The 144,179-nt window shown below is 37.5% G+C and overlaps 1 protein-coding gene and 1 pseudogene across 1 annotated transcript; both read left to right on the top strand.

Annotated features, from left to right (window-relative positions):
* Positions 1–43,964: 43,964 nt before the first annotated feature.
* On the top strand, positions 43,965–142,749 carry GPR149 (G protein-coupled receptor 149). Its single transcript, XM_004037875.5, has 4 exons — positions 43,965–45,518; positions 46,443–46,635; positions 52,636–53,084; positions 139,309–142,749. Exons 1-4 carry the CDS (start codon positions 44,538–44,540, stop codon positions 139,879–139,881), a joined length of 2,196 nt encoding a protein of 731 aa, XP_004037923.3. The 5' UTR covers positions 43,965–44,537; the 3' UTR covers positions 139,882–142,749.
* On the top strand, positions 122,558–125,223 carry LOC101128792 (ATP-dependent RNA helicase DDX50-like; annotated as a pseudogene).
* Positions 142,750–144,179: the final 1,430 nt, after the last annotated feature.

Below are 144,179 nucleotides of genomic sequence, written 5' to 3'. Positions count from 1 at the left end.
CACTGACATTTTAGGTTATATTTCAGACACTTGAAATAAGAATAAATGCAAGTTTAGGGAAGCAATGTGCAAGGACAGAATTATACACAGCTGTGTGGTTTACAAAATCTCACATATAAAAATATTGCACTGAGAAGCATTTTGTAAAGGTGGGGTTTACTTAGCTATAATACAGATACAATACAATTTATTATTCTTTTGTATATGAGTTTTACAAACATATTCAATCACGTAGCCATCACCACAAGATACAGCATCTTGCTATCACTTGTAAAAGCTTCACTATGCTCATTTGTAGAAAATTCTCCCACTCCCCACAAACTCCTAGCCTTTGGCAAAGATTGATATGTTTTGTGTTCTCATAGTTTAATCTTTCACAAAATGTCATGTGCCTCTTTGCTTCCAGAAATATATTTTAAAAGAATGTAGGTATTTCTAAAATACTTCAAAGAGGGTTCATTACGGCATCATTTTAATGAAAGAATTTCTGATGGCTTCATATTGTAAGCACAATTCTAAGTAAAATTCCCATGCATATTATAGTCATGTTTATTGAATTAGACAAAACTTAGCCCTGATGAAAATGTGTTAAAATAATTTAAGACACTTATATAGTCTTTCCTATGTGACAGATAGCCTTATAAACACTTTAGAATTTCATTTCTGTTATAGTTTCACATGTAATAACTCATTCAATCCAACAAAACTATAAGAAAATTACTATAATCCTCATTTTATGGATGAGAAAATTGACACTCAGACAAAATAATTTGCCCAAGGTCATATGGCTAGTAAGTGGCAAAACCAGAATTCAAACCCAGGCAAGTTGGTTTTATATCCATGCACTTAAAGAAAACAGAATATAATGTTCAACTGTAAAAAATTATATCATAGCAACCTGGAAATAGAGGCTGACTTAGTCATGTACCTGTGTATGTACGCTAATGAATTAGATTCATCAAGTCATGGCACACTGTATATGGAAGGAACTTAAAGCTCATCATGCCAAATTCTCTCACATTGTCACTGAGGAAATGCAGGCCCAGAGAAAAACAAAAATTTGTCCCGTATCACTAGTCTAATTTATTGTGAATTTGGCAGTAAAATACAGGCATTCTTTTCTACGTCATTTCAAAATATCCTTAATCACCTTGAAGCAGATACTCCATGCCAGTTGTATGTCATATACAGTGGTCCTTTCTGATCACCCACAAGTGCCTTCATTCTCACAGACCCCATCTGAATAAAGATACATGAGGTGCCTTACACATAGGTAATTATGTTTTATTCCATGTGACCTTGCTAGTGCAGCATCTTTACATGACCAAGAGGACCTATGTGAGATATCTGTTATGAGAGCTGTACCTTACAGAGATACTCTCTACTGAAGAGTGATTAGAATATCTAATCCAATCCTTAAACTCCCCAGGGGAATGCAAATAAGAGACACAGACATAGTCAGCAGGCACAAAGTGGCACAAAGGCAGGAGTCACAGAGAGCAAAAGTAAAAAGCAGAAGTCACAAGGCACTAAATTTCATAAGGAGCCAAAGACTTGAAATTAAAAATGAGAACTGGTGTCAGAGGATCCAACAGGAATATGGAGGCACAGCTGAAAAAACTAAGTCAATAAGTCTAGAGTGGCCCAAGGTCAACGAAGTGGCTTTTATACTATGAGGCCAGGGTGCTCAAAGTGTGGACCCCGGTTGATCTAGCAACATGAGAATCACCTAGGAACCGATTAGAAATGCAATTTTCAGAGCCCATTGAGACTTACTGACTTTAAGACAGGAGGAGGCTAGGCAAACTGTGTTTTTAATAAGCACCTGGGTGATTCTGATACATCATTACAGTTTGAGAATTACTGTACTGGGTCAGTGACAGCATCCTACTGACCTACTGTACTAGGTCAGTAACAGTGGTCTCTATGACATCCCCTTCCCATGAGCAACTCCTGGATGCCCACACAGATTGCTTTTCTTCTTCCTTACTTCCCCCTCAGTCCGTTAAAATAATTCCTGGAGTAACCCAACAGTTTTTGTTCCTTGCAGTAATCTAATTAACAATCAGCTTCAAGCTCTGGAGAACTATAAATAATCAATTTTAATGAATTGTTTGAAGTTCAATTATTCAAATTATGCTACTCTTTTGCACATTAATTTCTTCTTTCATTCATTAATTTAATAAATATTTATTATGTACTTACCTACCATGTGCCAACAGTACCTAGCAGTGAACATACAAAAATCCTTGTCCAAAATGAAGAAATTAATAAGTAAATTATGAAGTATGTCAGATGGTCATAAATGCTATGGAAAAAACAATAAAGAAACAAGGAAAGAGGTAGAGAGTGCAGAGCAAGGTTTGTGATTTTAAACAGGGTGGTCAGGAGGATGTCTCTGCTAAGGTGACATTTGAGCTAAAACCTGAAGATAAATGGGAGCAAGCCTTGTGTTTTCCTGGGGTTAGGGACTCTTGGAGGATTATAGGAACAGCAAGGAGGCCAATGTGGCTGGGAGGAAGGAATGATGGGAAGAGCACTAGCCGTAAAACCAGAGAGGCCAGTGGGAGGCTAGATGTGTGAGACTTCACAAGTGGCTATAACCACGGGTTTTGATTCATTCCTTTTATAAGGCATGGATATTTTAGCTCTCTAATCACATAAATGGGATTCTTCACTTAATAGGAATAAACTACCCAGTCTTTTAACCTACGAAGTACAGTCATGCCATTTGGGAGTGCCAGACTGACCTTCTAGCTTTACGATCATAACTCCAGGCTGACTCTGGAGAGAGAAATGCCAAAACAGCAGTCTAAATTATCTTAACCACTTTAACAGGGAGAATCAAAAAATAAATCTGTCTTCTGGTTCTCTGGAGATAGATGAATTCTGTGCAGCATTTTGAGTAAAGAGACTTTATCTGACACGAAAATGACTCCACAGAGAGAACCATTCTCTTTTGGATAAGATTTGCCATCAGGAATGAGTTGCTTTCTGAAGACCTTTTGTTACTGAACACATAGAAAGTTATATGAAAATGTTCAGCTTGACATAGCTGCAAGACCTAAATTCATATGAATAGACACGCGTGAAAACAAGAGTGATTGTGGAGAGCACATGTCTTCATTGCAATGTCCCAGAGAATGGGAGTCAGCAATGAATACAATAAACAACAGTCCCTGCCACGTGGAGCTCACATTACAGTATTGGGGACTGGGAAAAAAAAAACACACACATAAATGAAAAGTAGGTTAATTTTATATTGTTATGAGTGGTATAAAAAAGGTAGCAGGCAGGGAGTAACTGGCAGAGGCTCTGATTTCTACTTTCGATTAATTCTTCAGGGAAGCCCTCTCTGAGGAGACGACATTTAAGTTAAAACCTAAATGATGAGAAGCAGCCAGGCTTGCAAAAATTTGGGATCAAAAACAATTCAGATGGTTTATGATCCACAACAGTCCTTAAGATTTATGTTGTGTTCCAAGGTTTTCATTTCTGTTTCACATACATTAAGTTTTTAATCCTCATCATAATATTGTGGAAAACATACGGTTGATATCAGAGAAACTAGGCTTCAGAGAGGTCAAAGGGTTTGCCAAAGACAGGATTTACAGATGGCTCCTTGGCAGCCATTCCTTCTTGACCCAGTTTGTTGTTACTGCGATTCCAAAGAAAATGAGTATCCTCAAGTCTGGAAACATCAATATCATACACAGGATAGAAAACAAGAAAAAAATTATATTTAGGTTTCAGTTATTTATAAAAGATGTAAATAATTCATTTGTAATTATTTAACTATAGATTTTAACTGCTCTCTATTTTTCATTTAAGAGTTGTAGTTTTGGTCATCTAGATTTGAGGGTTTATAGTACTCTCTTATGCTAATTATTGACTTGCATTTCTCTCTAAATTTGAACAACGATAGATAAATATCATTTTGAGAAAGCCAAAAGAGTAGAACTTACTTTAAAAATTTTTTGAGCATATATATTCCCCATATCTAGGAATTTTCAGAATAAATCTATGTACAATTTTCAAAATCTAGGATTACCTAGGACAGAGATATAGTTGATGATCCAATGAGATTAGTACAAGAGTTTTGAAAGATATAATACAAACTATTATGCTCTATTATTGATATTGGTATTAAGAACTACATAAATATAAGTTTTTCTTCAATTCCCAGAGGCCTATACCACAGGAAAGACTATCTGTATTTTTCCTAGGATTTCTTTACTCCCTAGCATTCTGACAATATCAACTATATAAATAACAAGAAGTTTTTTCTAGCTTTTCTGGAAATGTGTGGTTCTCTGTGTCATTTTACAATGATAAATTTCAGGGAACAGATTAAGAAATATCCTTGTCATCTTTTCATGAAATGAGAAATCCTTTTTTGCCTCATGGATCTAAGAAGACTACAATCATATGCTTAGCTACTATACACCACAATTATGTGAAAAATATTGCTAAAATGTACTGAAACATAGTATTTTGAAAGTATAGGATAAAATGTTTCCAGTTTAACATTAAAGCTGATTTTATCATACCAATCTATATCAGTATATAATAAGCCAGTATGTAATTTCTAGGCTTTTTGAGAGTAAATCCTAGGCAATGACTTTGGGTCACAGCTCAAGGCAGGAAAGCAGAAGGGTAATGGCAAACATTGGTGGTGATAAAATTGAACAGTAGATGCAAATTGTGCTAGTAATTGTAGTATAATAAAAGACAATATTTACTACTGGTTATAATGTGCTAGGTGCCAGGCTAAGCATCTTACTCACACTATCTTATTTAAGTCTAACAACTTTTAATATAGTGACTACCAGAATTATTGTATCTATTTTATATATGAAATACTGATTTGCAAGAGATTAAGTTTACCCAAGATCACATATTTATTGAGCAGTAGAGCCAGGCTACCATTCAGAGAACTGTGAATATAAAGCTATCTTCTATAGTAATCTTATAGTAATTCTGTGATATATATATATATATACGGCACATTTATATACTAGTAAAACATTGTTCAGTTGGTATCCCATAAAATACTACTGTAGGATAAATAATATCCCACATCAAAAAGATTTCATAACTGAATAATCTTAAGAAGGCCTGCATATTAAATCCCTTTCTTACAGATTCATAATGCATATTATTGTATAAAGGCTCAGAGAATATCTACAGTAAAGAAATATGTTTAACCAGCATTTTCCAAGGGGGGTGTGTGTGTATGTGTGCTATGTAATACTTCATGAAATCCTGTGGGAAACGTAATTGGAGAAAATACAGCACTAAGTATTTTTTTAATAATATTCAGATACATTCATTCAGGATAAGAATTCAAATCTATGTGAGTGTAATTTAAAGCTTGCCATTAAAAAAAAAGCTTCAGAAAATTTTTGACTGTCTTTTACCCACAGCTATTGTTCCTATGTCACCCACTTCTCACTCATCAGCATGTGTGTAAATGTATAATATTCTACAGGGTGTCTGCAAAATTGGGAAAAATGGGGCAAGCTTATTGTTAAGTAATTTTAATTTAATTGTCAAATCATGTGCTCAACATATTTTCAGGTGATATACTCTTGCAAAGAAATGAGAAAGACCCGTAGGATTTGCATAACAGCAAGCTGATTATATGGCACTCAAGTATCTAAGGAGGCAGAGCAGAGAGATTGGGCAGATAGGCTGAAAACAAATTTTGCTGGTCCTTATATACAATCCTAAAGTATTTGGATTTTATCCTATAGTATATATCAGAGGTAGGCAAATCTTTTTTGTAAAGAATAAGATAGTAAATATGTTAGACTTTGTGGGCCATAAGGTGTCTGTGACAATACGTAATGCTGCCATCATAGTGCAGAAGTAGTTATAGACAATAGGTAAACAAAGAGATGTGTCCGTGTTCCAGTAAAATTTCAAAACATTTGGCAGGCTAGATTTGGCTCATAGGCTATAGTTTGCTCCACTCCTCAGCCCTAGTACAGATCTTTGTCTTTCAAAGTTTCATCTGAGGTCCAGCAGCAGCAAACTTAGAAATTTGGAATATCAGACTCCACTGCAGACCCACTGAATCTGAATCTGCAGTTAACAAGGTCATCAGTTTAATTGTATGCATGCATTCAAGTTTGAGAAGCACAACTAAAAAACATGAAAGGGTTTTAAGCATGGGAATAACATAGACAGCTTTGTTCCATATGCAGTGTGAATTTTTCTGAATATTCCCCATCCAATGTTTTCCATATCTGCAAACTGTCTAAAGTATTCAAGCCTCAGCTTGAATCTAATTCACCCATGAAACCATTTGCCACCAACCTGAAATAATTACGTCCTTATCTGACTTCTTGGAACACAAATACATGTTTTATCATGTAATTGTTTCATTGTTTCTCTGACTTCTCATAGGTAGTAATCTGTTCAAGCATAAGAATTATCCATACCTTTTCCTGTATTTCCCTCAAAACCTACCAATGCAATATTTGGAGTAAATAGTGTATTCCAAAAGGATCTGCCAGTTAAGTAATTGACCATTGTAATTTAGACTGGGGCTACAGAGTTGTTCACTGTTGCATTGGTATTGCTTTAGGAGAGCATAGCTTCATATCCCACATAAGCCAATTACAAGATGGATGTGGTGAAAAGTGCCTGTAGGCCCAGCTACTCAGGAGGCTGAGGCAGGACAATTGCTTAAGCCTAAGAGTTCAGAGCAGCAACATAATGAGATCCCTGCACTTTTTTTTTAAAGCCAGCTACAGTTGGGCTGGGTAATTCTCTAAAAAGTATACTTCTAAGCCATGAGGTTTTTTTGGCTGCAAGAGGACTAGGTCAGAAAAATTGAATGGCTCAGGACAAATTGGTCTAAAGTTTGGAGGAAAAAACAAACATTCAGCAAGAGCATCATCTTTAAATATTTCCTCAACTCTTGCAAGTTTGATCTTCAGAAATATCCATCAAAACTTTGTTTCACCATATGAAGAGGCTTGTACAGTTCCAAACCAAGGCTCAAAAGAGTAGACTCAGGCTGGGTCAACCTGCAACATCTGTGGTATTTGTAACACTCTTGTAACCTCAACCAGGAAAGGTATCCAGCCTCCCAGGGTCAGCTCTACTTTACTCCTGGTTCAGAGCCTAAATGATCTCTGGACGCCTTATTTACATAACCTTGGGTCACTCTGCAGAAAAATGAACTTGAGCTTTTAGTTCTCCAGGACAATCTCTAGTCTGGGAATACCCAAGATTCAGGGTACTTACTGACTCCCCATCTCCAGACAGGGACCTTAGGATGGGGTAGAACATCCCAAGGTCCCTGTGTGAAGGAACATAAAGCCAAAAAGGGAAAAACTGAAAGACAGATTGTCTAAGGGTGAAACCAGAATTAAGCTGAAAGACTGTCTGTTACAAATGATCTGAATAGTTACAGAAGAGAGAAACCAGAACCATCAAAGAAGAGCAAGCATTTATGATGGGAAGGTGGAAGGCACACCCAGGAGTGATTCACAGAGATGTGGGAATGTGACGGCAGCTCTTCATGCTGTGCCAGAGACCTTGTTCTTACAAATACCCCAAAAATTAAAAAGCAGAATAGAAGTCTGTTCTAAGTTTCATATATTTTTCAACTTAGGACAGAGCCAAGTGTGGTGACATATTCCTGTAATTCCAGCTACTCAAGAGGCTGAGGTAGGAGGATCACTTGAGCCCAGGAGTTTGAAACCTACCTGGGCAATATAGTGAGACCCCATCTTTAAACAAAACAAAACAAAATTTTAAAAAACACACATACACAAAAGGAAGTTTTACAATACAGAAAATTGAAAGAATGACAGTCTATTTACTAGATAGCTTCTTTCACACAATGGACATCACAATATTGTTTTAAAATGTCTGTGTGAATTGTTTTGGGAAGGTTTAGATTTATTATCTTTGAAAAGGAAACAGCTTGAATATTCCCTTCCTTGGCCATCTAAGCCCTTCCCCAACCTCATCTAGAATGAGGATTGGCACTAAAACATAGTGAAATCCCATTATAATTGAGGCCTGGCAGCCATAGTTCAATTTAATGCCTAAATATTATCAGGTTTTCTTGAAAGAAATGCCATTAAGGAGGCATTAAAAAAGCAATGGGTTAGCATTCCAGAAATCTCCTATGAAAATGATACCATGAATTATAATAATGGAATAAAAGTTAACTTTGAGCGCTTATAACAGGGCTTGGGGACTCCATACAGATGATTTCATTGTTTCCTTACAAAACCCTTTTAAGATAAGTGTCAATGCATTCCCCATTTTATAGATGAGAAAACTGAGTTGCCAATCTGACCCTCTGTTTTTAACCACCACACAAGATGGCACCGCACCATGCTGTGTGCTCAGCAGGCTATAGACTCCTATCTTCGGAAGTGATCACTTGCCTAACATAAAAGACCATCGTTATCAGTACAAAAATGTTTGAGACACTCTCATTTTATGTATAATTTTACTAAGATAAAATACTTTAAATGTACAAACTTTTCAAATATCAATGACAGCATTTTTCTTACAAATTCAGCCTTAGGACTCCCAAGTTTTTCTATTTTTATAGTGTACATAGCCCTAAGTGTGTCCCCAAATGTAACTTGTCCATCAATTATCTTTAGATAGCTTCCTGTTAAAAAGGAAACTAAAAGATTCCAATAATACTGAATTTAATTAGCATACAATGATTTACACACATTTCAGAATTTTAGCCCATGCAGTTTCTATGTGACTGTTTCAGACTGGAGTATGACAAAACCTCCATGAAAAATAAAGATGAATGTTCTGAAATACAGCAATTAATTGACTTAAACATGGTAAATAATAACTAAAGAACCTCTTCAGAATGAAAACTTTTATGCCTGCTTTAAGAAATCTACAGAAAAAACAGTTCACTAAAATATATGAGTCATGACCATTTTTAAGAGCATATGTGTCTTTAATATTTATTTAATTTATCCTCCAGAAATGTGGGAGCTACAAAATTCTCTATTTTTATTTATACTTATTTATTTATATCTGTTTTTATTTACACATCTAGTTGCCAGAATTTTTAAAAAAATACTTTAAAATGGCTCATGGTCTAATTCCTTTAAAATCAAACTCCCTTTAATTTTATAATCCATCTTTTACAGCCTGTTTTGCTGTTTCCATAAACTCTAAATGCAAGAGAAACAGACAACTTCAGAATTTTGATGATAAGTATGTTATCAATAAATGTTAACCATTATTACTATCATTAAATGCCTTTAAGAATAAGCTAACCACAAATAATAATAGCAAGATGTCCTTTTAGTGGGCGTAAGAAACCATTTTAATAAACGTCTATTGAGGGCAATGTGTCAGATGCTATTCTGAAAAGGAAGGTTACAAAGATAAATGGAGGATGGTTACCTACCTTTCTTGGAACTCATAGTTGAACGGGGAAGAAAAGCCCTCGAAAATGCCTTTTGGTGTAGTGGAAACAGGTATGAGATTCAGTAGGGATATAAAGCAAAGAGCAGATGGTCATCTTAAGGATAAAGTGGGCCAGGCACGGTGGCTCATGCCTGTAATCCCAGCACTTTGGGAGGCCGAGGCGGGCGGATCACCTGAGGTCTGGAGTTCGAGACCAACCTGACCAACATGGAGAAACCCCATCTCTACTACAAATATACAGAATTAGCCAGGCATGGTGGCGCCTGCCTGTAATCCCAGCTACTCTGGAAGCTGAGTCAGGAGAATGGCTTGAACCAGGGAGGCGGAGGTTGCTGTGAGCCGAGATCGCGCCATTGCACTCCAGCCTGGGCAACCAGAGCGAAACTCTGTCTCAGAAAAAAAAAAAAGGATGAAGTGATGTTTGAGCTAAGTCTTAAAAAATAAACAGGTGTTCATAAGATGAGAAGGAGAAAATCAAACTGAAAGAAAAGTGTGGATAAGGATAAAGAAGGGGCAAAACAACATGACATATTTAGGGAACAACTGGTCAGTCAGGATGGCTAGAGAATAACAGTAGTCTGCAAAGAAGGTATAGATTTCTAGATGTAAAAAAAAAGTTATGGTTTAGCTTTGAATTTGAATATGAAGACTTAGAAGTGGGACATCTAAGTATGAACGCCTAGGAGGCAGTTGCATACAGGTGTCTAGCTGAAGGGAAATATTTGATTAGGAGATATAGATTTCTCAATCATCAGCAATCAGTTGTCAATTGATGTTCTGAAAATAGGTTAAGTCATCTGGAGAAAGTACATAGGATTATTGAAAAAGAGAGCTATGTTAGAAACCTTGGAAACTAATATTTAAGGGGCAGGAAAAGAGCACAAGAAGGGAAAAGAACAGTCAAAGTAGCAGTAAAATAATCAGGAAAGTGCACTATTTTAGAAGCTAAGACAGTTAAAAACAGGTACACTAGCACATGCCAATAGTCCCACCTGCTCAGAAGGCTGAAAGAGGATCACTTGAGCCCAGGAGTTTGAGGCCAGGCTGGGCAACATAGCAAGACCCCATCTCTAAAATAAAAATAATAACAACAATAATCACTAAATTTTTTAAGAAAGAAGCTAAAGCAATAAAGATGCTCAAGAAGAGAGTGGTCATTAGTACCAAATTACACAGAGATATCAACTCAGTGACCATGCAGAATATAGATAGTCAAAAGAAACTCATTTTAGTAGGCAAGAGGGTCAATTATCAATTAATACCAAAATTCCTACGTCCATCAACTCATGGTCAGTATAGTTTCCAAATATATACAATATACGTGCCAAATATTACACAGCTAAAGGTTGGTTGAGCAAGCATTTTATTCTGCAGCTTTCAGACCCCAAAGCCCGTTCTTGAACATTTAGTTTGTATAGTGGATTGAAGACATTTCTATTTTCTAACTCTTAGAACCTGTGGATATAACCTTATTTAAAGAAAAGGTCTTTGCAGATGTGATTAAGAAACTCAAGATGAGATTGTGCTGGATTATTTAGGTGAGCCTTAAATCCAATGGCCACTGTCCTTATAGGCAACACACGGGTGACAGACACAGGGAGAAAGGGAGAAGGTCGTATGAAGGGAGAGATAGAGACTGGAGTGATACAGCCACAAGCCATTCTTTGGAACCATCAGAAGTTATAAGAGGCGAGGAAGAATTCTCCCCTGGAGACTTCGGAGAGAATACAGCCAGTCCTACACCTTCTTTCATACTTCAAGCATCCACAACTGTGAGAATACATTTCTGTTATTTTAAACCATCAAGTTTGTGGTAATTTGTTATGGTAGTCCTAGGAAATGAATTCAGAGGATAAAGCTCCCCCTAGTCAACAACTGGCACTCGTATTTTAGATAAAGAAACAATTCTAAGAAAAAGGAATTAGATTGATCAGATAAAAAACTGTTAAATAAAAACTTCTTGATTATCGCTAAAGGACTATTACTATGCATATATTTTAGAGAATCAAAGGCACTTGTTTCATTTGAACTTAATGTCTATCACTGATGCAGCAAAATCTCATAATAAACCATCAAAATATGGCTTTCAATTAAAACTTTTGATTACAACTTATAACAAATGCTTTTGAAAAAGCAGAATGTTTTCTTCTAATATTTCAGTACCTTACAAAAGTAATCAACTGCGTCTTTTTCAAGCAGATCTAGTCAAGATTTTTCCAGAAAAAAAAAATCATTGTATTCAACAACATTGAGATATTCTAGCATCAGATAAAACTAACTTTAGTTTGACTACTGGAAAATATGTTGATGATCCAAATTAAGAAGTATTATGTGGTAATCCTCAACTAGTATTTTCCCAGTGAGCCAAATTCAAGATTTTTAGCCTATAAAGGAAAGAAATTTCATTTTTAATTTTTAAACATCAATATTTACAATTTTATCAATAAGTCACCAAAGATAATGCAAATTTTTCTCCAAAGGTATGTTATGGACTTCACAGTACTCGTTTCTCAGATTAATAAAGGATAAATGATTTTTGCCTTGTATATGTGGCTTCATTTCTTTTTCTTATTTGACACTTTGACAGATCCTGCTTTTAGATACTATAACTCATTCAATATAATTGTGCTCTATTTTATAGCTTGCTACATTGTGTTTGAAAAGTACATTAAGTATTGTGACCTGAAAACATTATGGAATAAATGTGAATGTATTAATTTAGTTAACAATGGTTCATGCAAAGTGCAGATAGTATTAAAATTGATGTTTTCTTTGACTGCTAGCGACACATACATTATGGCAAATATAAAAGTAATTACTTACTTTGAAGTTTAGTCATGTTACACTAGTATAAAACAACTAAGATAAATATCAGAAATGAGATTTTATTTTAATTAAAGTGCAGAAAATAAGAATAGGAAATGAGGTTAAGGCATAAGAAATAAGTACATTTTTAGGCTCTTAAGGCAATTTTGAGGTAATATTGTGTTATGGAAATATTATGAACTTTGTACTCAAGCAAACATGATTTTCAGTTTCTGTTCCGCCACTAACAGACTGAGTGATACAGCATGTAGTAATTAACCTCTCTGAGATGTTACTCTGATCTGCATAACATAAGAATATCTACTACTTCTGGACCATTGTGAAGATTAAATCCAGTAAGTGAGAAAGACATCTAATAGCAAGTGACAGATAGTAAATGATCTTTCCACGATTGACATTCTAGGATGTGAAGTTTTAAAAGGACATTTGTATGATTTGAGGGTCTTCTTAGACATGAAATCACTTCTTTTCTCAGCCACGCTTCTCAGACTCTGCTACCATTTCTTGAGAAATTTGCCTTGTTAAAGATTCTTTTACGGGAAATAAATCATGATTTTTAAACCTGTCTTACTTGACTCATTATTATGTGACTTCATAATATTTTTCTAGGCAACTAAGCTTAAGCTCACTTCAGAGATACCCTGTCCATGATGAATGAAGAGATGTATACTTAGGAAAATATTTGACCCATGTTTTACTTTTACCTGATATAAGACAATGATAAAATTTTCTGTCCCTCTTTGGATATAGACAGGAACATAACAAAACACTGGAGTACGATAAAAGCCACAGTAGAATTAGACAGATTGAGCACCTCTCCTTTAAAACTGGTAACTAAGTTGAAAGATTTTAATTTAAAAGATTTCCTTTTTATGTGTTAAGAGTTATTCTTCAGAAATATCTGGGGCCAGGCACAGTGGCTCACACCCGTATTCCCAACAGTCTGGGAGGCTGAGGCAGGAGGCTCACTTGAGCCCAGGAGTTCAAGACCAGCCTAGGCAACATAGTCAGACCTTGTCTCTACAAAACTTCAAAAAAGTAACCAAGTATGGTGGCATACACCTGTAGTCCCAACTAACTTGGGAGGCTGAGGTGGAAGGATCACCTGAGCCCAGGAGATGGAGGCTGCAATGAGCTGTGATCATGCCACTACACTCTAGCCTGGGTGACACAGTGTCACTCTGTCTCAAAAAAAAAAAAATCCAATTATATGTTATTAGTCCAAAGGTGATATCTTTCTCCTCTCACAAAAACCTGGAGAAAATCATTGTGATATCATCTTTTCAGACGTATTACCGATTGTGAATTACACTATTGAGAAAATTCCAAGCTCCTCTTTAAGAATAAGAAAGGGCAAAGTACTGCCTTGGCTGAGGTCCTGGGAGACTCTTCTGGGTGAGGAGTGAGGTGGGGTCAGCCCACCCTGTGCAGCAAGAAGCCTAGGCAGAGGGGAAGGATAATATTTATGGAGGAGGGCAGCTCAATGCCAAATAAACTACTCACAGACAGAATCAAGCTCAAAGGGGTCAGGAAGAAAGATGAGAAGTTGTTCCAAGGCACTATGTCTACACATAGAACTAAACATGTTAGGAGGACAGATGAGTCTGAAAAGCCTCCAGTAAGCAGAGCCAGGGACCACCTGTGACATTATCTATGGAGATGAATGGAGCCACTCAACGTAATTCAGTCCAAAGACTACAATCAGTAGAGGTCATCAACACTCAATAGCTCACTTCCCAAATGCTGGTTTAAAATAGAGTCACCAGTAATATATTTCTACCCCAAATATTCTTTGGCCATTTGTGTTGCAGGATTATCTATTATGTGACTTTATCAGTCACATTAAGCTGACCCTGAAACTTGCCTTGACTAAAAAATAATTCACTGCCAGTTTGGGTGCAGCAAACATGTAAAATGGGCCTGGAATATTACTTCTTATCACACCAAAGAGAAAGGAGGCAATTAAAGAAATACAAATCCAGTCTAGATAATTGTTTTTATAAGAACTTGTTAGTATTTTTATGTGTCATGGTATGATTTTAAAAAGCAATGTTTATCTTTGAAAAATACAGTACATTCTAAAATATTTCCAGATGAAAAGCCATGGTATCTGGAATTTGCTTTAAAATAATCTAGAAAGAAGTGGTGGAGCACAGACGAAACAAGTCTGACCATGAGTTAAGAACTGTTGAAGTTGGGTAATGGGGGTTCGTTATCCTCTTCTTTCTGTTTTTAAATGTATGTAATTTTTCATAATAAAAACTGTTTTATTAAAAATCCTTGACCTTGACCTTGTTGCCATTTATTTCGATTGATTTTTTATGGTTAGAATCACAATTCAAAACATGTTAGAAGTTATTACAAGGAAAGAATATTTCTATGATCATTGCCTCACAGAATAGACATGAGGTTATAAACAATAAACACAAAAAATTCCTAGCCAGTTCCTTACACATCAAAGATGTCCAATAAATAGTGGTTATTATTATCATCTGTTTGACTAATGTAGTCCAAAATAAGTATATCTGAAAATACAAATTGGAATCTTCCTAGAAATGTGGTAAATTGAAGTTATGCCAGAAGCTTCTCTCTCCACCCCTTGCCTCTACCTTAGCTAATAAAATTTGTTGACATGTATTGAGAGCTTACTACATACCAGGTACTGTTCTAAAACTTTGCACACATTAACTCACTTAGTCCCCACAATAGCCCTATGGAGTTACTACAGAGTTAGAAAAACTGAGGTACTGCTAACAAATACAGAGCAGAAATATGAAGAAAGAGCTTGTGTTCCTAACCTTGGGTTAGATTGTCTCTCCTATATGAATATAACTGAAGAAACTAGAATATAGCTAAATGAAAGTAAGAAATTATTTCACATTATGCTGAATTCGGATATTTTCCCAACAACAACAAAAAGTATTGAGGCTACATTAGACTCATGTGACGTCAGACAGAGTCAATCATAGTAATCCCACTTGCCTTGTCATGATTGGTTTAAGAATGGACTTACAAGGCAATTTTGGCCAATAATACATGACAGAAAACCTAGTGGTAAGATTTTGTAAATAGTGTTCTTTGATATTACAAAGGAAAATTAACTTTTCTACATTTAGACATTGTCTTGTGATATCTGGATGCACAGCAGCCATCTTGAGACCATGAGGTAAACCTGGCTCTCAGAGAAGTCTACACACTGAAGAAACCAGACGTCCAATAAAACAAGGTAAACCCTAGTTCTTTGAAGGCATGTTGCACTGCTGATTAACCAACCCTTGGCACTGCCATTTAGATCAGTTGGCTTCAACCATTTTCTTCCTCATTTCCTCAGGTTTCAAAATTACAGGAGGAAGCAGCCAATGGGCTTAGCAGGAGGAAGAAGCCAATGGGCTTAGCTTGGGCCACATGCCCACCCCTTAGGTCATGGAGAATGGAACACCTTGAATGATATTATCATCACAATGCTGGTGTGCTTTACCACAGGTAGGAGAGTTGATTTTATCCTATAGAGAAAATAGGAAGCTTCTGCTTTTAGCCCAGTATGTGATTTTTATACAAAGATTCAGTATTTATACAGTAACATTGGCCTTTAATAAATTTCAGTTCATCCTAAATCCAAACTAAATTTATATGCAAATATTTAGATAATACATAATGGTGATTAACATTACAGTCAGACCTTAAAATATATTTAGGGTTTCAAATTGAGTTCTTTTAAAAATACATTATTATCTTCTTTTCAATTTCAATTTGAGAATATGTCTACTCCCCACGATTTATGTAAATGGAGTAAAATGTCACCATCAAAGTTACAGAATAATGTTTTGAATGATATGCCTATTACTGTCATAAATACATCTCATAAATGTAGGATCACAATGTACTCTGCTATACAATTACAAGTACCCGACTATGATGAAAATCAAACCCTAAACATTTTAAATTATGTTTGTATAATAGCTTACAATATTTTGTCTGGAAGAAATATTGACATTTTTAGATAGTTAAGATTTCAAAGCTCTTAATTTCTTTCAAAAAGCAGTCTGGGACCCGGCGCAGTGGCTCACACCTGTAATCCCAGCACTTTGAGAGGCTGAGGTGGGTGGATCACCTGAGGTCAGGAGTTCAAGACCAGCCAGGCCAACATCGTGAAAACCCATCTCTACTAAAATACAAAAATTAGCAGGGCATGACGGCGGGTACCTGTAATCCCAGCTACTCAAGAGGCTGAGACGGAAGAATCGCTTGAACCCAGGAGACGGTGGTTGTAGGGAGTCGACATCACGCCACTGCACACCAGCCTGGGTGGCTGAGCAAGACTCTGTCTCAAAAAAAAAAAAAATGCAGTCTGAGTGAAAAAATATCACTACAGTGCCATTGTACTTTAGCCTGGGTGACAGAAGCAAGAAAGACCCTGTCTGAAAAAAAGAAAAAAAAAATGTTGGAGGAACTTGGAGTAAATGACTTTAAAAATGCAACCCACTCATTCGGCAGATGTTTATTGGACTCTTCCTTGTTCCAAGTACCACAATAAATCCGTGGTATATAATGATAAGCAAGATACATTACCATGCCTCCTTCTACAGTGCAGAAAGTAGGACTCCTGTCTAAATAACCACTGTAACAAATGCTATGTCAGAAGTCTACACTCAATTCTGTGCAAGATGGAGGAGTGCTAAGATTCTCCTGGGGACCAAGAAAGAATGAACTGGAGTTGGGGACAATATGGAATAAGTAGTAGAAATGCAGTTTGACTATAAAATTCATGGAATTTCACACTTCAAATTAATAATTCAAACCTGTAGAGTCACGGTTATATAATATACATATTTTTAGAAAGATCACTCTGGCAGCAATGTAGAAATGGATTAGTGTGGGGGTAAGACTGGAAACAAGAACACAGGGAGGAAGAAATTTCAAGAGGGGAGAATTAGGACAGACGCAAGTAACTGAAGAGGAGACTTGTATATGAGGATATTTAGAAGGTAGGATTCAGGACATTTTGTGAGTGATTAAAAAGCAGAGGAATGGAGTAAGAAAGATTAGACCAGTGGTTCTTAAATGGTACCTGGGACAGCAGCATCAGTATCACCTGGGAACATGTTTGAAATATAAACTTCCCAGGCCCCACCCTAGACTGTCTGAATCACAAACTACTGGTTTTCAAATATATATGCACCTTGGAATAACCTGGGAAGCTTAGAAAAAGAGTATACTCATCCTAGAGATTCTGATTTAATTGGGCAGACTCTCTAATTGGGCAGAAAGGGGCTGGGGTGTGGGAGACTTAAAACATCAGAAAATCATTACTGAAACAGTTTGATTGCCCAGCAGAAGAGTAAGGAAACTTCATCATCTCAAAAATGCTGCCAGAAAACTAAAGCATTATCTGAGGCTTGGTAGACTTGGAATCAAGGCCAGCTCTGCCATTAGCTAGCTCCTGAGATTGTGTGAGTCACTTAGCCTCTCTGAGCCTCAGTTTCCTCCTCTCCAAAATAAAGCACTGACTAATCATCTGAAATGTTCTTTACAGTTCTTTGATTCTAACAGCAGATTGAAATTTTAAGCTCTTTCAAGGACAAATCAAATACTTTCTTTTTAATTCATTGAGCTATTGCAGGGACTCTATATCTCATTTGTGTGTAATAATACGTCTACTCTTAAAATTCACTATGTGTTTTATACTTTTATTTATAATAATAGAGACTGATACCAAGTTTAAGATAATTACCAACAAATACAGCTAATGCACTAGATCAATTTATTTTTAACCTTGAGCCACCCAACTCAATTTTATAATAGCAAAATACTATGAAAATCCTAACGGTCTTTAAAGGGTCATTGTAAAAACTAGCCTGAAAATATTATAATGCCTATTTAGTTCTTGAACAATTTATTAGTAAAATTTTAAAGGTTGCACCCACTATCTGAGTTATGATTATTCTCTAAGCCTACAAAAAACTCAACTACTAACTCTGAGGTGGGTAGATAAGAATAATGAGTCACAAGTCTATGATTTTTGTGTTTAGATGCAATTGCACATATCACATTTAGGGATTTGTGTCAAACTTGGGTTTAAATGGTGACACCTTATTTCTCTATTTTGAATTGATTCACAAAATGTCAGAGCCCCTCAAAAATCAATCTCTTTGCAAAAAAGACATCAAGTTATTTGAGATTTTTACTACAAAATCTACTATGCTTCAGATATGCTATCTTCTTAAATGAAATCTTAGTTGGCGTAAAAGTTCATCATAGTAGGACTCTTGATGGCTTCAGAGAAACACTTTATTAGATTCTAAAGCACTCAAGTCATACCTCCAAAGAACAGGCTAACCTACAGAGTCTCCATAAATTACTGATAGCCCAGCTACTACTGGGGCCATAAAAGACAACCTCAGGCCGGGCGCATTGGCTCACGCCTGTAATCCCAGCACTTTGGGAGGCCGAGGCGGGCGGATCAGGAGGTCAGGAGATCGACACCACAGTGAAACCACGTCTCCTCTAAAAATACAAAAAAATAGTCGGGCGCGGTGGCGGGCCCCTAAAGTCCCAGCTACTCGGGAAGCTGAGGCAGGAGAATTGCATGAACCCAGGAGGCGGAGCTTGCAGTGAGCCGAGATCACGCCACTGCACTCCAGCCTGGGAGACAGAGCGAGACTCCATCTCAAAAAAAAAAAAAAAAAAAAAAAAAAAAAGACATAGCCTCAGAACCACATAATTAAGACAGAAATTAGTTATTTATTCTGCTGCCTTCAAAAGGAATATTTTTCATGTTATTAAGATCTCTAAAGCACTGTAAAATATCATGTTCCTGTCAATATTGACTTTAGATAAACATTCTCAACGTGAAATTAGTTCCCAGCAACTTAAAGTCAGTTCTTTATTTGACATATAGGTAGGGCTTACCATTCCCAATGAAACATTCTTCACATTGAATATTTCTAACCAATGTAGAAGGTTCATGCTATCCATTAATTTGTCAATATTTTTGCCTAATTTGTACATAAGTCTTTTGCACAGAAATTAGAAATTTAATTATTAAGTGAATCTAGCTGAACACACATCGTCTTTTTTTTTTTGCCTTCCTAATCTCAGTCTTCTTTTATTAACTTTTTTTAGTTCTATTGAGGTATAACTAACAAATAAAATTTTTATAGATTAATAGTATACAATGCGATGTTTTGATATACTACATAGACATTGTGAAAAAAATTGCCACAGTCAAGCTAATAACATATTCATTAATGTACATGGTTTCCATTTGTTTATGTCATTAGAACATTTAAGATCTACTTTCTTAGCAAACTTCAAGCACATAATACTGTTTTTTTTAATTTTTAATTTTCTAATTTCAATAGATTTTTGGGGAAGAGGTGGTGTTTAGTTACATAAATAATTTCTTTAGTGGTGGTTTGTGAGATTTTGGCACACCAATCACCCGAGCAGTGTACCCTGTACCCAATGTGCAGTCTTTTACCCTTCGCCAGCCCCCACCCTTTCCCCCGAGTCTCCAAAGTTCAATATATCATTCTTATGCCTTTGTGTCTCATAGCTTAGCTCCACATATAAGTGAGAACATACAATGTTTGGTCTTCCATTCCTGAGTTACTTCACTTAGAATAAGTGAAGTCTCCAATTCCAGACAGGTTGCTGCAAATGCCATTATTTTGTTCCTTTTTATTGCTGATTAGTATTCCTTCGTATATATATATACCACAATTTCTTTATCTACTCATTTGGACTCGTTCCATATTTTTGCAATTGCAAATTGTGCTGCTATAAACATGCGTGTGAACATGCAGCATCTTTAAAAATGTTTTTTTAATCTACTTGCAATTCTCATGAAACCCTAAGAAAATTTTTTTTTATAAAAATGGCCTCTGAAAGAGAGTCAAATGCTCACGATGGTGATTAAAATGCAGAAGAGTCATAAGCTGCCCCAAAACAGATAGTTCTTGACTGGAAAAAATTCTATGGGGGAAATTATATACCATAGGAAGTTTATTGCATTGTACGTTCCAAAAATTTTGGAATATAGCTATTGCAAATGTTAAAGGTCTGTTGTCATATAAAAAAGACAAATAATAAAGAATCCTAAGTATTTGTTAAATCAACTACACTGTAGTAAGAATAAACAAGATCACAAGGTGAAATTACATAGTAAACTGTATCACATTACAGATCTTAAAAAATGGTAGGAGCTATATAGATAAAAACAGTAAGATGTATCATGATTTTAAAATGCTAGAATATAACAAAAGACAGAGACCATTTCTGTAGTCCTGAGAAAACAAAAAGTTCTAGGTACATTTTACCTCCAGGCATTTATATTTCCACAGATTTCTTAAAGAGAATTCTGTTTGGAAGAACTAAATGAGAAACAAAATTAGAAGCTTTGGGGGAGATGGAGAGAGAGAGAGAGAGCAAAATCAATCTAAACTAGAGAACTAGAAGATTTGTGTATTGCATGTGTTTAATTGTGGATAAGTGGAACTACAAAAAGAATATTTTGTAGTCTTGTGTCATTCTCGTCTTTTAAATAAACTGGTGGGAGTTGTGCATTGGGTATTGGCTATGTCAACAGTAGAGTAAAACTTCTGGGGATATGTTTAAGAGACAAGTGTCTTTTGTTGGTTTTATTAATCAAATATTAACTAGCCTACAATTTTATTACTTTAATATGTGTCTCAAAGTCTTGTAGAATAATTTAAATCTAGTAATAACTGCAATATCTCATTATTAAAAGCCTATATTTTTATTCCTAAAGATGCATTACCTTCTTTAATGAGATCCAAGAAATGGATTCTAGAATCACAGAGTTTCAGACCTTCAACTGAAATCATGAATCGTTTCTAAAACTTCCCAAGCCAGTAAGAATCCAGGTGCTCTTTGGACACTTCCAATAATAGGAAATCTCACTACTTCAGGATATCTTCATTTGAATTTCAGTGAGTTCTGGTCTTTTTTTTCATTCATATATTCACTTTAAATCTATCCCTTTCTAATTTCCCTTAGTTCTAATTTTCCCATTTGGAGAATCAAAGAATAAATCTAAGTTCTCTATTCTGTTCCATAAGCCATTATCCTCAGCAAACTAATGCAAGAACAGAAAACCAAACACTGCATGTTCTCACTTATAAGTGGGAGCTGAACAATGAGAACACATGGACATAGGGAGGGGAACGACACTCACTGGTGCCTGTAGGGGGAGGGCAGTGGGGCAGAACATTTGGGAAAAGAACTAATGCATGCTGGGCTCAATACCTAGGTGATGGCTTGTTAGGTGCAGCAAACCACCGTGGCACACATTTACCTCTGTAACAAACATGCACATCCTGCCTGAAACTTTAAAAAAAATAAAATTAATTAATTAAATAAATAAAAAAGAAATAAATCTAATAACATTTCTCTAATAAAAACTCATAAATGTTCAGAGATAACTATCACAAGTAGAACCCTTGGAAGAGGCTCTAGTATGAAGTAACCACTCAATAAATGCAAGCTATTATTATTTTTATCATGAAAACACCGATTTTTTTATTTCTCTGACCTCTATAACGACTTTATTCAAAATCCCCTTATTTAGAATGTCTTAAAGACCTCTCTCTCTCTCTACCTCAACCTAACACCATGTTCAGGACACTCAAATTATTCGCAGAGAGTTTGAGAACCTGACCTGAACTGACAAGATGCTATGTTTTCATCTTTATTTTTTTTGCCTTTTTTTTTTACAAAGGCAGCTTAACTCAAAAAACAAATATTTACTGAAATATTTACTGAAAAACTTACAATCTCACATACTTCTTGGCTTTCAGTATATCTTCTTTCATAAATTGCCTGTTCATACTCTTTTCTTATTTTTCCATCAGGACAGTTGTCCTCCTACTATTGATTTGGAGCTATTCCTTTCAATAGATGCTAATCATTTGTTTTTCTTCAGTTCTAGCAACTGCAAAAATATTCTTTCCATTTGTCATCTCTCCATAAACCTTTGGCATGGCATTTGCTTTTTAGCAAAAATTCTAAATTTTGATGAAAAAAGCTTCATCAATATTATTGCTTTGTAGTTTATGTTTGAAGTTTTAATCAATAAGATCTTCACTGTACCAAATTACAAAGAACTTTTTTTAGTTTTGCTTTTTATATTTAGGTCTTTAATCCATCTAAAATTACACTTACTTGTGTTACAACATCAGGAGCCATTTTTATTTTTCTCCATAAAGTAAGTCAGTTTTCCCATTATCATCTACCCTACAGCCTGTACTTCATGGGACCATGTTTGAAATACAGTAAGTTAAGTTGTCATATACATTCAGTCCTGTCTCTGAACTGTCTTCTGTTGTATTGGTAGTTCATATGTTCTTGTACTAACACCATACTACCTTTACAACAGTAGCTTTATTGCATGTATTGTTGCTTTTTTAAAATACTGACTTAGCTTTTCATGGACCTCTATTTTTTCCAAGTAATTTAAGTTCATTGAACTTCTCAAGAAATTCAACTCGAATTTTTATGTGGATTATATTTAGTATATAGATATTTTTAGAAATAATTTCTATCATTTTAATACTAAGACACTTTATCCAGAATCATAGAATCTCTCTATCTATTTAGATCATCTTCTATACCTTTTTTATTAAAGCTTTCAAGTTTTCTCTAAGTAGAGCTTGAGTGTTACTGGTTAAATTAGTTCCTCAAATACTTCATAACTTTCAGTGCTTCAAGGAATTAAATTATGAAGATAAGTATTTTATTAGATTTTTAAAGTTGTCTGTTCCTGCTACTGATTTTTTAAAATTGATCTTATACCCAACAATTGAATTCTCTTTGTAGCTGTTATAATTTATCTATAAATTCTTTGGGTACTTTTATGTTTATGATAATTTCATCTGCACATTATGATAACTTTTTTATTCACATCTATCCTTTTCAAACTGTATTTTTCTTCATAGCACTGGGTAATATTATTAATGATATATTAAACAGTAATGCCAATAGTGGACAACCTGTCCTATTCCTGTGGGGAGACAATTCTCCATGGGTCTCTCATGTTTCTGCATGTTTTGCAAGAAAAGACACGGAATGCCTTTTTTCTGGATTCTCTTTTCAGTGTGGTTTGTATACCAAACAGCCTGGGAAGAAAAAGAAACTCTCTCCTTCCAAAGTAAAGGGCAAATTTGCTTACAGCCTTGGAAGACAGGGATAGTGTCTCCAGAGTAAGGGGCAGGTATTCTCATTATAAACTGCCATCACTTAACAATAGGGATATGTTCTAAGAAATGAGTCCTCAGGTAATTTTGTCACTAGATTATGCTAATATCATAGAGTGTGTTTACACAAACCTAGATAGTATAGCCTACTGCATACCTAGGCTAGATGGTCCAGACTATTGCTCCTAGGCTGCCAACCTGTACAGCATGTGACTTGTACATGTTACTGTACTGAATACTGTAGGCAATTGTTGACACAATATTTGCCTAAATATTTGTGTATCTAAACATATCTAAACATTAAAAACATACAGTAAAAAGGTGGTATAAAAGATAAAATGGTATACTTCTACAGGGCATTTACCATGAATGAAGCTTGCAGGACTAAAAGTTGCTCTGGATGATTTAGTGAATGAATAATGAGTGAATGTGAAGGCCTAGAACTTTACAGTACACCATTGTAGACTTTATATACACTGTACACTTAGTCTGTCCTAGATTTATTTTTAAAAATTATTTATTCAATAATAAACTAATCTTAGCTTACTGTAAGTTTATAAACTTAAAATTTTTCACTTTTTGACTTTTTGTAATAACACTTAGCTTAAAATGTGAACACATTGTGCAGTTAAACAAAAATATTTTCTCTCTTTATATAGTTATACTATAAACTTTTTATATTTTTAATTTTTAATTTTTTTACTTCTTAAATTTTTTTTTAAACTAAGACCCTACACATTAGCCTAGGCCTATGCAGGATCAGGATCATCAACATCACAGCCTTCCATGTCCACATCTTGACCCACTGGAAGCTCTTCAGGGGCAATAACATGCATGGAATTGTGATCTCTTATGATGACAATGCCATCTTCTGGATTACCTCCTGAAGGACCTGCCTGAGGCTATTTTACAGTTAACTTCATTTTGTAAGTACAAGACACAAAATCTAAAATAACAATTAAAAGCATAGTACAGTATATATGTAAACTAGTAACATAGTCATTTATCATTATTATCAAGTATTATGTCCTGCACCTAATTGTATGCACTAGACTTGCATTGGACTGGAAGCACAACAGGTTTGTTTACACTAGCTATTTATTAAAGGGACTTCCAGTCAAAGATAGTGAAAACATAATTTTACCCAACTCTTCTCTAATAATTATATTAATTATTATACTGTTCTCTACAAAATCAGCCATCCTTCCTTCAAAAAAATAGAATTAAAAATAGAGACAAGAACTCTAGCATCACCACAAACATGTAAGTAATGCATCGTGCTACCATGTTATAACAGCTACAATGTCACTAGGCAACAGGAATTGTTCGGCTCATATGGGGTCACCTTTCTATATACAGTCTGTCGTCGACTGAAACTTCATTATGACCAAAATGTCATTATGTGGCGCATGACTGTATTTGCATTCTCTAAACTCAGGGTTCCTCTTCTCTAACATAACCCTTACTGTATGTATGGATGTTACCTGACCCTCTCCACCTATTCCTTTAGGAATTTGGGGTTGGGAAACTGGCAAAAGAAAATGATAATATTTTGACTACTGCTGTTGCAGTCTTTTATTTCTGAACCAGGAATTCTATGTCTTTTGCCAAGAAACTGTAGCAAGCTCATTTATTAGCTTTGCAAGTTAGCTTGCAAAGGTAAAATGTACCAGCATTTCTTTGCAATATCCTCCAACTGGCAACAACATAGATGTTCATCTGTGATGAATTAATAAATAAACTGTGGAAGGTTCATAAACTTAAATATTATACCTCACAGAGAAAGAACAAACCACTGTATTCCAAAACATGAATAAATTTTACAAACATTATGTTGAACAAATGAAGCCAGACATACAAAAGTACGTTATCATTCCAAGGAAACCTAATCAATAATTACAGATTAAAAATCAGCGTAGTGGTTGCGGGAGGAAAGGTAGTAACTAGAAGGAGAACAACGCGGCTTCTTACACTCTGCTAATGTGTTTTTCTTCAAGGTTAGTTCACTCTGTGAAAACTTATTGAACTGCACACTTATCATTTGCACACTTTTCTGTATTCATGCTATACTTCAATTGAATTCATTGAAAAATATTATTTCTTTGGATGAATCAACAGAAAAGAATAGGTAGAACAGAAAAGAAAGTCTCAAATAGACCTAATTCATATGGGAAATTATTATACCTGTATATTAAAGGCGTCATATCAAATCAATTGGGAAAAGATAGAATACGTAAAATTATGTTGGTGCAACTGAATAGCTTCTTGGGAAATAAAAATAAAATAATGTTATTTTCTAAGCTCTTATGCCAAAATAAATTCAGCAGGTAAAAACTTAAATGAAAAAGTGATAGCAAAGACTACTATCAAAAAAAGACAATAACAAGTGTTGGCAAGGACGCAGAAAAATTTAAACCCTTATGTATTGTTAGTAGGACTATAAAATGGTGCAAACACTATGAACAATAATATGATGATTCCTTTAAAAATTAAAAATAGAACTACTACATGTCCCAACAATTTCACTTCTGGGTATATATCCAAAGAATTTAAAGCAGAATCTCAAAGAGATATTGCACATGAATTTTTATAACATCACTATTTACAATGACCAAGAGGTGGAAGCAACCCAAATGTCCATCAACAGATAAACTGATAAACAAAATGTGATGCACACATATGATAGAACATTATTCAGCCTTGTATTTTTTCTTTTTTTTATTTTGGTGAGGCTGAGTCTCACTCTGTCGCCAGGCTGGAGTGCAGTGGCGTGATCTCAGCTCACTGCAACCTCAGCCTCTCAGGTTCAAGCAATTCTCCTGCTTCAGCCTCCTAAGTAGCTGGGATTACAGTCACGCACCATCACGCCTGGATACTTTTTGTATTTTCAGTAGAGATGGGGTTTCGCCATGTTGCCCAGGCTGGTCCTGAACTCCTGACTTCAGGTGATCCACCCGCCTCAGCCTCCCAAAGTGCTGGGGTTACAGGCGTGAGCCACCGTGCCCGGCCCAGTTTTGTATATTTTGATGGTCTGATATTAGATGCATAAATGTTTTTTATTGTTATGTATTCTTATTGTATTGACACTTTTATTAACATACAATGTCCTTTTTTGTCTCTTGTAAGCATTTTTTTTGTTTAGTCTCTATTGTCTGGTATTACAATAATCTGCTCTCTTTTTTCCTGCTATTTGCATGAAATATCTTTTTCTATCCTTTCACTTTTACCTACTATGTCTTTGGTTCTAAAGTGAGTCTCTTGTAGACAGCATTTGGGATTGTTTTGTAAAGCAAAATAATAGGAAAAAAACTAATACGTACTTCAGTTAGAAAATAATTAAATAAATTATAGTATATCCATAAATAAAATACAAAATAGTAATATAAAAATAATTAAGTGATGATATGATGCGATCTCCAATGAAATTTGATTCATGAAAGAACAAGATATTGAAACATATGTAAGTGTAGATTTCATTTCTATGTACATGTGAAACTGCCGATAGTCATCATTTCTGCAAAAGGAGAAGATAGTTTTCTTTTGTACTTTTGTGACTGTTGTTGTTTGCCATACCTTTAGTTATATTTAGCCCATTTTCAAATCTGACTTAATGGCATTCATCTCAAATCCTTTTTGAAACAAATAAACTTTAAAATATGTAATCTTTGTCTATTAACTTGTCTATATCCCTAACCTTTCTGGGCTGACCATATTTCTTTAAATTCCAACGCCTTGACACAAGCACCAGAATACATCTGCTTGGACACCTCAAATCCAAGTCCACTATGTATTCTCTTTCTTCCTTCCCTTTTCTCTCTTCTCCCCTCTCCCTCTCTCTCTCTCTCTCTATCACTTCCTCTTCCCTTTCTCTCCTCTCTTTTCATTGTAAAGCATATTAATGAGCATCAGATGGAGAATTTAATTGTGTATACAGTGACCTTTGTTATTCTGATCTGCTTTTCGTCTGAGCTTTAAAAGGTCTTCAAGATAGATATTATTATGTTTATGAAGATAGTGGAATTCAGCCATAGATTAAGTGACTTGATGAAGGATTCAAAGAAATCCACAATGAGACATTTAGGTTATCAGATTCCAACTTCTCCACCATAGTAACTAGAGAATTGATACCACTTTTCACCTTTGCAGGACTCTTATTTTTAAGCTCTCACTATGTTTTTCTTTCATTCAAAATTTTAAAAAATCCTTCATAAATGCTTCACTTCAAATGCACCTAAAGTTTGGGCATGGTGGCTCATGCGTGTAATCTCAGAACTTTGGAGGCCAAGGCAGACAGATCACTTGAGCCCAGGAGTTCAAAACCAGCCTGGGCAACAGAGTGAGACCTCGTCTCTACACAAAAATCAAAAAACGAGGTGGGAGGATGGTTTGAGTTTGGGAGGTCGACGCTACAATAAGCCACGACCACTGCACTCCTGAATACACCCAAACTAGGGGTATTTCTCACTACATATCTTAAAGAACTTCCACCTTTGTGAGTAGACAAAGCATGAGGAAAATGAGGGAGATCAATTTAATTTCTAATTGTCACTGAACTGGGCTGAACAAATGATTTTGTTTGCGTGCTTTAATATCTCAAGTGTAGAGTTTGGACAAAACCTAACTTTTTCTTAGGAAACTAAAAGCTACTGAGGTAATTTTTGTAAGAACTTGGAGCTCAATGATACTAAATGAAAAGAAAGAACAGGAGGCCATCTGCTGATTTAGGAACTGTAAAATGTGTATTGCCTCAAGAAGTTCTGTTCCCTAGCAATCACTCTGATTTACTGAGGCTCACAGTATGTTTGGAAATGCAAGAAATCTAGAGAATAGGGCAGAAAAATAAAGCACCTACCATCCTGTCCCTATAAGCCAGGGTTCTGTCTCTGAATAATCAAGTTCAATCCTAACCCCTTCGATTACCAGCAGTGTGGCTATAGGTTGGTTATTTAACCTCTGCTTCAGTTCCTCTGTCTGGAAAATGGGGCTAAACCTAATACCCATACCATAAGACTGTGAAATTAAATTAGTTAATACATGTAAATAACTTAGAAGAATGCCTAGCACATTATAAGAATTAAAATATTAGCCATTGATATTGTTGCCATAAATATTATTAATAATTATACATAATTTATGTATAAATATATTTATTACATAATATAGCATATTATTATGTATTTTAGAATAGACAGGGTGTATGGATATGTTTAAATCTCACAAATGACCCAAACATTCTACCAATCAGAGATAATTTTACATTGAAATATTCCTCCATATAAACCAAGAATCAACAAAATGTTTTTTGAAAAGGGCCAGATAGTAAATATTTTTGTCTTTCTTGTTCACATAGCTCCTTTCAGAGCTACTCAGAGTTCAACTCTGTTGTTGTAGCTTGAATGTAGCCATTTATGAAAAAGTAAATGAATGGGTGTGACTGTGTTCTGATAAAACTTTATGTACAAAAACAGGTCATAGTTTGCCAACCCCTAAAATAAACCAAGAAATGTTTCAAAGTCCTTGTTTTAACCTAGTGAGGAAAGCTTAGACCTCAATAACACAGTTACTTTTCTGATGAAAGACATAAGATAAAACATATTTCCCATTATGTTCTCCAGATATCACCTCAAGACAAGATAATGATGCTTAAAGAGTACACAGAGTGTTCAGGTTAAAAAGCAAAGCTGTAGCACTTAGCAAAGAGAGAAATTACTTCCAGGGCAATGTATGTCATTCATTTTGCAAAAGATTGGAAAGAGCAACCATCTTTGAGAACATGGTTGATTAACTTTTGGTACTTAAACTTTGAGCAATTGTAGATGTAGAAAGTGAGATATTTCTGAAAATGCTAAGAAAGGCATTATTTTAAAAGGAGCAATATCCCAATACATCCTGGTATGGGACAGAAATAATGAGGGTGCAGGGGGTGGTACATAATCATCAAGGATTAGCATATCATAAACCATACAACATGAAGAGAAAGGGACTCTATCAGAACCAAAAACCATTGTCATAACTGCATAACAGTTTTCACCAGCTCTCTGATAAAAAAGAAACTAAAAATTAATAGCAGAACTCCCTTGCATATCATTTATAGTGATAGTAATTAGCTCAAGGTAATAATCTATTCTTGAAATACTGAGATGTTTGAAAGAATTTCTTTGAAATCTTGTAACTCAAGTGGACCTCATAATAAGGAACAAGGGTTCCCCCTGCATTACCTCATTACTAACTTAAGGCTTAGTCAACTTTATTTTTTTGCATCAGAACATTCTCATCCCAAGCATTAACTATTTATTATATTGAGTCCCTTGGGATGAGAGGTTATTTTCAAAAAGAAGAATTTAAGGAAGGTGATAATATGAAAAATGATTAGACTGTAAGATTCACAAGAACAGTAACTACAGTATTCTGTTTACCACTAATGTACATGGTCTGATTGCTAGACACTCAAATAGTTGTTGAATAAATGAATGAATGAATGTTTATAGTATATTATTATGTTTAGGAGGGCAGTATATTATTTATATTTTTATTCTATGGGATAGGTTGAGTCATTCGCAATCCATTTAACAGCTTCACACAGCTCTATATGAAAGCTCTCTCCCAGATATATTTATTATATGGCTAAATAGATGTTACATAACTACTATGGTTAAGATCCATGTCCAGAATAGGTATTATTAAAACTGAATAAACAACACCAACTAATGAGAAAGCTTTTTCTCTCTAGCTGTTCTACTTTTACATGTAAACACACATATCTTTAACATTTTTGTGTCTTAACCATGGAATTGGTTAAAAATAAAAGTAATTTCCCATTTGAGAGACCTTTAAAACAATCCCCACAAATGTCAAGTACTGTCTTTGAACTGACAGCTTATTAATCAGGTTTCTAAAGATTATATTCACAAAAAAAGTCTCTCTGACTTTGAGCCATGTGAAATTGTGTCCTAAACTCATAGTTATTAGATAGTACTAAGATGTTGTAGGTTTTTAATGATACATTGAAAAAGAAGAAAATAAATCACAGCATTTGGGTTCTCCTGTGATGCCAAATTGCTAGTCACTTTCTTGGAAAACTATCAGCTGAAGCAGAGTATGCATGTATTTTATATAATGTAGATATATATACAATTATATAAGTTATAAATTTATATACTCAAATCTATTTGTATTTATAAAACATGAATTTTATTTATATGTTTTATGCATGAAATTGAATAATTTATGGATCTTTCACTTGAGATTTGTTGATAAGTTTGTAAGCATCTTATGCTAAGCCAGTACTCTAAAATGTTTTGGGTGCATAGCACTCTATTTCTAAAAACAGAAAAAAAAAAATACCTTCATGATTAACTTTATCTATGATGCTTTATTTATTTTTATAAAACAAAACTTACTTATTTCATTTGGTCCTGTGGTAACTTTTTTATTGTCAAAGCCCCACATTGCTAAGAATGTTATTTTATAATATTCAACTATAACTTTTTACACTATTTCCTAGTCTTTGAGGATTTTCAGATATCATGCTCTGAGAATTTTTAGATATAGTGTGGACTTTTAGGGAAATAAATTGCCTGTAGTGCTTTGCAAAGATATAATTACATCAGGGCTTCATAAACTACAAGCCTAATGGAATTATTGCCATGCAATTTTCTGTAGGTTGTTTAAATTGTCTGCAATTTATTCCTGTAAAATTTCTGTAATTTAGCACTCTGTAGGTTAACAGTTTATAATACTGTATTACATATAGTACATGTTTTAAAGTAGCCAAAGGAGCAGTGAGATAAAAATAAGTGTCTTCACCTAAGCTATTCTGGCAGAACCATAACTTTTATTTAAATTAATGCAAATTTGCATTAACAAATTTAAAGACACAATTTACAATCATTGAAGATATAAAGTTCCATTATAGGTGAGACAGATGAACAAAGCTCACTCACAGGAACTGAGTAAAATTTTTTAAGGCACAAAGAAGCTTCTTAGAAATCTTTCTTCATGGTCTCCTGAAAGTTATTCTGGTTATTGAAAATGCACTGGGGTGGAGCCAAGATGGCCGAATAGGAACAGCTCCAGTCTACAGCTCCCAGGGTGAGCAATGAAGAAGACAAATGATTTCTGCATTTCCAACTGAGGTACCGGGTTCATCTCACTGGGCATTGTTGGACAGTGGGTGCAGGACAATGGGTGAAGCGCACCTAGCATGAGCCAAAGCAGGGCGAGGCATCACCTCACCCGGGAAGCACAAGGGGTCAGGGAATTCCCTTTCCTAGCCAAAAAAAGGGTGACAGACGGCACCTGGAAAATCGTGTCAATCCCACCCTAATACTGCGCTTTTCCAATGGTCTTAGCAAACGGCAAACCAGGAGATTGTATCCTGCGCCTGGCTCAGAGGGTCCTACACCCACAGAACCTAGCTCATTGCTAGCACAGCAGTCTGAGATCAAACTGCAAGGCAGCAGCGAGGCTGGGGGAGGGGCGCCCACCATTGCCGAGGATTGAGTACGTAAACAAAGCAGCCCGGAAGCTCGAACTCAGTGGAGCCCACCGCAGCTCAAGGAGGCCTGCCTGCCTCTGTAGACTCCAGCTCTGGGGGCAGGGCATAGCCAAACAAAAGGCAGCAGAAACCTCTGCAGACTTAAATGTCCCTGTCTGACAGCTTTGAAGAGAGTAGTGGTTCTCCCAGCACACAGCTTGAGATCTGAGAACAGACAGACTGCCTCCTCAAGTGGGTCCCTGACCCCTGAGTAGCCTAACTGGGAGGCATCCCCTAGTAGGGGCAGACTGACACTTCACACGTCCAGGTACTCCTCTGAGACAAAACTTCCAGAGGAACGATCAGGCAGCAACATTTGCTGTTCAACAATAACCGCTGTTCTGCAGCCTCTGCTGCTGATACCCAGGCAAACAGGGTCTGGAGTGGACCTCCAGCAAACTCCAACAGACCTGCAGCTGAGGGTCCTGACTGTTAGAAGGAAAACTAACAAACAGATAGGACATCCGCACCAAAACCCCATCTGTACATCACCATCATCAAAGACCAAAGGTAGATAAAACCACAAACATGGGGAAAAAACAGAGCAGAAAAACTGAAAATTCTAAAAATCAGAGCACCTCCCCTCCTCCAAAGGGACGCAGCTCCTCACCAGCAACGGAACAAAGCTGGACGGAGAATGACTTTGACGAGTTGAGAGAAGAAGTCTTCAGACGATCAAACTACTCCAAGCTAAAGGAGGAAGTTCGAACCCATGGCAAAGAAGTTAAAAACCTTGAAAAAAGATTAGACGAATGGCTAACTAGAATAACCAATGCAGAGAAGTCCTTAAAGGACCTGATGGAGCTGAAAGCCATGGGAAGAGAACTACGTGACAAATGCACAAGCCTCAGTAGCCGATTCGATCAACTGGAAGAAAGGGTATCAGTTATGGAAGATCAAATGAATGAAATGAAGTGAGAAGAGAAGTTCAGAGAAAAAAGAATAAAAAGAAACAAATAAAGCCTCCAAGAAATATGGAACTATGTGAAAAAACCAAATCTACATCTGATTAGTGTACCTGAAAGTGACAGGGAGAATGGAACCAAGTTGGAAAATACTCTGCAGGATATTATCCAGGAGAACTTCCCCAATCTATCAAGGCAGGCCAAAATTCAAATTCAGGAAATACAGAGAACACCACAAAGATACTCCTCAAGAAGAGCAACTCCAAGACACATAATTGTCAGATTCACCAAAGTTGAAATGAAGGAAAAAATGTTAAGGGCAGCCAAAGAGAAAGGTCAGGTTACCCACAAAGGGAAGCCCATCAGACTAACAGCCGATCTCTTGGCAGAAAATCTACAAGCCAGAAGAGAGTGGGGGCCAGTATTCAACATTCTTAAAGAAAAGAATTTTCAACCCAGAATTTCATATCCAACCAAACTAAGCTTCATAAGTGAAGGAGAAATAAAATACTTTACAGAGAAGCAAATGCTGAGAGATTTTGTCACCACCAGGCCTGCCTTACAAGAGCTCCTGAAGGAAGCACTAAACATGGAAAGGAAAAACCGGTACTAGCCACTGCAAAAACATGCCAAATTGTAAAGGCCATCGAGGCTAGGAAGAAACTGCATCAACTAACGAGCAAAATAACCAGCTAACATCATAATGACAGGATCAAATTCACACATAACAATATTAACCTTAAATGTAAGTGGACTAAGTGCTCCAATTAAAACACACAGACTGGCAAATTGGATAAAGAGTCAAGACCCAGCAGTGTGTTGTATTCGGGAAACCCATCTCACATTCAGAGACACACATAGGCCCAAAATAAAGGGATAGAGGAAGATCTACCAAGCAAATGGAAAACAAAAAAAGGTAGGGGTTGCAATCCTAGTCTCTGATAAAACAGACTTTAAACCAACAAAGATCAAAAGAGACAAAGAAGGCCATTACATAATGGTAAAGGGATCAATTCAACAAGAAGAGCTAACTATCCTAAATATATATGCACCCAATACAGGAGCACCCAGAGTCATAAAGTAAGTCCTTAGAGACCTACAAAAAGACTTAGACTCCCACACAGTAATAAAGGGAGACTTTAACACCCCACTGTCAACATTAGACAGACCAACGAGATAGAAAGTAAAAAAAGGATATCTAGGAATTGAACTCAGCTCTGCACCAAGCAGACCTAATAGACATCTACAGAACTCTCCACCCCAAATCAACAGAATATGCATTCTTCTCAGCACCACACCACACCTATTCCAAAATTGATCACATAGTTGGAAGTAAAGCACTCTTCAGCAGATGTAAAAGAACAGAAATTATAACAAACTGTCTCTCAGACCACAGTACAATCAAACTAGAACTCAGGATTAAGAAACTCACTCAAAACCGCTCAACTACATGGAAACTGAACAACCTGCTCCTGAATGACTACTGGGTACATAACGAAATGAAGGCAGAAACAAAGATGTTCTTTGAAACCAACGAGAACAAAGACACAACATACCAGGATCTCTGGGACACATTCAAAGCAGTGTATAGAGGGAAATGTATAGCACTAAATGCCCACAAGAGAAAGCAGGAAAGACATAAAATTGACGCCCTAACATCACAATTAAAAGAACTAGAGAAGCAAGAGCAAACACATTCAAAAGCTAGCAGAAGGCAAGAAATAACTAAGATCAAAGCAGAACTGAAGGACATACAGACACAAAAAAACCCTTCAAAAAAAATCAATGAATCTAGGAGATGGTTTTTTGAAATGATCAACAAAATTGACAGACTGCTAGCAAGACTAATAAAAAAGAAAAGAGAGAAGAATCAAATAGATGCAATAAAAAATGATAAAGGGGATATCATCACCGATCCCACAGAAATACAAACTACCATCAGAGAATACTATAAACACCTCTATGCAAATAAACTAGAAAATCTAGAAGAAATGGGTAAATCCCTGGACACATACACCCTCCCAAGACTAAAGCAGGAGGAAGTTGGATCTCTGAATAGACCAATAACAGGCTCTGAAATGGAGACAATAATTAATAGCTTACCAACCAAAAAATGTCCAGGACCAGACGGATTCACAGCCGAATTCTACCAGAGGTACAAGGAGGAGCTGGTACTATTCCTTCTGAAACTATTCCAATCAATAGAAAAAGAGGGAATCCTCCCTAACTCATTTTATGAGGCCAGCATCATCCTGATACCAAAGCCTGGCAGAGACACAACAAAAAAAAAGAGAATTTTAGACCAATAACCCTGATGAACATTGGTGCAAAAATCCTCAATAAAATACTGGCAAAACCTCCCTCTCCCTCTCCCTCTCCCTCTCCCTCTCCCTCTCCCTCTCCCTCTCCCTCTCCCTCTCCCCACGGTCTCCCTCTCCCTCTCTTTCCACGGTCTCCCTCTGATGCCGAGCCGAAGCTGGACGGTACTGCTGCCATCTCAGCTCGCTGCAACCTCCCTGCCTGATTCTCCTGCCTCAGCCTGCCGAGTGCCTGCGCTGGTTTTCGTATTTTTTTGGTGGAGACGGGGTTTCGCTGTGTCGGCCGGGCTGGTCTCCAGCTCCTAGCCGCGAGTGATCGGCCAGCCTCGGCCTCCCGAGGTGCCGGGATTGCAGACGGAGTCTCTTTCACTCAGTGCTCAATGGTGCCCAGGCTGGAGTGCAGTGGCGTGATCTCGGCTCGCTACAACCACCTCCCAGCCGCCTGCCTTGGCCTCCCAAAATGCCGAGATCGCAGTCTCTGCCCGGCCGCCACCCCGTCTGGGAAGTGAGGAGCGTCTCTGCCTGGCCACCCATCGTCTGGGATGTGAGGAGCCCCTCTGCCTGGCTGCCCAGTCTGGAAAGTGAGGAGCGTCTCTGCCCGGCCGCCATCCCACCTGGGAAGTGAGGAGCGCCTCTTCCTGGCCGCCATCACATCCTGGAAGTGAGGAGCGTCTCTGCCCGGCCGCCCATCGTCTGAGATGTGGGGAGCACCTCTGCCCTGCCGCCCCGTCCGGGATGTGAGGAGCGTCTCTGCCCGGCCGCCCCGTCTGAGAAGTGAGGAGACCCTCTGCCTGGCAACCGCCCCGTCTGAGAAGTGAGGAGCCCCTCCGCCCAGCAGCCGCCCCATCTGGGAAGTGAGGAGTGTCTCCGCCCGGCAGCCGCCCCGTCCGGGAGGGAGGTGGGGGGGTCAGCCCCCCGCCAGGCCAGCCGCCCCGTCCGGGAGGGAGGTGGGGGGATCAGCCCCCCGCCAGGCCAGCCGCCCTGTCCGGGAGGTGAGGGGTGCCTCTGCCCGGCCGCCCCTACAGGGAAGTGAGGAGCCCCTCTGCCCGGCCAGCCGCTCTGTCCAGGAGGGAGGTGGGGGGGTCAGCCCCCCGCCTGGCCAGCCGCCCCATCCGGGAGGGAGGTGGGGGGGTTAGCCCCCCGCCTGGCCAGCCGCCCCGTCCGGGAGGTGAGGGGCGCCTCTGCCCGGCCACCTCTACTGGGAAGTGAGGAGCCCCTCTGCCCGGCCAGCCGCTCCGTCCGGGAGGGAGGTGGGGGGGTCAGCCCCCCGCCTGGCCAGCCGCCCCATCCGGGAGGGAGGTGGGGGGGGTTAGCCCCCCGCCTGGCCAGCCGCCCCGTCCGGGAGGTGAGGGGCGCCTCTGCCCGGCCGCCCCTACTGGGAAGTGAGGAGCCCCTCTGCCCGGCCAGCCGCCCCGTCCGGGAGGGAGGTGGGGGGATCAGCCCCCCGCCTGGCCAGCCGCCCCATCCGGGAGGGAGGTGGGGGGATCAGCCCCCCGCCTGGCCAGCCGCCCCGTCCGGGAGGTGAGGGGCGCCTCTGCCCGGCCGCCCCTACTGGGAAGTGAGGAGCCCCTCTGCCCGGCCAGCCGCCCCGTCCCAGAGGGAGGTGTGGGGATCAGCCCCCCGCCCGGCCAGCTGCCCTGTCCGGGAGGTGAGGGGCGCCTCTGCCAGGCCGCCCCTACTGGGAAGTGAGGAGCCCCTCTGCCCGGCCAGCCGCTCCGTCCGGGAGGGAGGTGGGGGGGTTAGCCCCCCGCCTGGCCAGCCGCCCCATCCGGGAGGGAGGTGGGGGGGTTAGCCCCCCGCCTGGCCAGCCGCCCCGTCCGGGAGGTGAGGGGCGCATCTGCCCGGCCGCCCCTACTGGGAAGTGAGGAGCCCCTCTGCCCAGCCAGCCGCCCCGTCCGGGAGGGAGGTGAGGGGGTCGGCCAGCCGCCCCGTCCGGGAGGGAGGTGGGGGGATCAGCCCCCCGTCCGGCCAGCCGCCCTGTCCGGGAGGTGAGGGGCGCCTCTGCCCGGCCGCCTCTACTGGGAAGTGAGGAGCCCCCCCGCCCGGCCAGCCGCCCCGTCCGGGAGGGAGATGAGGGGTCAGCCCCCCACCCGGCCAGCCGCCCCGTCCGGGAGGGAGGTGGGGGGTCAGCCCCCCGCCCGGGCAGCCGCCCCGTCCGGGAGGTGAGGGGCGCCTCTGCCCGGCCGCCCCTACTGGGAAGTGAGGAGCCCCTCTGCCCGGCCAGCAGCCCCGTCCAGGAGGGAGGTGGGGGGGTCAGCCCCCTGCCCGGCCAGCCGCCCCGTCCGGGAGGTGAGGGGCGCCTCTGCCCGGCCGCCCCTACTGGGAAGTGAGGAGCCCCTCTGCCCGGCCACCACCCCGTCTGGGAGGTGTACCCAACAGCTCATTGAGAACGGGCCATGATGACAATGGCGGTTTTGTGGAATGGAAAGGGGGGAAAGGTGGGGAAAAGATTGAGAAATCGGATGGTTGCCGTGTCTGTGTAGAAAGAGGTAGACATGGGAGACTTTTCATTTTGTTCTGTACTAAGAAAAATTCTTCTGCCTTGGGATCCTGTTGATCTGTGACCTTACCCCCAACCCTGTGCTCTCTGAAACATGTGCTGTATCCACTCAGGGTTGAATGGATTAAGGGCGGTGCAAGATGTGCTTTGTTAAACAGATGCTTGAAGGCAGCATGCTCGTTAAGAGTCATCACCACTCCCTAATCTCAAGTACCCAGGGACACAAACACTGCGGAAGGCCGCAGGGCCCTCTGCCTAGGAAAACCAGAGACCTTTGTTCACTTGTTTATCTGCTGACCTTCCCTCCACTATTGTCCTATGACCCTGCCAAATCCCCCTCTGTGAGAAACACCCAAGAATGATCAATAAATAAATAAATAAATAAATAAATAAATAAATAAAAAATAAAAATAAAATAAAAAAAAAAAAAAAAAAAAAATACTGGCAAACCGAATCCAGCAGCACATCAAAAAGCTTATCCACCATGGTCAAGTGAGCTTCATCCCTGGGATGCAAGGCTAGTTCAACATACACAAATCAATAAACATAATCCAGCATCTAAACAGAACCAAAGACAAAAACCACATGATTATCTCAATAGATGCAGAAAAGGCCTTTGACAAAATTCAACAGCTCTTTATGCTAAAAACTCTCAATAAATTAGGTATTGATGGGACGTACCTCGAAATAATAAGAGCTATCTATGACAAATCTACAGCCAATATCATAATGAATGGCCAAAAACTGGAAGCATTCCCTTTGAAAACTGGCACAAGACAGGTATGCCCTCTCTCACCATTCCTATTCAACATAGTGTTGGAAATTCTGGCCAGGGCAATCAGGCTGGAGAAGGAAATAAAGGGTATTCAATTAGGAAAAGAGGAAGTCAAATTGTCCCTGTTTGCAGATGACATGATTGTATATCTAGAAAACCCCATCATCTCAGCCCAAAATCTCCTTAAGCTGATAAGCAACTTCAGCAAAGTCTCAGGATACAAAATCAATGTGCAAAATCACAAGCATTCTTATACAACAATAACAGACAAACAGAGACCCAAATCATGAGTGAACTCCCATTCACAATTGCTTCAAAGAGAATAAAATACCTAGGAATCCAACTTACAAGGGATGTGAAGGACCTTTTCAAGGAGAACTACAAATCACTGCTCAATGAAATAAAAGAGGATACAAACAAATGGAAGAACATTCCATGCTCATGGGTAGGAGGAATCAATATCGTGAAAATGGCCATACTGCCCAAGGTAATTTATAGATTCAATACCATCCCCATCAAGCTACCAATGACTTTCTTCACAGAACTGGAAAAACTACTTTAAAGTTCATATGGAACCAAAAAAGGGCCCGCATCACCAAGTCAATCCTAAGCCAAAAGAACAAAGCTGGAGGCATCACACTACCTGACTTCAAACTATACTACAAGGCTACAGTAACCAAAACAGCATGATACTGGTACCAAAACAGAGATATAGACCAATGGAACAGAACAGAGCCCTCAGAAATAATGCCACATATCTACAACTATCTGATGTTTGACAAAACTGAGAAAAACAAGCAATGGGGAAAGGATTCCCTATTTAATAAATGGTGCTGGGAAAACTGGCTAGCCATATGTACAAAGCTGAAACTGGATCCATTCCTTACACCTGATACGAAAATTAATTCAAGATGGATTAAAGACTTAAATGTTAGACCTGAAACCATAAAAACCCTAGAAGAAAACCTAGGCAATACCATTCAGGACATAGGCATGGGCAAGGACTTCATGTCTGAAACACCAAAAGCCATGGCAACAAAAGCCAAAATTGACAAACGGGATCTAATTAAATTAAAGAGCTTCTGCACAGCAAAAGAAACTACCATCAGATTGAACAGGCAACCTACAGAATGGGAGAAAATTTTTGCAATCTACTCATCTGACAAAGGGCTAATATCCAGAATCTACAATGAACTCAAACAAATTTACAAGAAAAAAACAAACAACCCCATCAAGTGGGCAAAGGATGTGAACAGACACTTCTCAAAAGAAGACATTTATGCAGCCAAAAGACACATGAAAAAATCCTCATCGTCACTGGCCATCAGAGATGGCCACAATGAGATACCACAATGAGATACCATCTCATACCAGTTAGAAAGGCGATCATTAAAAAGTCAGGAATCAACAAGTGCTGGAGAGGATGTGGAGAAATAGGAACACTTTTACACTGTTGGTAGGACTGTAAACTAGTTCAGCCTTTGTGGAAGTCAGTGTGGCGATTCCTCAGGAATCTAGAACTAGAAATACCATTTGACCCAGCCATCCCATTACTGGATATATACCCAAAGGATTATAAATCATGCTGCTATAAATACACATGCACATGTATGTTTATTGTGTTTATTGCGGCACTATTCACAATAGCAAAGACTTGGAACCAACCCAAATGTCCAACAATGATAGACTGGATTAAGAAAATGTGGCACGTGTACACCATGGAATACCATGCAGCCATAAAAAATGATGAGTTCATGTCCTTTGTAGGGACATGGATGAAGCTGGAAACCATCATTCTCAGCAAACTATCGCAAGGACAAAAAACCAAACATCACATGTTCTCACTCATAGGTGGGAATGGAACAATGAGAACACATGGACACAGGGTGGGGCACAACACACACTGGGGCCTGTTGTGGGTTGGGGGGAGGGGGGAGGGATAGCATTAGGAGCTATACCTAATGTTAAATGACAAGTTAATGGGTGCAGCACACCAACATGGCACATGTATACATATGTAACAAACCTGCACATTGTGCACATGTACCCTAAAACTTAAAGTATAATTTAAAAAAAAATGCATTGAGAATGATTTTTTTTCCCTCAGGAGGATATTTTAAAGAAAATGAAATTATGGCTAAGGAGTTTACAATTTTCAAGAAATTCATCACTCATATATAATAATGTTCATGAACTCAATTTATAAACAACCTTTTACCAACCTTTATGTTTTATAATACATATAATGCATTATAAATACATATATACATTTATAATGCATATAATGCATTATAAAACATATGTATTTTGTAGATACATTTATAATACATTATAAAATATAAAGCCTGGTAAAATATTGCAAATTAAAATTTTATAAAAAGAGACATTTCAAACATTCTTTGAAAGAAAGAAAAGCAGAAATAAAACTTTAGATTATCTGTATCCATTGAAAATGTTCCCAAGAATGGAGAACTAAAAAGGAGTTACTAGCAAATATGTATCTGTTGTGATTAAGAATGCAGAACTAAACTACAGTTTTAAAATCTAACTTAATAAATGTGTGACTTTGGGAAAATCAATTAATCTCTCATGCCTCTGTTTTCTCACCTATGAAAGGGGAGCAATAATATATCTAACAATATTGGGATGAGCTAGGGTATTATCCATTATCAGTCAACTCTACAAATTCAGTGATTTACACAACAAATTTTACCTCTCATTCATACAAAACTTGCTTTAGGTTCATACAGATCTCCAGAGCAAGACTTAATCTCTCAGTTGGCTCAAGATTTCAGGCTGCTTGAATCTTATACTACCTTCATATAAACAGGAGCCCCCAGGCTATCACAGAGAAGGAGAAATCATGCAGACCCAAGCATTAGTTATTGCTGGCTTCCACCTCTTATTAGATGACAATGTTGATTATTATAAAGTAGGCAGGAAATAAAATAGAGATAAGGTTAACCTGAACTTTTAAAAATTGTATCATTTAATTTTAGAACTGGAAAGGTCTCTAAAAATAATCCAGTCAAATCCCTCACTATGCTTTGAATGTGTCCCCCAAAGCTCATGTGTTGAAAACTTAATACAAGTGCAAGAGTCTTGGAAAGTGGGGCCTAAAAAGAGATGATTCGATCACGAGGGTTCTGCTCTCATGAGTGAATTAAGGCCATCACCTCAGAAGTGGGCTAGTTACAGAAGGTGGGCTTGTTATAAAAGTGAGACCATGTGCAGAGGCTCACACCTATAATCCCAACACCTTAGGAGGCCGAGGTGGGTGGATCACTTGAGGCCAGGAGTTTGAGACCAGCCTGGGCAACATAGTGAGACCTTGCCTCTAAAAAATACAAAAAAAAAAAAAAAAAAAAAAACCATAACTGGTCATGGTTGCTCAAACCTGTAGCTCCAACTACTTGGAAGGCTGAGGCAGGAGAATCACTTGAGCCCAGGAGTTGGAGGCTTTAGTGAGCTATGATGGTGCCACTGCCACTCCAACCTGGGTGACAGAGCAAGACCCTGGCTCTTTAAAAAGAAAAAAAAAGTGAGTTCAGCCCCCTCTTTCTCTCTCTCTTTCTTTCTCTCATGCCCTCTTGCCGTTCTACTTTCTACCATGGGATGATGCAGCAAGAAGGTCCTTGCAAGATGCTGGAACCTTGATATTGGATTTCCCAGCCTCCAGAACTATGAGAAATATTTTTTTCTTTATAAATTTCATAGTCTGTGGTATTCTGTTTTGGCAACACAAAATAGACTAAGATGCCTCTTTATTTTACAGATGCAGAAACAGACAGCAAGAGAAAGTACAAGAATTGTTGTCCTAGGTTACCTATCCTGCAATAGCAGTCAAAAGTTAAATTCAGATATCTCTACTAGCTCTCTCCTGGCTGCAGTTCTGCTACCAACCTTTGGAAATGTGCTAAACATTCTTGTTTCTTCTGTAATAGCCCAAAGAACAGTACAACATGGTGATTAAGTATCCCTTTTCCAAATTTATATTTAATGGAAAACCCAGAAATGATGATAATAATAGGGGAAATGTTCTCAGACCTGAAATGGTACTACAGTAGCTATTATTAATTTCTATTCATTGTATATTAACAATCTGAGACTTATTGTCCAACCTAACTGAAAATGCAGGATTCAATACGATATTGAAGAATAATATTTTTGCTATGGCAAGGAAGAATAAGGTTTGTGAGAAGAGGCAGAATGGCATGTCACAGAACTTTGAAGTCTTCAAAAATAAGATTTGTTTTTCATCATACTTTCTGAATCAACATTATTTTAAAATGAATATACCCTCAACCTTTCCTACTCACACAGCCCTACACAGTCTATACTATCAGTAAGGAGAGCTAGAGTGCTGAGCTAGCTGTTACATGTGTTTTTTGTTTCCATTTGCTGAGTAAGGGGGAAAATCAAACAATCAACATATCAAGATAAGTGAAATACCTGCTGTGTTTATTGAAGGGTGTGGCTGGTAATGACTAATGCAACCATTTTCTACTTGAACAGATTCGGGTTCAAAATGATACTTCAGTTATTTCTAAAATGAAAAGAATGATCGCAGTTCTATTACTACTTCCAGTTATTAAATCATTATCAATATCAACTATTTCCTTTCCCTTCCTCTGTTTCCATTTAGACCTCCAGCATTATGTGGGAGAATGCAGCCATCTGGTCATGAGGCTAAGCTGAGAAGAATGCTGCCCTAAAGCATCCTGGGAAATGCTGGACCAGAAGTACTTCTGTTAGATACTTCTTTGCTAAATCACGCATCTTGCAAAATTGACCGTTAAGAGATACAACTATTGTATGTCCCAAATACTCTGGTTAAAAATGTAGGGTGATCTTCCTTTTAGGCCCTATGTAATATCTTCCTACTTTATGGATACTTAGACATATAATTTATTCGAATGACAGCCTGCTTACTTGATACCATTGACAGAAAATAGTTATAAATAAATGTCTAAAGCTAGTGTGACTCTATCCAAAGATTCTGTATAATCCCGTTTAGAGTAATGAGGACTATAACGACAATCTTAAGTACACTATTTTTTTAAAAGAAATCTGATACATCTTACTGTTATGCATGGGATTGATGATATTCTTCCTCCAATGGATTATGAAGCAGAAAGTCTAGGTAAGAATAAAAGCAGTCCCTTAGTTACTGGAGTAGCTTAGACCTCTCACAGGTTATATTTGTAGTTCACATCAAGCCTGAGCAAGTATCTGGACTAATTTTACATATTGAAACCAAAGGGGAAGCTTAGCAAGCACACCGTTTCTTGCTTTGAAAGAGTCAGTCTAAGATATACGTATATCATTTTGTTCACACACTGAACTCCCCTCCCTTTTTTTCCTGCTTCTCTCCTGCTTGGAGCTGACTCCTCCTTCCTGCAGCTCCGAGGATCACAGGCTGATTGAAGAACACAGCGGTTCAGATGGGATTCTGTGCACAAGCTCCCTCTGACTGGCTCGCGCTCGCCCTCTCTCTCTCTCTCTCTGTCTCTCTCTCTCTCTCCACCTTCAAAGCTGAAACCTACCTGACAATCTCCTGCCTTTGAATCCAGCTCTGGAACCAAATGCATCATTTTACTGCTCTTAAAAGTGAACAGAGTTTGATTATCTCAAGCTACAAGCTGCTTTGCTCCATAAGAAGGACCCCAAAGGATCCAGACATCATTGGTTTTTAATGTACCTGAAGAGTTTTGTTTTGTTGATTTTTTTGGCTTTCTTCCCTGAAACTTGATGGTGGGAAGGGGTTTTTGCTTTGTTTTTAATTGGAATGTTGAAATGTTATTTGTTCGGGGTTTTTTTTTTATGCTTGAAATGGAACCTAATTTTTAAATATAGCTTGAGTCAGATCTAAAGGAGACATGCTGACCATTTTCTGCAGGACTGACAAGGAGAACATCTAGAGGGGAACTTTGGTAGGAGGAATGAAACCTGATTTGCAGCAGCCGGTCTTTCTTTTGAGAAAATTATCAGACTCATTGATAAGGGAAATTAAATATTGACCAAGGACAATGTCTTTATTTCTCAGTAACTTATCAACAAATGACTCTAGCCTGTGGAAAGAGAATCATAATTCTACGGACCTTTTAAATCCGCCAGGAACCCTGAATATCTATCTTTTTTGCTTGACATGTCTCATGACTTTTGCAGCCTTGGTGGGCAGCATTTATTCACTCATTTCCCTGCTGAAAATGCAGAACAGAACTGTTGTGTCCATGCTTGTGGCTTCCTGGTCTGTGGATGATCTCATGAGCGTCCTGTCGGTGACCATCTTCATGTTTTTGCAGTGGCCAAACGAGGTCCCCGGTTACTTCCAATTTCTGTGCACCACCTCTGCCTTATTGTATTTATGCCAGGGCCTCTCTAGCAACTTGAAGGCGACTCTCCTAGTCTCTTACAACTTTTATACGATGCACGGAGGTGTGGGGAGCCAGACAGCCTCCAGAAGATCGGGCCAGGTGCTCGGCGTGGTGCTGACCGTGTGGGCAGCCAGTCTGCTGCTCTCGGCGCTCCCGCTGTGCGGCTGGGGCGCCTTCGTGCGCACGCCCTGGGGCTGCCTGGTGGACTGCTCCAGCTCCTACGTGCTATTCCTCTCTATCGTGTACGCTTTGGCCTTCGGACTCCTCGTGGGCCTCTCAGTCCCACTCACTCACCGATTGCTGTGTTCGGAGGAGCCGCCGAGACTCCACTCCAACTACCAGGAAATTTCCCGTGGAGCTTCAATTCCTGGGACCCCTCCTACTGCGGGGAGAGTGGTTTCCCTGTCCCCAGAGGATGCTCCAGGCCCGAGTCTGCGGCGCTCTGGGGGATGCTCTCCGAGCTCCGACACCGTGTTCGGACCGGGTGCGCCCGCTGCCGCTGGGGCTGAAGCCTGCAGGCGTGAGAACCGGGGGACTCTCTATGGCACCAGGAGCTTCACCGTGAGCGTAGCGCAGAAGCGCTTCGCTTTGATCCTAGCGCTTACAAAAGTCGTCCTTTGGCTGCCCATGATGGTAAAAGTGTAGTTGCTCACAAAGCGCGAGTGTGTGTGCCAGACAGTGTAAATGAGCGTTGGGACCGGCGTCGCCGGTTTGGGGAGTCACCAAGAGACACACAGTGAAGTCCGCTTCCAAGTGTATCTCGCTGGGTTTTAGACACGCACTTAGAAGAAGGCAGTTCGGGATAGGGCTAGTTGGCTGCGAAACCTTTACTACTAAATGCTTCTCCTTTCAAAAGTCAGGGGCATGGGGATCGCTTTCCGTCGCGAGCGACTTAGTTTTCCATATCGGTGGTGGCCAAGGATATTGTCTCACACAGCAAAATCAGAGAGTATTCAGAAAAGGAAAGAGGGAATTAAAAGGTTTTTCCCCACAACCTTCTGTCATCCCTTTCTCGCCGTTCCATTCCCGCCTAGAGAGGACGACGCCCATCTCCAGCAGGGCGGGATAGAGGGGAGGAGAGATCAGTTGTGGAGGGAGAAGACAGGGGACAAAACAGGCTTTTGTTCCTCCTTCCAGGAGGAAGCCGATTAAGAGGTGGCAGAGTGGCGCCCCACTGTGACGAGCGCGCATGGGCGGAGGTGAGGGTCCAGGGAGGCGACAAAGGCCATTCGGAGAATCAGATGCGGGTTTCACGGACGCCTGTTTCCCAGCTAGCGTCCCCCACGTTGTAGACTGTGCCTTTCTGGTGGAGTCTTGAATAGGCGGCGGGCACAGGTCCGGCACTCAAAAGCTGAAACCCCTCCCAACCCTGGGGGTGTGCCCCGCCGTTCCCAGGAGCCCATCACCAAGGACAGGGAGCCAGCTCTGTAGCAGAGGTCCCCCTGTCCATCAGGAGAAGGAACTGGAAAGGGAACTGAGGCAGCGTGCGTGGAGAAAAGGCTTGAGAAGTACAAAGTATAATTTTAGGTTAGGTCTGAAGTTCTCTTGCCCTTGCAGATGCACATGGTGGTCCAGAACGTCGTGGGGTTTCAGAGCCTTCCCTTGGAGACATTCAGCTTTCTACTTACCCTGCTGGCCACCACTGTAACCCCAGTGTTTGTCTTGTCCAAACGCTGGACCCACTTGCCCTGTGGCTGCATCATCAACTGCAGGCAGAACGCATATGCAGTGGCGTCCGATGGGAAAAAAAGTAAGTCCTCAACACTGCAGTGATTGGCAGCAATATGCATTAGGTGACTTTCAGAAAAGTGGTCTATTAACAAAGTTGCCTCAGTAGGGGATGGAGAGTCCAAGGATAAATGTCAGTGGTAAATAGTGAGAAGAAATTATAACATGAAACAATCACTACAACAGTTTGGGGATAGATTTTAAATTCAGCTGGTTTTGAAAAACCTCATGAAGTGCTTGTGGTACTGAATAATTATTTTAGGTAGAAAAAAAAAAGGGAAGACTAGGATTCATTCAGCACACCATGTCAACAAAGGCACTTAGATGATACATTCACCATAGTTCTTAGTCCAGAATAGAAAATATATTCCCCTCCCAAGTCTAGAATGAGATGCAGCATTGCTATAAGAAGCTTGCATTTGAAAAAGGATTATTAACCCTCTGAAAGGAGTTGAAAACTCATTACATTATAACATTATTATGCAATGGAACAGTAAAGAAAGGCATTTTTGTTGTTTTACTGCTAGTATTCTTCCAGGGTTTTGGAAAGTTTTCAGAGTAAGGAATCAGAGTGCTTGAAAACATTTCCAAAACAAATTGTAAATGTAGGCCTCTCTCTCTCTCTCACACACACACACACGCCCTGGTCCAAACATAAAAACAAACAAAACCCTCAGTTTAAAAAAAAAGACACAAGTGACAATTTGTTACTGTGTGTTCATGTATGGATCTAGCCAAGTTATTTACTTAAAGAAGATTCTGTGTTCTGAAGAGTACACCTAGAATAAGAGTGGAAAGCAGGGTCCCTTCCAGAACTCCCTACAGTGTAATTGTTCCCATATGCTAAGACAGGAAAAATGTTGAGGAATGAGCTGTATATTTTGACTCTGCCAGAAAGAAAAAGGAGATTATTGTATTATTCCAGACAAAATATAGGATGTTCTATCACTTAATAAATCTGAGAATGCATTAGTGTATGCTGCATTAACTGTCCTATTAATTGTCCTTTGCTCAGAGTATGCAAGTATATTATTCTTTAACAGAGATGAAGGTTAAATAAAAACAGTCCATCTCAGGCTATTTTAGGGTTTGCAAAATCTAGAGGATATCAAAGTATACTCTGCCATCAATTCAACGACAAAGTTATTTTATATAATTAGCCATGAACTGGCCATTTTTCCTATGTCATAGTGATGGCATTTAATATTTAGAATGTCTAGATATTTTTCAAATGACCAGAAAATTTTTTATTGTTAAGAATGCCATTAAGTTTTATTAGTAGTAGATGGCAGATGCATTTGTCTTTAAAATAATCTTAGAACTTATAATAATGATGTGTCTCTAAAGATTAATATCCAGAGCAACAGTGACAGAGAAAATTAATAATAAACCCTTATGGGCCACTTATAAAAACATGTAACATAAAGGAAACAATTCACAAACCTCAAAACTCTAACATTCTAATAAATCTTAGCATTTTGCCACTAAACTAGTGAACCAGCCCGGTCTTACAACATCTAAAATTGTGAGAAGTATGAGTCTAGTGCCAGTGAAAATGAAAAGTCGTAATGAATTGGTTGAAGGCAGTCATTTTTAAGAAGTGGGGACCACCCATCTCAGAGCTGAAAACAAAGCAAACAGCAGACTTATTCTTGTAAATGACCTATGAAATATTCTACTTTCTGTACTGCACAGACAGAAGAGTCTTACGGCAGGCTAGCAGAATCAACAGTCACACTCATATCACAGGTTTGAAATTAAAAATATGTCTTTCGAGATCAAAATAATATTTTTTCTAAAATTACCATTGCTTTTATTTGTGTTTATTTTAAAATTCCAAAGAAGGACTTGAAATATGAAGGCTTATGAAAAAGAAGCATGGCTTCACAAATAAAACATTGTGAGAAACTTTAGTTTAAGATGCTTATAGTTCAGATGACTCCATTCCCTCTTATGATCCAGGCTGTGATATCAGAAAATTCTGCTAATAACAATGATGTGTTTCTACTGTCTGAGAAGCCACCATCGATTTTCCTATTGATAGTGTAACACAACAAAAATTTAAAACCCCAAAGGTAGCACATGCTTAGGTGGGCCAGGTGGTTGATCAGCTAGAGTATCTTAATTCTTCGATGGTTCGAGTTTTATGTTTAAACTTTTTGTCCATAACAAACTAAGATTCCCTCTCTTTACATCCTTTATCAGTCAGTGAACTTCAGAAGCAAGAGAGAGAAAATATTTTTTCCTAACATATTTATCATAGGTTAATGTTGAAGATGTAAATATAATTATACATCTCAACTTCACTAAATGGGAACTGAGAGAAGTGCAACCAGAAAATGAATGTGAGCAGTGGAAAATAATTTGCAGAAATAATAATCCTCTCCTGTTTCAAACAAGAATCTGTACTACTAGTGTCTCAAAAGTTTTTTGTTGTTGTTGTTGTTGTTTTGTTTTGTTTTGTTTTTTTCTCAAATGATTTTAACATAGAGGTCTCAGGCAGTAGACACACTGTTTGGATATGGCTTTCAGACTCATTTTGTTTGCCTGACATGACGTTTTTTAAATTAAACAGCTAAATGTCAAACACATTGTATAAAAAACAGATTTTTGGTCTTTTTTTTTTGACAAAATGATAGTATCTGGTAAGTGACATTACTCTGAAGAATGATTTGTTTTTATAAGTTGATGTAATTACTCACATCTAAAATTGTAATTGGCAAGATGTGACTAAAAGCAGAAGACTAGAGCTAATTCATATTTTATCAAGGATTTTGGAAGAATAAAGATTTTGCTTTTAAGAACAAAAATTATATTTATTTTTAAGATGTTTAGTATAAATTTCAAAAGATTCTGGACAATATTCTGATGGCTTTTAAGTTTCTTGCAAATTATTAATCAATGAAAGATCTCTATCTTTCACAGACACACACACGAAATACAAAAAAAAGTTTTTAAAAAATCTCAACTATGTATTTTTTTTTAGTGATATAAAAGTAGGAGTCAGGAACTGTAGCACTGTCAAGGCCTTCCTCCTATAAATAAATCAATATTATAAAGATACCATTTTTTTGAAATCATATGTTATTCAGCTAGCATCACTGAGTCAAGGCTAACCTAACAAACCATTCCTATCACACCAAGCATGATTCCTACAGGTTGCTTCATTCATTCATTAATTCACTCACTCAATAAATAAATATTTATTAGGGAAAAAGTCACTATGTGTCTAGCACTGTGCTGCATGTTCAGTAAGGAACAGAAATTCCCAACCCATGACCCATGAGCTGAATTTGGTTCAAAGATCTGGTGTTTAACCAATTTTTATTGTTACTTAAAACTAATTTTAATTATGTACCGAAATTTTAAGATCAGGATATTTTACATCAAGTCTATGAACGTGGTTTGTCTGAAAAATTAGAATTATTGACAACACAACCCCTAATCTCCCCACAACTGGCTGGAGCTGAGAATCCTCCTTAGATGGAGGAAGAACTTTCCCATTTGCCTTTGTTAATAATTAAAGCATGGGAGATATACCTAATGTAAATGACGAGTTAATGGGTGCAGCACACCAACATGGCACATGTATACATATGTAACAAATCTGCACGTTGTGCACATGTACCCTAGAACTTAGAGTATAATAATAATAAAAAATAATAATGATAATTAATGTTATCTAACTGGCCCCATAGACACTTTTTATTTTATATTTTTGGTTCATTTTTAAAAAAGACCTAGTCTTTACCCTCAAAGAGCTTAAAAATGATTAGTTTTGACTCTGATTCTCATATTTTCTTCAACATAATTTTGATTATTGACTATGTTGTTTTAATTTGTTTTTATAGGGATTCGCCCCCTTACAACCAGCCTCTCATCTTACATTGTCAACTTTATGATACTGTTATAACCTATTATCTCAAGTTCAGGTACATTAGTTACTTCAGGCAGAATTTTGCCATTTAAGTGATAAGTCACTAACAAGAAATGTTTCCATTGATTACACTTCATAATTACTGTATTTCCTCTGACTTAAAAACAGCACATTGTGTAATTCTGCTTCCATTAACATAATTCTTTCATGGGTCTGATTAGCAAGAAAGCAATTTCAAATAAAGACAACTCCAATTCTGAAAACAGCTAGCTTTAAATTCATATCGTTTTACCTGTAAGCAATCTTCAGTAGCTTTCATCTGTCACCCCGTTTTCTCCAGTGTAAAATAGAATCAATACGTTTTTTATTATGTAGGGTTGTTGGTGTGTTAAATGAGATAATCGATGTGCAAAATGGCCTCAGAATGTTCTATCACATCATGGTCTCTTGATAATCCTCCTTTCTTTTCATAGCCTACCTCACACTGCCCCTTGTCCCTTGTGACATGGAGGTGAAGTCTCCTTTAACACATTCTGCACACTCCTTCAAAAACATTACTAATTTTTGCTTTATATATCTGAGATTACAATGTGCAACTAATAAAATTATAGTCATAGACATCAATTTTATCATGTTATATCACAAAATTTGGATTTTATGACAGCATTTGTTTTCTTAATGGCCTTGAAATGACAATTTGTCACTTCATATCTTTTCTGGAGAACAATAGAAACCCATCAATAATTTAAACATCCTTTTAGTTCCTTCACCTTTCACATTCTTAAAGCAAGTTAAACAGTATAACTTAATTTTACTTGACTATGTTACTAGAAAAGGTCAGTAAAAATATAAATGAGACAGTATATAAAATATGAACATCTGTTTCTACTTTTATTTTTTCTTTGAATCAAACTTGTTCTTGTTTGTGTTCTGGCTCAAACAACAATGAATGATACTAATAAATTCTATTTTTCAGTCAACAGAATTGGTTTATAAATCTTAGATTCTGGGAAACATTTCGGTAATAGAATCAGCGTATGAATGACACTCGGGTATATTGCAAAATGGATCAAATTTTACTTATCTTTTCCATAGAAAGATTGTAGCTTTTCCTACTTTTTTTCTATCGAAGATAGCTAAATGTCTCAGTATAAAACACAGAGCTATCAAAGTAGAAAATATGTTTGAAACAAACCATGTTTTGACAGATGAAAGCAAAAACATTAAATTATATCTTGTCTACCACCTTGATATAACTTCATTCTTAATATATAAAACTTATCTAGCATTTAATGACATTCAACATAAAAATTGTATCACTTTCTGTCACTTTCTTGCTTTTTATTCTAAGATTTTGCATCACTCCACCAACTAATGGTACTATAATTATTATTTCATCATATTTTACCTGATTTAAATCATAAAAAGTTTTATGCATTCCTGCTAAACTCTTCTTGTAATAATCAGCTTTATAGACATTGTAAAGTGCTTCAATTTACAAAAAATATTAATCCAACTAATTTTTTACCAGTTCATTTCACATTTATTTGTATCAGAAATGTACATGTTATTTTTTAAAATTTAAAAGCTGTTTTGCAGCATAGTCTAATTTTTAATGTATGCATTTATAGACATATAAATGACAAAAAATTATATACCAAAATATTTAAAGAAGTTATATTTATTGGTGGTATTCTTAGCTGAATGACTCACATAATATTAAGGCTACTTAATAATTAATTTCTAGCAAAATAGAATTTATAAATAATATATCTTATCCCAAAATATAAGGAAATGTGCAAAATCATTGGTAGACTAAGAAAAGCTAAAACAATGTATTTGAGAATTTCCTAATGTATGGCTAAGTTTTTGTTACGTAAGGCTTCTTTAGAGACTGAAAGAGTTTTTAAGATTGTATGTATTTTAAGACCATCATTTTGTAAATGAGAAAAATTAGGCACAGGGTGGAAAGATAATTTTCTGAGGCATAATTTCTTTGCATAACTGACAAAAAGTAAATGAAGATAGTTTTAAAATGTATAATAATCAAGTTGAATGCACTTTCTATTTTTATTTGCTATATATATCCAATGTTGTCTTTATCTACCTTACTAGCCATAAACTGTTGTTTTTATTTTTACTCAGTCAAGAGAAAAGGCTTTGAATTCAATCTATCATTCCAAAAAAGTTATGGGATTTATAAAATAGCACATGAAGATTACTATGATGATGATGACAATTCCATATTCTATCACAACCTGATGAACTCTGAGTGTGAAACTACAAAAGACCCTCAGAGAGACAACCGTAACATCTTCAATGCTATAAAAGTAGAAATCAGCACCACGCCCTCTCTGGACAGCTCCACACAAAGAGGCATCAACAAATGCACAAATACTGATATTACAGAAGCTAAACAGGATTCCAACAACAAAAAGGATGCATTTTCTGACAAAACAGGAGGTGATATTAACTATGAAGAAACTACCTTTTTTGAAGGGCCAGAAAGAAGACTGTCTCATGAAGAGAGTCAGAAACCAGATCTTTCAGACTGGGAGTGGTGTAGGAGTAAATCAGAAAGAACCCCTCGTCAGGTACAGTAAAAGTTGTTCTTGCTGTTAAATTGAAAGTGATACTAAATATGATAGTCATGAAAAACATTATCAGTTGTTTGTTTTATTCAATCAAGCCCAACATTAACTTCACTTGCCTCAATTAATTTCCATGATATTTAATTTTATTTCAAGGTCTCTTTTGAAGGACTTTTTAATTCTTTTAATCAGTTTAAAATCTATACATTTTATAATAGGAAGAGTTAAACAGGCTCTTTAAGAAGGGTAGGGAATTCTTTTTTAACCTCAAGTAACCTGCATAAATTCAGATTAGATTCGCAGAACTCATGGTCCAAATTAATTTAATTTGTATATTTTATTTTTCCCTCCTCCATTCCAAAGGTATACCTTAAGTCTCCAAGGGAAGTTTTATTTTTTCCTGTAAAGGCAAATATTTATACAACTAGCAGTGAGAAGTGTTGTTCTGTTGAAAGTATGTTAGGCAGCTTGCCTATCAGTCTTACTAGAACTAATCCCTCCAGTACCCAGCAGAAAAAAAATATTCCAGAATACATTCTCATGAGCATTTGCAAGCCCTTACGAATGTTCCATCTCCTTAAATATGGAAGAATCATTTTATAATATTTTATAAAACTAAAAGAATTTGCACATGAATTTCTCATCCTTTCCTAGATTTCAGCCTTCCTAAAATGGTGAGGGATCCTTCTTATTCATTGAAATGGCAGTGTGATATTGATATGAGATTTTTTTCTTTCCCCAAGTTCTCATATGTGATAATTAAGTTGCCCTTGCTTTCCACACTATTGATTTCCTAGGAAAAAGGAGTCTTTTTTCTACATGAGTTAATGGAAATCAGAATCTACATGCACCTAATCTCTGGAATCAAAAGCATTATTTTAGAAATACACTGCTAGGAGTAATGTACTCATTGATCAAAAGTATGATCATATAACACCAACTATAAATATGAGCAGAATAATTTGAGATTCTCTTTATTCTCATTGATTAAATAAAACTACTAGTCTCCTGATACCATTGTTTTAAAAGTGAGTTGAATAGTAAAATAAGGTGTATAAAATATATTATACAAACAGAAAATTGTGCATATGTTTAGAGTTTAGAAGTCACAGGAAAATATCACTAAATATTTGTCATAAATTAAATAGTACAGTAGAAGGTGGAGGCCAAAGAACACAACGCTCCATATGTTTAGGAAAAATGTGTTTCCCTAGCTAAGAGGGGAATTCCAACACTTTCATCGCCAATTTGCTCCTGAATAATCTAAACCTCTTAGTGTTGCACTTAGAAATTGTTAAGTTATATTCATAATGAAGCGCATGTATGTGTGAGTGTGTGTCCATCCCAATAACTTGTAACTACCTTCTGTGCTAGTCACCTATATCATCCTCGTGATTACCCCTTACAGATTACAGCTATCTTGAATCTTACTCATATTTTTTGTTGTACTCTTCTATCACAAATGTATGTACTTCTAACATACTATATTGTTTAGCTTTGCTAATTTTGAGCCTTCTAAAGATGGTATCATGCTATATATAGTCTTCTGGGGCCTGCTTTTGTTCATTTAATATTACTAAGCTCAATTTTCTTATTTATTTCATCAAAACCATGGGAATTATTATCTAAAATACCATAACTTAACACCCTCATTCAAAAGCCTTGGTTATAGTTTGGAAAGTAGGGTCAAATAACTATAACGAGAAACGTGAAAGAATCAGACACTGCTTGCACATAAGTACATTGTCCTGGGAGAATGATGAAGAACAACTTACCCACAATCTTCTTTAAATCAAAAATTAAAATGATTTATGTAAAGTATAAAACTTTGATCAATCCAGATATCTTTCAGCTATAAATATTGACTTGTTAAATATAGATATTTAAACAACTGTGGTGATCAAGTCTTTCAGGAAACTTCTCTGAAATGGTCGCTATGAAAAATAATGATTAGTGGTAAAAGATGGATAATACAATATTCTGGAAAGGTAAAACTTTTTATTTCCAGGGACTAATTAAAATTAAATAAAATACTATCATAAATTTTAAAACAACAGGAAGAAATCCTAAACCACAGACTGACATTTTTTGTATAACCTTCCCTTAGTAAAAGTAGCTGTGGTCTTTACGGTTAGCCTTAAACACAAATACAAAATTTTAAATTAAAAAAGTTCTTTTCTTTTTCTTTTTGAAAGTCAAAGTTGAATAGTGACCTCTTTTTTTATTATTATTATACTTTAAGTTTTAGGGTACATGTGCACATTGTGCAGGTTAGTTACATATGTACACATGTGCCATGCTGGTGCGCTGCACCCACTAACTCGTCATCTAGCATTAGGTATATCTCCCAATGCTATCCCTCCCCCCTCCCCCCACCCCACAACAGTCCCCAGAGTGTGATGTTCCCCTTCCTGTGTCCATGTGATCTCACTGTTCAATTCCCACCTATGAGTGAGAATATGTGGTGTTTGGTTTTTTGTTCTTGCGATAGTTTGCTGAGAATGATGATTTCCAGTTTCATCCATGTCCCTACAAAGGACATGAACTCATCATTTTTTATGGCTGCATAGTATTCCATGGTGTGTATGTGCCACATTTTCTTAATCCAGTCTATCATTGTTGGACATTTGGGTTGGTTCCAAGACTTTGCTATTGTGAATAATGCTGCAATAAACATACGTGTGCATGTGTCTTTATAGCAGCATGATTTATAGTCCTTTGGGTATATACCCAGTAATGGGATGGCTGGGTCAAATGGTATTTCTAGTTCTAGATCCCTGAGGAATCGCCACACTGACTTCCACAATGGTTGAACTAGTTTACAGTCCCACCAACAGTGTAAAAGTGTTCCTATTTCTCCAAATCCTCTCCAGCACCTGTTGTTTCCTGACTTTTTAATGATCGCCATTCTAACTGGTGTGAGATGGTATCTCATTGTGGTTTTGATTTGCATTTCTCTGATGGCCAGTGATGATGAGCATTTTCTCATGTGTCTTTTGGCTGCATAAATGTCTTCTTTTGAGAAGTATCTGTTCATGTCCTTCGCCCACTTTTTGATGGGGTTGTTTGTTTTTTTCTTGTAAATTTGTTTACAAAATTCTACAAAACATTTTAAATCACAAAGTTTAAAATGTTCACATTGTAATTTAAAATGCTAGCAAAAACACATTTAGGACTGAAAACCTTATGAGGACTTTTCCTAAGACTAAAACAACTTTTAATTCTTACCCTTTTCTTCAGCAGCAAATATTACATGGAAGTGAATGATGACTTAGAAAGGACTTTCATTTTTATCTTTTTCTTCCCAGTGCCATTTTTTGCTCTCAAAGCAATGTTAACATATGTATCTTATATAGTGATGCATTAAACTGTGTGGTAGACACTGCAGTTACTCTATAAAAACACTACTTCTTTTGATTGTTTTATGGTTGTACTTTCAAACACTTAGGCTCAATTTATCAGTTTGTATCTAATGGTACTACATTTAATAGTAGGTGTTCTCAGGATTTTTTTAAAAGCAGATTTGATTTTAAACATATTTAGTGAGGTCTCCTTTATTTCTACAATATGCTTCTTTTTTATTAAAGTTTATGTTAACAATTCTCAGAATATTTTCTTGGAAGTCCTGGTAGGAGTGAGAATATCATCAAATTAAGGTTAAGGTGTAGAAATTATGGCAATACAATGGCTTCAGTAGATTTAAATGTGATCCCATAAAATTTACAAGAATTGAAGGTATTCATAAGACTGAAATTCAATTTAAACCTGGCCACACAATTACTTCTTTTTGAACCCCTAATAAGTAGAAATCTAAGCAGTTTACCATTTTGAAAGTTCAGAAGAAATAGTCAGAAATGTCAGAGTTTTTTAGTTAGAAAGTCTTAATGTGATAGCCACTGGTATGACTCTTTCTGAAATGAAATGATGATTTTCTAGAACCCCACATTTTGTCATCTATGAATAAAGAAAATTGGACTTATAAAATAATTGACTGGCTTGTGGGTGATCACTCTATTTTCTCTTTTAATACCAAGTTCATAAAATTACCCTGGATTCCATTTTCCTTCCCTTTAATGTTTTGTTTTAGAGTTCCAGAAACTCACTCCTTTATTTTTGTGAATCAAAAACATAGATATCCTGAAACTTTTAATCTATTTACAATCCTATCATTATAGGATCTGTAAGGTGCAAGGTCCTCCATTTTGCCAGTAGGGTGTTTTAAAAACAGATTCTGAAATATTCCCTCTCAAATGAGAGACAAAGCAGAGGGAGGTAACTGTATTTAAATTTACTACATAAACACTTAGCTTAAGGGATAAATAAGGCCAACAAGAACTAATTTTAAAGTTGCCTGAGAATCAAGGAAATTTTATTTTCATTTTAAGGAAAATGTTTTAGCTGTCTAAAAAGAGTTTTCTAAAGTTATGTTGTGTCAGTTGTTAACAGAGTTTAGTAGCAGCACTGGTTTCTATAGTATTTTTAAAATATTATTATTTATTTAAGTAATTTTCATAGGTAACTACAGAATCCAAAAGCCAGCTAGACTATTTTGAGCTCTTTAGATCAGAGTTTCTCAAGTTTTAATGTACATACGAGTCAAATGGGTATCTTATTAAAATGCAGATTTTGATTGATTAGGTATGAGATAGGATCCAAGATTCTCCATTCCTAATAAGGTTCCAGATGATTTCTGTACAAACCAAGGTCCCACCTCAGACCTATAATCAAAATCCCCCAGTGGGCTAATATGCACATTAAAAATTTTAAAGCGCTGCTTTAGATTCTAATGGCTAGAGAATGCGCATGAGTTTGAAGTGCAGGGCAAAATTAATTCTTTCTATTTAATATATGATCCATAAAGTATAAGGCTGGAAGAAAATACTCAATACGTGTATCTTTTTCCTCTTCCTAAAAACTGTGCATCTTTTCTTTTCACTTTAAAAAATAAACTATTTAAAAAACGAGAACAGTGTATTGCTGTTTTCTGTTATATTATTAGCTTAAAATGAAGATGCCTAAACTTGTCTCTGAGTAATTTCTGACATTTTAACTGAAATGACCATACTAGAAAAAAATCCACTTAAAACCTATTTATAGCCTCCACCCGGTCATCTTAACAAAAATAATCATCTGGAATATACTTTATTTTTGACTACATCCATTTGTTTGAAGTGCTTAGTTTATTACTCACTGTTCAGAAAATTGAAAATTTGCTACACTGCCTAGTTTTTTAAAAGTATAAACTTTATTGTTTTTATAATTATTAAACTAACATATAATTATTGTAGAAAATCTAGAAATTGCCGATAAGCAAAGAAAAAACTCACTTCCACCTACCCAGAGTTAACCACTGTTTACATTTTGTTGTATAAAATATCTGGCTGTTTTCTATGCATATATTTTTACTTTTGACAAAAACATACAAACCAAAAAAAGTCCTGCTGCATGTACTGCATGCGCTCTGCTTTTCTCCACTTCACAGCATAACTTTAACCTCAACTTAATTGTTTCAGCCCTTTGTGTCATTATCTGGTATAGTTTAGAGTGGCTATTTGAAGTGCGGCTGAAAATTCATCCATGAATATAAATTTGTTCTCAAGTATATAAAATCTTGGAAGTTGAACCTAAGGGAATTTTATTCTAAACTACTTCAGATATTTCATAGTACATTTTGTGACCTTCACAGCATGCATCATTTGCTGCAATGAGTAAAATAGCTCTAACTGCTCACGTTCTACAAATTCAAGGGAATTAGCATTGGATCAAAGCTTGTGTGGAATCATATAATTTATCTGTTAGCTAAGAATTCTGTTAACATTCTTATAAAAGTCTCCTGGCTTAAGAAACCTAAAAGATTGTGTACTGAAATGACCCAGCTGTGGCTTAAATCTCTTCTTGGTTACTGTCTACTTGAACTCAAGTGACTAGGAACTCACTACATTTTTTAAACTTTTTATTGTGAACTAATACATGACCTACAAAACAGTTGCAAAAAAATAGTACAGAGTTTCAATATATCTTAATTCAGTTTCCACTAATGTAAAGTTACACTGTACAATGCAATTATCAAGAAATTAATAACTAATCTCTAAATTTTATTTCAGTTTTACCAATTGTTCTCTCTCTGGTTCTGGATCTAATCCCTGATGATAAATCGTACTTGTTTTTATGTCTCCTTACCTCCAATTTGTAACAGCTTCTCAGTCTTTTTTTGTTTCACAGGACGTTTACTCTTTTGAAGACTACTGGCCAATTTTGTTTTTTTATTTTTGGAATACCCCTCAATTAGTAATTGTCTTATTTTTCAATTGATAGAATTAAAGACAAGAATATCACAAAAGTGATGTTCGTCTTTTCTAGTGCATCATCTCAAAAGGTACATGATGTTGATACATCTTATGATGGTGATGTGAACTTTGATCCCTTCGTAAAATTGGTGTCTGCCAGATTTCTCTATGTAAAGTTTCTATTTTTCCCCCTTGTAATTTTTAAGTGTCTTGTGGAGAGACATTTTGAGGTTATGAAGGTATTATGCTTCATATCACAACTTGCCCACTAACTTTAGCATGCACTGATGAATCTTACCTGCAACAATTATTATGTGATGGTAATTTTCTATTTCTACCATTCTTCTTTTGGTTTCATTCTTTGTATATTATGAATAATGTGGTGATAAACATTTTTATACATGATTCCTGATGCACATAAACACATTTTATTTATTTTTTTGTTTTTTTATTTCAATAGGTTTTTAGGGAACAGGTGGTATTTGGTTACATGAATAAGTCCTTTAGTGGTGATTTCTGAGATTTTGGTGCACCCATCACCCGAGTAGTGTACACTGTACCCAATGTGTAGTCTTTTATCCCTAGCTAGCCCAACCCTTTCCCCTGAGTGTCCAAAGTCCAACGTATCATTCTTACACCTTTGCATCCTCATGGCTTAACTCACACATGTGAATGAGAACATATGATGTTTGATTTTTCATTCCTGAGTTGCTTCACTTAGAATAATAGTCTCTAATTCCATGCAGGTTGCTGTGAATGCCATTATTTTGTTCCTTTTTATGGCTGAGTAGTATTCCATGTATATATATATACTACAATTTCTTTATCAACTCGTTGATTGTTGGGCTTTTGGGCCAGTTCCATATTTTTGAGATTACAAATTCTGCTGTGATAAACATGCATATGCAAGTATCTTTTTCGTATAATGACTTCTTTTCCTCTGGGTAGATACCTTCTAGTGAGATTGCTGGATCAAATGGTGTATCACTTTTAGTTCTGCAAGGAATCTCCACACTGTTTTATATAGTGGTTGTACTAGTTTACATTACCACCAACAGTGTAAAAGTGTTCCCTTTTTACCACATCCCTGTCAACATCTATTTTTTTTTATTTTATGATCATGGCCATTCTTGCAAATGTGAGGTGGCATTGCATTGTGATTTTGATTTGCATTTCCCTGATCATTAGTGATGATGAGCATTTTTCTATATGCTTCTGCCCATTTGTATATCCTCTTTTTAGAATTCTCTATTCAAATCCTTAGCCCACTTTTTGGTAGGATTGTTTGTTTTTTCCTTGATGACCTATTTGAGTTCTTTATAGATTCTAGATATCACTCTTTTGTCTGATGTATAGATTGTGAAGATTTTTTTCCCATGCTGTGGCTTGTCTGTTAACTCTGCTGATTATTTCCTTCACTGTGCAGAAGTTTTTTAGCTTACTTAAGTCCCATCTATTTATCTTCATTTTTGTTGCATTTGCTTTTGGGTTCTTGGTCATTAAGACTTTGCCTAACCCAATGTCTAGAAGGGTTTTGCCAATTTTATCCTATAGAATATTTATGACTTCAGGTCTTAGATTTAAGTCTTGATCCATCTTGAGTTGATTTTTGTGTAAGGTGAAAGATGAGGATCCAGTTTCTTTCTTCTACATGTGGCTTGCCAATTATCCCAGCACCATTTGTTGAATAGGATATCTTTTCCCCACTTTATGTTTTTGTTTTCTTTGTCAAAGATGAGTTGACTATAAGTATTTGGTTTTATTTCTGGGTTCCCTATTCTGTTCCATTCGTCTATGTGCCTATTTTTATACCAGTACCATGCTATTTTGATGACTATGGCCTTGTAATATAGTTTGAATTTTGGAAATGTAATGCCTCCAGATTTGTTCTCTTTGCTTAGTCTTGCTTTGGCTATGTGGGCTCTTTTTTGGTTACACAAGAATTTTAGGATTGTTTTTCTAGTTCTGTGAAGGAATGATGGTGGTGTTTTGATGGGAATTGCATTGAATTTGTATGTTTCCTTTGGCAGTATGGTCATTTTCACAAAATTGATTCTACCCATACATGAGCATGGGACGTGTTTCCATTTGCTTGTGTCATCTATGATCTCTTTCTGCAGTGTTTGGTAGCTTTTCTTGTCTTTCACCTCTCAGTATTTTATTGTCTTTGCAGCTGTCGTGAAAGGGGTTGAGTTCTAGGTTTGATTCTCAGCTTGGTTGCTGTTGGTGTATAGCAGAGCTACTGATTTGTGTACATTAATTTGTATCCTGAGACTTTGCAGAATTTATTTACCAGTTCTAGGAGCTTTTTAGATGAGTCGTTAGGGTTTTCCAGGATCATCGCAAACAGCAGCAGTTTGACTTCCTCTGTGCCAATTTGCCCTTTTTTCCTTTCTCTTGTCTGATTGCTTGCCTAGGACTTCTATGTTGAACAGAAGTGACGAAAGTGGGCATCCTTGTCTTGTTCCATGTCTCAGGGGTATGCTTTTTACTTTTCCCTGTTCAGTATAATGTTGGCTGTGGATTTGTCATAGATGGCTTTTATTACCTTAGGATATGTCCCTTCTATGCTGATTTTGCTGAGGGTTTTAATCATAAAGAGATGCTGGACTTTGTCAAATGCTTTTTCTGCATCTATTGAGATGATTATGTGATTTTTGTTTTTAATTCTGTTTATGTGGTGTATTACATTTATGGACTTACATATGTTAAACCATTCCTGCATTCCTGGTATGAAACCCACTTGATCATGGTGGATTCTCTTTTTGATATGCTGTTGGATTCAGTTAGCTAGTATTTTGTTGAGGATTTTTGCATCTGTGTTCACCAGGGATACTAGTCCATAGTTTTCTTTATTTGTTATGTCCTTCCCTGGTATTGGTATTAGAATGATACTGGCTACCTAGAATGATTTAGGAAGAACTCTCTCTTTCTCTATCTTTTGGAATAGTGTCAATAGGACTGGTACCAATTTTTCTTTGGATATCTGATAGAATTCATTTGTGAATTCGTCTGGTCCTGGACTTTTTTTGGTTGGCAAATTTTTAATTACTATTTTAATATTGCTGCTTGTTATTGGTCTGTTTAAAGATTCTATATCTTCCTGGTTTAATATAGAAGGGTTGTATAATTCAGGGAATTTACTGTTGTATAATTCAGGGTTGAATAATTCATCTCCTCTAGGTTATCTAGTTTATGTGCATAAGGGCATTCATAGTAGCCTTGAACAATCTTCTGTATTTCTGTGGTATCATCTGTAATATTTCCCATTTCATTTGTAATTGAGCTTATTTGGATCTTCTCTCTTCTTTTCTTGATAAATCTCGCTAATGGTCTACAGATTTTATTTATCTTTTCAAAGAACCACCTATTTGTTTAATTTATCTTTTGTATTAATTTTTTTGTTTGTTTCAATTTCATTTAGTTCTGCTCTGATATTTGTTATTTCTTTCCTTCTGCTGGGATTGGGTTTGAATTGTTCTTGTTTCACCAGTTCCATGAGGTGTGACCTCATATTGTCTATTTGTGTTCTTTCAGAATTTTTGACGTAGGTATTTAATACTATGAACTTTTCTCTCAGCACCACTTTTGCTGTATCCCAGAGGTTTTGATAGGTTTTGTCACTATTATCATTCAGTTCAAAGAATTTTTAAATTTCCGTCTTGATTTCATTTTTGACCCAATAGTCATTCAGGAGCAGGTTATTTCATTTCCATGTATTTGCATGGTTTTTAGGCTTCCTTTTGGAGTTGATTTCCAATTTTATTCCACTGTGGTCTAAGAGAGTACTTAATATAATGTTAATTTTCTTAAATTTACTGAGACTTGTTTTGTGGCCTATCATATGGTCTATTTTGGAGAACGTTCCATGTACTGATGAATAGAATGTATATTCTGCAGTTATTGGGTAGAATGTTTTGTAAATATCTGTTAAGTCCATTTGTTCTAGGATATAGTTTAAGTTCATTGTTTCTTTGTTGACTTCCTGTCTTGATGACCTGTCTAGTGCTGTCCATGGAGTATTAAAGTCCCCCACTATTATTGTGCTGCCATCTATCTCATTTCTTAGGTCTAGTAGTAATAGTTTTATAAACTTGGGAGCTCCAGTGTTAGGTTCATGTATATTTAGAATTGTGATATTTTCCTGTTGGACTAGTTCTTTTATCATTGTATAATGTCCCTCTTTGTCTTTTTAAACTGCTGTTACTTTACAGTTTGCTTTGTCTGATGTAAGAATAGCTACTCTTGCTCACTTTTGGTGTCCATGTGAATCCTTATGTGTTAGGCGAGTCTCCTGAAGATGGCAGGAACTTGGTCAGTGAACTCTTATCCACTCTGCCATTCTGTATCTTTTAAGTGGAGCATTTAGACCATTTACATTCAATGTTAGTATTGAGATGTGAGGTACTATTCTATTAATCCTGCTATTTGTTGCCTGAATAACTTGGTTTTTTTCATTGTTATTGTTATATAGGTCCTATGAGATTTATGCTTTTAGGGGGTTCTGTTTTGGTGTATTTTGAGGATTGGTTTCAATAGTTAGAGCTCCTTTTAGCAGTTCTTGTAGTGCTGGCTTGGTAGTGGCAAATTCTCTCAGCATTTGTTTGTCTGAAAAAAACTGTGTCTTTCCTTCATTTATGAGGCTTAATTTCACTGGATACAAAATTATTGGATGATGATTGTTTTGTTTAAGGAGGCTAAAAGTAGGACCCCAATCCCTTCTAGGTTGTAGGATTTCTGCTGAGAAATCTGCTGTTAATCTTATAGGTTTTCCTTTATATGTTACCTGATGCTTTTGCCTCACATCTCTTAAGATTATTTCCTTTGTCTTGACTTTCGGTAACCTGATGACTACGTTCCTAGGAGATGATCTTTTTGCAGTGAATTTCCCAGGTATTCTTTGACTTTCTTGTATTTGGATGTCCAGATGTCTAGCAAGACTGGGGAGGTTTTCCTGGATTATTCCCTCAAATATGTTTTTCAAACTTTCAGATTTCTCTTTTTCCTCAGGAACACAAGTTGTTCCTAGGTTTGGATGTTTAACATAGTCCCAAACTTCTTGTAGGCTTTGTACATTTTTAAAAATTCTTTTTTCTTTATCTTTGATAGATTTGGTTAACTCAAAAGCCTGTCTTTGAGCTCTGAAGTATTTTCTTCTGCTTGTTCAATTCTATTGCTGAGACCTTCCAGTGCATTTTGCATTTCTCTGAGTGTGTCCTTCATTTCCAGAAGTTGTGATTGTTTTTTATTTATGCTTTCTATTTCACTGAAGAATTTTCCTTTCGTATCCTGTATCATGTTTTTGATTTCTTGAAGTTGGACTTCACCTTTCTTTGGTGCCTCCTTGATTAGCTTAATAATTGACCTTCTCAATTGTTTTTCTGGAAATTCCGAAATTTTGTCTTGGTTTGGATCTACTGCTGGTGAGCTGGTATGATCTTTTCAGGGTGTTAAAGAAACTTGTTCTGTCATATTACTAGAATTGTTTTTCTGGTTCCTTCTCATTTGGGCAGACTGTGTCAGAGGGAAGATCTGGAATTCAAGGGCTGCTGTTCAGGTTCTTTTGTCCCATGGGGTGATCCCTTGATATGGTGTTCTCCTTCTTCCCCTAGGAATGGGGCTTCCAGAGAGCCAAACTGTAGTGATTGTTTTTGCTCTTCTGGGTCTAGCCACCCAGCAGAGCTACTGGATTCCAGTCTGGTACTGGGGAGTGTCTGCAAAGAGTCCTGTGATGTGATCATCTTCAGATCTTGCAGACACAGATGCCAGCAACTGCTCTGGTGGAAGTAGCAGGGGCATGAAGTGGACTCTGTGAGGGCCTTTGGTTGTGTTTTTGTTCAGTGTGCTGGTTTTGTGTTGATTGGCCTTCGGCCAGGAAGTGACACTTTCAAGAGTGCATCAGCTGCAGCCCTATAGGGAGGATGTAAACTTGCCCTAGGGACACCTGGTTAAGTATTCAGGTTTCTCAGGTGGTGAGCAGGGCCATAGAGCTCCCAAGAGATTATTGCTTTTGCCTTCGACTACCAAGGCAGATAGAGAAAGACCACCAGGTGGTAGCAGGGATAGGCATGTCTGAGCTCAGCCTCTCCTTGGGCAGGGCTTGCTGTAGCTGCTGTGGGGGATGGGGGTGTGGTTTCCTGTCCAATGGAGTTATATTGCCAAGGAGAGGATTATGGCTACCTATGCTGAGTCACACAGGTCACCAGGAAAGTGGGGGAAAGTCAACAGTCACAGGCCTCACCCCTCTCCCAAATGCAGCTCACAGTCCTAGAGGCCCATCTCACTCCCACCGTGCCCCACTAACAGCCTTGCGTCTATTTCCAGGCAGCCAGTGACCAGGCTGAGAACTTGCCTCAGACCACAGGCCTCCCTGCTGAGAATGCAAGCTGACTCACAGGTTTTTGGGGTCTCAGGGAGCCTGCAGCGGTGATCCAATTCCTTCAGTGGGTCTGTGGATTCTTTTGGCTTTCTTGGTCTGTTCCTGCAGTAGTTCTTGGAGCAAAAGTTCATGATGTGAGTCTCCACATGCTGCTCTGTCCATCTGAGTGGGAGCTGCAAGCTAGTCCTGACTCCTATCTGCCATCTTCACAAGGTCTTATTTCTACCATTCTTTCTATATTTAGCATAGGAATTCTACCGTAAGGAAAAGCTATCTCTTCTCCTTCATTTACCTATTTATTTATTTATATCAGTATGGATTCATAGATATTTATTTTAACTTATAGATCATAAACTATGCTATCATTTATTTTGTTACCCCAACTATCCTGTATTTGGCCATTGGGAGCTCTTTCATGTTGGTATCTCTATCTATCTAACATGCCATAATCATTTTTTAGCATTTTCTGACTTTCTGACAGCATGAGATATCCCAGCATCATTGTGTATTTTCCTTAACCTGGCCCCAGAATCAAGAGTTTTTCCAAGGAGCTCTGGTTCCTTTAATTGGAAAATAGTATTTAGAAGCCAAAATCTGGGTGCTAGATACACTCATTGCTACTGAGGTGTCTTGCTTCTAGGCCCTAACCTACAGAGCTAGGAAATATATATATATATATGTGTGTGTGTGTGTGTGTGTGTGTGTGTGTGTGTGTGTGTATACACATGACATATACACACATGAACATATATATACACATATGCTTATGTGTTTATCTATATTTCTATATTAATCACCCCATATTAATAATTTTAAAACAAGTTTATACTCACACCTCCAATTCCAATCAACTACTACAGAGTTCATTCAAACCTTTCTCTTTTCTTATTTACTCCCTTTCCTCACAGTAAAAAAACAGGCTTTTATCCACAAATACGTTTACTTTTTTGCCCAGTTCTGATATACACTTAAAGAAATTTTAGAATTGCTAACCCACACCCCTGTAGGAAAAAAATATTAAGAGTATAATAATTGCAAATGGTTATTACCTTTAGCTTACAGGTTACAGTCAAAACATTATCTTCCAAAGTTACTTAGGTCAGTTCTTTGCTTTTCCATTTTTCCATTCCCTTCATTTTACATTACATTTTTCATTATTTATATTTGACTATGTGAAGGATGATCAGGTTTTCAAGCATCAGAACTATATAAAACATGATGTGGTTTGGCTGTGTCTCTGCCCAAATCTCATTTTGAATTGTAGCTCCCATAATTCCCATGTGTTATGGGAGGGACCCAGTGGGAGATCCTTGAATCATGGGGGGTGGTTTCCCCCATACTCTTCTTGTGGTAGAGAATAAGTCTCACAATATCTGACAGTTTTATAAGGGGAAACTCCTTTCACTTGATTTTCATTCTCTCTTGCCTGCCACCATCTAAGACATCCCTTTTCCTGTCCGTCATGATTGTGAGGCCTTCCCAGCCATGTGGAACTGTGAATCCATAAAACTTTTCTTTCTTTATAAATTACCCAGTCTCAGGTATGTCTTTATCAGCAACGCGAGAATGGGCTAATACAAAAGGCATATGCGCTTCATTCATTTTTCTTCCCTGATTTTATTTTTCTCATTCTTTCCACCTTGTTCCTACATACCCTCTGTAAGTAACCAATCATATAGTTTATGGTTTAACGTTCCTGTATTTCTTTTTGCAAAATTGGGTAGATACATGTTTGTCTTCTTATATCCCCTCTTTTCTTACACGTAGATATGATTCATGCTTTACTTTTTTCCTTAACAATAAATACTGGACATCTCTGCATATTAGTTCATAGACATCTTCCTCATGGCTGTGTAATAACCCAGTGTGAATATACCATAGTCAATTTAACTACTCTGTAGCTTGTTTCCAATATTTTGCAATAAAATCAGTACTGCAATGAGTAACTGACCTTGTATGTATGTATTTGCACATTGTTGGAGGTGTAGCTTCAGGATAAATTCTTAGAATTAGAGTTTCTTGGTCAAATAAAAAATGTAGTTTTGCTAGGAATTGCCAAATACCCCTCTAGAAGGTTATACCAGTTTCTACTCCCACCAGCAATGTGTGAAAGAGGATCTTTTTTCCTACCACTTCAGTAACAGTGTATATTATCACACTTTTAAACTTTTTCCAGTGTGATAGGAGAGAAATGATTTCTCAGGGTTGTTTTAATTATACTTATCTAATTGTAAGCAAGCTTGAATAGTTTTTATATATTTAAGGAACTTCTATCTTTTTCTCTATTATAAATTGTTATTATTTTCTCCAATTTTTATGGAGATTTCTTTTTCTTCATCTTCTGATTTTTAAGAGTTCTTTACATATTAGAAATATTAGTTCTTCATCCATTATATCCTATGTTACAAATATTTTTCAGCATTTATCAGATACCTTTCGATTTTTGTTTATAGTATTTTTTACCATGCACAATTTTTTGTTTGTTTATAATAAAAATTATCAATCTTTTTATTAATTGCATTTGAATTTTTTAAATAATAGTTAGAAATCCAGTTTAAAATGGAATTCACCCATGCTTTTTTCTAAGTACTTGTATGGCTTAATTATTTCTATTTTGATCCCAGGTCCATTTGGATTTTATTTTTGTGGTAGATGTAAGATAGGGTATAATTGTATATTTTTTCCAAATGGTTGCTTATTATTATTAAAAAGTATTATTTATTTAAAGGTCAATCATTACCCACAGTGAGTTATCATCTTTATCTTATACATTTCTATATCTACTTGGATCTATTTCTAGGCCTTCTACTTTTTTTTTTTTTTGATGGAGTCTTGCTCTGTCACCCAAGCTGGAGTGCAATGGTACAGTCTTAGCTCACTGCAGCCTCTGCTTCCCAGGTTCAAGTGATTTTCCTGCTTCAGCCTCCTGAATAGCTGGGACTACAGGCGCAAGCCACCATGCCCAGCTAATTTTCTGTATCTTTAGCAGAGACGGGATTTCACCGTGTTAGCCAGGATGGTCTCGCTCTCCTGACCTCATGATCCACCCACCTTGGCCTCCCAAAGTGCTGGGATTACCTGCGTGAGCCACCGCACCTGGCCATATTCACTCTTTTTTGTCTTCAGTATAAATGAGGTTTTCTCTATCATTATACCCCTCTCACTGGCTATTGTTTGTGTGTATTAAAGGTATTGATTTATGCCCATAAATTTTATATCTGCCACATTACTGAATTCTTTTATCGTTTAAATTTATTTTATCATTATCAAAAATTTCTAAGTATAATATCATATCATCTGCAAATAGAAATTGCTTTACTACTTCTTTATTAATTCTTATGCCTCTGTTTAATTTCTCTTGTCTAATTATATTGGCTAACACTCCTAAAACATTGTTGAATAGTGGAGGAGGTGGTAAGCATTCTTGCCTTCTTCCTGATTTTAGTGGAAAGGTTTCTGATGTTTTCCTATTAAGAAAGATGACAGCTCTCACTACTTTGTGAGGCAGATAATTTAAATTTCTGCTGCTGCTGCTGCTGATGATGATGATGATAGCTAGTATTTATTGAATACTTGCTATGTTTCACATGAGGTTCTAAGTACTTTACAAAAAATTGCTTACTTAGTATTCACAAAAACTCTATGTGGTTGGTACTGTTACTCAATTTTACAGGTGAAAAAACTGAAGCACAGAGAAGTTAAGCCTAAGGTCTATCAGAGCCTGTGAACAAACTTCAGTTATCTGATTCCAGAGACAGTCCATATGTTCACTACCATACACTGTTTTGGAGAGATAATTTTGATAGTTAGCAATCCTTTCCTACACTGAGTTTAAATCTATTCCCCTCACAGAGGCAGATTAGTATCACCTAGGGGATCTTTAAATATGTCACAATCTCACCCATAGAAGTTATGATTTAATTGGTCTGGAGTGAGATTTGGGTATTATTCTCTAAAACTCTGTGTGTGGATATTTGAAAAATATATAACAGAGAACTTATATTTAGAGTATGTAACTTATAAAGAACACCAATAGTACAACAAGAAAACAATAGACAACCCAATAGTATGTGGGCAAAAGATTTAAACTGATACTTCATGTAAAAGGAAATCCAAATAATCATGGCCATGTGTAAAGGTATATCTCAATTAAAATAACAGTGAGTGACCACCGCACACCCACACAAATAGCTCCAATTAAATAGTCTGAAAATTTCAACAGTTAATGAGAATATGCAAAAACTTAAATGTATATAAACTGTTGGTACGATAAATTGTTAAAAACACTTTGTAAAACAGGTTAGAAATATTTCCAAAAGTTAAATATATCCATGCCTTATGCTTCGGCAATGACACTCTTGGTTACACATCCTAGAATTGCACTGTCCAATACATTAACCACTAGTCACATGTGGTTGTTTACATCCAAATAAATTAAACATTTTTTAAATTTAAAACTTCGTTCCTCAGGTGCACTAACCACAGCTCAAGTACTCAGTAACCAGATGTGGCTGGTGACTACTGTACTGAGCAGCACCCATATGGAACAGGACCATCTTGCAGTTCTATTGGATAGTGCCACCTAAATCATATTTACATGCTGGCAGCTCTTTTTTTTTTCATAGAGTTAGCATTTAGGAATGGACCAAAAGTCCATCAACATTAGAATATATTGTTGAATTATTTTTACAATAGAATACCACATGCGGAATTGTATTTTTCATGAAGCCAGTGAAGCTGAAACTTTGGGCAACTCACTTGTGCTCATCTCTTCCAAGGCTGGGAGGATCCCTATCAATGTGTTCATGGGAAAATATGTTTTCATAAAGTTAGCAAAAAGAAGATTTCTATACTTTTTTAAAGAACAAAGCTATATACGCTTTCAAGCCCCTTGAAATCTGGTTCTACCTCTAACTAAAAAAGAACAGAACAAAACTAAAGCTAACAAAACGTGAATGAGTTTTGCAAACATGGCAGAAATGTAGCATAAAAAGCGCTGACACCCTCAAGCCCTTTTTGCCCATGCTACTGCCTAGCATAAAGCATCCCATATTGTACATTTGTCATCTGTTGTTTGGACCCAATTATGTCTTATCTCTGTTAAATTTCATCCTGCTTCCTTTAATTTACTCTTCCTTAATTTCAATAGCCTTTTCTAATGCTGTAAAAAATGCTTTCAGATGCTGCTCCTAAGATCTGGCTTCTATACTATGATACCAAAATTTGTGTCACCTATGAACTTAATAAGTTATCCTTCATGTTTCTATCCAAACCGTTGATTGTGGATCAAGACAGGGCCAAAGACAGAAGCCCTGCTATACACTACTAGAAACAAGTCCTCTCATTCATTTTTATTTATTTAAAAACACTGTTAATATTTTGGGTTCATATAGTTATTAATTTACTTAGTTGCCCTTGCAATCAATATGTTTTTCCTCCCTCTTGTTCACAAAGATACCATTAGGAAATTACAAAATGCTTTAATGGAATACTAACATAAAATTTTCAAATGCTTTTCTTTCATCTGCCATTAGTTTATTCAGTAAATATTTTTCATAGAAGCACTGTGGATATAAAGATATAAGCCTCCTGCTTTCAAGTTCCACACAGGCATGTATGTGAAGAAGATTTTCAAACAATTAGCTGTACTTCAGTGAGAAAAAAAGTGTACAGGATATAGACAACGCACTTACAGACCACAGAAGGTGGAGTGGTAAGTCCAGCAACATTGAGGAAGAAAGGAATTGATCCACAAAGACTTAGTTGTAGAGAACTCATCCCATGTTTTGGGTCTTACAGCTTTTTTTTTCTTGGCTTTCAAACTCTGTCCTTTCATCTTAGAAAGATGGATCTTAGAAACTTTCATGGATCTTTGAAACTTTCAAGGATCTTTGAAACTTTCTAGGAGTTGATGTAAATATCACTTGTCTACTTTGTTGAATTCACTGCTTTCTATTTTATTTTTATTTTTTATTTATTTATTTATTTATTTATTTATTTGAGACAGGGTCTCACTCTGCCATCTAGGCTGGAGTGCAGTGGTATGATCATAGCTCACCATAGCCTCCAACTGCTGGACTCAAAAGATCCCCTGCCTTAGCCTCGTAAGTGTTGAGATTACAAGTGTGAGCCATGGTGCCTGGCCTGCTTCCCATTTTAAAAACTGAAAATATTTGCACAGTTTTAATGTTCCCATTTGCTTTAAGGACATCAGCAACAACCATATTCATTCAGCAACTTTTCATGGTAACTTTGAGTATAATTATTTTCAGAGAGAAATTTGCACTTCTGCAGTAGCAAGGATCTCTCATTATTTTTACTTTAAATTTGTCTTTCTTAATATTCACAAATACTTTCTTAGTGCTTTAAGATTCATTTACAAAGGATACAGAAACAAATTGGGAGCTGAGGATATCAGCTTCTTCTTTGCCATCCCTTGACTTGATGGCATTAGCTGCAAGAAGTGGGCCTATTCCTTTTTTTGACCTTTTGATTTAAACATAGGTTTCCAAAGACCTACTTTGTTGCTTTAGTATTTTTGCAAGTCACAGATTATTATATTTATTTAGACTGCCTAACATCAAACTTCCCATCCTTTGCAACGAGTAATTTGTTGCATAGGTCTCCCTCAGGCTGGATCTGATCTGCACTAATTTTAAAGATGAAATTTTCCTTTATCCCTTAACTGCATCACTTATGATTATACAGCCAAAATTGCAGTCTTGACACTCACATGTAGGTTTTTTTTTTCCTGTTTTCCCCCCCAATTTGCCTTCTGAAAGTTGAAATGTATCTAGCCTACTAAGTTCAGCATTTTTCTTCTGGATATCACATACTCTAGGAATTAATAGTTGTTTTTCTCCTTAGGTATCCAACTCTTCTACTTTCACTAATTATTTCTCTCTTATTGATAAGAATTATATTCTAAGAAACTGTTCCTTCTTGCTTCCTGTACTCTCTGTGAGATGAAACTGTCAGCAAGGCAAGGCAAAAATATGCCATCTGATTTGCTTTATAGTTTAATAGACCCCAGCAGAATCATTTGAAAACATTGCCTTGCTACTGGGCAAACACAGCTTCTCTCCACCTTCAAAAATAATCTCTATTCAAGAGCCACCTTTTCTATACCTAAGCTGTGATTTACAAATCTTTAGTTCAGTGGCACTATCTGCAAAGCCAGAAAAGTGTCAACACAAAAAGCAAATTAATACCACTTGCTAACAATTATTAGCAATGTATAAGAGTCACCAATTTTAAGCAGTTATAGGAATTAAAAGAGAAAATTTTCAGAAAATAGCTCATAGTTTTTTGCATTTCATCCTTTAAGATAAAGATAAAATTTGAAACCGCTTTCTTCTCTCATGACTCATACAACACTAAGTGGTAAAACCAGGACTCAAACGCATTCGTCATCCTGTGATACAACAAAAAATTCTATAATATTTTAGTGTAAAAGTCTAGTGTGTGTCCATTCATTTTGGAACAAATATGACTCTAGATAAAATGATATTTAATATCCTTTGTTTTAATCACTAATTATCATGTGTTTTCACTTTAGTAGTGGCTAGTCTCTTATGAAATGTTGCAGGTAGAGCACTGGCTTTGGAAACAGGCAGGCCTGAGCTTTAAATCGCCTTCAAATATTTCAAGATTATGACTCTTACCAACTGCGTATAACTTAATTCTGTAACCTTAGGGGGGTGGCTTTACAACTTTTGATTCATTGCAATAAAAATGAAGCAGAAATTACTCAGAGATGATGTCATGTAATTCAATAGAACATAGTACAGTGGTATCAGGGGAGGCTCCGGGATTTCTACATAGAGAGAGCATCAGGATGACAATCTTGTGGAAGGAGTGTCTAGAGAAATTATCTTAAAGTGCTTTGCATATAAAGCTCCTTGGTTTTCATTAGAGAGCATGTTTATTGAAGTGGCTTTGAGAACACAGTGAAGAATATTGAAAAGGATATTAAGACCCTCTTCGAGGTTACCCATTGACACAACGACTACATATTATATGAAATATTACTTAAGGCAAATAATATAATTTCTGATCGTTAGTAAGCTTATAAAACTACTATGAGGATTCAATATTATGATAATTTGTAAATAATTTCAAATAAGGGCCGGGCGCGGTGGCTCACCCCTGTAATCCCAGCACTTTGGGAGGCCGAGGTGGGTGGATCACGAGGTCAGGAGATTGAGACCATCCTGGCTAACACGGTGAAACCCCGTCTCTACTAAAAATACAGAAAATTAGCCGGGCGCAGTGGCGGGCGCCTGTAGTCCCAGCTACTCGGGAGGCTGAGGCAGGAGAATGGCGTGAACCCGGGAGGCGGAGCTTGCAATGAGCCGAGATCGCGCCACCGCACTCCAGCCTGGGCAACAGAGCGAGACTCCGTCTCAAAATAATAATAATAATAATTTCAAATACAATTATTGACACACGTATATGATAATAGTACAGAAGTACTATTGAGAGAACCTCCAGATATGCATGTATTTCATAGAGTAGGGGCTCTATAATATGCTGTGAACTGAATGAATAAATTTCAGTGAAAGCAACTGTGTTTTTCAAGCTGGAGTGTGGAGGTGATTTAGGTGTTTGTAATAGAGTTGTTTCCTTGCTCTTTGGTAAAGAAACTCAAAGGATATCAAAGACTTCCTAATAATATTAGACCAAAGATACCTCAGGCCATGCCTTCAAATACTTCTAACAGTTTTAAATGACTAAGTGGACCATCAGTCTCTAGAGCAGAGGAAAGTTGCTAACAGCCCTGAAAACGCTGAGGGAATTTTGACTCCAATGTGAAGACTTAAGTTCCACATTGAACTTAAAGTTCTACCTGGAACTCTAGGTTCAAAGTAGGATACAGAGTGATTAGAAAGAAGGATTACAAGCTTAGACTAAGGAGAAAGGTGATATTTACTACACTAAGTGATGACTGACAATTTTTGAACATTTTTGGGGAAAGAAAGGTTATAACTGGCCATCTTTATGTGAAAAATATTAATTTATAATAGCATTTATTCGTTTTCTAGTATTACATAAAGTTTAACTTTTATATGAGAGTTGCAGTATTTTTTACAAAAGTATGAAGAAAAAATTATTGTAACATGAATCTTTGACAAGATATTCACATTACAGGTGTAAGCTCTGACTTGTCTTTAATGAGCCTGACCTCTGGAGAAGTACTTACTATAGGAAAATATCATAAATCCAGCCAGTGGTTCTCAACCTCCTCCAGACGTTAAAATTTAAAAAAAATACTAATACCAAAGCCCAACTTCCGAATAATCAAATGAGGATCCCAGCAGGTTGGGACTAACATTTAGTGTTTCTTAAATTAATGATTCCAATGAACATCTTAGACTGAATAACACTAGTTTGCATTTTATAAATCAAAGTTATAACATAATGAGGGAAAAAGTGTTCCAATTTTAATTAGAGTCCTTCTCTTATGTTTATTGGAGTTACATTCAGCTCTATGAATAGGATGAGACGTCATTTTGCACGTTAATTTGAGCAAATGGTGAAAATTAAGCAGAGTTGACTTGATCCAATCTTCCTGCTGTTTGCCAAGTCATCAAGGGGTAATAATCATGAGCATCCATGAACAAATGGTATTGGTTTCTCTGAGTCAGTTCCTACATTGATGAAATGAGTCATGGCCATTTTTAATTATTTAAGATCCAAGAGCACATATGGAAATAGTTGGGTTTTTGAACTTGTCATTTCAGCCAAATTTCAATTTTAGTAATTATTCTGCTTACCTCATTTCCCCATGATATTATAGGGTTGTTGTTTTTTCTTTCTTTCTTTTTAAATTGTACTCAAAGCTTCCTGTTCTCAGCTGTGTAAATTGAAAAACCACAATGGTTTCAATTCAGATGCAAATTGAAATAACCATTCTGAATGATCTATTTTATAGTTTAGGATAAAAGACCATTAAAATAAGCAAGAAAAATATCAGAGATAGAGAAAATTGACACAATTTACTAAAAGCAACTTTCTTCTCCAGTGAAACTTTTTTTGTTTCAGAAAGTCAAGATATTGTCATTTTAAAACCTTGAAGAAAGCCTGGACCAGAAGAGGAAAGGCGGTTTCCCTAATCATTACCTTAATTGTTATTTGTGTAGTACTTAGCAGTGTGTAACAAACTTTCACATGCATTGCCTAATTTCACCCTCTTTCTAGATAGTCAGGGAAGATGTTTTCTTCCTCTTTGACAGACAGTTGAACTGAGATTAATATCCCAATGGCGTGTTGATAAATGTTTAATAACTGCAACTGGCATTGTGGGGAAAATGTGTATGTATATAAGTGTGTATATATATAAGCTTATATGACCTTTACTGGTATAAAGAATGTGTAGCACATAATTTACAAATAATATTAACATAGATATTACTTTGTATTGCACTTTCCATACAGCTACCTGATTCTCACAGAATACTTTGGTTGATTTTTACAAAAATCTTATAACCATTGCCAACCTGTAGTTACAACTGACAATATAAATGTTGGTTAACATTTATATATACTAATGAGTAAGATAAAAATTAAATAACTAAGGTATATGCTAAACTCACTTGTCAATGAGTAATTTTTTATTGAATTACACAATAGTTTTCAAATATACAATTTCCTATGCATCTCTTCCCAAGTCTGCATTCAATGATGTCACAGTGCTAGCTTTAAATCAGCCATGGTGGGAGTATTTATAGCATGCAAGTCAGATAATGCGACAAATTAGGACTCGTGATGTGCAGCAACACAATATTATATAGTATTTCCAACATACAGATACAATAGATGGAAATAATCTCAAGAACATGAGTAATAACAAAATATATTAGAATAATTGGGAGTGATGAGTTTTGAGTATTTATTGCCTTTGTTTTTCATATAATTCAGTTTAAGTTTATATAATTTATTTTTAATAATCAGCTTGCAAGATTTCTAAAAATTGCGTGAGCCAGTTTGAGCCAACTCTAGCACACTCCTGACATAATCCATTCTTTAAGAAAATACAGCATAAAATGCATTCAAAAACAACCAAAGTCTGATCATATAAGCCATAGTCCCTCCAAGCTGGCTGTCCTGAACTGCTCTTTCCCTCTCTGCCCTCTCTTAGACTGGTCTTTTCTGACCCTTCTTAAAATTTGATTCTTGCTCTGTTTTTTCATTTATGAGCCTGTCCTTTACCAGACACCTCACCTGAGAGTTGGTTTAGGTATCTGGTCTTCCCAGTTTGACTCTCAACTTTCCCCAATTAATAGGAGTTGGATTTGCTTCCATTTCAAATTCAAGCTCTAATTCAGCAACACTTACTTCTCTCCTTCCTCTCACCATATCCAAAAGACACAATAATCAGTGGGAAAGACTCAAACACCCAAGTTACAAGGCTGGCATTATTATACATTTTAAACTCAAGGTCATACCTTCTGACTCAATTTTAGTGCTCTTAAAAAAAACAACAACAACAATGACAAAAAAATAAAAAATAAAATATAATAAAAATAAAAAACCCTTTCTTTAAAATAAGGAGATAACAGAAAAGACCATCTATTTTTTTTTAACCTCTGTCTCCCTCACTACTCCAGTCTGATAGTCTGATAGAAATGATTCATGAAGAGCTAAAGTGTTAGAAAGACAAAGGGAAGAGCAATAGGAACTCGCACCTACAAAGTTCTTACATACATAATAAAGTCTGATCTTGATATTTATATTCCTAAAAATATTTTTTTGATATCAAGCTTTATTTGTAATTGTGTTTTATAGAATCATATTTTGTTTACATTTAGATATATTATAATTTAGATTTAAACTCCCTAAAAATGATACCCTACCAAATTATATAATGATTAATTTAAACTGTCTAAAAATGACACCCTACCAATGCCCTCATACTAAGTCACAACAAATTTAGATTTGTGGAGACTTTGAAGCAAAAGAAGAGTAACAAAGTCATCTAACTACAGACAGAAACATTTTAAGCCTCCCATTGCTACAAGTTAAAATTCATAAATCAAAAGAAAATGTATTTTAAACAGATATATTTATAATCAAGAATACTGTTGCTTTAGTAATGCCTTAAACAAAAATGAAAATTTCTTAATAATGGAAATAAAAAACATGTGAACTCTACTATTCCTCAACAATTAATTAGGTGCTTGAATTTGTTTCTTAAGTGTCTGTTACCTGTCTTGTAAAATGAGAATAGTTATGTTGATCCCACACTAAACAAACATTTCCTAATTTAAAAATGGGAGTTGATCCGAATGAAAAATTTACATAATTTTATATGATTTATAAGTTAAAATTCAGCTAGGCAATGTTAAAAAAAATCTGTTTGGAACAAAATGTTCCAATGAGAATCTCAGAATTCAGACCACCTCAGTGCTTTTTAGACTTAGGTTCAAAACTAGACACACATTAGCATATTTATAATTCTTGATTGCTGGTTCCTCTATCTGAGCCTAAGGAATCAGGAAAAATATTGAATAGTCAAGAAATTATACACTTTCAAATATTAAATATTTTGAATCCCTTGGCTGTGTTTTTCTATAAAGAAATCACATTTGGTTTGTTTGTTTGTTTATTTGTTTGTTTGAGACAGGGTCTCCCTCTGTCACCCAGGCTGGAGTACAGGAGTACAGTGGCACAGTCATAGCTCACTGAAGCCTCCAACTTTTGGGCTTGAGGATCTTCCTACCTCAGCCTCCTGAGCAGCTGGGACTACAGGCACACACCACCATGCCTGGCTAAAGTTTAGTTTAGTTTATTTTTGTAGAAACGGGGTCTTACTATGTTGCCCAAGCTGGGCTCCAACTCCTAGGCTCAAGCAATCCTCCTGCCCTGGCCTCCCAAAGTGCTAGGGTTACAGGCATGGGCTAAAGCCCAAAAAGTAACTTATAAATGATTTCCTGCTTTCCTACTATTTTTAAAATTTTATATATATATATATATACTTACATATATATAATTTTACATATATTGTGTTTTTAGAATCATATTTTGTTTACATTTAGATATATATATATCAAGGTTTAGAAAACATTACCTTTAACTGGTAGAGTGTATATGTTCTTTAAGGTATTCATGGTTTTAGTCTTGCTCTAGAAATTACGATAAAACTTGATTTTAAAGGTATTTCCCAAAATCTGCCTTCTTAACTTGCTGCTCACATTCTAAGAATAAGTCAGTTCTTCTTAGAAGTATTATTTATTGCTTTTTTTGGTCAGTATCTCAATCTTCATATCAGTTCTGGTTTTTTAGCAAGTTAGTATCCCAGCGCTCACTATTCTTTCTGAAATCTTCTGATATTTAAAAATCCTTCCTCATTATAGTTTTTTACCTACATGAACTGTAGACTTGCTGATTTAAGACAATATATTTCTGCCTTGTAATCTGTAAGAAGGCAATTATTTGTTTTATAAATAAAGAAGGGAGGAGTTAACTAGAATGATAAATAGTAGATGGAAGCTACTAAGAGTTGGAATGCTATTAGAAGATCATTACAATAGCCATTGTAACACATGTGAAGTGATACCTCACTGTGATTTTGATGTGCATTTTTCTGATGACTAGTGATGTTGAGCATCTCATCACATATCTGTTGGCCATTTGTATGTCTTCTTTGGACTAATATCTATTCAACCCCAGAGCATATTTTTAAAAGTTGGTTATTAATTGTTGCTTTTTCTATGCATTGAGTTGTATGAGTTCCTTATATATTCTGAAAATTAACCTCTTATCTGATATTAACCTCTTATCTGATATATGGTTTACAAATATTTTCTTCTTTTCTGTAGGTTGCCTTTTCATGCTATTGATTGTTTCCTTTGCTGGACAAAAGCTTTTTAGTTTCATGTATTTCCACTTGGCTGTTTTTCGTTTTGTTGCCCATGCTTTTGGCATTACATCCATGAAATCATTGCCAATAGTAACATCATAAAGTTTTTTCCCTACATTTTCTTCTAATAGTTTTACAGTTTCAGGACTTATGTTTAAGCACTTAAACCATTTTGAGCAAGGGTCCACTTTCATTCTTTTGCATGTGGATGTGCAATTTTCCCAGCACCAATTATTGAGAATATGATACTTTCCCCATTGTTTATTATTGGTGCCCTTCTTAAAGATTAGTTGATTATATAAATGTGGGTTTACTTCTAGGCTCTCTATTCTGTTCCATTGGTCTATATGTCTGTCTTTATGCCAGTACTATACCGTTTAAATTACTATAGCCTTGCAATGTATTTTGAAAATCAGGAAATGTGATGCCTCCAGTTTTGCTCTTCCTTCTTAAAATTGTTTTGGCTATTTGGTGTTTTTTGTGATTCCATATGAATCTTAGAACTATTTCTTCTCTTTCTGTAAAAGATGTGATTGGGTTTTTTGGTAGGGATTGCACTGAGTCTCTACATTGCTTTGAGTAATATAGATATTTTAACAATATTAAGTTCCAACACAAATATGGAATATCTTCTCATTTGTTTATATTCTTTAATTTTTTGTCAGTGGTTTATAGGGTTCAGTATATTAGTCTTTCATCTCCTTAGTTAAGTCTATTCCTAAGTATTTTATTATTTTTGATGCTATTGTAAACAGGATTGTAAACAGGATTGTCTGTATGTACTTTCTTTGTGGTTACCAAGAAGCTTGTATAAAACAACTCATAGTCATAACAGTTTATTCTAAGCTTTAAACAACTTAACTTCAGTTGCATACAAAAGCTACACTTTTACTTCTCCCCCCACAACCCCCCCCCCACACGTTATGTTCTTGATGTCATGATTTATATATTTTTATATTGTGTATCAATTAACACATTTTATGTTTATAATTATTTCAGTACTTTTGACTTTTTTATATTATGATTAAAAGTTTACCCACTACCATTACAGTATTATAGTATTTGTCTTTTTATTTACCCTTACCAGCAACTTTTATACTTTCATATATTTTATTATTGCTGTTTAGCTTCCTTTTGTTTCAACTTGAAGAACTTCCTTTAGCATTTCTTGTTAGGCAGGTCTGGTAATGATGAACTCCCTCAGATTTTATTTGTGAAGGAAAGTCTTTATCTCTCCTTTATTTTTGAGATCATTTTTATCAGGTATAGTATTCTTAGCAGGGGTCTTTTCTTTCAGCACTTTGAATTTATTCTCATCTACCTTCTCTGGCATGCAATGTTTCTGCTGATAAATCTGTTGATAACCCCACGGAGATTTCCTTGTGTGGAATGAGTCACTTTTCTCTTGCTGCTTTCAAATTCTCTCTTTGTCTTCAAATTTTGTCAGTTCAATTATGTGTCTCACTGTGAATTTCTTTGGGTTTACTCTATTTGAATTTGTGGAACATCCTTGATCTGGGTGTTCATTTCCTTCCCTAGATTTGGGAAGTTTTCATTCATTATTTCTTTGAATAAGCTTTCTGTCTCTTTATCTCTATTTCTCCTTCTTCTTACACTCCCATAATGTGTAAATTAGTCCACTCAATGGCATCCTATAAGTCCCTTAAGCTTTCTTCATTCTTTTTTCTCTTTGCTTTTCTAACTGGATAATTTCCAGTGACCTGTCTTGAATTTCACTAATCCTGTCTTCTGTTTGATCTAGTCTGCTGTTGAACTTCTCTAGTTAATTTTTCATTTCAGTTATTTACTCTTCATCTCTATGATCTGTTTCACATTTTCTTATATTTTCTATCTCTTTGTTGAAATTCTCCTTTTGTTTATATGCTTTGTTCTCCTGAACTCACTGAGCACCTTTACAAGCATCTATTTGAATTTTCTATCAGGTAAATCATATCTCTGTTTCATTAGGGTTGGTTTCTGGAAGATTATCATGTTGCTTTGTTTGGAACATATTTTCCTGTTTCTTTATTCTCGACTCTTTGTGTTTATGTCCGCACTCCCAGTCTTCATGGATTGACCTTGTACAGAAGAGGATCCTCACCAGTCAGACCAGCCAGAGATTCCAGGGGCCCCTCAAATCCTCACGCTAGATAAAACTGCGACCTTTGTTCTCACTGATCATCAGGCATCTAGAATATGCTAGGTCTTATCAGAGTTCTGAGACAGATAAGACAGATGTCAATGCCTCTGGCAGCCCTCAGCACAATCAGAGTTTTGGAAGTATGGTCCAATTCTTTTCTTCCCTCACAAGAGAAAATCTGGAGCTAAGGTTTTTTCCTACCCAATCACTTTGCATTGAGCAAGGGAGTGGGGCTGTGGCATGTGTTAACTTACTATTTCAAACCACAGTTTCTGGTCTCATTAGCTCCCAGGTAGCTATAATATGCCAGATTTCATTAATCCTCTAAGGCAGGCAAGACAGGATTCAGTGCTTTGGGAACCCTCCAAAAATATTAGAGCATTGGATTCATTGTCCTATTCTTTCTTATCCTTCCCATAGAGACACTGGGAGCTCTTTTGTTTGTTTCTGCTTGTTTCCCTTGTGCTGAGCTGGGCTGCTTCATGTGTTAGCTTGCCATTTCAAACCACAGTCAGTATTCTCAGTAGCCCCAGGTGGCTGTAGTGTTCCTGGTTCCATCAGCTCTCCAAGGAAAGTGAGACAGAAGCCAGTATCTCAGGTGGCCTCCAAAAAAAATTCAAATGCTGAATGTATGGTCTTGTCCTTTCTTCCCTCCTCAGAGAGAAGCTGGGAGCTAGAATCTCCCCCAGTTGTATGGCACCATGACCATGCCAGGGGTAGGGCCCTTGGCAAGAGGGTGTCCTTGTCTCTCTTGCTGGTTTTCATGTAGTTGGTTTTACACTTGCTCCAGGATGCAGGAGACTTGTGACTAGTTTCTGGATTTCTCACAAAGTAAATTAGTTTGTATTTTATTATAGAATCATTGTTTCCATTGAGGAAAGATGGATCCAGGGCTTCTATTCTACCATCTTGCTGACATTACTGATTGAATTTTCAAATCTTTGTATCTCCAAGAGCCTAGTATAGTGCCTAGTGTGAAATTAATACTCGATAAGAATGAACGAATGAATGAATGAATGAATGAATGCTCTGGGGTTCAACCACTTTCTCCCATATTTTCCTACAAGTGATTTACCTTTCTATGGAGCTTTGAGGAAATCCATTTGTTCTTCCTCCTCACCTGGATTAACTCCCACTCCCACTCCTGAGGAAGTGCTTTTATGCAAGATGAAGTGGTTCTTTGCGTGTGTGTGTGTGTGTTTTTCATATGTGTGAAATGTTTACCATAACCCTGGTTCTTCTGACAGTAGTCAATTTATCAGAAAGAATTCTCCTTTCCAGTGTCTGTGGTATGAATGATAAAGTTCAGTGTTAGGATGGTCAACCTCCAGCAGATACAGATAGACTGGGGTCAAGTTAAGGGCAATAGAGTCAGGTGGAATAGAGTTAGGGAATGGTGAGTAATGGATTATAGCCTGCTTGCCTCTGTTCCTGCCTGTCAGCTCCACAGGCATTGCTGGGAAGGAGGCAAGGACTATGCTTTCTGAATGCTGTTTCTAAGGTACCAGAAAATTATTCCTAAATTAGCCCTCAGGTAAAAGCACAATTGGAGGCTCAAGTATATAGAAACTAAGAAAAATACAGAAATAGTAGCTAAGAGAACAGTGGAAAGCTGGGGAGAAAGAGAGACAGAGACAGGAAAAAAGATGTAGAGAAATTGAATTCTCCTAACACACTTAGGAAAAGCAAAAGGAAAATTGGATTCCAAATTGGCACTTTTCCCACAAACTACAGTCCATAAGGGTGTGTGTGTGTGTGTGTATATATATATGTGTATACATATATGAATACTGCTGTTTACTCATCAATTTACAGTGTATTTTTCACAACTAATTTATAGATGAAAAAACAGTAAATGTAAAAGCACTATAAATGTAAGGTAACATAGATCAGTGGATTTTTCTAAATAACTCATTAACTAAAGCATACTTTTCCAAAATAACCTGAAAAACAAGTGTTTTTAAAAGTATTTTATTAGAAACTATATAGTTCACATATTGATATGCTTTCCTGCAATTCAAAATAGGCAAAAATGATTATTTCTTTATTTTAAATATCTCTGCACATTGAGGCAAGTTATAAAAATCAATGTCCCCACACATAAAAAAAAAAAGCTATGCTTAGACTTGTTTGTCTTGCTGTTTGTCTTATTATGTTTTCAGTTTTTTTAAGGTCATGCCATAGAGGTTCACAAGACGTGTACTGTTTAATAATAGAAACAGCATAGGTAGAGTAAAAATGTTTCCAGTTTTGATTTGTTTTGTTTTTCCTGAGGGTAGATTATTTAGCACTCTGGAGAGTGCCCTGAGCTTGCTTGATATAATGATAATAATGTACTGTCTAATAAGAAACCCCAGTTCTTTAGATGTGATCTCATTTATTTTTCACCATTCCCATGAGATGGAAGAAGGCACAGATTTTTGAAGCTTAATAAGACACCCAGAGATAGTAGATGATTGAACTGGGGAAATAATTTAGGCTCACTGACTCATACTCTACCAAAATTGAAGGATACATGGGATCTGACCTATACTTGGCTCCAGACAGGTTTGAGCTTATGTCAGGCTCACTGCATTTCAACCTCAGACACCGTGAGAAGAATATGAGTATGCTTCTGACATGGCCTATATTATTCACTCAACAAACATTCATTGAGCCCAAGGCTGGGTCTGAAACATTCAGAGCCAAATAAGACCAAGCCCTTGTTCTCAAGTAACTCAGAGATCAGAAGGAACAGGAGGGCACAGATAATGACAGTACCTCAAGAAAATTGAGCTCTACAGTTTGTGCAAAAGTGTTACAGGCACAGGTCATTTTGCCAAAAAGAGAAGTGAAGTCATTACAGCTTTCACTGTGAGCCTTGAAAGGAATAATAGTTCACCCTGCAGAAAAGGTGGGAGGAAGAGAGTGTGCTCAACACCCAAAAGTATGTAATGTCCAGGAACTTTTCACATTTCTTTTCAGTATAAAATGTATATTCAAAAATTGTCATGATAGGTATTGTTTTATATATATTCAGTTAATGGTTTTAAATGTTAACATATGTTGTAGCATAATCCTGAGATTCTCTCGGCTATTTCCCTTAATAGGGAAAAGAAAAGGAGAAAAATATACTTTAGCTCCTTCTTCCAAAAAAGAAAAGCTGAATTTATCCCAGTTGAATAGGAGGGAAATACATACATTATTATAAAATTTTTAAAATATTGGCTCTTCTATTCAGATATATTTAACCTTATTATTGGGAATTGTTTTGTAAGAAAAAATTATAACATTATTTTTTAGCTATCCAAATCTTAACATCAGCTATATGAGAATTCAATCGCAGTGGTTTTGCTTCTTTTTTGTCCTTAATCTTTTGTTTTCTTCGGCAATGTCTTTTACAGGAATAGCTTGTCCATAGAACACACAGTCTCCCTAAGGCAGGTTCTAGGTGAAATCAAAGAGTAGAAGGTGATATCTCCTGAGGGGATGACACATGTTGCTTGAAGGAATTGGTTTGCACTACAAAGGGCTTCCTGTGCAGTAAGGAGATGAATACAGCTCAACCTTGAAACTCTGATCTTCTGTTTTTAAATGTCTGTACAAACAGCCTTTTCTTATGACAACAGAGTCACACTATGAGACAGTGCCACCCACGTTTCTCAACACAGTATGCCCTTGACATCAGGTATGAATCTCTGGTGGGAATTCGTCAGGCTGAGCCTGTACTGTTGCAAACAAAGGTAGACAGACATTCTTGCGTCTTTAGAAATGATGTGTAGCTCTTTGCAATTGTGTAAGTTATAATTGCAGGTCTTTGGAGTCAGACCCAGGTACTTCAAAACTGGTATTGTCTAGTCCTGATTCACAACTATTGTTAGACCTCTTTTTGACTCTCAATTCCCTTGACTAAAAAGGAGGATGAAAACACTCACTTCACCAGATATTAAGGTAAAACAAGATAAAAGTATGAAATATCCTTCAAATATTAGATATTTTTATTCATTAAATATGTATTTAATAATGTATTCATTCAACTAATATTTGTCACAAGACATTAGTCATTCCCCTTACCTGTACCTGAAGAGTCAGAGAGTTATAGAAATGTGTGTCATGCCTGTAATCCCAGCACTTTGGGAGGCCAAGGCAGGCAGATCACGAGGTCAGAAGATCGAGACCATCCTGGCTAACACGGTGAAACCCCCGTCTCTACTAAAAATACAAAAAATAGCTGGGCGTGGTGGCAGGCGCCTGTAGTCCCAGCTACCCTGGAGGCTGAGGCAGGCGAATGGTGTGAACCCGGAAGGTGGAGCTTGCAATGAGCCAAGATGGCGCCACTGCACTCCAGCCTGGGCGACAGAGCAAGACTCCTTAAAAAAAAAAGAAAGAAAGAAAGAAAGAAATTTGTGAAAGTTATTGCATTGGAGATCTTTGGATGTGTGACTGTCCCTTATACAGCTCCTACGAGTGAAGTTCATGTGTAGATGTGATTGTATAATAAAAACGAACAAACCAAAAAGTTTCCTTAAAATCACACAGCTGGTAAAAAGCCTAATCAACATCCCAACCAGAGTGTCAGACTCCAGTATTCACTTTCAACTCTGTTTTTGCCCTGCTCACTCCCCAGAAGACAAGGCAGTAATTCACAAAGAGGACAATGATTGGTTTATTGGAATTTTACAAAGCATTTGTACCCAAGGGTGTTGTTGTTCCTGTAGTAAGAGTGCCTCTTCTGATTTTTAAGCTTCTTATTGTTCACAACCGGTACAAAAAATATGAAAGCCCGCTCTGAATTTTCCATCTCCAAAGAATTCGCAGGGATTGGGGATGAAAGCCAGGTGAAATAATCTCCAATTCCATCATCCTGCCCTACAGCAGACATAGCATAAATTTCTTTTCAGCAAATTAGCTGAAAATCTAATCATCTCTAGCTAAAAATATCTAAACACCAAGTCCCCAGGCACAAACAGATCCAAGTTCAACACATAAGCTCAGCTATGCACTCACACTTGTATCCTTTAGGAAACACACTCATATCCTTTGAGAAATAGTATTTCTGAAGCACAGGCACACATACTATCACACGCAAAAGATATTCATCAAAGGCTTTAGTTTATTTATATATCCATTTGGAGAAAGTCCATAGGAGAATTTGCCAGGAATGAAGATGAAGAGGAGGCAGCAATGATTCATATTTTGTCCTCTTCTGCCCAAGAGAAATATTGATAACTATTCTATAGTTGTGCCATAGCCAAAAACAGTGGTCATCCTGATGATAGAATTCCAATGACAAGCCCTAAATTAGCTCTAACCTGGCACAGAGTAATTCTACAAAAGGGCACAAAAACCCCAGAACTTTGGATGGCTTCCTTGTTGCTGGGTAGATTTTGGACTCTAGCTCTGGCTCTGGGACTGATTAATTGTGTAACAGTGAGCAGGCTCTTTGCCTGTGTTTTCTCATCTGAAAAATGAGGCATTTGAGAAAAACAGGAAGATTGGAGCTAAATAGCCTCAGGTCTTTTTCAGCCCTAAAAACGCTATAGTTTTTAATTCTTTCATATATTGCACAGCCCCAAGTTCCACTTTGAAAAGCTTCTGTCTCCAGAGTATTAGAGTTTTCCCCATCCCAGTCACATCAACACAACTTTCAGGCTTCCATGGTTACTATATAATTGTCTCAGTTGGTATTTCTCACTGATGTTGTTTAGAACAGCTGTAGAGGTATGTACCTTGATTATTGGTGCAGTTACTGATGAGGCAAATAACCTTGGTCTTGAATAATTCTTTTTATGCTTGAGGTGTTCCTAATTGCTATATGTAATTAAAGAGCCTGAACATATAGAAGCTATGAGAAAGTGAGTTTAGTTTACTGAAAATAAGATCTCACCCGAGGCTTTATGTAAACGCCTGGGGCTTTTTAATCTTCACAGTTTTCTAAATATCCTTTAAATTTCAGCACTCTGAGTGCAAAGTACATTGTCTCAATGCAGTATCTTGTATGTAAATTTCTCTCATCTTGTCTTAGTTGGCTCAGGCTGTTATAACAAAATACCATAAATAATTTTATAAATAGCTTATTTCCTCCGAATAGCTTATAAACAACAAAAACTTATTTCTCACAGTTCTGGAGGCTGGAAAGTCCAAGATCAAGGCACTGGCAAAGTCGGTGTCTGGTAAAGTTCTGCTTTTTAGTTCAGAGACAGCCATCTTCTCACTCTGTCATCACATGGTGGAGAAAGGGCAAACAAGCTCCCTTGGGCTGTTTTACAAGGGCACTAATCCTACTCATGAGGGCTCTACCCTCATGACCTAATCATCTCTTAAAATGTCCCCCAATACCATAATTTTGGGGATTAAAGATCAACATACAAGTTTTGGGGGGACACAAACATCCAGACCATAGCATCTCCTCAAATATCAAGGAATGACTATAGTACCTCTGTTTTCCAAGCATATGCCCATGAACTCTAAACACTGGAAAATTTGCCACACAAAGTATAAATCAGAACTTTGTCATGGAAGTGTCCATAAATGACTTGAAAAGGGTCTGCAAGTGTCCACATATGACTGTATCAAGTCAACAGGCATTTTTTTTAACTACTTCGATATGGCAAGCAGTGTGCCCCATATTCACTGTGAAGGACTCACACAAAGTAAGAAATAGAAATACTGCTTCCTTCCTAGGAAATAAATCTATAGAATCAGGTGCCCCCAATCTCAGCCAAACCTAACTTGAATCATTTCCTATAATGGAACTGCCCATGATTTCAAAGAAGCAGAGATGATATGTTAAGTCTGAGATGGCATAAATTTGGCCTGCTCAGTGGAATGTCTCGCCCCCATTCCTGTTTCCCCAGCTTCTGCCTGCCCCAGTTCTCCCACAGCTGGGTCAACTCATTTAATCTTCTACAGATCCAGCCTCACTATTTATTTTCAGAGCAATTTGAGTTTTAGCAGGATATAAATAAGTAGCCTCAAGCCCAATGCCTCCATTTATCTAGGCTTATTATAGCACCCCTTTTCCTGCAGGCTGGCCCCAGCGATGGGCACAGGCACTATGTCCTAGGCTGCCCTCACTTCATTCTCAACAAGAGCCATTCTGTATTGTTTCCAGATCCCACCACCCTCATCCCAGCCCTAATCCTGCCCCACTAATTTCAGTCCGCATTGAAAACAGACCAAGTCATCAAAAATCAGTTCCCTGAAGGAGAAATTTTTTGAATGACTAATTCACTGAATGTAATAAATTTTCTAGTGTGCCAACAATTTTGTTGAAACATTTATTTTGAGTATATTAAATTAATTTGGATATATTCTTGTTGAGACAATATTGAAGACACACTTTGTTTAGATATGGTTAAGAATGTATTCTTCTTGAGTATATGAAATGTGAATATTCTCAGGAACCTATTCTTCAGGAACATACTCATACTCATAAGAAAACTAAATGACTCGTGATTTTCAGCATTTATAAATTTGAACATTATTTAAAATACAGCTGAGTAAAATATATTAATTGAAGATATTCAAAAGGACTATTTTTCAGTATGATATTTTGATAATTGAAAAATTTGATCAAGTGGTCATTTGACATTTGACCCTTTAGTGAATTAGCTTTCTGCAAATTGACTTGTCAATGGGATCTCAAGCCATCTGGGTGCTGTGTTCATACTTCTATACTTACCAGCAGCATTCCTGGATTTCTGAGTGTTTCCCACACCATCCACCTTGGTTGAGCTCTGCTACATCTGGCCCCTGGTGTTGACTGGAGAATGCCATTCCCTGAAGTATCTGGGTCTTACTTATGTGACTGAAACACCATTGCTAGACACCTTGCCCTACCCAAATGGTGCCACATAGCTCTAAGACCCAACTCCTCTTCCAATCTCCTGCTCAGCATCACTGGTGAATTTCGAGCTATGACAGAACAAACAGCCTGTGCTCTTCTACTTTCAAAACCCAGATTTTGAATGTCTTCTAGTCTCTCATAATCATGCAAAGGGGATAAGAAAACTTGAAAACTCTCAGAGATATGTATTAAGATTGACTCACTATGTAGAAAAAAATCTTCTCTGGCTTTTAACCAACTATCTCTATTAGAAAAAGCCTTATCATTTAGGGTATGATAGAAGTAGCTGGGCAAGAAAGTGGATCATTTTTACCATCTATTTGATGCATCTGGGTTAAGAATAATATTTTCCCTTACTTCCTTATAAAGACAAATATGTATTCCTAAACAATTTATGCTAGGAAGTAATAATATATTTTTTTAATAGTGCACATCACCAAATTCAATTTTGGATATTATGACTTATCAACAAGGCTTTCCTGGTCTTTCATAAACAGACTTCAAATAATTACCTTTATTTCTTCAAATAGACCTACATAAGTTGTTAGAGTAGTTCCACCAAACATCCTAAAGTCTTTTTTACCTTGCAGATCCTCATCCTCACCACAGATATAATGACTTTATATTAAATATCTTAAACCAATTAGAGATTTCTGGTATGGTATGAAACATTTCAAAATAATTATCAGTTATAAAAAAACTAAATCCTAAAAACTTGAAGACTAACAGAGCTGTATTAATTTGTAAATACAGCCATTAAAATAGTAAAACCTTATTTTTCTTGGCACTCAAGAAAAATGCTAGTTTAAAAAGCTTGATTTCTCAGATAAAAATATTGTAGCAATTGTTGAACTGCCACATGTATAAGGTATAGTCATCAGAAAAGCAAGTATATGAGGAGCAACGAGAACACATCAGTTCTTTGGGTTATTTTCTGTTAGATTGTGACAATGTGAATGGAATGGATGAGATCATGTGAATAGCAACAGGTGTTGGGGTCCAGTGAATACACCATAATGGTCTACAGTGACCTTCTCCAAGGGTATCCATGTTTTATTCAGTATAAGTATTTTAACCTGGAAAAAAATATTTCAATTGCATCCATCATGATGGCATGCTTAACTGCCTTTTGGAGGCTTTATTTATAATAATGGTTTTCTAAAACTGACTACACGTTAGAATTATCTAATGATGTCCTGTTTCATATAGACTAATTAAGTTAAAAAATTCTGAGTGTGGAGACCTGATCTTTGTATTTTTAAATTTTCTCCAAGAGATTCTGATGAGAACCTAGGTTGGAAAACATTGGTTTTGAGCATAATATCTGCTGGATTCAAAAAATAAAATAGCTATAGGAATTTTCTTTCAGCTCTTTCTGCTAATGGAGCCTGGTTATTGGCTTTAATGTTCCTCCTTTTTAAACCCCATATCTGACATTGGCTTAGCTCAGAAGATACTGAGCTTGAATTTGCTTGGGATTTATTTGGACACCTGGTCTAATAGCAAGTGGTTAAGCCAGTAGGTTTTCATTTTAAAAAACTCTATATGAATAATTTAATCCTTAAATGCTTTTATAGAGTTAGATATTGGCAGTTTGAATTTAATTGATTTAGGGACAAAAATTTGACCTTGAAATAATTTATAGGGCTGGGTACGGTGACTCTTGCCTCTAATCCCAACACTTTGGGAGGCTGAGGCAGAAAGATCCACATAAATAATTTAGTGCAATCATGTAAATGTAGGAATAGTGTAGAGGCAGTTCTGTTGCAAAATATAGTTTGTGCCTTTCCTGTTAACTTTATTTTTTTGTCTTCCTTATTTCTGTTAAATGACTGGGACAACAGTGGGGATTAGGAGAGATGGACATCAATTCAAATAGTAGAGAAACCTTTACACCAAACAATAATTTTTTTATTTTGAGGGTTTCTGCCGTGCAATACAATGAATGCAGTTAACTTCCTGGAAGCACAGTGAAAGCATAAAAGCTAGTTCCAGTCCACTGCACACCATAGATACTTGCAAGTTTAGCCAATGGAAAATTCTCTCTCTCTCTCTCTCTCTCTCTCTCACACACACACACACACACACACACACACACACACAAATTTTGTCAGAGGTGTTAATGAATAAGAGCTAGCAAATGTAAACTGTGTACCAAAACAAAATATATATATATTCACTTATCATATGAGCCTAATTATTTGATTCTCTAGACAATAGAAGATTATTTTGGGTTATGTTGGGGGAGTTGTTTATTTTTGTTTGTTTGCTTGCTTGTTTCTACCAAAAGATGAACAGAAAACACACATACACATATATATCCCCAAATTTATCCTGTGTTTAAATCTTATATTTTAAGAAAAAATACACAGGACTTACACTATCTGACTTCAAAACTCACTATAAAGACACAGTAATTATGACAGTTCATGACTGGCATAAAGATAGACATATAGATATTATAAATGAAACAGAATTAGAGTTCTTACATTTATGGGCAATTGGTTTTTCACAAAGATGCCAAACAATTGAATAGGCAAAGTTTAGATTTTTCAACAAATGGTGCTGGGACACTTGGATATCAATATTCAAAAAATGAAAACAAAAACTTAGGCCCTTTCCTCATACTATACACAAAAATTAACTCAAAATGGGTGAAAGATTTAACTGCAAGAACTAACAAAACTTATAGAGGAAAATTTAGGAAAAAATTACTGTGACCCTGCATTAATAAAAGAGTTCTTAGATATGAACCAAAAGCACAATCCATAAAATAATAAATTGGGAAATTTTAACATCAAAGTAAATAAATAAATAAGTACATTTAATTTATAAAAGAAAGTAAACAAATAACTTTTTGCTCCAAAAGACATCATTAAGAAAGTGAACAGATAAGCCATAAACTGGAAAAAAAGCCTTTGCAAGTGATATATCTGATAAAGGACTTTTATATCCAGAATATATAAAGAACTCTTACAAACCAGACAACCAAATTTAGCCAGTTTTTAAAATGGAGAAAAGATTTGAACAGATATTTGATCAAAGATATAAGTGGCTAATAATCACATAAAAAGATCCTCAAAATCATTAGACAAACAGAAATTAAAACCACAATGAGATACCACTACACACCCACAAAAATGGCTACAATCAAAAAGGTACAGCAATAAGTGTTGGTGAGGTTAAAAAATGAAACATGCATTGCTGGTGGGAATGTAAAATTCTAAATTTCCGTAAAGACTATTGCACAACCTGTTTGGAAAACAAAGTTGTACAAATTAATTGGAAAATAGTTGAGCTGTTTCCTTAAAAATTAAACATAAACTTATAACACAAGCCAGCAATTCCACTCCTAGCATTCTACCAAAAAAAATTAAAAACATGTGTCCCTACAAAGGCAGCTACATGAATGGTTACAACAGCATTGTTCATAACAGCCAAAGATTGTAAGTAATACAAATGTTCCTCAAGTAGAGAATGGATTAAAAATGTGGTATATAGTTCCGGTGCGGTGGCTCACACCTGTAATCCCAGCACTTTGGGAGCCCAAGGTGGGCAGATCACTTGAGGCCAGGAGTTCAAAACCAGCCTGGCCAACATGGTGAAACCCTGTCTCTACTAAAAATGCAAAAAAATAATAATAATAAGCCAGGTGTGGTGGTGCACACATGTAATCCCAGCTACTCCAGTGGCTGAGGCACAAGGATCCCTGGAACCCGGGAAGCAGAGGTTGCAGTGAGACAAAATCATGCCACTGCACTCCATCCTGGGTGGCAGAGGGGACTCCATCTCAAAAAAAAAGAAAAAAGGTGGGGGATATATCAATATAATGAGATCCTGTTCAGTTCAGCAATATAAAGAAATGAACTCCTGATACATCCTACCACATGAAAAACTTCAAAAACAGTATGCAAAGTAAGAGAAGCCAGGCCCAAAAAACTACATATTGTGTGATTTCTTTTATATAAATGTCCATAAAATTTAAATATATATAACCAGAAGCATGTCAGTGATTATCAGGGCCGGGAAGCTGGAGCTAGGAATTAACTAAAAATGAGCATGAAGCAATTTCTGTGGGATACAATGGAAGTGTTCTAAAACTGGATTGTGGTGATGGTTTCACAACTGTATAAATTTACTAAATATCATTGAACTGCACTCTTTACAATGAGTTAGTTTAGTGGAATGCAAATTATATTACAAAGAAGTTGTTTGTAAAAATAATTGCAGAGTGGGCCGGGCACAGTGGCTCACACCTGTAATCCCAGTACTTTGGGAGGCAGAGACGAAGGGATCACATGAGGTCAGGAGTTCAAGACCAGCCTGGCCAGATGGTGAAACACCGTCTCTACTAAAAATACAAAAATTAGCTAGGTATGGTGGCGCATGCCTCTAGTCCCAGCTACTCAGGAGGCTGAGGCAGGAGAATCGTTTGAACCCATGAGGTGGAGGTTGCAGTGAGCCAAGATCACACCACTGCACTCCAGCCTGGGTGACAGAATGAGACTCAATAATGATAATAATAATAATAATAATAATTACAGAGCAGATCAAGATCTTCTAGCCCAAAGTTCACTGTTCAATATTAGCTAACAAAAACATGCTTTATAAATTTAAGGACAAAACATCCATTGCCTAAAATCCCTTTTATTTAATATTCTTGTTGAAAGGCCACACTATCAAATATTCACTAAGTCATAACACATTTCTATTCCATTTACTTTAAAATTATGTTCCACTGTCAATTCACGTCTTTTTACTTTATAAATACCTGCTATGATTTTCTACTACCCTCTACCCCATGTATTTTATTGCTTGTTATCCTCTTTTTTTTTAATTCAGGGCTACCAGTGCTAACACTAATAGCTAACATTTTTGAAGTATACACTCTTCTAAATACTTTACACATTTGTTTTATTTCATTATTTCACCTTATTTTGTTTAATTCTCAAAATAATTCTATGAAGTGGTCATTATTGTTATCTTTTTATTATGTAAAGGCAACCGAGGCACAGAGAATTTGCTCAAGGGCATCCATCTGTAAAGGGGTAAGGCCAAGATATGACTCCTCTACCCAACCTCTTAACCACTGAGTTGCACTGCCTCTCAGGAGCAGTGCAAGAGAGGGAGTGTTTTTGCATTTTATCTTCTATATTCTAATAGGCATGTATATTTTTAGATAAAGCTCTCTGAAACAGGAATGCCCTGTGAAATGTATTAATATACTGCTGCTTTCCTCCCGTTTCTCTAAGACAAAACATGAAATATGTGAACACATTATATGAATTTGTTTTCCGTTCCTCCAAAATATTTGTTTGGTGTTGGTAACTGGAAAAAATTATAAATTCACATACTATATGAATACATATACATGTACACACTTACACATTTATTTGACTTCATTGTAGAACTTTGACATCAATCCCAATAACTAATCTCTTTATACATATTGTTTCATCCTGACATCAACCTGAACAGGGAAAATTGACTTATATAAGCACACAGCTACTACAGATGTCTTTTTAGAAACTGATTATTGATATATAGCAGAAAACTTAAAATCTCTTTAACTAACTTGAAGTCCTGACCATATGACTTCTTTACAAACAATGAGATGAGTACCCTGAGAGATGCTGCTTCCAGCAACTAAAGATTGAATTAAATAATTAACAAATACATGATAAAAACAGGAATACATTGTATACATTTTGTATTAACTAGGGTTTCCTAGAGAAACAATAGACAATGATAGCTAGCTAGCCAGCTAACTAGATAGATAGATAGATAGATAGATAGATAGATAGATAGATAGATAGATAGATAGATAGATAGATAGATTAGATAGATAGACTGAGTAATAGATTCATTATAGAATTTGGCTTACATGATTATGGAGGCTGAGAAGTCCCACAAATTTCTATTTAGAAGATGAAGAAGCTGGAAAGCCAGTGGTATAATTCAGTTCAAGTCAGAAGGCCTGAGAACCAGGGGAGCTGATGGTGTGAGTTCCAGTCTAAGGCCAAAGGCCCTGAAAGCAGGAGCATGGATGTTAGAGAACAGGGAAAGATGGATGTTCCAGCTAAAACAGGGAGCAAATTTGTGTTTTCTATGGCTTTTTGTTCTATTTAGGCCCTCAGTGGATTGGATGATGCCTACCAGCATTGGTGAGAGCAATATTGTTTGCTGGGTCTGCTGATTGAAATGCTCATCTCTTCTAGAAACACCCTCACAGACCACCCACAGCCCCCAAAAAATAATGTGTTACCAGCTGTCTGAGGATCCCTTAGTCCCGTCAAGTTGACATATAAAATGATATACTTTCCATAATCAGGGACATGAACATCTGTCTATTTTCAACATAATTCATCTGTTAAAGTGTTTGATAAGACTGACTGCAACTAGGGAATATGAGAAAACATAATTTTATTCATGATAAATTTCAGTATTAGGATTCATTCAGCATGTTAAAAGTTTACATTCTGGAACATATAGTCCTCTGGTAAAAATAATGTTTTAGCTTCAATTTGACAAAATAGCCTACAGGTACTTTGGACAGGAATTTATAGGGAGTTAATACCAACAAAAATGCCCTGTGATAGGCTATGATGATGGTACTGAATAGAGTTCAATAGAGGAAATAGAGGGAAAAAACTCTCTTAAAAAGATTACAGTCATTTGAACTAATACAACATGTACAAAATGTAATGTTTTGGCATGGAACTATTGAAGACAAAGTGTCCTCAAATCATCTGTTAAATTTTTGAAGGTAATGTTTCCTATTTAACCCAAATAAAATTGAATATTGACCCAGTGTGCCTCTAGTAGGAAAAGGAGAGTAAAGTGAAAGAAAATGAAAGAAAGGGAAGCAAGTGATATTAAAAAGTGGCTCTTGGGTAAACACTTTAATTAGAATTTCATATTGAATATTTCTTAAGGAGCATATGAAATGTGAATTTTCAGGAACAAACCTCTGCCAAAAGCTGCCATATAACTAATTCTAAATATTTATCTTTGCTCAAACTGTACCACATTATATAGCTTGGAAGGCTAGCCAGAGGAAACAAGGCTAAGTAACTGTAATAGCAGTCTGTTAGAAAGGTTGGGTGTGTTATTGGAAATGCCAGTAGGTTTGCTTAGCCCATTTCAAGTGTTTCTCTGAGGACCAAAGGCTGCCTCACTAATGATGGTATCAGAAAAGCACAAGGCAAGCCAGCAGTCAACTGCTTTTCAATCCTCTCTTGGTTCATAAGATTTGCCATGATTTCTTCTAATATATATATATGCCCTTTAGACCCATATTATAACCCAAATAACTTTGGCATGCCAATGTTCCTCTTCTTTGCTTTTTGAAAATCGGGATATTAATTTTTATGCATTTTGACTAACCCTAGTTTGAATCTAAAACATCCCTCTATTTCTGGATATTGTGAGGGACTAGAGAGCCCTCACCTCCAGCTACCTACCATTTGGGGACCTTTGGGGAATATTAGGACTTTTGGGCTGGGTGTGTTCACTCATGCCTGTAATCGCAGCACTTTAGGAGGCCAAGGTGGGTGGATCACTTGAGTCCAGGAGTTCGATATCAACCTGGCCAACATGGCGAACCCCATCTTTACAAAAATACAAAAATTATCTGGGTGTCATGGAGCACACCTGTAATCTCAGCTACTCAGGAGGCTCAACCACAAGAATCGCTTGAACCCAGGAGGCAGAAGTTGCAGTGAGCCAAGATTGTGCTGCTGCACTCCAGCCTGGCCAACAGAAAGAGACTCTGTCTCAAAAAAAAAAAAAAAAAAAGAAAAAAAAAGAAAAGAAAAGAAAAGAAAGAAAGAAAGAAAGAAGAAAGAAAGAAAATAGAAGGAAAAAAGACTTTTGTTGGTCACTTCAGATACATGATTGAGCTCTCCAACAGCTCATAAATTTTTTAAACTGGTCAGGAAAACAAACTCTAAGCACCCAAAAGATATTTTCTGTGGCTGTTTTTGTTGTTTTGTTTGTTTGTTTATTTTTGCCCTTTTTTGTTAGACACAAAAATTAAAATTGATTTTCCCATTTTTCTTTCATCCATTAATTGAGCAAACATTTATTAAGTGCCTACTATATGTCAGACCTGTATCAGGCACTGTGAATACAGCAATGTACAATCATTAACTCTATTCATGGTAGGTTAGCTTTACCTAAAATCTCACACATCATACTGGTGCAGAAGATTTGAGGTATAGATGCCTGAATAAAGGAGTCCTGAGAGGAGTAGAAGACAGAGAATTCTAGATGCAACCCATGTATGTTCTTGTCTAAGCCATTTAAGTACAAGAAGGTAGAAAACAGGATGAGTTGTATCTCTTGTTCTAATCATGTCTGTTCCTAAAATATACAAGCACCATATTTCCTTGAACAAAAACATCTGATGACTAGTTCTGACAGATACAAACAAATATAACAAGAGAGGATTTTATAAAATTGAAACTGTCAGATAAAACACAGGCTATTTAATTAAAGTACTTGGCAATCAGTGATGAAAGCTCCTGGGTTCCTTTTAAAATCTTCCAAGTGCTTTTCAATGTAAATTTCATCAGCCACTGTCCCAGTATGGGCCCCTGGTAGTAAAGAATGTGTATGTTCATCTTTGCATTGATTCCATTTTAGTAGCCTGATTGCTTATCTTGTGTTCCCTGCTCTTCCAGGGATCAATGAGCTTTTCAGTTCTTATCCTACCTGATATCTAAGCAGCATTTGACACTATTCTACTCCATCCTTGACTTCCATGACATGACACATTCCTGACAATCCTCCTACCTCTTTGGCCCACTTTTTCTCAGCCTCCTTTATTGTCTCCTTTATCTCTGCCCATTCTTTAAATGTCCATGTTCCTTAATACCCTCTTCTCATTTCACACAAACTCCTGATTCAATTTTATTTCAAATATATACCCAAATATTTACTGAAATTATATTCCAGAAAAAATATCTCCTGAGCACCATGCCCTAGACCCAATCTCCTGCTACTGAATTTCTAAAATGGAACATCCAATTTCACCTCAATTTTAGCTTTACAACACTGAATTTATTATCTTCTCCTGAACCCACTATCCCATCCTCCCAAACTTGCTTCTCTTCTGTGTTTCCTGTCTCTGAAAATAATACCATCATCATTCAGTTGCCCAAGCCACGTACTTGGTCTACATTCTTAACTCCTCTTTCTCTGCCACAACTCACATCAAAGCAGTGACCAAATCCTACAACCTAAATACGTCTTGATATACCAATATCTCGTTATAGCCACTATTTCTCATCTATCCTCATCACTATTCTCTCTCCATGACCTCCATACTGGTCCTCTGGCCTCTAGGTTTGAACCCCTTGCTCTGGTTTGAAAATAATGGTGTCCCCTTCAAAATTCATGTTGAAACTTAATCCCCAGTACAACAATAGCAGTAACCTTTGGAAGGTGAATAAGTCATGAAGGCTCTGCCTTTATGCAACTTTATAAAAGAACTCAGAGTTGAAAGGAGTGTCCTCTTGCCATTCCCTCCCTTTGGCCACGTGAGAACATATTATTCACCCCTCTGGAGGATGTAGCAACAAGGTGCCATCTTGGAAGTGTAACGCCAAAGGTTCTTGCCTTAGCGGCAGCCCGCAATAAAAAAAAGACACGGATCGGACCAAGAGAAAAAAAGCTGTAAGCTTTATTGAGCAGAGTGACAGTACAAAGCTTCCACAGCGTGGAAGGGGTCCCGAGTGGGTAGCCAGTGTTAGATTTTTCAATTACGTTTTAAACTCTTTAAGGAGGGAAATACGTGCAGCAGGAGGATGTTACCAGAGCGAGAAACAAAGACAATTAACATGTCTCAGATCTTGACAAAACCGGAATTGTAACTTAAGTTTTATCTACTTTATAACCTTGCAGCGGCATGGCAAGAGAAATAGAGGAAATAGAGAAAAAAGCTGACCCTACAAAGCCAGCTTAATTCTCTAGCTGCGGTAGTCCTTCAAAACCGGAGAGCCCTAGACTTATTAACAGCTGAAAGAGGAGGAACTTGCCTCTTCTTAGGAAACGAATGTTGCTATTTTGTTAACCAGTCAGGAATCATTACTGAAAAGGTCAAAGAAATAAGAGAACGAATAGAAAGTAGAAAAAAGGAGCTTGATATCTACTTTATGATATACCAATATCTCATTATAGCCACTGTTTCTCATCTCTCCTCATCACCATTCTCTCTCCATGACCTCCATACTGGTCCTCTGGCCTCTAGGTTTGAACCCCTTGCTCTGGTTTGAAAATAATGGTGTCCCCTTCAAAATTCATGTTGAAACTTAATCCCCAATACAACAATAGCAGTAACCTTTGGAAGGTGAGATATTGGTATATCTACTTTATGACCTTGCAGCGGCATGGCAAGGGAGACAGGATCTTACAGGATTTTACAAATTGTGTTTACAAGGAATTGGAATTGGGAGCATAGGTAAGGTCTGCTGATCACAGAAAAACTGGTTTTTAACATTCCTTTTAGTTTCGGAGTGGGGAAGGGAGAGAGGGAGCGAGGACACAGGGAAGTTTACAACAAAATTTTCACTGTTTATAGCTTTCTTGGGAAGAAAACACACACACAAATTCTGATGTTAGGAATATTTTAAGCATATATCTTCAATATTATTCATCCAGGACCAAAGTAAGTCCTGATGCAGGAAAGGAGTGAGTTTCACAGCATTCTGAGCCCCTACTTGACCCAGGAAGGCCAGCTGGAACCTCCTCTCAGTCTCCCCTCTAGACAGGACACCCCAACTGCTGGGAACTGGGCGGCAGTCGTTCTGGCTACTTTCTGCTGATGAGGGGCGAAGAAGGGGCCCTGCAGTTGTGGTGTCCTCCAGAGGGGAACTTTTTAGGCTAGTCAGAGACCAGTGTGTCGATCCAGGGGTCCTTGGTAGATGCCGTGAGTTGAGCTCATTTGAGGTTCCATTTGTAAGACCATTTGTAGCTTGATGGCCTCGATCCTGAGGAAACAAATTTGACAAGGAGGTTAAAAATGCAAGGCCCAAAAACGAGTAGGATGGCTGTCGCAGGGCCTAGAAAGGGGAGGAGCCGAGGTATCCATTGGTTAAACATATTCAAGGGCCCTGAGTGTTCAAGCTCCTTTTTTCTACTTTCTATTCGTTCTCTTATTTCTTTGACCTTTTCAGTAATGATTCCTGACTGGTTAACAAAATAGCAACATTCTTTTCCTAAGAAGAGGCAAGTTCCTCCTCTTTTAGCTGTTAATAAGTCTAGGGCTCTCTGGTTTTGAAGGACTACTGCAGCTAGAGAATTAAGCTGGCTTCGTAGGGTCACTAGGGAGTGGGCAATTCATTCCATGTCATCATTTAATTTTAGTGATAATTTATAATAAATTGGTGGTGGAGGTTATGCCTCCAATTCCAGTCCCAAGCCTGCCCAGTATTCCGACTCCTACAATAAAAGGGACAATAAGGGCTCACGTGTGGCGAGATTGGGGTATAAGGAGACTTTGTAACTCCTGTTCAGTATATATGGACATGGGAGGTGCTAGAAAGGAGAGAAAGCATTGTTCTTTCAGAGTGCCATTTAGGCATCAATAGGCTGTGTTATTATAGATGAAAAAAATGCCTGAAGTTAGACAAGTGAAACCTGAGGTCTTGCACTAGTCTCTGCTGACCATTTGTTTTTTGTATTCCTAGCATTCGGTTATTGCAAGGACTGTTACATTTTCTTACTAAACCTTGAGCTTTTAAATGTCTAACAATATCCTGTAATCCTTTGAGAGCTTTAGGCCTTAAGGTATATTGCCTTTAATAAGGAAAAGTGGTGGGGTCTTTTAGCTTGATTTGGACTGGATGGGCATTCTTTTCCTTTCCAAATTGTCGTTTTAAGGCCCATTCCTCGAAGTTGATTCCTTCTTTAATTAGGGACAACAAATAGGTAATTTGTTCCCCATATTCCTGTAGATAATGGCCCCAGCTTTGGCTAATATGTCCCTCCCTAATAAGGGTGTGGGACTTTTGGGCATAACAAGAAAGGCATGTGAAAAGAACAAAGTCTCCTAATGGCAGCTGAGGAGGCAAGAGAAATACCTGGTTACAGGCTGTCTTAAGATTCCTCGGATAGTAATGGACTTTGAGGACAGTCGTTCAGGGCAGGAGATTAAAACTGAGAAGACCACACCAGTGTCCAGGAGGAAGTCCACTTCCTGGACCTCAACAGTCAACCTTACCCGGGGCTCTGTGTGGGTGATGGCATGAGCTGGCACTTGCCCCAGGCACCTTCAGTCCTGTTGCTGAATCATCTGGTTGGGTGCCTCTGGTCCAGAGGGCCTTCATCCTCTGGAGCAGTGCACCTTCCAAACCTTCCTTTCAAACCTTCCTTGGCATATTGGACATGGGCGAGGGGACAGTTTGTTTTTTGTTGGACAATTTTTCTTAAAGTGTCCTTGCGAACTGCACTGATAACAAGCCCTACTAAGCGATTGGCCTGCTCTTCTCTTGGTTCCCTCTGAGCCACCAAGATCTGCCTGTCTGAGGGCCATGTCTAAGGCTGCAGCCTTTATCTTATCTTGCTTGTCCCTTTCGGCCTGTTCCTCTTGGTCCCTGTTATAGAATACCAAGGTTGCCAGGTTTAATAATGTCTCCAAATTTTGTTCTGGGCCTAAAGCAGACTATGTCAGACACTGATTGGGTGATAAATTTATCCTTTAAAATAAGTTGACCTTCTACAGAATATGGAGTTAGGGAGGTGTGCTTTCTTAGGGCCTCCCTTAGCCTTTCTAGAAAAGCGGAGGGGTTTTTCTCTTTTTCCTGCGTAATTGTGGATAGCATTGAATAGTTGATAGGCTTTTTCCTAGTCTTCCTCAACCCTTCTAAAATGCAAGTTAGCAAATGCCTGCGGCTCCAATCTCCATGATCTGAGTCAGTATCCCAATAAGGGTCTACAGTGGGGGCTGCCTGTTGCCCTGTGGGGAATTTTTCCCTCTCCTCCGGGGTCATTCGATCATTTACCTGGCTAAAGTACCACAGATCCCCAAATTGCCGGGCTACAGCTAAAGCTGCTTCTTTTTCAGTAGGACTTAAGGTCTGATCAAGAAGCAACATGATATCTCTCCATGTTAGATCAAAGGACTGCCCCAATCCTTGCAGGACATCTATATAGTTATAAGGATCATTTGAGAATTTCCCTAAATCTGCCTTTATTTGTTTTAAATCTGAGAGTGAGAAGGGGGCATGCACGTGAATGGGCCCAAATTCTCCTCCTTGTAAGGGACATAGTCCCTTGTAAGGGAGATAGTTTGGGTGCCTGGCTCACGGAGTTTACGTTCTCTTTCCGGTGTGCCTTTAACACTTCGGTGGGACCGGATGGAGGAGAGTCAGTTGGGGAGGAGAGTGGGGCTGAGGGAAGAGGCCCTGAGTATGGAGGCAACTGTGGGCCTCTGTCATTTGGGCAAAGCTTGCAGGCTTGGCACAGGGCAGTATTGTCACGAAGGGCAAAGAAAACCTGTGCATAAGGGACTTTACTAAATTTACCTTTCTGTTTACAGAAAAGATCTAGTTGTAGAAGGGTGTTATAATTAATACTTTCCTCAGAGGGTCAAGTTTCTCCATTTTGTAGGGAATACTGTGGCAAGGCAGTGGTACAGAAGAAAATCAGCCGCTTCTTTTTTAAGGTTTCAGGGTCGAATTTGTCCCATCTTAAGGGAGTGTCCAGTTTTGAAGGCATGGTGCCCATTTGGAATTTTAAACACGGGGATTCCCACACCCCTGGTTAGTCTTGGGACTCGTCTTCCCTATGGCATCCCCCGAGGGTCAGGTCCAGTTGTGCTCAAGGCTCATGGCTGCTTTTCCTGAGCCCTCCATGTACCGGATTTAACCATGCTTACCAGAGGGATGGAAACTTCCCTTGCCCCTGCTGTGCGCCCATTGACCACTAAATGGGGCACAAGGACTGTTGGATTTATTGTGATCCTTCTGCCAATGCATTCTACCTGTTCCAGGGTGGCAAGGCCTGGGTCTGGGGCACCACTTATGCTTGCATGCTAAGGCCCAATTTACGTGGGCCTGGCCATAAAACTGTCCTTCAAGGAGGAATCTCTGAATTAGCAACAGGAGGCTTAGTAAGCATAAAGGGGTGGTAGATGTCTTCTAGGCCAGGGCTGAGAGAACAGCTGCTGTACTCTAGCCTTCTGTCCCCACTTGCCATCAAAGGAGTAAGCCCCTCTCTTAAGGCAGTACCAGTATCCTGTGTCCCAACTGACTATATTTTCTTCCTTCCAATACCAACTATTGAATGGTTGAAATAGCAATTCAACGGCTCTAAGAGCTGTACCCATGCACCACAGATTGTACTTGAGAGGCCCTAAGGAAGGGGAAAACCTATGTGGGAAGCAATGGAGGAAATGCCTTAAGGTTTTTACTATTCACATGAAAATTACAGGCCTGTCTTTAAATTGTCCTGATGTAGGGGACCATACCCTATGGTGGGGAACTGGCCCTTTAAAATAGCCATCGAACGATGATACCTGCCTAAACCCTGGAAGGTACCATGAACAGGTATCCTCTGGGCACCACCCCAAAAATTTAAGACTTCTAAATAGGGAATCTTGATTCTGCCTAGTGGGAATAACCTTGCTTGCAAGATGAGGAAAGAAGTCTAGCCAGTGGACATTGGGACCCAGGAGACAGGGGTCAGAAGATGTGGTGGTCTCACGCTCAGTAACCCTTGCAGGGGGAGCCTCTGGCGGGGCCATGGTCTCAACCAGGAAATCTGGAAGACCAGAATGTCTGCTGATAACTCCCGGGTGAACTTCGGGACCACCACAGAAAGTGAAAGAGTAGGAACTGGGTCCAAACTAACCAACGTTCCCAGCCCTGGAGGGTCGGGGGTTGTTAGAGAGCCCTTTTCCAGACAGCCTGACACCCGTATCTTTAGTCCGGCGGCCGCACTAATCACCTTTAAGTGGCTGACAGGTGCCCAGTTTAGCCTCTGAATTCTAAGGAAAGACAGGACAGAATAGCAAGCGAAAGAGGTCTAATCGTACTCATCATGTGAGGATCAAGATGCCTTTCCTGGAGATCCTCCTGCCTGGCTCGCCAAAATGTAACGCCAAAGGTTCTTGTCTTAGCCATGCCAAAGATTTGGTGGGGCGGCCGCCCATGGTGAGGGAGAGACATGGATCAGACCAAGAGAAAAAAAGCTGTAAGTTTTATTGAGCAGAGTGACAGTACAAAGCTTCCACAGCATGGAAGGGGTCCCAAGTGGGTAGCCAGTGTTAGATTTTTCAATTACATTTTAAACTCTTTAAGGAGGGAAATACGTGCGGTGGGAAGATGTTACCAGAGCGAGAAACAAAGACAATTAACGTGTCTCAGATCTTGAGGAGAACCGGAATTGTAACTTAAGTTTATCTACTTTATGACCTTGCAGTGGCATGGCAAAGGAGACAGGATCTCACAGGACTTTACAAACTGTGTTTACAAGGAATTGGAATTGGAAGCATAGATAAGGTCTGCTGATCACAGAAAAACTGGCTTTTAACATTCCTTTTAGTTTCAGGGGAGGGGGAAGGGAGAGAGGGAGAGAGGACACAGGGAAGCTTACAACAAAATTTTCGCTGTTTATAGCTTTCTTGGGGAAGAAAACAGAGGCACAAATTCTGATGTTAGGAATATTTTCAGCATATATCTTCAATATTATTCATCCAAGACCAAAGTAAGTCCTGATGCAGGAAAGGAGTGAGTTTCACAGCTTTCTGAGCCCCTACTTGACCCAGGAAGCTCAGCTGGAACCTCCTCTCAGAAGCAGCGTGTAGTCTCCACCAGACACCAATCCTGCCAGAGCCTTGATCTTGAACTTTCCAGCCTCCAGAACAGTGAGCAATACATTTCTGTTCTTTATCCAGTCTCAGGTATTTTATTAAAGCAGCACAAATGAACTAAGATGGAAATTTGTTGACAATAAAACCAAACTCTGCAAAATATTTAAAGAGGTTTATTCTGAGCCAATATGAGTGACCATGTCCTGGGGAACAGGTTCAAGAAATCCTGAGAAAGTGTGCCCAAGGTGGTGAAGTTACTGTTTGGTTTTACAGATTTTAGAGAGACAGAAGCCACCGACAAAGATATAAATCAATACATGTAAGGTATACCTTGATTTGGCCCAGAAAGACAGGACATCTCAATGCCAGGGCTTATAGGTCATAGGTAGATTCAAAGATGTTCTGACTGGCAATTGGTTGAAAGGAGTTAAGCTTTACCTAAAGACTTCAAGTCTGTAGAAAGACATTCTTGAGTTAACATAAGGGGAGTTGTGGAGACCAAAGACAGATGAAGCTTTATAGGTAACAGCCATCACAGAGAATAGATGTAAATGTCTCTTTTTGGACCTTAAAAGGTGTTAGACTCTTAGTTAATCTTTCCTAAATCAGGGAAAGTCCTGGCTGCATTAATGGAGATTGTCTACAGATGCAAATTTCCCCCACCAAAGGCAGCTTTGCAGGGCCATTTTAAATTATGTCACAGAAATGTATTTTGGAGTAAAGTATTTTGATTTCCTTCAGGGTCTGCTATCTGTCATGTAATGCTGTACCAGAGTAGGTTCTAATATGATATCTTATTGCCTCAAGGAGATCAGTCTTATGATCTCTATTTTAATGTCAATGCTTGTCAGTTGTGCCTAAACTCCAACAGGAAGAGAGTATAACAAGGAGTGTCTGACCTCCCTTTTTGTCATGGCTGAGAATTCAGTTTTTCAGGTTTCTCTGGGGGTCTGTTTGGCCCAAAGAGGGTCCAGTCATTTGGTTGAGGGCCTAGGATTTTATTTTTGTCTTACAGATTGGTACCATAAGTAAGGTATTGTTATAACAAATACCTGAAAATATGGAAACAGCTTTGGAAATAGATAATGGGTAGAGGCTTGACCAGTTTTAAAGTGCGTGCTAGAAAAAGCCTAGATTGCTGTGAATGGAGCATTAAGGGCAATTCTGGTGAGGTCTCAGAAGAGAAAAGCAGTATAAAAGCTTCAGTGTTAGATATTATCTAAGTGGTCATGAACAGACTGTGGGTAGAAATATGGATAGAAAAGAGCATTTTGAAGACATCTTAGATGGAAATAAGGCATATCTTAGATGGAAATAAGGCATATCTTATTGGAAACTGGAGGAAAGGTCATCTTTGTTACAAAGTGGCAAAGAACTGCCTGAATTATGTTCATGTCCTAATCCTTTGTGGAAGGCAAAATTTAAGGGCCATGAACTAAGACATTTGGTGGAAGAAATCTCTAGGCAAAGTGTTCAGGGTGGTGCATGGCTTTTCTTAACCACTTATAGTGAAGTGTGAGAAGAGAAAAAATGCTCGAGATTGAATTTACAGTCAAAAGTAGAGCAGAAGGTAAAGATTTGAAAAAATTTCAGCTTGGTTATATAAAGAACAAAAGTATGGTTAAGGAGGGAAAACTGAGGATGTGGCCAAGCTACTCATTGATAAGGAAATTAGTATGAATAGAGGGAAGCCAGATGCTATTGATCAAAACAATGGAAGAATAACTCTGAAGGCATTTTGGAGATCTTTGAGACTGCCACTCCCATCACAGGCCAAGAATGCCAGAGACTTGAAGGCAGAAGTTTCAAAGGAGGGGCCCAGGGCACCTGTGGAACCTTGGGGTTTGCTGCCCAGGGTCACCTCAAGTCTCTCCTCCCCCATACTCTGGTGAACTGCTCCCAGCTGTGGGGTTAAAAGGTATCAACATTCATCATTGAAGTGGTGCTAAGATTGCAAGCATGCAAAGTACACAAGCTGTGGAGGCATTGCTACCTCCACCTAGATTTCAAAGGATGACTCAGAGAGTCTCAGGTGGCCAGGCAAAGAAATGCCACAGGAGCAGGGTGGCTGCAGAGAGTCTCCAGTAGAGCAATGCCTAGCAGAGTCGTGGGGTGGGGCCACTGCAAAAAGTCCCCACCAGGGCAATGCCTAGCAGATCTGTGAAGGTGGGGCCACCACAGAGTCTCTACTTAGTCAATGTCTCATGAAGCTGTGGGAGTAAGGCTGCCCTGAAACTCCAGAACTCTAGAACTGCCAGAGTGCAATCCCAGCTTGCAGGCACCTGACTCCAACTCATGAGAACTGCTGCATGAGCAGCATCCAGCGATGCCATGGGGGTGGGATCCCCCAGGGCCTTTGGAGCCCAACTTCAGTCTCAGTAAGTCTGTAAGACAGGAGATAGAGCTGAAGAAGATTATTCTCAAGAGTTGATATTCAACGTTGTTTTCCCTTTTAGGTTTTGGACTTACTTGAAACGTATTACTTCTTTCTTCTTGCCTATTTCTCCCTTTTGAGATGAAAATGTCTGTGTCATGCCTATCTCACCATTGTATTTTGAAAGTAGATAATTTGTTTGATTTCACAGGCTCATAGCTAGAGAGTAATTTGCCTGAGATGATTTATACCTTGAGTCTCACTCACATCCGATTTAGATGATATTTAGATAAGACTTTGGACTTAGACTTTAAAGTTGATTCTGAAACAAATTAAGACTTTTGGGGGCTATTGGGATGGAATGATGTATTTCGTATGCGAGAAAAACATGAATTTTGAGGATCCAAGAGTGGAATGCTATGGTTTAAATCATGATGTCTTCTCCAAAACTCATGTTGTAACTTAATGCCCAATGCAGTAGTATTAAGAAGTATGACTTTTGAAAGGTGATTAGACCTGTGGGTTCTGCCCTCATGAATGGGATTGTTGCAGCTTTTTTACTCCCATAGTTCAGCAAGCAGGAGGGAGTGGCACCCAGTGGCTTTGCTTCTTCACTCCCATACCTTGGTTAGTAGGAGGGAGTGGTGCCCAGCAGCTTCGCTTCTTCTCTCCCATTGTTCCATGAGAGGGAGAGAGAGTTACGGCTCTTTTATTCCTGCTGCCCACAGCTCAGCACAGCTTCCACTCCTGCATTTCAGTGAGTTCCAGGTTCTTGTCCCACAACCAAGAGGAATAAGGTACATGAACACTGGAGAGTGAGTAAGGCAGAGTAGAATTTTATTGAGCCACAGAAAGAAAGCTGTCAGTGGGAGGGGGACCCAAAAGTGGGTTGTCATCTGGGAGGCTGAGTCTGGGGTTTTTATGGGCTTAAAATAGGGGAATGCATGCTGATTTGTCCATGGCTGGTCTTGGAAAAAGCACCTTTGGATTGAAAAGGCATCATTCAGAAGGAACCAATGAAGAGAGACTGGGCAAGACAGGGATGGAAGTTCTCACTCCTGTCATGGACTCTATCCAGAATTGGCAGCTTGGTTTTCAGGTTTTAGACTGTCCTTGGCTTGAAGGTTGGATTTCACTGGGGACTTGTCCCTGTCTGCCTAAGGAATTTGTCTGTTTCCTGTCACTATCAGGATTAACATCCTTATAAATGGGCTCAAGGTTGAAGAGAGCACCCTCTTCCCTGTCATTTTTGCTAGGAGAGGACACAGTGTTTGTCCCTCTGGAGGCTGCAGCAATGGGACAGCATCTTGGAAGCAGAGAGCACCCCTCACCAAACACTAATGCTGGAACCTTGATCTTGAACTTCCTAGCCTCCAGAACCAGGAGGCCAATTATTCAAGACTGAATAATTTGTAAATTATTCAGTTTGTAGTATTTTGTTATAGCAGCAAAAGTGGACTGAGACAACCCTCTGATCTACACATCACAGCCCAGAATAAATTTGCAAAAATATAATTTTTCTCCTGTCAATTTTATGCTTAGAACACTTTGGTAGTTCCTTTCGCCTTAAGGACAAGGTTAAAACTCCTTAATGTGGCTTCAGTGATTGGTTCCTGTGGTTTCATCTCTCCTCAACCTCCCCTTGAACTATTTGCTTCAGTTTCTAACCTATTAATTTTATTTTCCTGAATATGCCATGCTCTTTCTTTCTACAAGACCTTTGCACCCTCTACCCAGATCCTTCTTAGAGGAGTCTTCAAAGATTATCTGCTAATGTGTATTTTCAAGTGATCTCATGTGTGATCATTTTCCAATGGAATATCTCTAAATAGCCCTGATATTTCTGCACTGAATCCTTAATATTGATCATTGATACATGGATGGATCCAGGTTATATAGGACTTGAATAGTGTTTGTTTGGGAAAAACAACTGTAAGAAAAAGTATGGAAATCATGAATACAAAATTAGATACAAAAATGAATATTTACTTATAATAAAAAATAATAATAATAAGTGTGTTGGTGCCTTGGAGATTCAGACACACGTTGTCTGAGATCTCTTTAGGCCATTTCCCAGATACACTTACAAAGAATGCATTCTGATTGCAGCCTGGCTTCCACTCTTCACTCAGGGCACTGCCACTTTCAACAATAATCAGCATTCAGAGTGGCCCATGCATGTGATTAGCTGTGGAACTTAAGCTTCATTAGCTTCATGATAAATGTTTCTTCCCCCTGAAGTTTTGATAATTTTAATAGTTTTTAAGTGTTTCAGCTAACAAAAATGCTTATTGGCTTCTTTAGTTGTAATTCTGACTAAAACTTGGGAAACAGGAGAATATGGAAATCTAGCAAGATATTTCTCCATGTCTTTTTTGGGGTGACAGTAAATTAACCAAGAAAGTGTTTGCTCCATGTGACATCACAGCTCTGTCATTTTTTTTTTTGAGACGGAGTCTTGCTCTGTCGCCCAGGCTGGAGTGCAGTGGCACGATCTCGGCTCACTGCAAGCTCCGCCTCCCGGGTTCACACCATTCTCCTGCCTCAGCCTCCCAAGTAGCTGGGACTACAGATGCCTGCCACCACGCCTGGCTAATTTTTTGTATTTTTAGTAGAGACAGGGTTTCACCGTGTTAGCCAGGATGGTCTCGATCTCCTGACCTCATGATCCACCTGTCTTTTTTAGGATATTCTAAGTCAGTAGTTCTCAGATCTGGCTATATATGAAAATCATCTGGAGAACTCTTCACAAATATAAATTTTGGCTTCCAATTCTAAACTACTAAATTAAAATTTCTCAAAGTAGAGACTATAAATGTATCTTTTTAATAAGCTCTGCTTGTATTTGTGTGTGGTCAGTTCAGCACCAATCTAAGACTGGCATTTGTAAACAACATGTCTAAAGAATAAAGATTAGAGGTCTGGACCCTGGAAGAACAAATAGGTTCAATCAGTGCATTTAATGTTCCTCGAATACTTTTATAATAAAGGGAATTATTGGTTCTAAGAAGCTGGATACCCAGATTCCTAGACTTCCACATTAGGATGGCCAATTTATTCTGAAACCCTAACAAGTTTTGATAGAGAAAAGAAAAAAAGCACCCTGTACTGGTCCAAAATTTTTGAAAACAAAAGCTTTGGAGCATCACAAATTTTCACCCTGTAAAATTAAAATATACATTAGTGCATATGATTGTCCTATCCACTATATAAATAATGAATGTGAATTAAAACCAAAACTGAGAAAAAAATTAAATGCAAATATCTTAGTAATTCCATCAATTGAAAAAGCACTATCAATCAGGTTACAAAGAAACATCTAGATTTTATTAGGACACGTACTTTTATGTATTCCTGATGTTGTTGTTAAAATGTGTATGCTATTCTTTCCCCAGGAATAAGAAGACTAGTTGAATATGCCATTTTCACTTTCACAGAACTCATTTCCTCTGAAGGCAAGTGTCTAATTTCTGAAAAGTGTGCATATGAGTGATGTTCTATGTATAACTTCATCATTAGCATTCTTTTTATTTGAGATTCAATAATACCACTAGAATTTTCAGTTAATTTTTTCTAAAGAATCTTTGTAATAATGTATTTTAAAAAGAATTGCTTTAGTATCTGCTGTGTGGGATGGGAAGATTTTGGAGACTTTGTCTTCTAAATCAGTTTTAGAAAAGAATTTTCCGTATACTATATTCTGTTGCTATGTAGGTAGTGGGAAGAAAGAATACTTAAAAGTGGAAGAAAGAACAGAGCAGTCTTTTCATACTCCTTTAAGACTTGAAATTTTACTTTGTATTTTCTTGAAAAGAGAAATTAGTTGTGTTCAGTTTTGTCTTAAGAATAATTACTTTATTGTTTTTAATAAAAATAGCTTATGCTCATTATTTGTAAAATTCAAGCAGTACAGAAAACTACCAAGAAGAGAGAGGCATCTAACCTAAAATTATACTACCTAGAAATTACTATAGGTCTCTATGCACATATGCAGAGAGAATAATGAATGGATGTTTGGATGGACAGATGGATAATCGTTTTGTATGTCCGATCCCTGGAGTAGTATCTGCCTCATATTAAGTACTCAATAAAAATATAGTGAATGAATAAATTGAATTGTACTATCTATTTTTTTCTAGTGCCATACTGCCCAGATTGGAATTCCAGTTCTACCACTTATTGGCTGTTTGACCTTGAAAAACATACTTAACATCTGTGCATCTCAATGTTCTCATCTGTAAAATGGGGATAATCGTAATACACACCTTCATCAAGGACATTCTTAAGTGAAATTGTTGGTTTATTTTTTACTCTATATGTGCAGTGATTAGATATACAGTGGCTACCAAGAAAATGTGGTGCCACAGCCTTGATTCTTGTTAAACTGCCAGCAGTTTTACCCACCATTGCTTTAGTACCTTCAGTAAAAATGTTAACATGGTGAAAATGATAAATAAAACCTTAGTATAGTCATTAAAATAGCTTGGGCCATACAGACCCCCTGAAACTGTTTGTAAGATGGGTTTTGACCACAGATCCCCTGAAACTGCTTGCAGCCCTCATTTTGAGAATCATTACTTTAAACCATCTCTTACCAAAATGGAATTCATTCATAGCCAGAATTCTCAGATTTTTTCAAATTGTCTTCTTTCTGGGCAACTGCTTACAGAAGTGGATGAATCTTTTGTTTCTGTTTGGTGGCCAGCACTCTTAGAAGCTTTTGCATGAGACTGGACCCTTTCCTTGTTTGGTTGCTCCTGGTGAATCTGTGACTGTTGTCTTTCTTCATTTTACTGGATGGGAGAGATTCTGTGATTGGACTACCTTCCACCACCTTCATCCATAAATGTTTTTGGGTTTTTGAATTAATTTAAATCATCATATTTTTCTTCATTATTTTAGTTAGGTTTTCTCTTCCATTGATTAGGAATTTGTATCTATTAAGGTTTAGTCCAAGGAGCAAAAACACTATGGGTGTTATGGGATAAGATACTTGGTTTAGAATTGTGGAGAAAGCTGGAGAAGAAGAGGACTTGAAGAGAAGTTTGAGGATCAGAGACAGAGTTACTACTCAGTCAGCTTGAGAAACCAAGTATGTCTAGCCAACAAAGTAGGACCACAAAGGGGAAATTTGTGGAGAGGTCTATGAAAAGCTGTTGCCTCTGAATAACCACGACCTCTGTGGGCCCATAGCCAAGCATCTGGGGTGGATTGGAGGCTCTGTTGGTCAACAATACCAGTAGTCAAGAAAAGCTAGATGTGGAGCAGAAGGGAGTGATGACAAGCTGTCCCCTCTCTGGTACCCTTTCTTCTGTCTGTCTCTGATTCTGCCTATGAGAAGATTTTTCAAATGGTTATGGCCATTGCTTTTTCCACCTTCCAAATAGCATGTAACTTCCTTTCTTGGCCAACTTCAATCTGCAGGGATACAAGTAAGAGACATATGGAAAATGTAATTAATTCCCAGCTTAGCTTCACTGACAAGAATACAAACTACCAGAGTATAATGCCATATGTTATGTTTTTAAGGCATAAATATTAAACTTATCAAATTATTTTCTAGATAAGAAGTATCACAGAATTTTCTAAAGAATGTCCCTTATTTTGCACAAAAAAAACTGAGAAGAAAATTCCATTGATTTAAATAATGCATACTACCCGTATAGGCTCTATGGAGTTAAATGATTTTTTTCACAAGGGTTAAAATTATTAATATTATAGTGATATAGAAGTCATCCTTAATTTTCTATGACCTAAGGCACTTCTTGGTGCATGTTCTTTAGATATATTTCAATAGCAAAATGAAGCAGTAATGTATTATTTCTATCACCAGAAAAGAGTTAACTATACATTATATATAAAAACACCCACGCACAAATACATAAGACATGCACATATCTGTATATGACCATATCTACAGTATTTTACATGGTCTCTTACCTGTATTCGAGCTTAATAAGTGTTTCCTATTGAAAGAGGGTACAAATTAGAAGTGTATAAGCATCATTAAATCATCCTTACAGGTTTCTTTCTAGTTCATAAAGGTCTATGAAACTCATAAACATGGGTTTATAATCTGCTTTCTTTTCGTTCTTGTTGTATCTTCCCACCTCAGACATTTTCATTGTAGGCTGCGTAGTGGCTTTAATTTCATATATTTTGGAAGGATAAAAATATTCCTTCAACAACAATGCTTTATTGATAAATAAAGTTTCTTTTCAAGTATCTTGGATCCATAATTTCTTTGGGGAAGTTTTTAAAGGTTTGGTGATTTTAATTTTTTTTAGAAGAGCTTTTATGCTTAGATATTTTTCAAGGAAAAAAAGTGATTTCATTGAGGCTACTTTGCCAAAATAGCCATAGAATATTGGAATAGGAAGAGATAAGAGATACTTTGGGGTTTATTTAGCCCAACTTCTTTCTTTTATTTTTTTTTTTATTTTTTCTTACACTTTAAGTTTTAGGGTACATGTGCACAATGTGCAGGTTAGTTACATATGTATACATGTGACATGTTGGTGTGCTGCACCCATTAACTCGTCATTTAACATTAGGTATATATCCTAATGCTATCCCTCCCCCCACCCCCCACCCCACAACAGGCCCCAGTGTGTGATGTTCCCCTTCCTGTGTCCATGTGTTCTCATTGTTCCATTCCCACCTATGAGTGAGAACATGCAGTGTTTGGTTTTTTGTCCTTGCGATAGTTTGCTGAGAATGATGGTTTCCAGCTTCATCCATGTCCCTACAAAGGACATGAACTCATCATTTTTTATGGCTGCATAGTATTCCATGGTGTATATGTGCCACATTTTCTTAATCCAGTCTATCACTGTTGGACATTTGGGTTGGTTCCAAGTCTTTGCTATTGTGAAAAGTGCCGCAATAAACATACATGTGCATGTGTCTTTATAGCAGCATGATTTATAATCCTTTGGGTATATACCCAGTAATGGGATGGCTGGGTCAAATGGTATTTCTAGTTCTAGATGCCTGAGCCATCGCCACACTGACTTCCACAATGGTTGAACTAGTTTACAGTCCCACCAACAGTGTAAAAGTGTTCCTATTTCTCCACATCCTCTCTAGCACCTGTTGTTTCCTGACTTTTTAATGATTGTCATTCTAACTGGTGTGAGATGGTATCTCATTGTGGTTTTGATTTTCATTTATCTGATGGCCAGTGATGATGAGCATTTTTTCATGTGTCTTTTGGCTGTGTCTTTTTGATGGGGTTGGTTGTTTTTTTCTTATAAATTTGTTTGAGTTCATTGTAGATTCTGGATATTAGCCCTTTGTCAGATGAGTAGATTGCAAAAATTTTCTCCCATTTTGTAGGTTGCCTGTTCACTCTGATGGTAGTTTCTTTTGCTGTGCAGAAGCTCTTTAGTTTAATTAGATCCCATTTGTCAATTTTGGCTTTTGTTGCCATTGCTTTTGGTGTTTTAGACATGAAGTCCTTGCCCATGCCTATGTCCTGAATGGTAATGCCTAGGTTTTCTTCTAGGGTTTTTATGGTTTCAGGTCTAACATTTAAGTCTTTAATCCATCTTGAATTAATTTTTGTATAAGGTGTAAGGAAGGGATCCAGTTTCAGCTTTCTACATATGGCTAGCCAGTTTTCCCAGCACTATTTATTAAATAGGGAATCCTTTCCCCATTTCTTGTTTTTGTCAGATTTGTCAAAGATCAGATGGCTGTAGATATGCGGCATTATTTCTGAGGGCTCTGTTCTGTTCCATTGGTCTATATCTCTGTTTTGGTACCAGTATCATGCTGTTTTGGTTACTGTAGCCTTGTAGTATAGTTTGAAGTCAGGTAGTGTGATGCCTCCAGCTTTCTTCTTTTGGCTTAGGATTGACTTGGCGATGCGGGCCCTTTTTTGGTTCCATATGAACTTTAAAGTAGTTTTTTCCAATTTGGTGAAGAAAGTCATTGGTAGCTTGATGGGGATGGCATTGAATCTATAAATTACCTTGGGCAGTATGGCCATTTTCACAATATTGATTCTTCCTACCCATGAGCATGGAATGTTCTTCCATTTGTTTGTATCCTCTTTTATTTCATTGAGCAGTGGTTTGTAGTTCTGCTTGAAAAGGTCCTTCACATCCCTTGTAAGTTGGATTCCTAGGTATTTTATTCTCTTTGAAGCAATTGTGAATGGGAGTTCACTCATGATTTGGCTCTCTGTTTGTCTGTTATTGGTGTATAAGAATGCTTGTGATTTTTGCACGTTGATTTGGTACCCTGAGACTTTGCTGAAATTGCCTATCAGCTTAAGGAGATTTTGGGCTGAGACAATGGGGATTTCTAGATATACAATCATGTCATCTGCAAACAGGGACAATTTGACTTCCTCTTTTCCTAATTGAATGCCCTTTATTTCCTTCTCCTGCCTGATTGCCCTGGCCAGAACTTCCAACACTATGTTGAATAGGAGTGGTGAAAGAGGGCATCCCTGTCTTGTGCCAGTTTTCAAAGGGAATGCTTCTAGTTTTTGCCCATTCAGTATGATATTGGCTGTGGGTTTGTCATAGATAGCTCTTATTATTTTGAGATACGTCCCATCAATACCTAATTTATTGAGTTTCTAGCATGAAGCATTGTTGAATTTTGTCAAAGGCCTTTTGTGCATCTATTGAGATAATCATGTGGTTTTTGTCTTTGGTTCTGTTTATGTGCTGGATTATGTTTATTGATTTGTGTATGTTGAACCAGCCTTGCATCCCAGGGATGAAGCCCACTTGATCATGGTGGATAAGCTTTTTGATGTGCTGCTGGATTCGGTTTGCCAGTATTTTATTGAGGATTTTTGCACCAATGTTCATCAGGGTTATTGGTCTAAAATTCTCTTTTTTTGTTGTGTCTCTGCCAGGCTTTGGTATCAGGATGATGCTGGCCTCATAAAATGAGTTAGGGAGGATTCCCTCTTTTTCTATTGATTGGAATAGTTTCAGAAGGAATGGTATCAGCTCCTCCTTGTACACCTGGTAGAATTCAGCTTTGAATCCATCTGGTCCTGGACTTTTTTTGGTTGGTAAGCTATTAATTATTGCCACAATTTCAGAGCCTGTTATTGGTCTATTCAGAGATTCAACTTCTTCCTGGTTTAGTCTTGGGAGGGTGTATGTGTCCAGGAATTTATCCATTTCTTCTAGATTTTCTAGTTTATTTGCATAGAGGTGTTTATAGTATTCTCTGATGGTAGTTTGTATTTCTGTGGGGTCGGTGGTGATATCCCCTTTATCATTTTTTATTGGGTCTATTTGATTCTTCTCTCTTTTCTTCTTTATTAGTCTTGCCAGTGGTCTATTAATTTTGTTGGTCTTTTCAAAAAGCCAGCTCCTGGATTCATTGATTTTTTGAAGGGTTTTTTGTGTCTCTATTTCCTTCAGTTCTGCTCTGATCTTAGTTATTTCCTGCCTTCTGCTAGCTTTTAAATGTGTTTGCTCTTGCTTCTCTAGTTCTTTTAATTGTGATGTTAGGGTGTCAATTTGAGATCTTCCCTGCTTTCTCTTGTGGGCATTTAATGCTATAAATTTCCCTCTACACACTGCTTTGAATGTGTCCCAGAGATTCTGGTATGTTGTGTCTTTGTTCTCATTGGTTTCAAAGAACATCTTTATTTCTGCCTTCATTTCATTATGTACCCAGTTCATAACCATTAAGGAGCAGGTTGTTCAGTTTCCATGTAGTTGAGTGGTTTTGAGTGAGTTTCTTAATCCTGAGTTCTAGTTTGATTGCACTGTGGTCTGAGAGAGAGTTTGTTATAATTTCTGTTCTTTTACATTTGCTGAGGAGTGCTTTACTTCCAACTATGTGGTCAATTTTGGAATAAGTGCAGCGTGGTGCTGAGAAGAATGTATATTCTGTTGATTTGGGGTGGAGAGTTCTGTAGATGTCTATTAGGTCTGCTTGGTGCAGAGCTGAGTTCAATTCCTGGATATCCTTGTTAACTTTTGTCTCGTTGATCTGTCTAATGTTGACAGTGTGGTGTTAAAGTCTCCCATTATTATTGTGTGGGAGTCTAAGTCTCTTTGTAGGTCTCTAAGGACTTACTTTATGACTCTGGGTGCTCCTGTATTGGGTGCATATATATTTGGGATAGTTAGCTCTTCTTGTTGAATTGATCCCTTTACCATTATGTAATGGCCTTCTTTGTCTCTTTTGATCTTTGTTGGTATAAAGTTTGTTTTATCAGAGACTAGGATTGCAACCCCTGCCTTTTTTTGTTTTCCGTTTGCTTGGTAGATCTTCCTCCATCCCTTTATTTTGAGCCTATGTGTGTCTCTGCATGTGAGATGGGTCTCCTGAATACAGCACACTGATGAGTCTTGACTGTTTATCCAATTTGCCAGTCTGTGTCTTTAAATTGGAGCATTTAGCCCATTTACATTTAAGGTTAATGTCATTATGTGTGAATTTGATCCTGTCATTATGATGTTAGCTGGTTATTTTGCTCATTAGTTGATGCAGTTTCTTCCTAGCCTCGATGGTCTTTACAATTGGCATGTTTATGCAGTGGCTGGTACTGGTTATTCCTTTCCATGTTCAGTGCTTCCTTCAGGGGCTCTTGTAAGGCAGGCCTGGTGGTGACAAAATCTCTCAGCATTTGCTTGTCTGTAAAGGATTTTATTTCTCCTTTACTTATGAAGCTTAGTTTGGCTGGATATGAAATTCTGGGATGAAAATTCTTTTCTTTAAGAATGTTGAATATTGGCCCCCACTCTCTTCTGGCTTGTAGAGTTTCTACTGAGAGGTCAGCTGTTAATCTGATGGGCTTCCCTTTGTGGGTAACCTGACCTTTCTCTTTAGCTGCCCTTAACATTTTTTCCTTCATTTCAACTTTGGTGAATCTGACAATTATGTATCTTGGAGTTGCTCTTCTCGAGGAGTATCTTTGTGGCGTTCTCTATATTTCCTGAATTTGAATGTTGGCTGCCTTGCTAGATTGGGGAAGTTCTCCTGGATAATATCCTGCAGAGTGTTTTCCAACTTGGTTCCATTCTCCCCGTCACTTTCAGGTACACCAATCAGACGTAGATTTGGTCTTTTCACATAGTCCCATATTTCTTAGAGGCTTTGTTCATTTCTTTTTATTCTTTTTTCTCTAAACTTCTCCTCTTGCTTCATTTCATTCATTTGATCTTCCATTACTGACACCCTTTCTTCCGGTTGATCGAATTGGCTACTGAGGCTTGTATATTCGTCATGCAGTTCTCGTGCCTTGGTTTACAGCCCCATCAGGTCCTTTAAGGACGTCTCTGCATTGGTTATTCTAGTTAGCCATTCATCTAATTTTTTTACAAGGTTTTTAACTTCTTTGCCATGGGTTCGAGCTTCCTCCTTTAGCTCGGAGTAGTTTGTTCGTCTGAAGCCTTCTTCTCTCAACTTGTCAGAGTCATTCTCCATCCAGCTTTGTTCTGTTGCTGCTGAGGAGCTGTGTTCCTTTGGAGGAGGAGAGGCACTCTGATTTTTAGAGTTTCCAGTTTTTCTGCTCTGTTTTTTCCCCATCTTTGTGGTTTTAGCTACCTTTGGTCTTTGATAATGGTGATGTACAGATGGGGTTTTGGTGTGGATGTCCTTTCTGTTTGTTAGTTTTCCTTCTAACAGTCAGGACCCTCAGCTGCAGGTCTGTTGGAGTTTGCTGGAGGTCCACTCCAGACTCTGTTTGCCTGGGTATCAGCAGCGGAGGCTGCAGAACAGCAGATATTGGTGAGCAGCAAAAGTTGCTGTGTGATCGTTCCTCTGGAAGTTTTGTCTCAGAGGGGTACCCGGCCATGTGAGGTGTCAGTCTGCCCCTACGGGTGGGTGCCTCCCAGTTAGGCTGCTTGGGGGTCAGGGACCCACTTGAGGAGGCAGTCTGTCCATTCTCAGATCTCAAGCTGTGTGCTGGGAGAACCACTACTCTCTTCAAAGCTGTCAGACACGGACATTTAATTCTGCAGAGGTTTCTGCTTCCTTTTGTTTGGCTATTCCCTGCCCCCAGAGGTGGAGTCTACAGAGGCAGGCAGGCCTCCTTGAGTTGCAGTGGGCTCCACCCAGTTCGAGCTTCCTGGCCGCTTTGTTTACCTACTCAAGCCTGGGCAATGGCGGGCGCCCCTCCCCCCAGCGTCACTGCCACCTTGCAGTTTGATCTCAGACTGCTGTGCTAGCAATGGCAAGGCTCCATGGGCATAGGACCCTTCGAGCCTTGCATGGGATATAATCTCCTGGTGTGCCATTTGCTAAGACCATTGGAAAAGCACAGTATTAGGGTGGGAGTGACCCAATTTTCCAGGTGCCGTCTGTCACCCCTTTCTTTGACTAGGAAAGAGAATTCCCTGACCCCTTGCACTTCCCAGGTGAGGCAATGCCTCACCCTGCTTTGGCTCATGCTCAGTGCGCTGCACCCACTGTCCTGTACCCACTTTCCGACACTCCCCAGTGAGACAAACCTGGTACCTCAGTTGGAAATGCAGAAATCACCCGTCTTCTTTGTCACTCACGCTGGGAGCTCTAGACTGAAGCTGTTCCTATTCAGCCATCTTGGCTCCACCCTCCCAACTTCTTTATAGATAATGAAACAAAGATCTTTAATGAATACACTACTTGTTCAGGGTCATACAACTATTTAGTGGCAGAACAAGTGCTGTCTCTCATGGTCTCCTGAATGTCAGTAAAATGCTGTTTTTTTTTTTTTTTTTTTGAGACAGAGTCTTGCTCTGTTACCCAGGCTGGAGTGCAGTGGTGCTCACTGCAACCTCTGCCTCCAGGGTTCAAACTATTCTCATGCCTCAGCCTCCCAAATTGCTGGGATTAGAGGCATATGCCACCATACCTGGCTAATTTTTTTGTAATTTTTGTAGATTGACATTTCTCCATATTGGCCAGGCTGGTCTCAAACTCCTAGCCTTAAGTGATCTTCCTGCCTTGACCTCCCAAAGTGCTGGGATTGGAGACATGGGGCACCATTCCTCGCCAAAATGCTCTTTTCTTAAGAATACTTCATTGAGGAATATTTTACATAGCCTGTGATATAATTTGGTTATGTGCCCCCACCCAAATCTCACCTTGAATTATAATCCCCATAATACCCATGTGTCAAGGGAGGGACCAGGTGGAGGTAACTGAATCATGTGGGTGGTTCCCCCATACTGTTCTCATGATCATGAGTGAGTTCTCACAAGATCTGCTGATTTTATAAGCATCTGGCATTTCCCTTGCTCTCACTTATTTCTCTTTCCTGCTGCCATGTAAGACATGCATGCCTGTTTCACCTTCTGCCATAAGTTTCCTGAGGCCTCCCTTGCCATGCAGAACTGTGAGTCAATTAAACCTCTTTTCTTCATAAATTATCCAGTCTCAGGTATGTCTTCATAGCAGCGTGAAAATGGACTAACATATCCCATAAGTCATCCACTTCAAGTGAGCAAGTCAATGATTTCTAGTAAGTTTATCAAGTCGTACAAACATCACCATAAATCAGTTTTAGAACATTTCATCACACCAGTAAGGTCCCAAGTGCTCATTTACTCTTATTCCCTGTCACTAGCCTCCTCTACCCTAGGACACTGCCTACTCTATTCGCCTCTTTAAATTTGCTTTTTAGTTTGATGCTCTTTGTATCCCAATATGATGTTTGACGAAAGTATTCTTGTCTTCCATACTTACATGAATATCATCATTGTAAACTTTAACACCTTTTCTGGAGTATAGCAACCTTACAAAAACATTGTATTTATCCTTTGAAACTGTCTTACGAATGAAAATATATCATTTCTGACTTAATGCTGGTGAATTAGGTATGAGAAATTTTTTTCTTGCAAACATTTTTTGTAGGATATTCGTAACATCCAATTGAATGAGTGCTTATCATTAGGATATAAAAAATTATTTCATTTCTTAGGATTCATTTATTCCTGATGAAATTTTATTTTCTTGTTAAATTAGAATCAGTGTATGCTTTCTTTCAAGCTAGTTTATCCTCTTTTATTTTGTTAGAAAAACAGAAATAATGGATAAAATATGGAAATGAATTTGGATACATATCATATCTGATTTGAAATGCCATCTTAAGAGATAAAACTAGAGGTTTCGTTTCTATTAGAACAGAGAATGAAAAACCCTGTCTAATAATCCCAAGAGCAACAACACACTTAAATCAAAATTCCCTAAGGATTTATTGCAGGCTGTGATGATTGTACACACGGATTCACACAGGGCTAAAAAGTATGAATTGAAAATATGAGAATACAAATTTCCATAATAAGAAATGAAGTGGCCGGCCGTGGTGGCTCACACCTGTAATCCCAGCACTTTGGGAGGCCAAGGCGGGTGGATCACAAGGTCAGGAGTTTGAGAACAGCCTGATCAGCATGGTGAAACCCCATCTCTATTAAAAATACCAAAATTAGCTGGGCCTTGTGGCATGGACCTGTAATCCCAGCTACACAGGAGGCTGAGGCAGGACAACCGCTTGAACCCAGGAGGCAGAGGTTGCAGTGAGCCAACATCATGCCACTGCACTCCAGCCTGGGTGACAGATTAAGACTCCAACTCCAACTCTAAATAAATAAATAAATATAGTAACTTAAGTATCATGATATATTCATTTCAGAAGCTTACGTTTTGGCCATAAAATCAATGTAAAACGAGGTTTCATGCAGAAACTTGATCATTTTTCATCAGAATGGTTCATCATTTTCAATATCAGTGTGATTTGAGTAAAGCATTAGGCCCAGCTTCCTTCCATGCTGTCACTGCCCACAGGTAGTTGTGGCCACTGTGTGTGGAGGGAGGTGGTGGCCAGTAATGCCTGGGAAACTCCTTGGGGCAACATTATGGAGCTGAAAACACCCTTGGAGGAGTCCGAGAGCCAGAAGAAGGACAGGCAAAAGGTATTTATTGAACCTAATTTGTACTATACTCTTTGCTGAGCACCGAGGGGCTTAAACTAAGAAATGGTCCCTGCCCTCAAGGATCCTGTAGAGGAGTTGTAGCGTCTTTCCTCCTCCCACCCCCCTGCCCTCCAAAAAAAAAAAGGAAAAGGAAAAAAAAATCCTGAAACACTCAGAGGATCACAGGGTGCTGGAAAATGCACAGGTAAAATTTTTACTGGAAACATTGGACCTGCAAAAAAGAAATCAGCTGAAGAGGCTAAGGTGGCAGTATTTGAAGGCTGACATTCAACAAAAGAATGAGACTTATTTTGTACAGCCTTAGAAAGCAGAATCTACCCCCTGACCTTATCACTAAGAGCTGTATCGATATTGCAATTTCAGATAAGGGATTATAGACCTGTACTTCCCTTATAGGGTTGTTATGAAGATTTAAACAAGATAAGCTGAAAACACATTACACAGTGCTAGAGTGACAGAAGGAAGTCAAGGCACCATTATGACCCAGATGAGAAATCAAAAACAAGAGAAAATGTTGTTATAGATGACCTGGATGCTTCCAAGGCCAAAAAAAAACTAAAATGAAAGAGAAGCTAAATGGAGACACTGAAGAAGGATTTAGTAGACTTTCAGATAAATTCTCTAAATCTCATAGGAAGAAAAGATCTACCAAATGGAAATATTGATGAATATGAAAAAAAAATCAAAGCAAGTATCATCCTTAGATAGTTCTACTCATAAATCAAGTGATAATAAACTAGAGGAGACCTTAACATGTGAACAGAAAGAAAGAGCTTTCTCCTATTTCCGTATTTCTGAAGAGACTATAAAGCTTCTGAAACATCAAAGGGTAACATATCTCTTTCCTATTCAAGTTAGGACCTTGTCCTGTATATGAAAGAAAAGATTTAATAGCTCGAGCATGGACAGGATCAGGAAAGACATTCTTTTTTGCCATCCCCTTGATTGAAAGACTCCAAAGAAATCAAGAAACAATTTTTAAAAAACTGCTCAACAAAGGTACTTGTTTTTGCTCCAGCAAGGGAACTGGCAAACCAAGTAGCCAAAGACTTCAAAGATAAAACTAGGAAACTCAGCATGGTGTGTTTTTATGGTGCAATACCATATCAAAGCCAAATTAATCATATGCAAAATGGTATTGACATCTTGGTTGGAACCCCTGGTCATATCAAAGATCATCTGCAGAGTAGCTGATTGGATCTTTCTAAACTGCGCCATGTTGTGCTTGATGAAGTGGATCAAACGTTAGATTTAGATTTTAATGAACAAGTTGAAGATGTGATTCACAAATGCTACAAAACTGAATCTGAAGACCATCCTCAGACTTTACTTTTTTCTGCAACTTGCCCACAGTGGGTATACAAAGTTGCAAATAAATACATAAAATCCAGATATGAACAGGTTGACCTTATTGGATAAATGACTCAAAAGGCTGCAACTACTGTGGAACACTTGGCCATTCAGTGTCATTGGTCTCAGAGGCCAGCAGTTATTGGAGATGTCCTTCAAGTCTACAGTGGGTCTGAAGGGACGGCTATTATTTTCTGTGAGACCAAGAAGAATGTAACTGAAATGGCCATGAATCCACACATAAAACAGAATGCCCAGTGTTTACATGGGGACATTGCACAGTCACAAAGAGAAATTACACTAAAAGGCTTCAGAGAAGATAGTTTTAAAGTTTTGGTGGCAACCAATGTGGCTGCCCATAGTTTGCACATTCCTGAAGTAGACCTGGTGATTCAACGTTCTCCTCCTCAGGATGTTGAGGCCCGTATCCATTGCTCTGGATGCACAGGTAGAGCTGGACAGGGATTTGTATATGTTTTTATCAACCAAGAGAAAGAGGTCAACTAAGATATGTGGAACAAAAAGCAAGAATTACTTTTAAATGTGTAGGTGTTCCTTCTACAATGGATTTAGTTAAATCTAAAAGCATGGATACCATCAGGTTTCTGACTTCCGTTTCTTATGCTGCTGTTGATTTTTTCTGACCATCAGCTCAGAGACTGATAGAAGAGAAAGGGGCAGTGGATGCATTGGCTGCAACTTTAGCCCACATTTCTGGTGCATCAAGTTTTGAACCACAGTCTTTGATCGCCTCTGATGACCATGACTCTGGAAAGCCTAGAGGAAATACAGGATGTCACCTGTGCCTGGAAAGAGCTTAACAGAAAGCTAAGTAGTAATGCAGCGTCTCAGATTACCAGTGTGTGCCTCCTGAAAGGAAATATGGGTGTTTGCTTTGATGTTCCTACAACTGAATCAGAAAGGTTACAGGCGGTGTGGCACGATTCCAACTGGATACTCTCAGTGCCAGCCAAATTACCTGAAATTGAAGAATATTATGATGGAAACAAATCTTCTAATCCCCAACGGAGGAATGGCTGGTCAAGTGGCTGGTCAGGCGGGTCAGGCCAGTCAGGTGGTCCATCTGGTGGCCTATCAGGTAGACAGAGTCGACAAGGGAGTCACTCAGGAAGTCGACAAGATGGTAGAAGATGAAGTGGGAATAGAACTCGATCAAGAAGTGGGGGCCACAAATGGAGTTTTGACTGAATATTTGATACTTAATCTACCAGTGTGAACTTGCCTATTTGTCCCTAATTATGTATATTATCCACCAAAAATTAGCTCATGATAGTTGAGGTATGTGTCTGCTATTTGCAAAGGAGTTGGTCATATTTTTTTTAAAAAGTGTTTCACAAGAATAGCTATAAACAAATCTACCTATTCAGTTATACCTTTGAATTAAAAAACCTCCTTTTATTATCTTTTTAGAAAAAATGAGAATATTAGATAATTAAAGACATTTGAAAAGATAACATTTTGTTCATTTTATGCAGCTATAAAATTGGATTTTGAGGGGTTTCTATTATTCCTTCCACTGAAATTATCTCCTCTACTTCTCTTAATTGTGAACCCTATAAAATAACAAAATTTATTTGTCCATTAAATTATTTATCCCTGTAATTTTAGGACTGTAAGGAGCCAAACAGATTGTCTGACTTTTGCTATTCAAAGTATGGTTCCTACACCAGCAGCTTCAGCATCATCTGAAAACTTTTAGTAAGTGCAGAATCTCAGGTTCAACAGTAGACCCCCTGAATCAAAATTTGCATTTGCACAAAACAAGTTTTTAATTTAATGAAGTCCAGTTTATCAAATATCCTTTTATGGATCATGATTTTTGTGTCAAGTCTAGTAACCCCTTCCTAGCCTTAGATCTCAAAGATTTTCTCCTATATCTTTCAAATAAAATTTTTAGTTTTACATTTTACATTTAAGTTTACGATTCATTTTGAGTTAATTTTTGAATAAACTATGAAACAGATGTAGCTGGTTTTTTTTTTTTTTTTGTATGTGGATGTCTAATTGCCCTAGCACTGTTAATTGAAAAGGCTAACTTTCCTCCATTGAATTGTTTTTGTACCTTTGTAAAAAGTCAGTTGGGTATATTTGAGTGAGTCTACATTTGGATTTTCTATTCTGTTCCATTTTTCTGTGTCTCTGTCCCTCTAGCAACAACTCAATTTTGATTATTATAGCTATATTGAAATTAGATATCCTGATTCCTCCCATTATACAGTCAACTCTCTGTATCTGTGGGTTCCTATATGTGAATTCAGCCAACTTTGGATCAAAAATATTCAGATACAAAATTGTGCCTGTACTAAACACATACAGACATTTTTCTTGTCAGTATTCCCTAAACAATATAGTAAACAGCTATTGACATAGCATTTACATGATATTAGGTATTATAAGTAATCTAGAGATGATTTTAAAGTATATGCGAGGAGGTGCACAGATTATATACACATACTATGCCATTTTATATAAGGGACTTAAGCATCTGAAGATTTTGCTATCCACAGGAGGTCCTGGAACCAATCCCCCACAGATACCAAAGATCAACTGTATTTATTTTTTCAAAATAATTTTAGCTATTCTGGTTCATGTACCTTTTCATTTTAATTTTAGAATGATCTTGTCTATAACTGTGAAAATATCTTGCTGGGATTTTGGTAGGAATTATATTAAATGTATAGATCAATTTCTACAGAATTGATATCTTTACTGTCAAGTCTTCCAGTCTATGAACACAATATGTCTCTTCATTTATTCAGATTGTCAACTTTTTAAAGTGTCATGTAGTTTCCAGTGTATTAGTCCTATACATGTTTCATAAGATTTACATCTAAATCTTTAACCTTTTTAGCAATTGTAAATGGTACTGCATTTTTTATTTTGATGTCCAAGAGTTCATTGCTAGTCATAGAAGTACAAATGATTTTGTACATGTATCTTATATCCTGTGACCTTGCTTAGCTCAATCATTAGCTTGAGGATTTTTTATCGATTCCTTGGGATTTTCTACATAAATCAATCATGTCATCTGCAAGTTGCAACAGTTTCATTTCTTCATTTCTTCCTTTCTGGTCTGTACAATTTTTGTTTCCTTTTCTTTTCTTTTTTATTTTTGAGACAGGGTTTCACTCTGTCACTGAGGCTGAGTGCAGTGGCATGATTATGGCTCACTGTAGCCTCAAATCCCCAGGCTCAAGTGATCCTCTCACCTCAGCCTCCTCAGTAGCTGGGATTACAGGCACACACCACCATGCCTAGCTAATTTTTTTTATTTTTTGTACAGATAGAGGTGGAGGCTACAGTGAGCTGTGAGCATAGCACTGCACTCAGCCTTGGTGACAGTGCAAAACGCTATCTCAAATAAGTAAAGAAATAAATATTGATGCAGCCTTGAATTTCTGAAAGAAACCCTGCTTGATCATTGTACATAATTCTTTTTATAGATTGCTGAATTCTATTTGCTAATATTTGTTAAGGATGCTTGCATCTATATTCATGAGTGATACTAATCTATAGTTTTATTTTTTTGTAGTGTCTGTAGAGTTTTATTATTAGGGTAAAACTAGGTTTATAAAATGAATCAAGAAGTATTCCTTTGTCTTCTATTTTCTGTAAGAGATTGTGCAGAATTTATATTAATCCTTACTTAACTATTTGCTAGAGTTCTCCAGAGAAAACATAAGGCTGAAGAGATTTCTTTTTGAAGGTTTTAAACTACAAGTTTAATTATCTTAATAGTTACAGGGCTATTCAAATTACCTATTTCGCATTTGGCACATTGTAGTAGTTTGTTTTACAAGGGATCAATCTATTTCATGTAAGTTGTCAAATTTGAATGTGTAAAGGTGTTTGTAGTACTCCCTTATGGTACTTTCGATGGCTGCAGACTCTGCAGTGATATCCTGTTTCATTCCTAATACTGGTAATCTGTGTCTTCTCTTTGTCACTGCTGCTAGAGGCTTTTCAATTTTATTGATCTGTTAAAAAAATAACTTTTTGTTTCATTAATTTCCTCTTTGTTTTTCTGTTTTCAATGTCATTGATATCAGCTTTTATCTATTTTCCTCCTTTATATTTGCTTTCAGTTTATTTTGCTCTTCTTTTTCTAGATTATCAAGGTGGGAGGCTAGACTATTGGTTTAAGACTATTACTCTTTTCTAATGTATGCATTTAGTGCTTTAAATTTCTCTCTCAGATCTTCCCTAGCACCAATTTCAATATGTTGTATTTTCATTTTCATTCACTTTTTTTTTTACTTCCCTCAAGACTACCTTTTTAACCCTTAGATGATTTAGAAGTGTTTAGTTTCCAAGGGCTTGGAGATTCTCTTGCTATCTTTCTGCTATTTATTTCTACCTTATTTCTGTTGTGGTCAGAGAACATACTGTTTAATTGTGTTTCTTTTAAATTCCCTAGGGTTTGTCTTATGGCTTAGATAGGGTCTATCTCAGTATATGGTTCATGGGCACTTGAAAATAATGTGTATTCTGTTGTTGTTGGATGGAGTGTCCTATAAATACAAATTTTCTATCTATAACATTTTCTACAAATGTTGATTAGATCTTATTGATTAATGGTGCTCTTCTACACTCTTGTTGATTTTCTTTCTAGTTATCCTATGAATTGTTGCGAGAGAGGGGTTGAAGTCTCCAATCGTATTTCTTTTTTTTTTTTTTTTTTTTTTGAGACGGAGTCTCGCTCTGTCGCCCAGGCTGGAGTGCAGTGGCGTGATCTCGGCTCACTGTAAGCTCCGCCTCCCGGGTTCACGCCATTCTCCTGCCTCAGCCTCCCGAGTAGCTGGGACTACAGGCGCCCGCCACCACGCCCGGCTAATTTTTAGTATTTTTAGTAGAGACGGGGTTTCACCGTGTTAGCCAGGATGGTCTCGATCTCCTGACCTCGTGATCCACCCGCCTCGGCCTCCCAAAGTGCTGGTATTACAGGCGTGAGCCACCTCGCCTGGCCTCCAATCGTATTTCTAAATTTGACTATTTCTCCTTTCAGTTCTATCAGTTTGGCTTTATATATTTAACAGTTCTGTTGCTTGCTCTATACATACTTAGGATTGCTATGTCTTCTAAGTGGATGGATCACTTTATTATTATATAGTAATTTTCCCTGTCTCTGATAACATTCTTTTGTCTGAAATCTATTTTATGTGATATTACTATAGTCACTCTTGTTTTCCCTTTGATTGATGTTTGCATGATATATCTTCTTTTTTTACTTTCGACCTGCTTATATTATTATATTTGAAATGAGATTCTTATAGACAATATATAACTGAGTTGTGTTTTTAATCCATTCTGCCAATGTCTGGCTTTTAATTGGTTTATTTAGACTACAAGAATAAACTACTGCAGAGGAATATGCTGTCTAATTCAGAGATAAAGATTGTAGAAATCAAGTTTTATTATCTACCTCTTCCTAGTCTCAACTACTGGCACTGGACACTAGGATTAGAAAGCTTAAAAACATCTTGGATTCCTCTCTCTTACTCAGCTTCCAATAATAACTAACATTTATGGAGCGCTTACTATGTATGAGGCACTCCCCTAATCATTTCACATGCATTAACTCATTTAATCTTTATATTTTGCAAGTGAGACAACTGAGGCTTACAGAAGTAAGGATTATAGAGATAGTGACTCAGGTGTATGCAATTCCACAGCAGTACTTCACCACTACCCTCCACAGCCTCAATAGTTTTGCCTTTGCAATACTTCAATAGTCCATCCCACGTTTGCCATTTTTGCTACCTACTGAAGTTCAGATCTTGTTTTTTCTTTCCACGTATGATTTTAAAAACCTTCTTTTGGTGCTCCCTTCCACCACACTCTCCTTTCTCCAATTCATCTTAGATCCTCAGTGGCATCGTGGAAAGGATTTGGAATGTGAGCTGAATTTAGATCACAGTTAAAACTTTACCTTCCTATATTACCTGGGCAAGTTAGTTAATCTCTTCACATTTAAATTTGTTTGTCTGCAAAATGTAAATAATTTTACCACCCGTGTGATTATATTATATATTTCGCATGTAGTAGATTTCACATGTAATATGGTTTGGCCGTGTCCCCACCTAAATCTCATCTTGAATTGTAGTTCCCATAATCCCCACACATCATGGGAGGAACCTGGTAGGAGGTAATTGAATCATGGAGGCAGTTACCCCCATGCTGCTGTTCTCATCATAGTGAGTGGATTCTCATGAGATCTGATGATTTTATAAGGGGCTTTTCCCCCTTTTGCTCAGCACTTCTTGCTGCCACTATGTGACGAGGGATGTGCTTGTGTCCTCTTCTGTCATGATTCTAAGTTTCCTGAGGCCTCCCCAGCCATGCTGAACTGTGAGTCAATTAAATCTCTTTCTTTTATAAATTACCTAGCCTCGTGTGTGTCTTTATTAGCAGCATGGGAACCAGCTAATACAACATGTAAAATACCAAGTGCAATGCCAGCATATAGTACACACTTCATAGATATTCATTACCTTCCCTTATTACCTCCCTATGACTCAATTATATCATCTATGAGTTCAGGATAGTTAGTATCTCTATTTTATAAGGTTGTTGTGAATATTAAATAAGAAAGTGCATAGACAGTGCTTAGGAAGAAGGTTGATACAAGGCTCTTATTCAACAGGATCAGTAAATATTTTGGGGGATGGATATCAATCCTAAAAATCTGTTACTCAGTTAGAGTTTTCATCATTAAAAACAATAAGCTGGTCAGATGCTGTGTCTCATGCCTGTAATCCTAGCACTGTGGGAGGCCAAGGCGAGCAGATTACCTGAGGTCAGGAGCTCAAGACCAGCCTGGCCAACATGACAAAACCCTTTATCTACTAAAAATACAAACATTTAGCCAGGCGTGGTGGGGCACACCTGTAATACCAGCTACTCGGGAGGCTGAGGCATGAGAATCACTTGAAAGAGGCAGAGATTGCAGTGAGCCAAGATTGTGCCACTCACTCCAGCCTGGGTGACAGAGTGACACTCCATCTCAAAAAAAAAAAAAGAAAAAGAAAAGAAAAGAAAAACCTTAATTTGTAGCTTGAAGGCCTTTGAGGATTAAATGTGAAATGTATTAAAATTCTTAGCACTTTTCATGCCTCTTACAGACCCTTGATGAAGGCCCTCATTTTCTTGCCCTTGTTCTCTCTTTCCTTGAGGAATTCTTGTGTTTTCTCTAATTTGTGTTCATCAAACATTTAAATGAAAATGACAGAATGACACAAGGTATATTCTGCAAGTTGAATATGTGAAAACAGTAACTACATAGTTTTGCATATTGAATAAAAAATAAATTCCAAAAAGTAAATTATTAAAAATCTACTTTTGTTTTTCTCACAAAGTTCTTGTTCTTAGTGCTATTTTTTCCCTCTCAATGTCCTTATCTCTACTAACCATCTTAAATGGTCGTGTTCCACTTAAATTCCTCAATGTCTGTACTTTAAGAGGCCTAAAGTCACCTAAATCACCTAACGATCATCTATATGAGTTTAATTGGGATTAAAATTGTCAGTCATTTGGGTTACTCATGAGTTAGTGACAGAATTCTACCTTCTAGGGCAGAAAACCAACAACTGACTCTTAGCTAGAGCAGATTTCTTTTAAAATAATAACGTGTTACAAATAATAGAAAGAGCACTTAACTGAGAGTTAAGAAACCTGAGTCCTGATGCCAGTCCTGATACTACCTATGTGACCCTGGGCAAGTGTTTGACCTCTCTGGCTATGAGTTCTTTTTTCATAAAATAAGAAATTAAAATGCCATGGTTTCTGATAAGTGTCATGATCCTAGGTGCTATATAATGTCTTTCTAAAATTGAATGATTCAGATTATCAACAGACTACTTCACCTTCTTAGGAGAAAATTTTGCTGCAACTCTTTTTATATTATAATTTCACCCTGGATTCACCTGGAGGCTCATAGTGAAGAAATCAAAACATTCAATGTGCCGAAGGTCAGTAACTCTGAATCAATTATCACAGGAGATTATGTGTGCTAGTGTGTTTACATGGCATGCTGTCTTCTCCTGGAGCATTTGTGTGGCTTAAAGACTGCTCTTTATTACCAAATAAAAAAGCTCCTTGCCACCTACACTCAAGAATATAGCAATAATGGATTATCATTATTCCTGACAGCATATGCTAATTCACAGACTTTTAAAAGAAAAGAAAGCAGAGATTACAAAAGGAATCGTTTTATACTCTCTGAATGTATCATTCTTTGTCATGCAATAACTTTCACATACAATTCAGTGCCATAATATTTTATTTTCATAAAAACAATCTATTCTAATATGACCTTCTGATGTACTTGTAACTATCATCATTTATTATATAAGGCTGTTTAAGTATAAATTTTAAACAGCAATGTTTTAAAAGATGATCCTATTTTTTGTGTGAAAAGTTAAAATATGGAATCTGAAAAGGACATAAGGTCAGTGTTGCAAATTTATGCACACTTTTGTTTATCCATTCAACAAATATTCTTGAGGGCCTGTCATATGCCAGACACTGTTATAGGTAGCAGAGAAGAAAAAGATCAACAAGAGAATGTTCACTTCTTTTGAAGAGATTACATCACATGTGGATTTGACAGAAAGGGCCACATAGCCCCAGTGTCCAGAAAAAGATGGTCTATTGCAGGACTTTTAAAAATAAGTTTTTTTCCAAATGTATTTTTGTACTGTTTGCATACAAAATTGAATTAGTTTCCCAGGGCTGCTGTAACAAATTATCACAAATTAAGATGGTTGAAAACAACAAAAATTTGTTGTCTCACATTTCTAGAAACCAGAAGTCTGAAATACGGTGTTGGGAAGACCATGCTCCCTCTATAGGCTCTTGGGGAGGATCCTTTCTTGCCTCTCCCTAGCTTCTGGTGGCTCCCAGCAATCCTTGGTGTTCCTTGACTGGTGACAGCATAACTCCAATTGTTATCTGCATCTTCACATGACTGTCTTACCCCAGGTACATCTGCGTCCAAATTTCCCCCTTCTTAGAAGGATAAGAGTCATTGGATAAGGCCCATCTTCATTCAGTATGACCTCATACAACTTGCTTACACCTGCAAAAACTCTATTTCCAAATAAGGTCATATTCACAGTTTACAGGGGGACACGAATTTGGAGGGGGATGCTATTCAACTCATTACAAACATGAACATAAATTAAACCAATATTAACAATTTTTTTATCATATTCTACTTCTTTCAATTAATGTTCATTTTCTGTTAAGATACTATTGCCTTTTACTTTTGAAGTCTCTTTTTGAAGTTGTCCTTAAACTTTTTGAATGATTTTCAAATCTGTTGGCTACATTGTGGTTTATGACTCAAGTTGTATAGTATTTTCTTGTTTGTTGTTATTGTTTCCTGAGATGAGACTCTTTATTTGAACTTCACATTGACAGCTTGTTGGACTCAAATGTTTATAACAGTTTTCTAGTAAAATTCGTGAGGATAATCTGACTTATTACAGACAGTGGACACTTTGAGAGTGCTATAACTATTTGTCTTACTAGAACCATAGGATTATTTAATCACTTTTCCTTTCAGATAATTTTAAAATATTTCTTTCCGGTCATAAGTGCCATTCTCTACATTTTTTTCTTTTTCTTTCTTTTTTTTGGGGGGGGCGGTGGGGACAAGTTCTCACTGTCACCCGGGTTGGAATGCAGTGGCGTGATCATGGCTCACTGCAGCCTCTATCTCCCGGGCTCAAGTGATGCTCCCGCCTCAGCCTCCACAGTAGCTGGCACTACAGAAACACACACTACCATGCCCATCTAATTTAAAGAATTTTTTTAGAGACAGGGTCCCACTATGTTGCCCAGGCTTGTCTCAAATTTCTGGGCTCATGTGATTCTACTTCTTCAGTCTCCCAAAGTGCTGACTGACAAAGGGATTACAGGGATGAACAATTGCACCCAGCCTCTCTACCCTTTTCAAATGTGAATGGGAAATTAGCTATACCCCAGTTGAGACTCTCATTCTAGTCAACCAAACCATTAGGGCAAATTTTTGAAATAGTGCCCTCTACCCAACTTGTCTCCTGTCTCTTAACCTAAAAATAGAACAAACCCCAACACATACTCCAGATGATGAACCCTGAGGCTAACTACCCTACCCCTACCTCCTGGATGCCTTTCTAGTAATATTTTGTAATCTCTGCCTCCCTCACTACCTAATAAACTTCCTTGATCAAAAGAGTAATCATGATAACTAAGAAAATAATTTAGAAATATAAAAATACCGAAGGTGAAATGCCAAGCCACTATTCACTCCCAGACAAAGAAATTCTTGGTGTGTAGCCTCTCAAACTTTTTTCTATGCCTGTCATATACAGGTATGCTTGTATGTCTGTGAATCTATTTTCATTCCTATACATGCTTAATTTTCTGGGCTGATTTCTCATGATTATTTTTAACAAGAAAACTAGATCATACTGTACACATTGTTTTGCAAATTGCTTGCTTTTATATCTTACAATATACGGAAATTATTTCACCCAGGCAGAACTTACAGCCTTACCTCATCTATTCAAGATAGCTTTTCAGAACATAATTGTATCACAATTTATTAAACTATTTTCTAAATGTAGATCTTTAGATTGTTTCTAATTTGGGGCTTACAAAAGTGCTGAAATAAACAAACATTATGATGTTCTGGTATTTGGAGGAACCGATTCACAGACATAGGATCAATGGTAAGTATACGTAGTTTTTATTTTATAGTCAAATACACAATCAAAATATACTCTAAAGATGGCATCAATCTTTTTATTTCTGCTGGGGTTTTTTTCTGTTTGTTTTATGGAGGGCATTCTGAAAAGCTAAAGTGACCATTGTTTTTACTTACTTTTAAAATTATTTGTAAGGCCAGGCATGGTGGCCATGGCTGTACCTAGCACTTTGGGAGGCTGAGGAGGGTGAATCACCTGAGGTCAGGAATTCAAGACCAGCCTGGCCAACATGGCAACACCCTGTCTCTACTAAAAACACAAAAATGAGCCAGTCCTGGTGGGGTGCGCCTTTAATCCCAGCTACTTGAGAGGCTGAGGCACAAGAATCACTTGAACTTGGGAGGTGGAGGTTTCAGTGATCTGAGATCGCATGTACCACTGCACTCCAGCATGGGTAACAGAGCAAGACTCTCTCAATAAAAAATAAAATAAAATAATTGGTAAAATTGCACATATTTTTATGTGTTTACTCTCCATTTTTCTTTAATTGTTTTGCCCACTTCCCTTTTCCATTTTTCTGCTAGATTGTTTATCTTACTGGTTGAGAAGAATTCTCCATAGCATCACTATTAAACTTTGTTCTATATAGACTACAAATATATCCTTCTGAGCTGCCTTTAGTCTTTCACTTTTGTTTATAGTATATATTTCTATATAGACATTTCGAAGTTTTTTGCAACCAAATCTGTCCATCTTTTACTTTGTGGTTTCCAGTTTTCATTCCAGATTTGGAAAGGTCTTATTCACTCGGCACTTTAAAAGAATTATTAAGAATTTTTAAAAATTTTTGCATGTAACATGAGATAGGTATCTAACTTAATTTTGTAATGGATAACTAATAATGTGTAAGAAGTTTATTTGATTAACTCATTCTGTTTTTTGTTTGTTTGTTTTTAAAGTATAATTACCCTGCTTATTTTGAAATGCCATCTTCAGGGTATACTATATCTACTTTCTTGGCTGGCTGTTTTCCTTCATGGATTTACCAAATCTTGCAATAAACACCCTGTATTAATTGCTGTAGCTACATATTATACTTGGGAATCCACCTTATTGTTTGTTTCCAAGTTTTCTTGGTTATCTGCAAGCATTTACCCCTGCAACTATATCTTAAGAGAAACTTTCAAAATAAAATTTCAGTGGAACTTTTATTAATATTGTATTAAATCAATAAATTAAAAGAAAACTGCCATAGTTGCAAAATAGTTTTCTCATGCAGAAACATTATTCTTTCTCTCTTATTTTTTCAAGACTTCTTTTATTATTGCTGTTTTTTCTTCATAAGGTCTCACATACTTCTATAGTATTGTTGCTATTTTGGATGGTACCTTTTAAAAATTATTTTTGATTGGCAATAGCTATTGATTTCTTAACATTTTTACCTAAAATTCAGCCACCTTACTAAACTCTCTAATTTTTTTAGATTACTTCTTTAGAATTTTCTAGGAAGATAATATTTTCATCTGTAAATTACAGTAATGTCTCTTCCTATTCATTATATATATATATATATATGTCTTATTTTTTTCTTGATTTTTTGCACAGCTAGGACCTCTAGAACAATGTTAGACAATAATATGGATATTATCTATAAAAATTGAGCCCTGCTCTGGGAAGGATTCTCAAGTCTTCTTTTTTCTCACCCTACCCAAGTTAGGCACCCCAGCCTGGGTCTATTGTTTCAGTCTTTGATAACAAAAATGTTTTCTCAGGATGGAAAGTTTTCAATATAACCCTTTAACTTGTGATTTATCACTCAGAAAGCAAGGTTTTAAAATTGTAAATCTTGGCCGGGCACGATGGCTCATGCCTGTAATCCCAGCCCTTTGGGAGGCCGAGGCAGGGAGTTCATGAGGTCAGGAGTTCGAGACCAGCCTGGCCAACATAGTGAAACCCTGTCTCTACTAAAAATACAGAAACTAGCCAGGTGTGGTGGCACGTACCTGTAGTCTCAGCTACTCAGGAGGCTGAGGCAGGAGAATCACTTGAACCCAGGAGGTGGAGGTTGCAGTGAGCGGAGACAGTGCCATTGTGCTCCAGCCTGGGTAACAGAGCAAGACTCTGTCTCAAAAACAAACAAACAAACAAAACGAAATCTTTTCTTGATTTTTAAGATCAATTTCACATGTCCCCCCTCCACAATATGACATCTCCCTACCCGAGATAGTCATTCCTTGGACCTTATAGAACGTGGTAACTATCTCTCAATTACTACATTTAGAACTAAAATTTTTATTTTGTTTATTTACATCCAATCATCTGTGGGGTCTTAAGAGATAGCATCTCCATACATCCAATGCAAGCTCAGAATCATGTACATCCTTACTTAGCAAATGTTTAATAAGTGGATGTATAATAATAGGAATGAAACCTACTTCTCTTTTGCCAAAAGTTGCCACCACTCAAATATTAATAGTAGTCTGATGCTGTGATGAACCTGTGTGGTCCCTCTGTCTCACTTATTTCAGCCAGCATTACACATGTAGAGTCAATGAAGTTCTTTGCCTTGGCAGATGGCTGGACTGAACATTATAGTGTAAATTTTCAAAATTTCCAAAACTTTATCATGCAAGGCTCTACAGTTAGGTTCCTAGGTCTCCTTATGAGTAAAGAGAATTCAAGACCACTCCACAGAGAATAACCGGGAAAGAATGATCATATGTCTGACACAGCCCAGACTGTATTTTTTTCTAGTCTCTCAATTCAAGAAGTAGAGCGTGGGCCGGGCACGGTGGCTCATGCCTGTAATCCCAGCATGTTGGGAGGCCGAGGCGGGAGGATCACAAGGTCAGGAGATCGAGACCATCCTGGCTAACACAGTGAAACCCCGTCTCTAATAAAAAAATACAAAAAAATTAGCCGGGCGTGGTGGTGGGTGCCTGTAGTCCCAGCTACTCGGGAGGCTGAGGCAGGAGAATGGCACGAACCCAGGAGGCAGAGCTTGCGGTGAGCCGAGATCGAGCCACTGCATTCCAGCCTGGGCAACAGAAGGAGACTTCGTCTCAAAAAAAAAAAAAAAAAGAAGTAGAGCATGAAGGCACCCCCAATGAAACTCATTCTTTTTCAAACTTCTTTAAATAGAAAATAATCTAAACTGTTCTCCAATAGTGAGAACCTGTCTTCCTCTAGCCACTGTTGGGTCCAGATTGAAAATGCCCATAGCAAGTAGGGTGATCAATCTCTCACTGCCCCGACTCCTGCCCATTTGTCTAAGACTGAGGGATTTCCTGGGATGCAGAAATTTCAGTGCTAAATATGGGACAGTCCCAGGAAAATTGAGAAAGCTGGTCATCCTAAATTGGAAAAATACCATTATCTCCCATGCCAATTCCCCAGGTGGACAGACACATTTAGGCCAATCCAGTTAGTAACTGTAGGTTTTACAAGTGGTAAGCACTTATATAAAAAGTGTCTGTTTATCTCCACCACTACCCCGTTTTTTCTGGACTACAACATTTCTTTAGTTAGAGCAATGGATCCCAAACTTTACTATGCAACAGAATCACCTGAAAGGCTTGTTAAAATACAGATTGCTTGACCCTGTACCTGGGTTGAGACCTAATTGAGTAGGTCTGGGATAATGCTAAAAACCTGTATTTCTGACAAGTTACCAGAAGCTGCTGACGATGCTGGGTTGGAGACTCAGTTTTGAGAATTACTGCTCTAGAAGTTTGGTACATTATCATCTTCTGGGACTAACACATAATCAAAAATCAAAACATGTCAGTTGAAAGTATGAAGACATGAATCAGCAATAAAAAGTACAGACTATTTTAAGAATCAATCTTATTTTCTCCATTTCTGAAGCACCTCTCAGTGGTAAGTACAGTTTTAAAAAAATCTTAATACATAAAGCATAATAGAAAATGTTTACCCTTTTAGGCAAGTTTCTGAAAGAGGTGGAATAGTATTCTTTATTATTGGGTTTACTTTAATGACTGATTTCTCTGTGGAAAAGTACGGTCTTTGTAGCATAGTTCTGGTGACATTCGGTTCCTGTTATGTATGCTCAACTCTAACAGTTGAAATATCTTTTGTCCTTAAGCCACCGTTTCACAATTATCATTTACTTTGGCATACTAAACAGAAAAAAAAGTTCATGTTGATAACAGTCTACATTTCTTCCAACTTTTGCAAATGTTTTAATGTAACTGAGTATGTAACAAAAATATAAAAGTAATTTCAGATTGTAAATATGCATTCAATTTTATGTTCAAATTCTGCCTTTGAAAACATCTATTGCTTCCCATCAGTACACACCTTTGCCTTTAACTGGGGAAATATGCCCCTCATCTTCAAATAAAGGTTCCTAACTACCCTCATTAAATGTCTGATTAGACCTAGGAGAAACTGAGGTATGGTGCTTTGGTGGCAGTATTTAAATCCCGTACCTGTAAAATGTTTCTAGGGAAATGGATCTGAAATAGAAAACCTTTATCATTCTGATGAACAAAATGAATTTCTAAATGTCTCAACCTCAGAACCTAGCTTTCAATAATAACAATTTTGTTTTTGTCCCCAGCGTTCCGGTGGTGCCCTTGCCATTCCCTTGTGTGCATTCCAGGGGACTGTGTCTCTCCATGCACCTACAGGGAAAACCCTATCTCTTTCTACCTATGAGGTAAGCGCAGAAGGGCAAAAAATAACTCCAGCCTCTAAGAAAATAGAAGTCTATCGATCCAAAAGTGTTGGCCATGAACCAAACTCAGAAGATTCTTCATCCACGTTTGTGGACACCAGTGTGAAAATACACTTGGAGGTTCTTGAAATTTGCGATAACGAAGAGGCCTTGGACACTGTGTCAATCATTAGTAACATCAGTCAGTCCTCCACACAAGTCAGATCTCCATCCCTACGTTACTCCAGGAAAGAAAACAGATTTGTTTCATGTGATCTAGGGGAAACAGCCTCATACTCCCTCTTTTTGCCCACCAGTAATCCTGATGGTGATATTAATATCTCCATTCCAGACACCGTAGAAGCACACAGGCAGAACAGTAAAAGGCAGCATCAAGAGAGGGATGGCTACCAGGAGGAAATCCAGTTGTTAAATAAAGCTTACAGAAAAAGAGAGGAAGAAAGCAAGGGTAGTTAGTGGGTATTTGGTCTAACAGGAGCAAGAATGGATCTGCAACGTCAACTGTGAAACTAACACCTTTGTTATGAGACTGATTTCCTTTTATTTGTTGGTTTACATTAGTTTTACTGATTTAATAGTTAATTTTTTTGTGGGAACAACTGGAACTAGTGTAAACACTTAAGTGCATTTGATGTGTTACCTAAAGATCACACACTGTGGTAATGAAAAGATTGTACTTCTTATGTGATTTCTAAAAAATATTTTCTAAATCAAATCTTGGCCTAGTTTACCAATGTTTTTGCTTGTCAACTTCCTAGTAAACAGAAAATTGTATAAACTCAGTGAATATACTGTTCCATGCATATGTTTCTATATACAATGTTGGCCTTTACTGCAAAGGGGAAAAAAGAGGAATTTTGGGAATGGAAGAAATGTAACAAAACCTCAAATTATATTTGAAGGAACTTGCCTAAATGTGGCTAGCAAAACAAGCTTATTACACTTACTGCTTTAGCTTTACATCTTTCTGTAAAATGAAAAATTAGCTTCCAACTGGGAAACACGCATGTTCCTAGTCTATCAATAGTTGTTTCCTTCATTTCTACCAAATATAAATTGTTTACTGTTTTTTCTTTTTTTCTTACCTATAACAGTTTTCCTTTCATCTTTTCAGTATGTTGAGACTGTCCCATAAAACAAATATGTTGTGTGTTAGAGGTGGAATTAGAAGTATCTTTAACTCAAACATTATTGGGAAAAAGTTGTAATTGTGTAATTGTATACTTTATCCTAAAATTGTTTTTTTTTTAACTTGAGTGGAAATTGGGGGAAAATACTGGCAGATTCAGTTATGAGAGGTGCATCCAAACATGGTAGGCTTCTGGATACAGCAGACCAAAATCCTCTAAGTCTAAAACAAAAGTATCTGCTTTTAAAGCTGTGGATTGGGCAAACTTTCTTAGTCATTCTTGAAATAGAAAAGTTTACTTCAAATATTATATCAAGTTAAGCTGCTTTTTTGTTTCTTCTCTAAAGACGTGTTGTCTCAAAGAAACAATTGAACCTATTTTATTAAGTGATTGTAAGGTATACATATCAAGATAATTCTAGAATGCATTACATTGCAAAAATGCAGGAATCACCTTGGCAGAATAATAGTAAGATGTATTTCAAAAATTATAAAGTGATTTTTCTTCAAATTGCTTTATTCTAACCTTCCTGTAAACATATATGAAATGTATTACCTAAAAGTTTATTTTCCAAAGTTACTGAGTTGACACTTTACGTAGTCTTAGACTTTGTGCCCCTCACCTCACTCACATACTTTATTTATTTATTTACAGATTGAATGAATTGTGTTTTAGAATGATTTATTTTAGTTTCTGTTTTATTAGGTTGAATTAGAATTCAAAATTACTTGACATCGGCTTTCAGAATGTTTCATCTTTTGTTGCCACAAGCATGAGTCATTTTCAAAATAATTATCTCAATGGACTTTCTCGATCTTTAACTTCTCAATATCTAGTTATCTAAATTTGGGAAACATATCTATTACCACTAATAATGTTTGTAAAGCAAGCCTCAAATAACGTGTAACATATAAATTCAAAGTCAAATGTATTCTCATTACAAATATATTTTATTTTAAAAGACTGTATCACCAATATTAACAGCTATTTTAACACAGTGACAAATGGACAGATAAATCAGATATTATAAATCAGTAGCATTAAATGTCTTTATAAAAGAAAAATTGAATTGAATATTCTAATAATGCTTTGTAGAAGATAGGCTTTGATATCTTAAACTTAGATGTATAATTTTCTGAAAGAGAAAGGTGATATTGCTGCTTTAAAATGCAATTTCAGGCAAAAAGGAAATTAGACACAGGATCATAATAAAGCTGAAGAAAATAGCAAAGATTTGAAGGCAAACAAATTCTTTACAACTGCACAGCAATTTGAATGGGACGGAGATTATAACAGAAATCAAGGTTTAAAGAGCATTAAGAAATAGATAGAAGACAATAATACCCATTTTCCCTCTCATTTTATTTTAACTGGACAAGGGCTTAAACTGGCGGAATTGGAAAAATAATTAGGATATTCCCATTTAATTGCCCTTGGTTGTTGAATTAACTGTATAATGGATGCACATAAAAATTCTGCTGCATTGAAACAACACCAGTATTATTTAGCCCAAAGTCTTAGTTTGAAAGGCTAATCAGCACCATATTACTAACCTGTAACACTTCAAACTCCAAGCCAACAATAGCTGAATATACAAGAAAAATCTACTAGAGCTGTGCCTAAGCATGAATGACGCTCCAAATCCTTGTTAAGGGAGGAGAAGTTTAAACTACATAAGTTTACTTAAGTCTGCTTACTCTTTAGAGTGATTGATTATAAAAGTGTGTTTCTAGTAGAGGAAATACCTTTCTAGATATCTTGTGATATAGCCAAATACCTTACCCTTGTATAGTTATATTGTTCTTCTTATTAATAAATACTATATTTTGTATAGTTTTCTCTTTTCTCTATAAATTGATGTATCTGAAGGCAACAACTTATTACCTAATAAAAATATCACCATCTGGTGGTGACTCCTATAAACTGCAAACACGTAATCCCCGAGACTCCCAAATAGTATAAACACTGAATATATAATCCCTAAGACTTCTGAGAGTTGTGACTGACAGAGGCAACTCTTTGAAGATAGCAAATGGCACAATATTACTTAAAATATAATAAAAGAGTCTTAGTTATGCATTTTTTGGAAGCTTTTCTTGATGTGGTTCTATAATATTGGATTTTACAAATCGATTTTCTCTTAATTTCTTATACTTTTCAGCTACCTTCATTCATTTCTTCATTCTAATATTTAATAAATGACTACTAAATACTAAAAATTGTTCTAGATACTTGGTTTTATAACTTTTGAACAAAACTCAAACAAAACAAATATATGTTTTTACATTTACTGTGAGTTTGAGACAACCACAAAGTCAGAGAACACAGTCCACAAAAGATTGCTCTCACTCCTGACACAAATCGCAAATTCAAGGAATTCCCAAAACCACTGCTAGTTTCAATAATTCACTAGAAGGACACACAGAATTCATAGAAAACTGTGTACTCATGGTTATGGTTTATTACAGCAAAAGGATACAGAATAAAATCAGCCTAGAGAAGAGATCATAGAGCCAAGCCCAGGAAAAGTTGTAAATGTGGAACTTCTATGGTACTCTCCCCATGGAGTCATGGACGGCATTACTTTCTTTGGCGACGATGTGTGACACCTTGCACAGACTACTGCCAAGCAGAAAATCTCAGCTGAACCTTGGTGTCCAGAGTCCTTCCTGGGGCTGCATCGTGGTAGGAGCAAGGGTAAGCATGGTTGACTACTCACATGACTGATGTCTCTTTCTGGCTCTCCAGGAGGCCAAGCTGATAGAGAATGCCCAAAACTCCCCTCTCAAAAACACATTGTTACTATCTGCTGGTCCAAGGCCCCCAGACAAACAAAGATACTATTTTCGGCCATGACATTCCAAGGGCTTAGAAATTACCTCCCCCGAAGCCAAGGACAAAGGCCAAACCTCTTTTTGTATAGGTTAAGTTCTTTACTATATATTTACATATATACATATGGTAGTGATAAGTGTGTGGTACATATATATGTATGCTGGTATTAAGTGTGTTGACAGAAAATAGGGACCAGAGGTAACAATGGCCAAAGAATAAAATTAGAATAAAGGGACAAAGATGGGAAGAGTGCTTTTTTCAATAATTTAGTCAGAAAAGCCTTCACTGATAAAGTAACATTTCATCAGAGTCTCAAATAAAGTGAGGAAACATGCTATGTGATTATCTAGGGAAATCATAGTCCCAGCAAATGGAACAGCAAGTATCCAGAGGTAGGAGTGTGCCTTTTGTAATCTGTGAAACCATTAAGGAGGTCAATGTGAATGCAGCTGAGTGAGAGAGGGAGAGAGTGGTTGGAGATAAAGGCAAACAGATAATGGCAGGAGGAAACTGGCATTGCAGACCAGGTATGAACATCTAGTCTTGTTCTAAATGAAGTGAAAAGCCATTGGAGGGTTCTGAGCAAAAAAGTGACACGATCTGATTTCAAAAATGATTGTCCATTGCAAGGGTCAAAGACTGTACAGACACAAAGACCACCACAGAAAGAACAGTTAGGCTATTTTAATAGTCCGGGCTAGAGATGATGTTGGTTAAGTTTCGGGTGGTAGTAGTAGGGATGGCGTCATAATTGTATTCTGATTCAATAAGTGGACAGGATTTCCTTGG

The sequence above is a fragment of the Gorilla gorilla genome, chromosome 2 (genome assembly GCF_029281585.2).
Source record: "Gorilla gorilla gorilla isolate KB3781 chromosome 2, NHGRI_mGorGor1-v2.1_pri, whole genome shotgun sequence".
Classification (NCBI taxonomy): domain Eukaryota; kingdom Metazoa; phylum Chordata; class Mammalia; order Primates; family Hominidae; genus Gorilla; species Gorilla gorilla.
This window is presented reverse-complemented; position numbering and strand designations above follow the sequence as displayed.

What these genes read in the sequence shown, in the direction of transcription:
- GPR149 (XM_004037875.5), top strand. Translation starts at nt 44,538, where the DNA reads ATGTCTTTATTTCTCAGTAACTTATCAACAAATGACTCTAGCCTGTGG. An exon ending in TCCTTTGGCTGCCCATGATG is followed by an intron (nt 45,519 to 46,442) that starts GTAAAAGTGTAG and finishes TTGCCCTTGCAG; the next exon opens with ATGCACATGGTGGTCCAGAA. An exon ending in GGCGTCCGATGGGAAAAAAA is followed by an intron (nt 46,636 to 52,635) that starts GTAAGTCCTCAA and finishes ATTTTTACTCAG; the next exon opens with TCAAGAGAAAAGGCTTTGAA.